The sequence below is a fragment of the Balaenoptera acutorostrata genome, chromosome 14, assembly GCF_949987535.1.
Source record: "Balaenoptera acutorostrata chromosome 14, mBalAcu1.1, whole genome shotgun sequence".
Classification (NCBI taxonomy): domain Eukaryota; kingdom Metazoa; phylum Chordata; class Mammalia; order Artiodactyla; family Balaenopteridae; genus Balaenoptera; species Balaenoptera acutorostrata.
This window is the reverse complement of record NC_080077.1, coordinates 63,447,634-63,591,812: the sequence shown is the minus strand read 5'-3', so window position 1 is coordinate 63,591,812 and position 144,179 is coordinate 63,447,634. Positions and strand designations below refer to the sequence as shown.

The 144,179-nt window shown below is 35.5% G+C and overlaps 1 protein-coding gene across 1 annotated transcript; it reads left to right on the top strand.

Moving 5' to 3' along the window:
• Positions 1-35,899: 35,899 nt before the first annotated feature.
• Positions 35,900-110,676, top strand: FUT9 (fucosyltransferase 9). The gene is made up of 2 exons (XM_007169680.2): positions 35,900-35,944; positions 109,380-110,676. Exon 2 carries the CDS (start codon positions 109,388-109,390, stop codon positions 110,465-110,467), a length of 1,080 nt encoding a protein of 359 aa, XP_007169742.1. The 5' UTR covers positions 35,900-35,944; positions 109,380-109,387; the 3' UTR covers positions 110,468-110,676.
• Positions 110,677-144,179: the final 33,503 nt, after the last annotated feature.

The following is a 144,179-nucleotide window of genomic DNA, read 5'->3' as shown; positions in this document are numbered from 1 at the left end:
AAAAAAAAAATCTTTGCACAGCACAAGGAGTCTGGAAGAACTGAGGTTGGAAGGGACAGTGGTGGCCACAAACATTAAAGGGGGGATGCTGAGGAAAAAGCGCTAATGACAGGTCGATTGTGCTTTCTCAAATCAATTCCCCTTTTATATTTGTTCTCTCTCCAATGTGACCTCTCTTCAGCTGTGCAACCTTGAACAACCCTCATATGACACTGGCACAACTTTTGTCATCTGTGGAGTTAGGGAATGAGACTAATTCATTAATTCCCAACCTGAGTCCTCAAATGCAGTGACAGAGTTCTTCATAAATTAAAACCCCATATGGGACTTCCCTGGTGGCGCAGTGGTTGGGAATCTGCCTGCCAATGCAGGGGACACGGGTTCGAGCCCTGGTCTGGGAAGATCCCACATGCCGCGGAGCAACTAGGCCCGTGAGCCACAGTTGCTGAGCCTGCGCGTCTGGAGCCTGTGCTCCGCAACGAGAGAGGCCGTGATAGTGAAGAGGCCCGCGCACCGCGATGAAGAGTGGCCCCCACTTGCCTCAACTAGAGAAAGCCCTCGCACAGAAACGAAGACCCAACACAGCCATAAATGAATGAATAAATAAATTTAAAAAAAAAAACCCCATATGGTTTTCAAAATTACAAATAACAGTATACATTGCAGCTTGTCCACTCATTTTAAATCCTTCAAAATCTCTAGGATCTGCAATTAAAATAATAAAATAATTGTCATTGGTGAAAACATTGCAAACCAGTAGCCCAGATGGTTACTAGAGTCCCTTCCAGCTCTGAAAACTTGTTATTCTAACATCTCAGTGAATACTTGCAATAGTTGGTTTTTCTACATAAAATTTATACTGCACCAAACAATATTCACACTGTCCCCAGCCCTGAGAATGTGGCCTGCTTGGCAGCTGCACACGGGCCATTAGCACTGCAGTTTACATAAAACACAATGAAATCTGTTTTCTTTGGTTTGTTAAAATATGAAATGCAGGATTTAAAATCAGAGTAATTTCTTGAAAGGAAGGCAAATGGCATAATGAAAGAAAGACTTAGTTGGGAACATGAATTTCCTGAAGAAGCCTAGTTTATTGATACCTAGTTAGGAGTCAGATTTTCATTTAATTATAAAATTCTTAGAAGAAACTAAAATTAGCCTTCTGGCATGTTACTTTCTTCTTTGTAAAAAGGATGGGATCATATAATTGCTCTCACCTAATACTTCACGAAGATTTCCTAAAGAGCATTTTGAAAACAGTCTCTTTGCTCTTTCGAATATTGGATTTCAAAACCAAGATCACTTAAAAATAATGTCATCACCGACATAGCCATATTTATTAGAAGAAAATTATTTTCACCACTAAAAATTTGCTCTTGTAAAAATATCAAATATTGTAACTGTGTAGTATATAACCAGTATATTTCAGTTTTAGACAGTGCACTTATATATATATATATATATTTTATATATAATATAAATTTTAATTTTAGACATTGCATATATAAATAAATATGTATTTCTGCCTCATTAAGACGATTCAGTTACTATCAGAAAGCTACTGCGTAACATAAATCAGAAACACATCAAAAAGTTGGTGGTGTTGAGAGCCAAGTTTGAAACTAATGATGGTGAAAATTTTAAACAGTAGGGAAACAATGGAGGCTTCATGTTCTCTTTGGATACACAGTAACATAGTTACTGACCAGAAATTGATGCCAAGAAAACTTGAGAAAGTTTGGAATCCCCAAATTTTAACTTTTTACCATTTCAGACTTAGGATCTAGAGGGAAATGACAGAAATCCTGTGCTCCAGAAATGAATCCCACTTGTCTGACAAATAAATGTGTTAGTTTTCTTTCTTGCAGACACTGGTCTGCCAAATACAAAAACTCAAGTCACATATAATTTTCATTTTCTTAACTTTTAGTAATTCATTCATTTCATTATATTTTGAAAGGAGAATTAATGGATTAAATATATTTATAGACCAGGATATTCTTGTAATATAAATGTGTAAGTGAACCTAATGGAAATTAAAACACATTTTAAACCTTTAAACTTTTCAAACTGCCAATCTTATTCAGTCTGTTGCTTCATCAGTTGAATATTAATATCAGCTGCTTTGAATTTCATTTCAACTTAAGTCCACTGATTTGACAGTAATTCAATAAAAGAGCCCTATAGGATTCTAAAATTTAATATGCACATTAAGTTAATTAAGAAAATGACATTTCTCCTTTTATATGTTTTGCAGTAGGTATTAAATATTTATAGCCCCAAATAGCCTGTTGTTAGAGCAGCCTTTGTTCTTCTACCTCTTAAAACATACCAAAAAAGGATACTTACACAAGCTATGCTATTCACATGGTGTCTCTGCCCTATTATTTACTATAAATAATGAAATGACTGGGTGAGTGTCTGAAGTGAGCTGTGACCCAGGGCAGTCAGTTTCTTGGTGCATAATACTTCCATGGGATTCAAAATAGCTCAGATTTTCAGTACATTTCATTAGGAGCAGATACGAAATAAAGAAAGCTTGCATTTTGTACTCCAAATGGTATTTTTAAAATTGATTTTGAAATTTCAGGAAATATAGGAAGACTAATTTGGAGGGGAGGGTCCAAAGGAGGAAAAGTTAATAAGGATTATTAAAATATCTTTACAAAATGTCAAGGATGGCAGGTTCACTTCATAAAGAATCTTACTGATAATCTGGAAATTACCTGAGGGCTTTCAAGTGGCTGCTGAATTAATTTATCCTAACCTGTGAATATAAATTACAGTCTTTCTTCATCCAAGGAGACAAATATGGACATATTTTTTGAGTTTTCACCTAAAATTTGTTTTTTAGTTAGCGCCTCTAGAAGGATGTATTTAGCATTTCACTGTACAGGATATAACTGGCAAAGTGAGCCTTTTTTTTTTTTTTTTCATTCGAAAACTGAGCTGCTGAGATGGAGTTATTATACTTGGCATTGTCTTCATAAGAATAAAGAAAAACACGTTATTGACAATGCAGGATACTATTTGATATATAAAAATATAAATACTTAATCCCCAATAAAATCAAAATTTAGAATGGGCATAACATTGTCTAGTGTTTCTGTTATTATTTTCCCTGGGGCAGTTGAAGTACTTCTAATAGTACTGAGAGTTATTTAGTTCTCAAATCTGCCACATGACGGGCTCAGCAGCAAATACTGTCGATGCTGCTTCACAAACTGGAACACTCTTGCAGGTTTATAGTCATATGAACACGTAGACCATAATAAGGAAACCTTGATTATTAGTTCACTAATAGCTCTCTTCATTCTTTATTTTATTAATTTGTAAAATTTTGATCCAAGCAATATACTAACATAGCTTTAAAAAACCATTAAATATTGGGTTGGCCAAAAAGTTCGTTCGGGTTTTTATGTTCCAAGAAAACCCGAACGAACTTTTGGGCCAGCCTCAATAGTACAATTTTAAAAAACCTGCAATCCCTCCCCAGGTCTCTTCCTCCAGATTGGCACCCTAGAGACACAGCACTGACAAATATGTAATACCAGACATAGTTCTGGTACAAGTTTCATCTGTTGCTATGAATTAATTAATCAAGGATTAAGTTTATTTTTGACTTTGTTTTATGGTAAATGAGATCATGATACTTACAACCCCCATACACACACACACACACACACACATACACACACACACACAAATTCCCTTTTACCCAACCTCCTAAACTACGAATATTACAAACTTTAATCAGTAGTCAGTTTTTATATTATTACAATGTGATTATGTAGATATACATTACTGATCTAATTCTCTACTATCTCTTCTTATATAATTTTTTATTATTCTTGGAGTTAATAATTTCTTTTTTATTTACATGCATGGTTTTTAATGTAACTGTTCCTAACATTTCCAGCTTATCAAACCTATCAACACCCTTTAATATAATTTTTAAACTGATAAAATTATAAATTTTAAATATAAAAATTAAAAATTATCATATAATCTATCAGCTTCTTTTTTCCCCCTTGCAAACTTTCCTCCTGGAGCACTCTACCTTTTATTTTTCCTCACACTCAGCTAATTTGATTGGCTGTAGAATTCCCTGGTGACAATCATTTCTCCTTCGATTTTAGTGTCTATTGATATCTAGTGTTTTCTGCTGCTAATTCAGAAGCTGTTCCTTTTTTCTGTTCCCTATTATGTCATCTGCCCCTACACCCTTTTGGAATCTTGATTATTTACTCTTTGCCTCTGGAGTTCTAAAATTTCAAGACGATGCACTTTGGTGTGCATTTCTCTTAAAAAATGATTGATTGTCCTAGGTATTCAATGAGCATTTGCAATCATGCCTTTAGTTTCTTGTTTTTTCTGTTGTTATTTTCCTGTTGTTTTTAAAAATAATTTTTAAGTTATTTCCTCTTTGTTCTATTCTGGAATGCTATTGAATTAGATGTTGGACCATCAGAATTGACTCTAATTGTTTTCTTTCTTCCATTCCAACTTTTTTCCCTTTCATTTTTATTCTTAAATCTGGGAGATACCCTCAACCTTGTTTTCCAAATTTTCTATTGGAGTTTTAATTTTGGTAATATTTCCAAGATATTTTTCTTGTTCTCTGACTGCTCTAACTTCATTGCCTTCTGTTTTTGTTCCATGGATGCCACATCTACTTTTATAATTCGGAGATACTCACTATACTTTTTCTCTCATGATCCTTTTCCCAGTGTGCTTGCTTTGATCTCTCTTTCATATTAGAGGCTAACAAGTGTCCCACGATCCTTAATTATGCATTCATATTTGAAGGTAAAGCCATCCAAAGATAATTCAAACTCTTCGTGTATAGATAGAATTTGTTTGATGTGCTTCATTTACAGTGATTAATCAGTGAGTTGATCTTTTCCTTGGGAGACATCGATATTTAGATTCCTGCTCCCCCCACTCAGCCATTCAGTTTCTGAAAAGAAGACTCCTCAGTCTCCTTCCCTCCTGTGGCTGGAGGTCTGGGATCAAAGGGTCCCATCATTACGTTTTCATACCCTCACTGCATCCTTGTATTTAGCTCTGATCCTCACCTCATCTCTTCACTGTTCTGTGTCCTCATGTTTAGAGCCACTGTGGTTTATTTTTTCTTGAAAATATACATGTGGTTTGTTTTCCATGCTGGTAGTCACCTTGTGTTTTTTTGTTTGTTTGTTTTTTTAAAAATTTATTTACTTATTTATTTATGGCTGTGTTGGGTCTTTGTTTCTGCGCAAGGGCTCTTTCTAGTTGTGGCAAGCGGGGGCCGCTCTTCATCGCGGTGCGCGGGCCTCTCACTGTCGCGGCCTCTCTTGTCGCGGAGCACAGGCTCCAGACGCGCAGGCTCAGTAATTGTGGCTCACGGGCCTAGTTGCTCCGCGGCATGTGGGATCTTCCCAGACCAGGGCTCGAACCCGTGTCCCCTGCATTGGCAGGCAGACTCTCAACCACTGCGCCACCAGGGAAGCCCCAGTCACCTTGTTTTTAAAGGTGGGGAAGGGAGACGAGGAAACACCAGATCCCATATGCATCCTTTTAAGCAACCCTCCATTTTCAATAGCTTGTCATTTCCGTGATACTTGGTATCTCCAGATGCTGAGCTTTCCAGGATCCCATGGCTGTATTGACCAGCTCCTTGTTCTCCCTCTGCCCAGGTATTTAGGTGGAGGCTCCCTCCCTGAAGTCTAGTTCAGTTACTACTCTTCCATTTGCCTTCTGATTCCTCCTGAAACTGGTCCCGCTGAATCTCAACTGCTGATATTTCTCTGTTTCTCCTTCTCTTTGAGTGTTTAAAAACTTTTTATTCCTTTGTAGTCATTTTGGTGAAGTTATTGGAAGGAGGGAAAGTAAGTGCATGAGATCAATCCAAATTTTAATAGAATATTAGTTTGTTAATTTTCCAGATATTAGCACCATCAGTTTACCTTCTAATATATAGACAAATGTTGCTGAGGACATTTAGAAAGACAAATCCTATCATTCTACAGTCTATTTCTCGTGAAAACATATGACCTTAGTCAGAAAAAGGAAGAAAACCAGAACTGGAAGTTCAGTCCATAACTTGTGTGAAAGAACTAAGAACTGTACAATAAGAAGTTATTGTGGAAGTCCATTGGCATAAAGAGAATGACAGTGGTGCATTTGAATATTTTAGCAAAAACAAGCTGCTAAAGTTAATGAACTCTGAGAAAATGAAAGGCCATTGTGGGGAAACAAAAATAAATCCAGTTTTTTAAAAAATGGAGAAACAATAATGGTCCTCACCAAAAGAAAGCCCTTACCTTTACAAAAATGTATCTCTCAACGTTAGTGCTATATTTTAGGAAGTAGAGTAGAGCAAAGCCATAAATACCAAAACAAACACCAATTTGCATGTATTGAATTGTTTTCAGAATTGTAGTTAAACGATGAATAAAATATTCATTGAACAAATATTTAGCATTGTATTTATGCTGGTTGCTGTGATCTATTTCTAAGTAGTTCTCACTAATAAAGTTTAATTGTGCTTCTAAAAAGCCAGAAAGAATGACATAATAATTTTTGAAAAATTGTTATTTGTAAGAGGATATATAGGTGTAGTTATGGATAACTTCTTTAATACTTACCTAGAATCTAGGACTCATTATAGTAGATCTTCCATAAGAGCAGTGAAGAGATCAGTAAAATAAATTCTAAGGTACATTTTTTCATGCCTAAGGCAATTTAGTGACTGAATAAAGGACGAAAGTGAGGTAAAAACAAACAAAACCTATTTGCCTATTTATTAAATGTGTGTACAGGCTGCCTATTCCAAAAACTAATTTAAAGTAGATTATTTCAAATATATCACATACTGAGAAAATTATGATTGACCAAAATAAGGTATTGAAATCTTCCAATGACTACTAAAATGAACACATCTCAGATATTCAGCCTTGAATAGGTGGAGAACCACATCTTGACCATGGACCTTCTTCCCTTTCAATCTATACTTTCCTGAAGTGATCACATCTAGTTCCATGGTTTAATATGAATGCCATCTATCTGCCCTTGACTCCTAAATTTGTATCACCAACCTTGATATATCTCCTTATCTCAAAATTCATGTACCCAACTGCCAACTTAACATCGTGGGTATGTCTATTACACACCTAAAAAATGGCATGTACAGGTCACAAATCTTGTTTCTGGTAAACATGCTCATTTGAATAATCAATGGCAACATGTCCCCTGTTTTCTCAAGTCAAAAATCTGGGATTCGTTCTTAATATCACTTTTTAACTCATTTTGCACATGCAACCCATTCATAAAGTCTTATCTACTGTAACAACATACATCAAATCTGCCCATTCTCTCCATCCCCATTGCTAACATCATCATCAAACTATAGTCATTTGTTTTAATATCAGTGGAATATTTCATAAAATAAGTGTATAAAATGTATATGTAAAGCTTAAGAAATATTTTTCAACTGACATCCAACTTCAGAAATTGAACAACATCCTTTGAATACCTTGAATGCCATTGCTGATCAGATTGCCCTCTGCTTCTCCAAGAGGTAACCAACATCCTAAATCATAGGCTCATGATCTCTTGCTATTTGAAAAGTTTTTCTTTCTCTATGTGTATCCTAGTTAATACATTATTTAGTTTTGATTGGTTTTGAACTTTTCATAAATGGAGTTGTACGGTATATATTCTTCTGAAATCTGCTTCTTTCTCTCAATATCTTTTTTTCCCCTTTTTACTTTTCTTTTATTGTGGCAAAATATATGTAACATGAAATACACCATTTTAATAACTTTCAAGCCTATGGTTCAACGTTCACATTGTTGTATAACCGTTACCGCTATTTCCAGGACTTTCTCATCTTCTCCAGCTCTGACCATTAAACATTCAGTCCTCATCCCCCAAAAGTCCCCAGCCCTGGCACCCACCCTTCTACTTTCTGTTTCTATGGATCCGACTATTCCAGGGATTCCTATGTAAATAGAATCAAACAGTATTTGACCTTTTCTGTCTGGCTTATTTCACTTAGTATAATGTTCATCCGTGTTGCAGCATGTGTCACAATTTCTTTCCTTTTTCAGGCTGAATGATATTTCATTGTATGGATATACTACGTTTTGTTTATCCATTCATACATTGATGGACAATTGGGTTGCTTCCACATTTTGGCTATTTTTAATAATGCTGCTATAAACATGGATGTACAAACATCTGTTTCAGTCCCTGCTTTCACTTGTTCTGACTGCATACCTAGAAGTGGAATTGATGGGTCATATAGTAATTCTATGTTCAACTTTTTGAGGCACCCACACACCGTTTTCCACAGTGGGTACACTGTTTTACATTCGCACCAGCGATGTATGAGGGTTCCAGTTTCTTCACATCCTCACTAACACGTATTTTCCATTTTTTTGATAATAGCCATCCAAATGGGTTTGAAGTGGTATCTCACTGTGTTTTGATTTGTGTTTCCTTAATGATTAGTGATGTTGAGCCTCTTTTCATGTGCTTTTGCAGGCCATTTGTGTATCTTTGGAGAACTGTCCAAGTTCTCTGCCCATTTTTGAATTGGGTTGTTTGTTTTTTTGCTGTTGTTGAATTGAAGGAGTTCTTTATATATTCTGGATATTAAGCTCTTAGATACATGATTTGCAAATATTCTCTCCCATTCTGTGAGTTGTCTTTTTATTCTCTTGATAGTGTCCTCTGATGCACAAAAGGTTTTCATTTGGATGAAGTCCAGTTTGTCTGGTTTTTTTCTTTTTTTAAATTAATTAATTTATTTATTTTTGGCTGCACTGAGTCTTCGTTGCTGTGCGCCGGCTTTCTCTAGTTGTGAAGAGCAGGGCCTGCTCTTTGTTGCGGTGCGTGGGCTTCTCATTGCAGTGGCTTCTCTTGTTGTAGGCACGCAGGTCTCAATATCTTGTTTGTGAGGTTTGTCTGTGTTACTGTGTGAATTTGTAGTTCATTCACTTTTACTGCTTTATACTAGGCAATTGTTTTAGTGTTTCACAATTTACATATTAATTATAATTTGTATAAAGATTTGGATGATTTCCCAATTTTTCTTGATGTTTTATTGTTCTCATCTTGAATTAAACACAATACTGCTATGAACCATTCTTGGAATAAGTCTGTTGTGAATATATGTTAGAGTTTCTCCAAAGTACATATATAGAGTATAAGAATGAAGTCCTGGGGTTTTCATATGTTCAAATGCAATGAATTATGCCAAACTATTAAATGTTTGTGCTGCTTTACACTACTACTAACAGTAAATGAGAGTTACTATAGTTTCACTACCTCACCAATACTAATTATAATCTCTAATTTTTTAATTATTGCCCTTCTGAAGAGTATAAGGAGGCCTCTTTTTGTGATATAAAATTTACATTTTCCTGGTTACTAATGTGGTTTAGCATCTTTCCTTATATTTATGTCCATTCATGTTCCCTGTTCTCTGAAATGCATATTTGGTCATTTAAGCATTTTTTTGGGGGGGGAAGTTCTAGTTATCTTACTTACTCTTTAATCTTTTTTTTCCCTGTGTTTTTTTTAACATCTTTATTGGAGTATAATTGCTTTACAATGGTGTGTTAGTTTCTGCTGTATAACAAAGTGAATCAGCTATACATATACATATATCCCCATATCTCCTCCCTCTTGTGTCTGTGTTTTGTGATCATTTAAGCATTTTTTATTAATTGTCTTATAATTATTGATTTGTAGAAATTTTATATTTTCAAAATTATGATCTTCTATCCAATATGATTTTGTAAATATTTTATTTCAGTTCAGGTCTTGTTCTTCTATTACTTTTATGGTATCTTATGATAATAAAAATATGTATTTTAATTGAGTCAAATTTATGAATATTTTCTTTTGTGTTTGGACTTTTTGAATCTTCTTTGAGATAACCTTTCCAAACATTGAATTCCAAGGATATTTTCCTATATTTTCCTCTAAAGCTTTTAAAGTTGTGCCTTTTACATTTAAATATTTTACATTTCTTAAAACAAGTTTTGTGAATGGCACCTGTAGGGATTTAATTTCATTTTTCATTTTTGAACAAATGTCTAAGTTCCAGCACAGTTCCTGAAGTAGTCAACTCTTTTCCAGTAACTGGTAGTGTAACAAATCAAGTCTCCATACCTGTGTGGGTCAATTTTTATTTTTTAAGTTTTTGTGTGTGGGTCTATTTTTAGAATGTTTTCTTCCACTATTTCCTATCTCAAACACCATGTTATCTTAATTATATAGCTATAACTTTATAATAATACATCTTGATGTTTTATATAGCAAGTTTCTTCACCTGATGCTTCTTCTAGAGAGTCTTGGCTATTATTGTTTCTGTATAAATTTTAAATAGTTTTCAATTTTCTTTAAAGATCCTTTAAGTTTCTTTTTTTTAGTTGCATTGAACCTATAAGGCAGTTTGGGGAAATTTCAATCTTTAACATACTCAGCCTTTTGGTAAACCAAAAACAGGATATACCTCTCCACTTGTTTAGGGTTTTTTCCTTGTCTTTTAATAAAGCTTTATAATTTTCCCCAAAAGTGTTTTTACATATTTTATTAACCTACTTATTTATTTGTTTGCTTGTTTACATATACCTTATGTTTTTGGTTGCATTAACTAGGAGAGGTTTTTTTTCCTGGTTATCTAGTCTCCCAACGTGCTAGAAATAAAAGTTTTTTCAAAATTTCTTAATTGGAATATTGCAGTAGGCTCTTAACTGGTCCTCTGCTTCCACTTTTGTCTACTTAAGAGTCTATTCTCCTCACTTAACACATTCTGAAATTTTTCTATTTACTTATTGTTTGATGTGTTTGTTACATGTCTTCTGTCACCAGAACTCAGCTTTCTGAAAGTAGAAACTTTCCTTATCAACACTATATCACCAGTGTCTAAAATAAAGTGATCACTTTAAAAAATTGTTGAGTAAATGAGTAGGTGAGTCACATATACTGTTAATATTTCAGATTGCATAAGTCCACACAAAGGCTTTGCCTTCTCGTAAATAAATAAATTGTCTTGGCTATTAATTAACCAGCATGGGCTAAGATCATGGAATTTCAAACCAAAGAATAATATTTATGGGTAGCAGGTAATATAGAAGGAACTGATGACCATTTGTTTATTCTCTTCTGTTTTCTGGATACATTCACTTGCAATTTATCTTTGAACACAGGGTAGACTATACTGTTGATCACAGGTCACCTAGTTCTACCTGTCATCCAGTGTTCCAAGCCCTCTACTGCATCTTTGTCGAGTAGCCACAAGACTTCCACTTGAACTCTTTCAGCGACAGGCAACACACTCTCTCCCCAAGTTGCCATTCCATTTTCAAATAGCCTAATTATATTAGAGTTCTTTATACCTAATGAAATTCTGCTTCTCTTGAATCACCATCATTGATCTGAGCTCTGACTACCAGATCCTCAAAAAACAAATTTCACCTCTTTCAGCTTGATAGCACTTCAAATATCTTAAGTAGGCTATTAGTTATACTAATTTTTTCTTATAATCCTAAACATCTCTACTTTCATACTTGCATTCTTTCAGCGACTGTTTCTTGAGTGTCTACCACATGCTAAGCATAGCAGAGATGAGCAATAGTAATTTGAGAAAATATTTCTTCTCACATCTCATTATATGACAACTCCCCAAACTAAGCTTTAACCTTTCAGGATGTACTTGTCAACCTAGTAGATATTTAATAGACACTTAGGGCTTTTACTTAATCCTAGTTACAAAGATGGAACTGTTTTTACAAAAAAAAGTACGTAGGAACCTTAAACAAATTTTAAAAGAGAGACTGAAGTGTTTAATCACACCAAAAATCAGGCTGTATAGAAGATCGCATATTTCCATTTCCTGTCAATATTCAATATAATTTTGAGTTGCTTCTCCAAAGAATTCTGTCAAAAAAATCCTAAATTTCCAGGAAAGACCATCTGGTATTTCGTAAGTGTTATGTATTCTTTTTAAAGGTATAGACTTAGCCCTCTGACTAAGAAGTTTAGTTCTTTGGGTAAAGAACTAAAACCAAATATTATGCCACATTTCAGTCTTCAATTTTGCCCCCAATCATCCTTGTCAACTGAAAATACTTATCTAAATTTCCAGAGTTCATCACTAAACTTATCAAAGCTTGACCCTAGCTGATTTTAAAGTTGAATAATATTTTTCAGGGAATTTCATCACATAGCCATTTGGGACTGCCTGCTCTAATGTTCAGCTATTAGCAAATTAGACTTAACGTATGGAAACCCATGTCCCATTGACATTGGACTGAGCTGTCTAGCAGTACAAGAATCTTAAAACTTTCAATCATATACCCAGTGGAAAAAGATATTGTATCCTGTAAACCATAGACTGTCTTGAAGCCCCAGATACTGAGAGGTGTGAGACTCTAACTCATCAGCACACTATAGGCCCCAGTCTCTCCAAGGTTCTGATCATTGACGCCCATTTGTTTCCTCCCACTCGCGGTAGACATTCACTCTAATGTTCGATATATACTATATATCCTTGGTTATATATATCTTTGCAAAATATACAGTTTTGTGTGTGTGCAGATTTTTTATTAATTTACATAGAGTATATTATGATGCATAGTGTGGTGTCTTGTTCAGTTTCTTGTTTTACTAAACAAGATCTATCCAGGTAGCTAAATGTATGTAAAGATTTCCCCAGTTCGGAAGGACCCACCAGACTCCACAGAGCATCCTGACTTAGGGTTGCATTTAAATGTAAAATATACCAGCACAACCAAAGAGAGTGCAAGAGAGAATTAGAGGTCCAAGAGATATCTCATTTGCAAGGAGCCATTATTAGGCAAACTCAAAGGAAAAGTTCCCAGGGAAGCCATTTTATGTCCCTTTGGTCACATAAGCAAGGCAGGCTTATCAGACACCAGTAGACTAGTTTCAACCATTCTTAAGAAACTGGCCCAGTGAGTCCCCAACACATCATAAATTCTACTGTCTCTTATTTTGGCCAAGAATAAAAACCAGAGCTCTAGGTGGCCCTGAAATATAGAGTTCCTCAATACAGTTATAAATCAACTCTACCTCCACAATGCATACTTAGTGTATTTTTTCTAATTGCTCGATAGTATTTCATGACTTTAAGTGTTATCTTTAAGTACTATTTAATCATTCCCCCTGGAGATGGACATCAGGTTGCCTCCAGTTTCCAGCTAGCACAAACAGCACGGTGATGTACATTTCATACCTATTTTCTTGTAGACCTGTGTGAGTTTTCCTGGCAATCTCAGGTGTAGAATTGCTAGATCATCAGTAGGGTAATCATTTAACTTGTCATCCACACTAAAATAATGTTCAGACTGGAAGAGGGCATTATTAATAATTATACTGGAACAACTGTATGAACCAGAACCTGGCAAACTAAAGTATATAGTCCTCTGAATCATAGGTACATGCATACACTTAATATACCAACCTGTTCTCCAGGTAGCATAAAGACACCTGTCTTCACCCTTCCTTGTCAACATTTAGTATTTTCAAATTTCTAATTTGACACGTTCAATGTTCCTTTCATCTACATTTATCTTCACATATGTGTTAGCTATAGTCTTCTCTTTCTTTTAATTTCAAATTCACAGCTTTTTTTCCTACTTTAAATACACATTGGATGTCAGATTTTGAGCTAGATATTATATTCTCTCAATTTGTCACCTGTCCATTAACTTTACCCTTAATTTTGGATAACAAGTCCTTAAGTTTGATACAGTGAATCAGTTTTTTAGCTTTTAGTGTGCTATATGTAATTGTTTAAGTAGTATTTCTCCATCTAAAGATTTTCTTCTATATTTTCTTCCATTGGTTATATGATTTTGTCTTTCATAACTAGGACGTTAATTTATAATTAACTTAAACTAGGGACCCGATTTTATTTTTTCTCTATATGAAAAGCCCGATTTTGACTACAGAAGTCTTGACTTTATTTCTAACCCTTACTCTCAACGAAGCAATCTTTATCTACCAAACACCCTTGTATTTTCTCAGCTAGTTAATATTTTTCTCCACTTGGCTTCTGTTTTTAGCCCTCACACTAAAAGAACTATCTACACGCAGGTATTTAAAGGCACATGGTGGCAGCGGGACCCTGCTGTCACTGAGTATAGGTTTCCTGCAATTCAGGAGTGTGCAACCTGCCAATTTTGGGTTAGCACCTGTGCCTCCAGTATAACTTGCAGAGGGACACATGCCATCTTAACACATGGGTACCAGAAAGGAGCCAAACAATTATTCTTTTGGGTGAACATCAATTCTTAGCTTTTTGTTTCTTCCTGTAATGCCCGTTTTTGAAAATCTACCTCTCATTTTTAGATGGAGAAAAGTGTTATACACACAGATCCAGAAAGTGAAGTTGAAGGTTTGTGTTTACCTTCTTTTGGATGATTTGGATAGTTTTTGTCATCTATTTTATATTGGCTTATTAGACAAAATTCTTTGCTGTTGCTTTAGGATTTATACTATACACTTTTAACTTAACATAGTCTACCTTCAAGTAATATTATATCACTTTACTTATAGTTGGAGACATTGCAGTGGTTAACTTCTGTTTGCCCCCCAAACTTTGTGCTATTGTTGTTATGCATTTTACTTCTCCATATGCTATAAACTGTACAATCCGTTGTTTTTATTTTTGCTTTAAACAGTAAATTTTCTTTTATAGAGACTAAATTTAATAGAAAATTATTTTTGATCTACCTGCATATTTACCATTTCTGGTGCTCTTTGTACTTTGGTATAAATTCAAATTTTCATCTGGGATCATGTTCTTCTGTTGAAGGACTTCCTTTAACATACCTTGTAATAAAGATACACTCGTCCTGAAGTTTTTAGCTTCTGTATGTTTGAGAAAGTCTTCATTTTGTCTTTATATTTGAAAGATATTTTCCCTGGATATAGAATGCTGATTTTAGTATGTTAATGATGTTTCCCCACTGTTTTTCATCTTCCATTGTTTCTGATAAGAAATCTATATTCTATTCTAATCTTTACTCTCAGTAAATGATATGTCTTTTTCCTTTGACTACTTTTAAGATTTTCTCACTTCATTTTTAAGCAATTTCATTCTGATATGCCTTGGTATAGTTTCCTTCAAGTTTCTTCTGCTTGTAGCACAAGACTTCTTGGGTCTATATATTTATAGCTTTCATCAAATTTGAAAGTTTCCAACCATATTTCTCCAAATATTTTTTCTATCTACCCCTCCTTTAGGACTCCTATTATCTGCATATTAGGTAGCTTGAAATTTTCCAAGAGCTATCTGATGCCCTATTCATTTTTTTTCTCTTTGTGCTCCATATCAGATAGTTTCTATTGCCATATCTTCAATTTCACTAACCTGTCTTCTGCAGAATCTGTGGCTAATTCCGTTTAGTGTATTTTTATCTCAGAAGTTGTAGTTTTATATCTAGAAGTTAAATATGAATCTTTTAAAAATATCTTCCATATTTCTAACATGCTCAAACATATGGAACATCTTGTTTTCTTGCTTCCTTGAACGCTTGGTTATTTTCTATTGGATGCCATGTATTGTAAATTTTTACTTTGTTGAATGCCTAATATTTTTGTGTATCTATGAATGTTATTGACTTAATATGATGCAATAAGAGCATTATCTATGTAGTCTTGTCATAAATGTTTAACCTCAATTTAACCATGGGAAATTCAAATACAGAATTTGGGATATTTTGAGAAATAAGTTACAGTATTATCTTTAAAAATATCAATTTTGTGAAAAGCAAATACATAAAGGACCCAAAAAGTCAGTGGTATCATTTTATATAAAGAAGACTAAAGAGTCATAACAGCCAATAGCAATGCATGAATCTTGATTGTATCAAAAAAGAAATCAGTTTCAAAAACATTTAGTACACAATTGAAAAAAATTATATATGAGATTCATATTATATGATATGCCATTATTATTGTCTTCTTGAAGTACGATAATGGCATTGTGGTCATACAGGGGAGTGCTGTTTTTCTTAATATTTTTTGAAGTATTTAGCTAAGAAGTGGGATATCTGAAATATGCTTTCATATAGTTAAGCAGAGAGAAAGAGACTCAGAGAGAGTGAGAGAGAATGAGAGAGAACAAGTGAAAGAGAGAGAAAGCAAATATGACAAAATCTTAGCAATCAATAAAGGTAGGTGAAGAGTGTGCAGCTGTTCTTTTTAATAATGCCTCAATCTATCAGTTTGAGGATTTTTCAAATAAAAAGTTGGTAAGTAGGGGCAAAACCAAGACCAGATGGTTTTACAAGGAAGTTTCATTAAATCTTTAATCATTTTTGAGTTAGAAATTATTTTGAGAAATAAGGTATCCATACTAATTTCGTAATGTGAGAATAACCTTGAAACTAAGTCACATGAGAACAGTTTGAAAAATGCAAATTTTAATATACTTCTATAAACATGAAAACAGAAATAAAATTTGATAAAATATCAAATTGTAACTAGAAGTTTAATAACAAATAATACATTATGGCCAAGTAGGGTTTATCCTAAAAATACAATGATATTTTAACAGTAAAATTTACCAAATTAATGGGTTAAAGAAAAACCCTGCAATCATCTAATAGGTTCCAAAATATTCCACAATATATAGGACTAAACAGCAGAGAAAATGAATGAACTAGATCTGCATGCATCTTCATGGAAATGTCTCTGAAAACATAAGTTTGAATGCATCAGTAGGTTGCATTTGATACCACAAGTATGAAATTAAAAAATGAACCAAGGGACTTCCCTGCTGGCACAGTGGTTAAGAATCCACCTGCCAATGCAGGCGACATGGGTTCAAGCCCTGGTCCGGGAAGATCCCACATGCCGTGGAGCAACTAAGCCCACGCGCCACAACTACTGAGCCTGCGCTCTAGAGCCTGCAAGCCACAACTACTGAGCCCATGTGCCACAACTACTGAAGCCTGCGCACCTAGAGCCCATGCTCCGCAACAAGAGAAGCCACCACCATGAGAAGCCCACGCACCACAGTGAAGAGTAGCCCCTGCTCGCCACAGCTAGAGAGAACCCATGTGCAGCCAAGAAGACCCATGCCTCCAAAAATAAATAAATAAATAAATAAATTTTTTAAAAAAGAACCAAAATAGTACATCAAGTTTGTGGCTACATATATTCAAAGTAAAAGTATAAGAACATGAATGTTGAGAGTATATCTCCTCCTTATGATATTCCAATGGCTTCTCATAACTCCTAAGATGATTAACAAAATCTTTACTATGGACTCTAAGGCTCTACCTGATCTGATATCAGCCAGCATTTCTAGAATTGTCAGATATTACCTTTCTCCTAGCTCTGTGTGTTCCAGCCTTGCCTGATTTCATTCACAGACTTGAATGTGTCATAGCACAGCTCACTAAGGCCCCTTTGCTCATGTCATTTCCTCTTTATGAAATAGTCTAGTCTTACTCCTCCTACATAATTTCTATTTATTTTTCAACTCTCATCTCATTTCTCACTTATTCAGGAGATACACAGTCAGATTCCCCCATTTTACTCTTATAACATTCCATACTATTCTTTCCCTCTGGGGCTCTATATCAGTTGTTATTTCTCATTCATTGATGAGGTTGTATGATTAGTATTTGTCTTCCCATTAGGTTGCTACTTCCCCCACCTAAAATCAGAGACCACATCTGTTTGCTAACCAGTGTATCCCTAGCACCCAGTACAGTTCTTACACATTAAAGGTGCTTACCAAATATTTATTAAGTTGGTGAATGAATTAGCAAAGTTGCTTTCTTTCATAGGATTCCTTTATTTTGATTGTAATCCCTCTAAAATGTTTTTCTTTCTGTGGGTTTTTCTATGTTCTCATTTATCTTTCTCATGAGACTAATGCAGTAGGATATGGTTTGGGTGTCTCTCCCTGGATGAGAGGGAATGGATACCATGATTGACAACAACATCTAGAACCATGATTGAATGGAGCATTTCCCAGAAAATGGAAGGGATATGCTAATCTTGCCTATATTTATATGAAATTGCATGGCAGAGCAAATAATTAAGCTGTTTAGGAATTAGGATATATAACAGAAAAGATATTCTGAAATAAAAATTAGAATTGAAATATGCTTTTCTTCATGTCTACATTATTTAAGAATGTATAATCATCACTCTTCCTGAGGAAAGAATAAAAATGGCTTCAAAGTTATTAAGTAAAAAGATAATGACAGCTCTTTTCAGCATTTCCATCCTTTCAATTTAACAACTATTTATTGAGCATCATGTATGCGTAAGACATGGAACTTGTGCTGTGAAGCGTGTTGATAAATAAGTAACAAACAGTGACAGAGCTAGAATTAAAATCCATATTCGTATGACTCCTAAGCCCTAGTTTTGTGCACTACAGGCCAAGTATGTAAAAGTTTTGGGTGAACCTAGTAAGCCTGGAAAAGTGTACATCTTTCTCCTCTAAGCCAGTGTTTCCTCAAATGTGATGCTGTTCTGGGAAAGATACCAAGGTCAAATTAGCTTGGGAAATTAGCTTGTCATATACTTAAAGAGCTCTGAGAAAGTTTTTAGTAAAGAAGCAGGTTTTTCATTGTTTAACTCAGCACTTCCTAACAGGTACTTAAACAGGGAATTTTTTAAATGTAATGTATCCTGGGAAACTGTTGCAGGCAAGAAGGAGCTATAAAATCTTTTTTGGTGGTATTTTTTCTTCTAATGTAGATCTGGGTTTCAGAAACACACTTTTGTAGAGCTCAATGCCCTTTCTCACCCCCCGCCTTTGCTCTTTGCCCGAAACACCCATGTCCTTTTTTGTGATACATGATGCATTCTTATGTATACATTAGTTCAAATGTCAGATCAAATGTGAAGTCTTCTGTTAACCCTTTACCTACATACGTATAAACGTGTGTGCACGCGCACACACACAAAATAAGCACTAAAAGTTATAAAGTAATAATATTAAAGACTTCTAACTTTCATAAGCATTTACTATGTTAAGACTTGACTTAACACATCACAAATTTAATTTAATGCTCACAATTATTAATTATTATCCCTTTAATTTCCCTGTATCTCACATATCATTTCTCTGATCCTCCGGTCTTCCTTGTACATCTCTGACAACTCCTTCATGGTCTACTTTGTTGGTTCTTTTCATTTCCACAAAGTCTAAATGTTGGCCTACCCTAGCCTTTTGCAGTCACACCATTGGTTATTTCATCACATTTCATGTTGAATATCGCAGCTAAGAGCACAGACCTTTGAGCTAAACTGTCTGACTTTGAATCGCAGCTCAACTACTTTGTTAGATGTGCAACCTTGAGCTAATAATCTTTCGTTTCTCACCTCAGGGAGCTCATCTGTTAAAAACTGGGATCTTAACAGTACCTACACCATAGAATTGTTGGAGCATTAAATGAATTAATATCTGCAAAAATGCCTGGCACTATATGTGTTTGCTGATATTATTATTTATACTCTAATGACTTATAAATTGTATCTAGTCTGGACTTCTGCCATGAATCTGTGACTCATACATCCAACTACCTACACAGTGTCTGCAATTGGAAATCTAAGATACATCTCAAATTTATTATGTATAAAATAGAAAATCTTATCACCCTTTAGCCAGGGTGAACTCAGTAAATGGCAACTACATCCAGTGGCAAAGGCAGGCCACTGAGGCATCCTTGCAGACATCCTTGAGTTTTCTCTTTCTCTTAGGTCATCCATCCATACATAAAATTAAGACTGCTCTGCCTGTAAGTTATCTAGACTCTTACCACTTCTTGCTGCACCCATCCTAACCATTGGCCCAAGGCCCCAGGATCCCTCATCTGAAGTTTTGTACTAGCTTCCTAATTTATCTCTCAGCTTCTGCCCTTGCTTTCCTGTGGACCATATTCAAATAGAAGAATGGCTATTTTAAAATGTCAATCAGATAATATCACTCCTCTGCTCATAAACTTCTGTGACTTCCTACCTTACTGATTAAAAGCTGCAGTCCTTACAAAGGTTTATAACAATTTTCCTAATCTGCCCCACCGACTCCCTGAAACTGTCTAATCTCATCTACTATCTTCCCTTCTTTAATTCCACCCTTACTGCTCCTGCTTCCTCCCAGCTCCTCCAGCAACAGACATGATTTTCTCCCAGGGTCTTTGCCCTTGCTATTCCTTCTACTTGGAATATTCCTTTCTCAGGGACCTAAATGCCTCTCTCCCTCACTCCTTCAGTTATTTTCTCGAAGTCCACCTTCCTGAAGCCTTCTTTGACTACCTTATTGAAAATTGCAACTCCACTCTACCCCAGCTCTCTTTCTCTGCTTAATTTTTCTCCATAGAATTTAAGACAAGCTGGCACATGATAGCTTTTACTCATTTGTTTATTTATTGTTCAACTTCCCCCTCTAGCTTCTAAGCTCAATGAAGAGTTGAGTTTTTATTTCATTTGTTCACTGCACATCCACAGTGCTTAGCAGAGTATATGGCATATAATCGGCGCTTGAGAAATAGTTATAGAATAAGTGACTCCCCCGCACATGATGGGTGAAGAAAGTGTGACTCACAGAAATAAGTAATTTGCTCAGAGCATCCAAAATTTGCCTAAGGCATCCAAGGTCAAACCCAGAATTAAAAGATGCAGATCAGCATCTAGGGTGCACATGCTCAACCAATATGTGATTTACAGAGAATATTATTTGAGTAGTCATGTACATACTCCCTTTCCTCACTAGAAGCTGACTTCCTTGAGAGCAGGAACAGTTTTAGTCATCTTTATAGCCTTGGTACCTAATACAGAATTGGGATCATAGAAATAGTGATGTGCTGGAGTAGCTACCCCAGCTTGAGAGAGTCTCCTGTGTGCCTCTCTTCCAACTCTGCTTTCAGTGATATATTGATACATTGGTAGCTTGGAATGGGCCTAAGGGCCATGGAAATCACCAAACACTACAACTCAAGACGTTTTCCCCAGAGAGCTGGTTGTTAAATATTTACTTGCATAAATGCATACAATTACATAAAAGATACTTTTAAAAATATTTGGCGCATGAGTGAATGTACTGGTGAATGAAATGTATAGGCAATAGTTATACGCCAAGTCTTTTAGTCTTTTAGTCTTTTAGTCATCACCAGTCTTTTAGTGCACTGGTGATGCAGAGAATGTGAAAAGAAGGTGGAGGCTGGTGATCAATAACTTTCAATGAACATAAAAAAACAATCACATTAAATAATAAAATCCTTGTGATAGAACATAGTTCAATTTCCTACTTTATGAGGGAATTTTATATAAAGAATCCTTTAAAGGAGATATCCAGAAATTACCAAAATAAAATCTTCCAATGAGAGGGAATCCAAGGAAATCAGGTAGAGCTCTATTTCTTTGCAGGATTAAAAAAAAAAAATAGATTCATATTTCTTTACAAGTATAGTATCCCACATAATGTATTCTCATTTTGTATTTTATCATTGTATGTCTGTGAATATATCTGACTCTTCCATTAGATAAGTGCTTCCTAAACATTTTAAACCACCATTTCTTTTAAGAGAATCACCTTCAGATGAAAATCCAAAGATGTATAAAATTGTGCATACAATTTCCAGAGGAGCATAAACCTTCAAAGTACCCTCCATAAGCGTCAAGTTAAAGAATAGGAATATTGTGCTAGAATGAGAGAATCCTAAGAGCTAACTTTGCCTAATTCATTTCCAATTTCCAGCAAGTGTCTGGCACACTGACACTTAAGAAAAAGAAAACAAAGGGAAAAAAAGACTTGTAGATTGAGTAAATGGGTGGAATGAACAATTAGTCACTTCAGATGCCTATTACTGCCCCTTAGGTCTTTTCTTCAAAACACTTTCCATTTTGTCAACTATATATATATATAGTTTCCAAAACCTGTAATTTTCAAATTATCCTCTTTTCATAATTCTCCACTTTTTACCATTTATAACCCCAAACTCAATGTTCTTGATTGATGATAAAGAACATCAAGCTATATTGCCTTTTTTTCACGTGGAATATGTAGTTCTTTCAGTTCAAGATTCCATTAACTTTCCAGGCAACTTTATTATCACCCATGATCCACAGTGATATTTCATTTAGCTAAAAAGCTAGATCTTTTCCACCTGAAAGACTATTAAGCTAGGCATTCCATTCTTCTGTTTCCTCAGTGGAGTTTTAAACCTAACTCTACATTTTTCCTATTTAATTCCATTGTCAGTTTCAACCCACTTTCCAGTCTGTGAAATTCTTTGTAAATTATATAGCATAGTAGTAGCTTGAGCTCCCCATTTAGAGTCATCCCTAAATTTATTAAATATGCCTTAAATAACATCATGTCATCAAATAGTTGGTTAAAAAATGATATAAAGGAAGGTCCAATCATGTAAACCAGAGGCCTCCTGCAGTTTGACCTTGATCCATTAATTAACCAGTGTTGTTTGGTAGGAAAGGTTTATCAGCTAAAGATTCAACAAACTGCCCAGCAATCTTACCCATATATATTCATCTTAACCATGAGGGTATCTTAGGAATTATTTCCAATGCTTTGTTGAAATCCAGGTGATTCAGATGAGGCATCACATCATCTGTGAAATTTTTCCCTGAGACTCAAATGTACATACCTCCTTTGTGTTCCCATGAAATTTTGTGCGAGCCCCTATCATAGTCCTTACCACAATATACTAAAGTTGCTCTTGTATGTTTCCCTAAATATTGTAAGGTCTTTGGAGAATGAGTCTGTGCTTTCTTCACCTTTACATTCTCAGAACCTTGTGCACAATAGTTATTCAATAAAATATTCCTCAAAATGATGAGTAAATAATAAATTCTCATATGCCACCTTAAGATGTGGAGTCCTGTATAAAGTGTGCAGTTTTCTCTGGACTTATTCTAAGATGTAAATCATTAAAAATAACTCACAATAATTCATGGGAATAGACAAGCCAGTTCATCTCTTTGTGTGCCTCACTTAAAACATTCTTACTATTTTAAAATCACGCACATATGGAATGTGTGACTTGTTTTTATTACAAAAAGATAATTTCATCCTTTTAAGCTAAAATTGTCCATGCTATCATGGTTATTTCTCTTTTCATTCTTTTATATTGCACCTTTTGTATTTTTTTAAATGTCAGAAACAGTATCTCATTAACGCTCTTCAGAGAACAGTTGCCAATGTTTCCATTCATAGAGCTAATACTTGGAATGCCTCCTTCAAAATAATATGAAAATGATAAAATGCAACAAAATCATAATGTTCCTGAATATTTATGCACTCCAGTGTATATAATTTACATTGAACTTTCTGTTCCTTGCCTGATCCTAATAAACTTTTTCATGTATTTGGAGAATAAAATGCCATTATCTCATACCTGCCTTTTTTTTTTTTTTTAATTTATTTATTTATTTATTTAATTTATTTATTTTTATTTTTGGCCGTGTTGGGTCTTCGTTTTCTATGTGAGGGCTTCCTCTAGTTGCGGCGAGCGGGGGCCACTCTTCATCACGGTGCGCGGGCCTCTCACTGTCGCGGCCTCTCTTGTGGTGGAGCACAAGCTCCAGACGCGCAGGCTCAGTAGCTGTGGCTCACGGGCCTAGTTGCTCCGCGGCATGTGGGATCCTCCCAGACCAGGGCTCGAACCCGTGTCCCCTGCATTGGCAGGCAGACTCTCAACCACTGCGCCACCAGGGAAGCCCCATACCTGCCTTTTGATGGCCAGATATAGATCCATTTTTTTCCCAAAGCCAACTTGTAAAAGAAAATACTCACTGATGAAATACCCAGTGTTCCTGCACACAGCTTGAGTAATTAATATCTATTATAGACTGAAAAACTCAATGAAAGGAGAGCAAAGTGACCTTGTACCTGATGTGCTATCTTTATTAATTGAACTCTAAGCTAGCCCTTGAGATTTTTATGCAATCTGCAACAGAAAGGTCAATGAAATACCAATAAATCCTGTTGTATTTGTTAGTTCATTCTGCAAATGCAAAAGCTGGGTGAACATTGAGTCCATTCATTTGTAATCCAATATTAAAGAGGGAAAAGTGATTTTCTTTTTACCATCTTATCCATTTATATTTACATGGAAAATAACATTTCCAAGGAAAATCAGAGGACTGTTTTAATAGCAATGGTACATTGGAGGTTGAGCATGTTTTCCATTTTTTAACATCTTATAACATGTCCAGAAGGAAATTACGATTTTGAATTAGAAACTAATACATATTTATATTGCACAGAAACTATGTTTAAGGTGCTTTTATAGGTTCCAAGAGTACATCATAAATAATTTAGTCAATGCCCTAAAAAAATCGGAATCTAATAGGAAAATAGAATATTGAGAACTCACTTATAATGAAGGGTAAAGTAAGGGAAATACTCTGATATCAATATGAAATAATGCTGTGGTAACACAGAGGATTCAGTGAGACTTCCTTTCTTCCTCTCTGCTCTCAGTTTCCATTTCCCAGGTGAACAGATTCTTATGCTGCCTTCTTGTTATTCAAGAACTCATCACTACAACATTGCCCCAACTACCCTCCTTATCCAAATCCGAATTAAATCTATGAGGAATGTGTAAATTTCATAAGGCTGTCATAACAGATTACCACAAACTGAGTAGCTTAAAGCAAGAGAAATTTATTTTCTCATAATTCTGGAAGTTAGAAATCCAAAATCAAAGTGTTGCCAGGGCCAGGTTCCCTCCAAAGGCTCCAGGAAGAATCCTTCCTTGCCTCTTCTAGCTTCTGGTGCTTTCCAGCAATCCTGATGTTCCTTGGTTTGTGGCTGCCTAGCTCCAATCTCTGTCTCTGGCTTCACATGGCCTTCTTTCTTATGTGTCCCTGTGTCTCCAAATTTTTCTCTCCTCATAAGAACACCAATCACTGGATTTAGGCTCATCCTAATCCAGGATGACCTTTCCTTAATTTCATTACATCTGCAAAGGCTCTATTTCCTCTGGGAGTTAAGACCAACAGATCTTTTGGGGAACATAATTCAGTCCACCATGGGAGCAGGGGGCGGTGTGGGTGGCTAATCTCAGGTAGGTGGCTAGGTGTTTAAAAGGACTACCAGCTCCATCGATTAAATCAATTTATACCAAAGTCACAATAACTCTGTGCTTCATTTGCATTTTTAACAAGGACTCTGTAACACAAATGTTTCCATAATGAATAGACTGGTAGTGATCAGAGCATTCCTGGTACCTGCTTTCTGTCCAGAGCGTCCAGCTCTTCACCTTCAGCAAACCCAAGGCTAAGTGTACACCTCCCTACCCACTCATCACAGTGGATCAGCTACACGATGAAGAGGAGATACTTATGTAGAAAATTTAGGTTGTGTATCTTATTTTCCTTTACCCTGAGTTATGTTTTCACTCATGATAAATATTTAAATATTTTCCTTGGATCAGATTATATGAATAATGGCTTTATACTTCATTTTAATTTTGCCATATGAATGTGGATTTAGATCTACATATTTCCCATATATGGTCTATATATAAAGGATATATATAAAAAATATGAAGGACATTCATGCAAAAATGTTGGCAACAGAAAACTACACAAATGGAAATGGTTTTGGTAGGCATGGATTTCTTTTCTTCCAAAATGCTTCCCAAGTGTGAGTAGGAAGAATGAATAGGAACAAAGTAAAAGTCTTTACAAAGTTTAAATCAGGTAATCTGGGTTCTTCTGTGCTTAGTAAAGTCAATGTTCACTCGCAATCGTGGAGCACTCACCCCAGATAGGGTAAGGACAGAGGGAGGTGGTACCTTTATTTAGGCCATTAAAATCCTGCAATTCAGGTTTTAAAATGATTCAAAATGTGATGAATGTATTTTTTTAAAAAATGCTTTTTCTCATACTCAGTGAGTCAGTACAGCTTTATGGTAAAATCATCCCACATTCTGAACAATATAATGTATTTCATTTTTTTAAATAACTTGGTTTATTTGTAAATTACATGCTATCAATACACAGCTCAAATCATTGTATTTAATGTAGCATTTACAGCTAAAATTGGAATAAATTCTTTTTCTTTCCCAGAACATTATATATTTGAGAACTGAGAGTTTAATAAGAAACTCTGATATTTAAAAATCTTTCATCATTTAAACTTTAGAAAGAGAAAATACATTTTTCTAAATTAAGTTACCATGGTATAAAATATCCATTTACATTTTTGTTAGGATTAGCTTTTTTTCTTTTTCTTTGTTGATTATAAAAAATATTATTCTAAATATTATTATTTTGATTATTTATTTCCCAAGAGACTTTAGTCTGAATTAAAAAGCTGCAGCTTAAGTCTTATCATTAAAATGTATAGCAAAACATTTATTTTTCATGCAATTAATTTACACTCAAGAAAAAATTTAATGGCTATTTAAATAATCATGAGTTTCTATTGTCCCTTTTATTCAACTGTTTTGAACACTCTGGAACAGACCCCAAACATCTACCACAAATTCCACTGAGATGTAGAGGGCCTGTTACATACGGAAATTCTGAACCCTACCCCCCACCCACTTATCAACATCTCTGGAAATGTATAGTTCATGGGTCTGCATTTAATAAGCCATCTAGATGATTCTTATGCTTATCAATGTTTGAGAATCCAGGATTAAAGGGGACAGATAAGTGGATCTTAACCTTTTCAACACTGGTGATCTCTAGGCTCTGCTGTACACTGGGAGAACCCATTCAGTGACTGTCAGCTTCTTCCAGAGGAAGTCATCCAAGGGCCAGAAGAAGAGAGAAAGCCTAGCCACCTCCCAATGCCCCCAGAGTTCTGGGGGCCTGGCCAAAGATAGCAGGCAGCGTGTTTAGAGTCATAGACTTCTCTTCCATTCTTCCCTCCCTCCATACCGTCCTCCTTCCCTCCCTTTCCTGCTTCCTTCTTTCTTGTCAATGCCTTCTCTGTTATTGTCAGAAAAATGGTCTGTATGTGTGAGGGGGGGGTGATGGGGTTTCCAGAAGACAACAACAAAAACCCTCTCTTATCACATCTACCTGGCTCAATCTCATTGAACCCTCTCAAAACAAGTTCTTACAAAGGAAAGTATCCATTTTTTTTTTGTTGTTATTGTCATAGACAAAAAAGAAAAAAAGTAGTGTCATCAACCATCTGTCCCTGGCCTGTCTCCCATCTTTGGTCCCAGCGAGACATCAATCTCCCTCTGGATGAGTGTGACTGAGGATGGATATAAATATCATACAATCTTTATCATGACTTTACTTCCTATCTCCCATTTTTAGATCCCTCTTCCAGGGAAGGTTTTAACAAGTAGGATCAGAAATCAAAACATCATCTGAACAAGCAAGAAGTGTACTTGCTTCTTGGGAGCAATCACTGGAGCTCAGCCCAATGCTCATCCTGTCCATCAGAAGCCCCAGGGCTACTAGCTGACCTGCCTCTCCCAAGTCTGTCACATCACAAGTCAGGGCTTCTCATTCATTGTATTAATTATCCCAGACCCCTCCCAGAGCTAGAGAAATGAGGAGATGGAGTGCTTAAACTTTATCTATTGAATTTAAAGATAGGAAAAATCAAACCATTTTAGACTCAGTCTCAGTGAAATTAAAAAAACAAACAAAAAAAGATTTATTATGGTCTAAACCAGAAGGTGGCAAACTATGGTCATGGGCTGAATCTGACCTGCTGCTAGCTTTCGCAAATGAGGGAATACAGCCACAGACATGAGTTTGTGTATTGTTTGTCTGTTTTCACACGGTAACAGCAGAGTTGAGGAGTTGTGACAGGAACTGTATAATAGATGAGTAGCTATAGAACATCCTTGACTTTACCTCTTGGCCTGTAATGCCTGAAATATTTACTATCTGGCTCTTTAGTGCACAGTTTACTAGTCCTTGGTCTAAATCAAAATGTTCATGATTTATTTTCTACAGCTTCTGAAGGCAAAATATTCATAAGTTGAATTCCACAAAAAATTCCCCATAGAAATAGAAAATATGAATAGACCAATTATTAGTAAAGAGATAGAATCAGTAATCAAAAATCTCCCAATGAAGAAAAGTCCAAGACCAGATGGCCTCACTGAATTTTACCAAACATTTAAAGAATAATTAAAAACAATTCTTCTCAAAGATCAGAGAGAGGGGAACACTCCCAGAGTCATTTTACGAGGCCAACATTATCCTAATACCCAAACCAGAAAATGATACTACTAGAAAAGAAAACTATAGGCCAATATCCCTGATGAATATAGATGCAAAAATTCTCAGTAAAATACTAGCAAACAAAATTCAGCAGTACATTAAAAGAATTGTTCACTATGATCAAGTGGGATTTATTCCTGGGATGCAAAGATTGTTTAACATATACAAATTAACCACTGTGATACACCACATTAACAGAATGAAGGAAAATAATTATGATCATCTCAATAGACACACAAAAAAAGCATCTGACAAAAGTCAACATCCTACATGAAAAAACCTCTTAACAAATTAGACATAGAAGGAACATAACTCAATGTAATAAAAGCCATATATGACAAGCCCACAGCAGATATCAAACTCAATGGTGAAAGGTTGAAAGATATTCCTCTAAGATCAGGAAAAAGACAAAAGGCCACTCTCACCACTTCTATTAATCATAGAACTGGAAGTCCTAGCTAGAGCAATCAGGCAAGAAAAAGATATAAAAGGCATCAGAATTGAAAAGAAAGAACTAAAATTATCTCTATTTGCAGGTAACACGATTTTATATACAGAAAATTCTAAAGACCACACCAAAAAACTGTTAGATCTAATCAACGAATTCAGTAAAGTTGCAGGATACAAAATTAACATGCATTTCTATACACTAACAACAAATTTTCTGAAAAAAATAAGGAAATTGATTCCATTTACAGTAGCATCAAAATCAATACAATACTAAGAAACAAATGTAAAAAAGGAGGTGAAAGATCTCTACTACAAGATGTTAATGAAAGAAGTCAAAGGAGACACAGCTAAGTGGAAATGCATCCTGTGTTCATGGATTAGAAGAAATAATATTGTTAAATGACAATACCACCAGAAACTATCTATAGGTTCAATGCAGTCTCTATCAAGATTTCAATGGCATTTCTTACAGAAATAGAAAAAACACTTCTAAAATTTATGTGAAACCACAAAGAACCCCAAATAACAAAGAAATCCTGAGAAAGAAGAACAAAGTAGGAGGCATCACACTTCTGGGTTTCAAGCTATACTATAAAGCTATAGTTGTCAAAACAGTATGGTACTGGCATAAAAATAGACACATAGATCAATGGAACAGTATTGAGAGCCCAGAAATAAACCAAAGCATATACGTATGGTCAACTAATATTTGACAAGCTATCCAAGAATACTCAATGGAGAAAAGACAGCGTCTTCAATAAATGGTGCTGGGATGATTGGACATTCACATGTAAAATAATGAAACTGGACCCCTGTATTACACCACTCAAAAAAATTAACTCGAAATGGATTAAATGAAAATGCCAACTTGAAAAGATATCTGCATCTCCATATTGAGAGCAGCATTATTTACAATATTGAAGACATGGAAACAAACTAAGTGTTCACTGATGGATGAATGAATAAAGAAGTTGTGGTGTGTATAGATATAGATATAGATAAAGATATATAATGGAATATTATTAAACCATAAAAAATCAAGAAATCTTACCGTTTTCAACAACATGGATGGAACTTGAAGGCATTATGCTAAGTGAAATATGCCAGACAAAGACAAATACTATATGATCTCACTTATATGTGGGATCTAAAAAAAGAAACTTCATAGAAACAGAGGTCAGACTTGTGGTTACCAGAAGTGGAAGGTAGGGGGAGGGAGAATTGGAGGAACTTAGTCATATGGTACAAACTTCCAGTTATAAGATAGATAGTACTAGGGATGTAATGTACAACATGATGATGATAGCTAACACTGCTGTATGATATATAGGAAAGCTGTTAAGAGAGTATATCATAAAAGTTCTCATCACAAGGGGAAATTTTTTTCTTTTTTCTTTTCTTCTTTCTTTTCTTTTTATTGTGTCTTTATGAAATGATGGATGTTAGTTAAACCTATTGTGATAATCATTTCACAATATATGTAAATAAAACCATCGTGACGTATGCCTTAAACTTATACAGTAATGTATGTCAGTTATTTCTCAAAAACTGGAAAAAAGGTTCCCCATACACACATTAAAACAATCTATGTCTTTTCTCACTAACCAGCATAAGATCACCATAAATATGTGGGAATAACTTCTCCAATCCCAATAACAGAACAGCGCCTGTCATAGTAGGTATTCAATAAATGTTTGGTGGGGATATATGTATGCATATGGCTGATTCACTTTGTTGTACAACAGAAACTAACACAGTATTGTGAAGCAATTATACTCCAATAAAAATCTATTAAAAAAATAAATAAATGTTTGGTTAAATAAATAAATATTTTTAAACGTGTGTACATTCTACATTATATTTATGATATATCTCTATTTTGGAATAAAAATTTTTAGTCCTGAACTGTGAACTGTATTATCTCTGTCCTCCTTATCTTTGCTTATGCTGCACTGCCTAGTTATCACTCAACATTCACTTTACACAATCTATTTTCCATTAAGCTTCAGCCAAGTGAAATTGAATGCTGGAACATTTGTGACCCTAACCAGACATTTTGTGCAAATTTCTTCATTTCTTTCTTCACTTCCTCCTCTTGACTATGAACCCTTCAAGGGCAGGAGAGTGTTTTAGTCAGCCTTTTAGCCATAGAACCTAGCAGCTGTTACATAGAATGCATTTAGAAAAATGTATGTTGAATTAAAAAAGACCTAAAGACCCAGTCTAGTAATTCTGAAGTCAAAAAATTCTATTTAAAGTACAACCATAGGAATTGGCTCAACGACCTCTTCTGGCAGCAAATTTCATTTATTACTCTAAACTGCATAAAGTAATTGTCTTCATTTGTTCAAAATTCAATGTCCTTTAATCACATCTTGTGAATCAAATTAAGGAACTTACTCTTATTAAGGGAGTTCAATTTTGAATATAACTGAGATGTTTCTAAGAGCATCACTCAGAGTCCTTTCAAATTTTTTCTTCATAAGAAAAGTAATGCTCCATTTGGCTATTTTCCTATTCTTTCATTTATAAGAATCATATAGTGCTTTTCTTAATCATTTATAATATCTTTAATCAATTGGCTCAACAATTATTTTAAAATATTATATAAAACAAGTATGTGTCCATATTATTTCCCCTTTGGTGAATTTTACCCTAATTGACTAAAGTACCCTACATAATATATCTAAGTAATTTTAATTTTTCTATTCACCCTTTGCTAAAAAAAAAAAAAATTGCTCTATAATGGTAGCTCCAAAATGCATTTGAGTTTGTGAAATGGTGAAATTAATGAGTAGGATTTTATACTTTACTCAAATATATCCGAAATCCAAATACTTCTCTTCATTGTCACTGCCCCCAAATTTACAACCACCATCATATCTCAACTCAACTACTGCAATATCCTGTGGAGGCTACTGCTTCTGGACTTGCTTTTTCTACTATTCACAGACTATTTGAAGTGATCTTTTAAATTTTTAATCAGATTGTGCTAGTCCCCTGGTCAAAACCCTCCTGTCTCCATTGTATCACAAACAAAGTCTGAACTCCTTACAGTGGTCTCTGAGGCCTAGTGTCACCTGGTCACCATCTACCTATCAACCCCCAGCCCCACCACCCCTCCCCTACCACTGGGCCCTGGGTCACTACACTACAGGCACACCGTTGTTGTTTCCTACCCCCTACTTGAATATGCTGTGCTTGTTTCTTCCCTGGCCCTTTGACCTAGTGTCCCCTCTGCTTATCTTCAGTTTAAATGTGACCTCCTCCAGGAGGCCTGCCTTCCCTGACTGTCTCTGCTCAGGGAGACACCCAATCCTGTTGTTGTGGCCACTCTCTGCCGACGCCTCTCACAGTCAGTTCTTTTGCAACTCTATCCCTGCATGATGGCCCTGCTATTTGGTCTGCCCTGGATCTTGGCTTCCAGGCCCATCAGAGTCTCTGCTGTTACATACATTGCTACTTCCCACTTCTGACACCTGCTTAAAGCTGAAAACCTCACAAACCTCTGTGGCTGTCATTTTGCTCCCGTTTAGGCCCAACTTTTCTCAATTCATTGTCCATGCCACACAATAGCCTAGGGAGACTTGGGATTGTAAACTGTGCCTGTTCATGCCCTGGGACTCTCATGACTCTACTGGGTCACCATCGAGTGTTGGCATGGGATTACACAGCACAGCAGTCTCTTCCCAAATCCATAAGCAAAAACCCTTAGAACTCCCTCAACTTAACTAGGAGTTTCTAAAGCTTCTTCCCCGGGAGGTTTGGACTCAAAAAACTGGGAGGAAAAAACAAGAGCTGTGGTAGCCACTTTCTCCTTCTGCTGTGGTCTTCTTTACTCCCTCTCTTCTGGCATTTCTCATAAGAAGGGGCAAAGAAGGCTTTCTTCCTAATGCTCTTTCTACAGGATTGAAACTGCTCTGTATAAAATTTCATGCAGACTTTGTCAAACAAACATCAAGATGAAAAGTACAAATCAGTGAATCATCTTAAAGTTTCATCTTAGTGTTTCATCCTCACTAAGCCTCTGGATCTCAGCAAAACATCCAAATAAACTTTAAATGTAAAAGAGAACTAAAGGAATTTAGAAATCCTTCTCAAGACTGCCTGACTTTAAGCTGTACATCAAAATAATGCTTTAAATGACAGAAACTGAGTGTCTGTCCCCACCTCTACCCCAAGTCAGGCAGATGCCTTGACTGTTCTAGGAAGAAAAACACAAGTATGTAGGAATGCAAAAGAGAAAAATATATTGTCATCGTTTGACTGGGTTAGACATAAATGTAGGAAATTTAAGAGAATAATAGTTTCCTTGCATGTAATGCAAGAAGAACAGAGATAATAACTTTATTCAGATAAAACTTTATCAACAAAAAATAATAGCAGTATAAGAGTAACTCCATAACTTGAGTGTTATTTATTCAGCATGCTGAGTCATTATTAAATCGTAGCCATGATTTGGGAAATACACACATGCACGCATGTACTTGTTGGCTTTCATTACTTGCTCTCAATCTAGATAGGATTCTAAATGTTTGATTTTTCTGACTTTCCAGCCAAGTTCATTTCAAGCGCATCAGATGATATATTGGGTGGTAAAAACAGAGCAAGAATGGCATTTAATGCCGAGATAGAAAGCCATAAAACAAAATTCACAGATGCTCAAATATCATAAGAGTCTGGAACCAGTTGACATAGGTGTAAATCCCCCTTCTCTATTTTTCTTAATTTATTCGATATATTGCTCCTTTATGTCAAGATTTATAACCAAAACATTACATATGTTATATGCAATGATTTTATTTGTGGTTCTACTCATTTAACAACTCTAAGCACAAGATATGTACAGTTTCAACAGAGAAGCTTAATCTACCTTAAAAAAATCTCAATTTTTGTTTCAAACTGGGGACTCAAATAGTACTGAAAGTAAATATCAAGGCAGAATTATAAACAGTATTTAGGGAGCCATGTGCAAGGAAGACTCTTTTGAGTAGACAAGTTGAATTTAGGGCTGTATTTGACTCCCAGCTATAATGCCCTCCAGCTCCTTAATGTGGACAAGTTGTTTGAATTATCTGAACCCTATAAGATGAGGAAAATAAAACCCACCTTACACTATTGTTGTGATGATTAAATGAGAATTACACACACCCAAAAAGATCATTCAACTGCTATTACAAAATATAGACAAGTTTTTCATCTCCTTTCTCATACCTTTGAAAAGATAATAATTTGGTAAGATTTGATGTTAAAAATAAGCAGAAATGCCACATCTATCCTCCACATTTTGTTTAACTATGTTTGCATCCAATATTGAAGTGTAAATAAAGGGAGAAATGTGCTAAATTAAGGAAAAAATTAAACTCTTTTTCTATTAAGCACAAGCCTAGGCTATGTGTAAATCCAGAAAGAAATCTGGCTGAATTTTGCTTTAAAATCTACTGAATTCAGGAAGAAAAAAAAAAAGTTAGGTGTTTGGGGGGTATACAGTGGGAACAAGAGATATGGTGTGTGTGTGTGTGTGTGTGTGTGTGTGTGTGTGTGTGTGTGTGTGTGTGTGTGTGTACTGAGTACAAGATACCTAACCACCATTTTTAGTAACCTATAAGTATGAGAGGCTTCTTTGGGTATGTTTTACAGCAAAAAAAAAAAAAAAAAAAAAATTGACAGGTAATAAATTCCCATAACAGTTTTAGGAGGCACTATCTTAAAGAGAAAAATAAATCCACTTTTTATTTTACTTTAAATTATTCCATAGTTTGAAGATATTTGCCCTTGATTGGGGTGATGAATGTCAGTGGGTCGGTTTCCCACTTTGTATTAGATCTAATCTTCATTCATTACTGAATAAGTAATTCAATTAGGTTTGAAAGCACTTGCTCCATTTATACCCAATCATGTATGTGGGCAAGTGTCTTAGTCCATTTGAGCTGCTATAACGAAGTAACACAGCCTGGGTAGCTTATCAGCAATGGATATTTATTTCTCACAGTTCTGGAGGCTGGCAGATTGGGTGTTTGGTGAGAGCTTCCTGGTTCATAGATGCTGTCTTTTCACTGTGTTCTCACATGGTGGAAGGGCAAGGGAGCTCTCTGGATTCTCCTTTATAAAGGCACTAATCCCATTCGTAAGAGCTTTACCCTCATGACCTAATCACCTCCCAATACCACTACCTTGAGCATTAAGATTTCAACATATGAATTTAGAGGGGGAGAGGAAGGATACAGACATTCAGACCATAGGAGCTGGCATACATCAACATGGTCTTTATTCTGTTAAGCATCCAGATAATAATAAACATCCAGATGATTTAGTAAAGTTTTATTTTGGTTTTTGTTTTTTTGTGCTATAGACACAACTTATTCTTTAAGTGGAAAACATGAAAAATAGAGACCATGAAATATATTTAGTTAACAAGATATACTCATTTCCTTAGAGTTTTAAAAACACCATTTATTCTTTTTAATAATATCTCTTTTATTGTACAGGCATAGCTCATTTTATTGTGCTTCACTTTATTGTGCTTTGCAAATACTGAGTTTTTTTACAAATTGAACGTTTGTAGCAACCCTGCATCAAGCAAGTCTGTCAGCGCTGTTTTTTTCCAACAGTATTTGCTCCCTTCATTTGTCTGTGTCACATTTTGGTAATTCTCCCAATATTTCAAACTTTTTCATTATTATTATACTTGTTAGGATGGTCTGTCATCAGTGATCTTTGATGTTACTATAGCAAAAATATTGACTCGAAGGCTCAGATAATGGTTAGCATTTTTTAGCAATGAAGTATTTTAAATTAAGGCATGTACATTGTTTTTTAGATGTAATGTTATTACACAATAGGCTACAGTATAGTGTAAACATAACTTTTGTATGCCCTGATATACCAAAAAATTTGTGTGATTCGCTCTATTGCAACATCCACTTTATTGCAGTGGTCTGGAACCTAACCTGCAATTTCTCTGAGGTCTGCCTGTATTTTGAAATGACTTATGTAATCCAATAACATTTTCCCCAAAATTAAAAGTATTCATAAATTAATATAAGAAAAGGACACAATAATACATAAAGATCTATGTTTATAAGATATATTATTTCTTTTTGTTTTCTTTTGGTTATTTAGCTTCATATATATTACACCCAGCACATTTAACTAACATACTTTTTTTTCTCTCTCTATCCTAACAGGTTTATAATGTAATAATTCAAGAATTTTATCATACAGTGGAGTAGCTTAACAACTGTCTATGTGCTTCCCATGATATGTTCTCTAAATTGTAAGTATATACTTACTTTCCCAAGCTGGCTGGATTTTGAGAGAAATGTGTTCAGTTAGAACTTATAGGTAACTTTGATTGTTTAAGAAGATTACAAGCTAAAATTCATCCAAAGTAAAGAATAGTTTTAGAAATTTATCTTATATGAAGAGATGTTCTGTGAATTTAGGTTTAACATTGTATCAAAGTTAAAACTTAATATAGTATGTCATGGTAGGTAGAATAATATACCCATGACATTTAGTTGTATTTTTTTAAATATTATACTTAACATCCTTAAGATTTCTATACTATTCTTTATTTTTCTAAAAAAAACTTTAAATATTGTACCTGTGAAATTTTATGCTAAGATATTAAAATTTCTTGAAATATCTTTTAAAAAATATAATGTGTAATATCACTTCAAAGTCAGGGCAACTTCTCTCTATATTAGTTATCTTTTTGAAAACTAGTTTCAGTTTTGGTAAGATAATACCTATATCACTAAGTCTTTCATACTTGTGGTGTTTGTGTGTGTGTGTGTATGCATGCATACACATATATATGTGCGTATATGTACACACACAATTTCATTAATAAGCTAAATAAAAAGAAGGAAAATCATCTTTGCTAAGTAAGGAAACCTCTTATTATTAATTTCACACTGCTGAAAAGTAAGGAGAAAGGTGAAAGACTGGGGTTCTATGCTTTGTTTTTGAGTTAAGAAGTACTAAGAGAAAGTACTAACTTGTGGCAGTGGGAAGGAAAGGAGGCAGCCCAACCCCTTTTTCCTCAGAAGAAAGTAAGCCATGAGCTGGAACCCTTCAGTAATCAGAAGTGTTGCCCACTTTACGGCGTGTTTAGGGCATCAGGAGATACTGTCAGACCTACAATACAATATCCATCTTGAGCCTTACTCTCCATTCTTCCAAGCCCTTCCTTGCTGGAGCCCCTGAGGATATAAAATCCATCAAAGGTGACTTGGAACTTAGTGACCCTTGATCCTTCTTCAGGAAGGCAGGAGAACAAGGGTGCCTGATTATATTGTGGGAGTTGGAGTTAGCTGTGGTCAGGTTATTAGCATGCCATTTCAGAACACTGAATGCCTTCTGACATGAAATATTTTAATACGTAATATGTGGTTCTAAAGCAGTGCTGTCTAAAGAAAACATAATGTGAGACACATATGCAATTTCATCTTTCTTGGGGCCACATTTAAAAAAGTTAAAAGAAGCTAGTAACATGGGTTTTAATAATATATTTTATTTATTTAAAATATATTTAATAATATATTAAATATATTAAATATTAAATATATTTTAAAATATATTTTATATATTCAAAATACAGTCATTTTAACATGTGATCAATGTAAAAAATATTAATGGGCCTTTTAACATCTTCTTTTTCATATTAAGTCTTTAAAACCCAGTGTGTACTTATAGTACATCTCAATTTTGTTACTAAATTCATACTGGATATACTTGATATGTATTTAGATTTCATAAAATTTACATATGAAAAAAAAAGATTCACAAAACCAAGTTGTCCCATATATACTTGAAAGTTTTTCAGTAACTAAATTGAGTATCAGATTTTAAACGTAACTAATCAAAATTAAAAGCCACAGCCTCAGTCACACTGGCCACATTTTAAGTACTGGACAGTCCTATGTGGCTAGTAGCTACCATATTGCACCACTCTTTTCCAAAGAACTATTGATATAATGCTATAATTCTGCTACCTAATGGATTTTGTAGGCCAATCTCAGGACACCAAAGGAGCATATAACTTTAAAATTTTAATGAGAAAAAATGTCAAATCCTATACCTCTGACTTAAAATAAATTCTATAGAACCAGCTATTTATGAGAAATTATGAATAAGAAAATATACAGGGTCTAAACCTTCAATCTGTGATATATTGGAATTTGTTTTTTTCTTACTTGCTTCAATGTACGTGCTCTTTTGTCACTAAAGGAATTAGCTGATCACAACCCTTTCTATTGCAATGAGTGAATCAAAAGCAAAAAAAAAAAAAAATTTTTTTTAAATGGCTCTGTGAAAGACACTGTTAAAGGAATGAAAATATAAGCTTCAGACTTGTTAATCACATATTGATAAAAATATATAAAGAACTCTTAAAAATTAATTTAAAAAAATTTAAAAATTGGTGAAATACTTGAAATTTATCAAAGAAGATATATGAAAGACCAATAAGCATATGGGAAGATGTTTAACATCATTAGTCATTAGGAAGCTACAAATTAAAACCATGATGAGATACCACTAGACAACTTTTAAAAGGGATACATTGTTTTTAAATCTGACAATACGAAATGCTGATGATCACAGAAATTTTAATTTATTGTTGAAGGAAATTCAAAATGGTACTGCACTTTGGAAACCTCATTGTCAGTTTCTTTTAAAATTAAACATGCACTTACAATATGATTCAGCATTCTCACTCTTAGGTATTTACCCAAGTGAATTTAAAACTTAGTTTTACACAAAAACCTATATGTAAATATTCACAGCAACTTTATTTATAATTGTCAAAATGCCAAAATAACTAAAATATATTTCAACTGGTGATTGAATGAACAAACTTAGTATACCTATACAATGGAATACTACTAACCTATAAAAAAGAAAGAATTATTGATTCAGGCACTATCATGGATGAATCTTTAATTCATTTTGTAAGTGAAAGGGGGGAGACCCAAATGACTAAATATTGTATGATTGCATATGTAAGAAATTCTAGAAAAGGCAAAACATAGAGATAGGAAGCAGATCAGTGGTGGCCAGCGTTTAGAGATACAGGAGGATTGACTACAAAGTGATAGCGTGAGGACATTTTGGGGGTGATGGAACTGTACTGCACGGTACTGTGGTGATTGACAAGTGACTGTGTGCTCATCAAAACCTATAGAACCACACAACACAAAGAGTGAGCTATATAGTATGCTAATTAAAAATAGGGAAACAAATGGGATGCTGGAATATTCCAAGATGGAGTAGGGACTGTGTCAAATGAAACTAGCCAAATTACAAACATAAGCCATAACTGAAGGCCATGGGAGAAACAAATCTACCCTGAGTAACTCTGAGAAACAATACTTTGGCAGGATAAAGATTGAAAAGTATAATGCCATAGAGAAAAATAACCAAACATAGACATACTCTATTTGATCTTTTTTTTTTTTTTCTCACAGGAGTACAGGTGAATTCTGAAATCACTTTGCATGTATACTGGGGTGAAACATACAAGTAAATAAATGTTGAAAATGAAAGCTGGGTTTCTCATTGTCACATAAACAAAGGGAGATAGCTAAAACTAACCTTGCAGTGATAGAGGTAGTGATATCAATATGAAGTCATTTTTATTTTAATTTACATACAAATAGATACAAAAACAAATATAGATATGTGTGCATACATGGGTATATATACATAGCATTTACTAGCTCTACCTACTGAAGGTCCTAGAAGCAGTAATGCCACAGTAGCAATGAACACACCTCATGCCCAGATTTTAGTTTAAATACCATTCTGCAATAAAAATGGAACCAGTGCCCTCAGGAAAAATGGCTGATTCTAGAGCTAGGGCTGGAAAAATGCAAGATGAACCTGAAGCACTTTATAGTGGCAGAAAGTGAAATAGAGGCAAAAAATTATTGAGGCATGTCAGAATGATACAGGAGGCAACCAGAAAGAGTTCCCAATGACCAAAGCTGAAACACTTTAAGCAAGAAAATAAAAATCATATTAGATGATAACCTAAAGGATAAAATATATGTTAATGATCCACACTGATATAAATAAATGGTTGAATAGATAAATGACAGAGAAGAAAATAATCTTTCTTACACAAAAATTCCAATTCACTCACCTCCCGTGTTGAAGCTTAATTCCTCTCCCCTTGAGTGTGGGCTAAACTTCACTACTCAGAGAGTATGGAAATGGGGGAAAAAGGTAACTTTTCTGTGGCAAAACATGGCCACCTTCATTGAGTGATCAATGTTATCATCTCCAAGGTAAGTCATGTTGATACCAAGTACCTTGGTATGATGTGATGAGGATATTTCACTTCTGTGATATTTTTCCCCCAAACCCATAGCCGTATTCTAGTCTGGAGAAAAATATGAAATAAAGCCAAGTTGAGGGACATGCTACAAAATGCCTCACAGTACTCTTCAAAAGTTTCAAGATCATGAAAGGAAAGACTGAGAAACACAGCTGAGGAGATGAAAGAGATATTATGACTTAATGCAGTATGGCATCCTAGATCTGATCTTGAAACACAAAAAGGGCATTAGTGGGAAAACTGGTGAAATCCAAAAAAGCCTGTAGTTTAGGTAATATTGTACTAGCTTTCCTTGTTTTGACAAAGGCACCATGGTTATGTTAACAGTGGGACAAGCTGGGTGAAGGAAGCTATCTATACATCCTTGAAATTTTTCTGAAAATAGCAACTTTTCATAAAATAAAGAAATCTTTAAGATGAATTACAAATTTTTAATACTTGCTCAGCAATAAATCTACTTTAGGAAGAGTCCTCTCATATGTAATCTCATTGTTTCTACCCCAGTAAAAGTATATTTTGCCATTTTTACCTATTTAAGTCATTAAGAACCTCTGTTCTTTATTTGCCATAAAATGTTCAATCATGACTTAAAATTTGAGAATTATAAGAGCTCTTCACATACATTTGCATATTTAACAATTCATACCATTTGAACCATTCAAAGTTATGATTCGATTTTAATTCTTTTGTGGCCATTTGGTTCCATATTCTTGGCAATACTGTCTTGCTGGTTATATAGGCATTAGTTTTTATTACATAAATGGCTGTGTGTTCAGATACCAGATAAACCAATAAGTGGCCAAAATAACTCTAATGCCATTTTGAAATTAGGATAATTAAGGACTCGTGTACTTTATCCAACACAATAATTATATTATATTATAAGGCCCAAATTCTCTTACACTTTTTTAAGAGTTTAAAGGTTTCTTTATACACATCAACCTTCAGTAAGCGTGTAAAGTAGGAAATTCAAATCACATTTCTTGTTTATAAATAAGGAAAGAAGTCTCTGAGAGGTTAAGTGATTTGCCTAGAGACAGGCAGATTGTAAGGATTGAACATCTACACAGAACACACCTTGCTTAAATTAATCCTTTGGCTTTTGTAGCACTTCATAAAGTCCACTCCATATGGAAATATTCTTATTGGCTAGAGTATGTCGTTGTTTTTTGTTTTTGTTTTTTTAACTTCCAGAGATGACCAAGCTCTTTTCCTTAATTTAAATGAAATTATAACAAAATTTATTTCATTTAAAAAAAATATTCGTCATGTGTAAAGCCAAAGATCTCACCTGAAATATCTTTCTGTTGAACTTCAAAATCTGACCTAGGCTACTAGACTGGAAATCACTGTTGCTATATTACTTATGTTGTGTTAGATACAGTATGCTTTCACTTTAAGGAAATCTAATATATGAGAATCAAAAAAAATCACAAAATACATAAACTGAGAAGTGATTTTTTTAAATTATAAAATGTCTCACAAAAACATGTATCATGTCTTTTCTTCGATAAGAAGAAAGACATGACAATTTTGTTAGTTATACATAGTATTTAAGAAAAAATAGATTCATTTTATAAAGCAAAGCATATACCCTTGGACATTGTGATTCTTTTCTTTGGTACTTGCATCACTATGCCTGTCTGCTGCAATTTCTCTAAGTAAGAGTGATCTCATAATCTATAGGCAGTTTTAAAATGGAAAAAATTTATAGCATACTCTCACTTATCTCTAAATCAGGCTTTCTCCCTATTGCTTTCCGATCACAATGCAGACTTCTAGCGGAACTATTTTATTAGGTAATTTGAAAATACTTTATTAGGCTAGTTGAAAAGCTTCTTGAATATGAGAGGATGATAAATAATAAAAGAAGATACACCAATAGAAAACATGTTTTATACCTTCAAATAATAGTATAGTAGGTACAGAAGACAAATGCAAAATCAATCTAGTTCATCCTATGCCTAAATCTCATTTGATATCTGTTACAATGCATAAAGATGTATTGAAAAGAAGATCCCCAAATCTCTCTCTCTGCCATATTTGAACACTTAGAGCATTTGCTATCTGTTACAATCTCATTTGATATCTGTTACAATGCATAAAGATGCACTGAAAAGATCCCCAAATCTCTCTCTCTACCATATTTGAATGCTTAGAGCTCTCACTATTTTCTTTCTTCTAATCTAAATTCCTTCTACCATAGTGAAAGCCTTATTTCATTTTTGTTTAGTTGTTGTTGCTGTTCAAGAGGTTATTCAGAAGAGTTTCTTTTTATTAGACCTGTCTTGTTTGTACTAAGCCTTCTTACTATACTGCCTGGTAAATAATAGGTACTTAAAAACACTTGCAGTATTGAATTTCTAAAAAAAAAAAAAGCCATCGAGCACATTTGTACTCAAAGCACAGTCGGATGTTAATTTAAAATTTGCAACTTTAAATTAATGTCACTTAAACCCCCCCAGAACGAATACAGTGACTTCTCCATTCTTATGTTTGGAATGTCATAATCTACCTCAAAGTAAATCTCTATATTGCTAAAGGGTGAAATCTGGCATATGCCCCTTTGGTTTTATGGATGCACAATATCACATATTCATTATGTTCAGAGTTGAGGTTGAAGATGGAAAACTGTCTTACATGATAAAGTGAGGGGAACTTATCAGTAAATCTTCAAGGAGCAGAAAATAAGTGATGTGCAGGATAGCCAGAAGAATTTTAGGAAAGTAGCAATCTGTATTCAACATTAACTTGTTTACTTTGCTGTGATAAAACACCTCTCCATCTAAAACTTCAGAAATACCTGCCAACTATGTCTTGTTTGAAAGTTTCAGGGGAAATTAAGTGACCTAATCCCACATCCAGGTCAAAGCAATCAGATGGAAAGAAGCATTTATGGTAGATAAGACATGAGTGGAATTGGAAAATCTCCAGTGTAGAAATTCAGAGCACTAAATAATCAGTTTATAAAACCCCTAGAAATCTCAGAAATCTTTTGGGACATTGAAATTTTTATGGAGCATGGAATAATTGCTTAGAAACCTCAAATGCAGAGACTGCTATTTACACCTATGTTACTTTTGTTATTACACAAACATTAAAGCAATATTTAAAAACTCATAAAAATGTATTATACTCAGAAACCAACCACCCCAGAAATTCACATAGCTTTTCGTCTGTTTTCTTTCATTTCTAATCCATATGTATACACAATTTTACATAGCATAATTATAGTTGTGTGTTTTGATTTTGTGCTGAATGCCAAATCATGAACACTTTAACATATTCATTATTTTATGTGTCCTTATAATGACTGTTTACTTAGCTCTTTTCTTATCTTAGATATTTGGGTGTTGGTGGATATATATATGTAAACACTTCATTTTAAATACCTGTATTTATCAAACATTTTTGTCCTTATTTTGGATCTTTTTCTCTTGCAGAGGAAGTAGAATTCTGGCTTAAGAGTCATTCTCTAGATACTCAGAGTATACTAGGTATGTAGCTATGGAAAAGGTTCTAAATTTTCCTAGTCTTGCTTTCATCAAATGACAAATGAAAATAAAAATAGGATTTCTACTGTAGAATTGTTAAGAGGATTAATTGCAAAAATGTATAAGATTATGCAGAGCGTCTATTTGGGCAAATTCCTAGAAATTAAACTATCGAGGTAAAGAATATGACTACATATATTCTTTCCAAAACTGTTAGACAAGTTGTTAACTTCCAGAGTATTCAGCTGCCAAAAAGATGAAAACCAGTCTTCAAAACCTTAAACAAAAAACGACAAAGCTGAATTGATTGCTAACTTAAGGAAGGGGGAAATATATTGGTGGGGCAGAGGCTCTCAGAGCAGAGAGGACTGCTGAAGTTTTGAAGCTTGAAAAATGCTCACTCAGTCAAGCAGAAAAATATTTATGCCACCCCTTACACTCTTCTGTAGATGTAAGACATTGAAAATTATCAATTACATGCAATGAGTTATCAGTCTTTGAGGCATCTGAAATCAAAATGTTCTCTGCCTCTGCTTTCAACTAGGAGATTGAACATATTTACATGTGTTCATAATTTCAAACTACGCCTTGAACTCATGTCATTTGCTATTATAAATGTACTTATTTGATCTAAATAAATTCTATGGAGCAGAGGCAATGCCATCTCTGCATTCTTTAATTTTCTTGTAGGGCTTAGAGCATGTCCAGACAGACAATGAGAAACATAAATTGATTATTAAAAGGGAAATGAACAACCATCTGTATAATATTAAATAACTGAGTAGGGAATTTAAATCTAAGGGTCAAGGCTTATTAACCTAAATAATAATTCATTAAAAAACTGTTTTTATGAAGTTTCAGATTATTATTTAGCCTGAGAATTAATAATTTCTCTTTTTGGAAACTACTTTTTCTTTAATAATTGTAAAGGACTTCTTGAGACAAATTTAAATCAATATATTTTAAAAGTAACAGACTCAACTACATAATTATCAAAAACTTCAGGATAACAGAACAAATACTATAAACAAGTAAAATGTTTTTTTAATTTGAAAACTTGGGAGATTATATTTACAAAAATTATATTAGACAAGGGCTTAATTTTATAAAATGAAAAGTGTCTACAAATTAGTTACAAAAAGAGACAATACAATAAAAGGGGCAAATAAAGTCTGAATAGTCGTTTCATAAAAGAGGAAATAAAAATGACCCACAAAAAAAGGAAATAATGCCCAACCTTACTAAATATTTAATAAACAGGAAAATGCAGTTTTGTGGTTTCATGGGATATTTTTTAATTAACATAATTTTAAATGGTTCATAACATCCATTGTTATCAAGGGTTGGTGGAAAATTAATTCTAGGTGGAAATGAGGTGAGCCTTTCTGGACATCATGATGTTGGCATTTATAAAATTTAAAGAATATATATCATTTGACCCAGTAATTCTACTTCTAGTAGTTTATGCATCAAAACCATTTGTACACACCACCAGGAAACCAGCCCAAAAATGTTTATTGCAAATTTAGAATGACAAAGGATCAAAAACAATCAAATTAATATGGGAAGACCAAAATACATAATGGCATATTCTTACTAATTAATACTAAGCAACCATTGAAAATAATTTGGTGAATATATAATGACAGAATAGAGTATCAAAGTCAAATTATTCAGTGTAAAAAGCAAGTCTCAGAATAATGGGCTCAATTATCTAGCATATGTATGTATATATCAATATATCTGGACACATACCAGTATAAAGTTAATGAAAAAATTCTAGAAGGATATATGCTAAACTGAGACAAAGATGATTATCTATTGGGGAAGAAAGTGGGTTGAAAAAGTGGAAAAATTAAATTGGGCATTAACTGTTTATTCCATGTATTCTTGAATTGTTTCAATTTTAATAATAAAAAATATATTATATTACTTGTATACTTTTTATTACAAGTCAGGCAAATATAGATACTACATAGTTAAAAGTTTTCAGAGAAATTTATTGATTAATTATCTGTTAATAATTGGTTAGAATTTTTGAACTTTTAGTTAAATAATTAAGCCTTTGTTATTATGTATTTATGAAAATCATACTGATAGGGCTTAGCTTTGGCTGGAATCAAATCTTATGAGTAAATTAGATATCAATTGGAAGAAAAAAATCAGGCCCTCCTCAGTAATACCACACTGAGGGTTGGAAGAGGTGGTGAGAATCTCAATCAGTATGTTTGTTGGAAGGCTAATTTCTTTGATTTGAAAAATCATTTTTATTTGAAAAAGAAGTGAAAAAATAGAATTTTATTTTCTCTGCTGTGAGAGAAATTCTTGTTGTGTAAATTTGTAAAATATTACAAGACTTCACCTGTATCCACCTGGTTACAGCACTTGTATTAAATAAGAAAGAAGAAGAATGAAACCTGGTGTGAATGCAATGTCTCATTAGAAGACTGTGCCAAGACACCATTAATTATAAATGGTGCCAAGACACCATTAATTATATGTCCTCCCCACCATCCATCTTGAATGGCTCAGTAACACAATTTCTGAGTCTCCATGCCTTGAAAAACTTAATAGCCTTCTATTCTTTTGTGAAAGTACCTCTTGAAAAGGCAGAAATGCAGATGTCCTGGTTCTTGGACATTAAAACATGCTGTAGATTCACTGCAAGTAATGAGCCTGAAATTTTCAGATACTTCAATTGTTGCTACAATTATTAATATTCAACCTGCCTTTAAATATTCCTCCTTAGAGGATACAGAAATCATTCTTTTTTCCCTTAGGGGTAATGCACTAAATATTTTTTCTTCTATACAATTTTAATTGAACTACATATACAAGTTTTCAAACTTAGTGCGAGGATAGAACAGGTGTTCATTGTCTTTCTGACTCATTCTGAAGCTGTCTCTTGTGCAGTGTCAGAGGAAGCCCTTGGAACTTTGTCTTTTTTCTTCCTTGGTAATACAACCTGTCGCGTGTTACTCTCTGGCCATTTCTAGACTCACTATTTTAGAAGTTCTTCAAAATTTAATCTTTTTGTACTCTGACTCTATTCAGGGAATCAGTACATCAGAGTGGTTATCCTTGCTTGTAAAACTGAGTCAATAATAGTACCGACCTCATTGTGTTGATTTGAGAATTATATGAGATGACATATATTAATACAAGGCCCAGTGCCTAACTTACATGAAATCATTAATAAATATGAGCTGCTAGCGTTATTTTCTTTCCATGAGTTCCTAAATACCTTCTGTTCGAAAATGTCACTACAAACTGCTATACTTTGCTCCTTTTCCATTTTAAATTTTGTGTTGCTTCAGTTGCCTACCAAACACCTGTATGAAGAAAAATGAAAAAAAAAATGAGTAGAACATACCATGAATGACTATTTCCCAAAATTCAGCTATCGAGAACTGTACAGATAGTACTTGAAAAGGTGGTTTGATTTTCCTCATTTTCCAACTTATTTTTCCCTTTCCTTCTTCTTCCCTATTTATGTTTGAAATGGCTGCTAACACTAACCAGTAAAGTTGTGCAGACTTCGGGTGTGGTGGTATTACACTCCCCCAAATACACACACACACACACACACACACACACACACATGCACACCTTTGTTTTGGATCATTGTTGAGCTTAATCATAATTCTTTAACCAAAAGAAGAAATCAGGCATTTGTTTCAAATTCCCATCTCTGAGGAAAAAGCTCTATCAAGACAGCTTACCTCTCATTCTACTGCTTCTTGACCTTCAGAGGAGGTATGTGGTTGTTTCGTAACCTGGGGATACTGCAGGGAATCCCAGCTTCCACACATGCATTCCCTGAGTCCTCTGGGAGTCCCTCCCACAAATCCCCTGAAGAAATCAAGATTGAGAAAAGATTTCCTATTACTTTGCAGATAGCACAGAAACCAAAAGAAGTCATCTTTCTCCTTTACCTTATAACACAGAAATTTTCTCTCCTGTTCCCAAACAAGTAAACCATTTCTCTAATGTATGGAGAGGAATTAGGAAAGGGGAGGTGATCTAAAATTTACTAATTGCCTAAAACATGTCAGTAAATTACAATAATTATTTTTGAGTATCACCATAGTCTTACGAAGAGGTTATTATAGTCTCCATTTCTCACCTGAAGAAGCCTCCAAGTCATTAGAGATTTGCCTAAGTCCCAACATGAAATGGAGCAAAGGCAAATGATGCCATTTATCAATTGTTTGTATTTCCCTCCTGCCTCCCTACAAAATCCCCAAATTCCCTGTAATACACTGTGTTCTTCCTCTCTATCATTTGCATCACTTGATGTTGGAAGAAATATGAAAGTCTTTTGTTTTTTATGTTACAGTTTTTGTAACATTTTTTTCTACAAGCTTTAATAGTTTACTTGGGGTGGGAATTCTTTCCCTCTTCATTTAAATACTCAACATCATTCAAGGAAATTAAGCAAAAAAAAAAAAAGGTTTCAAGAACTTACATATCTACTATTCTTTTCCTAACAAACATTTATAAGCCGTTTCTGAAAATGAGCAAAGTGTCAGTTTTTGTGCCCCAAATAGAATGTGTCCTTCTCTGGTTTCAGCTGCATGTTGCAGTATATTTGTTATGTGTAGGTGTGCATTCCACAGCAGAACCATCGTTCACATAATAGAGGAAGATGAATTAAAGTGTAGAAGATACATAATATGGGAGAATATCTTCAGTATCTTCTCAGAAGAGCTGAAAATTATCCCTGGACTTGTGAATGGGGAGGGGTGACAGTTTGGGGCCTTATCAACACTCTGCTAGATACTTTTGCTGGTCATTTATGCTTAGTCAATTTTGTTTTGTTATTTTCTGTTTTTAGTGATTTGGACACGTTCGCTTTTGACGTGAGAAAATACTTCGTAATGTGTTTTGAGATACTGTAATAGAATTTGTGCTAAAATGTATGAAGGACATATCAGTCCCTATAAGCTCTCTTAAAAATTTTGTGAAATATAATCACCCTGAGCGAAGCTCTATTTGCAGAGTCTTATTCTAAAAATCAAAAGCAGATATGCAAAAAAAGCATATAATTCTGTTTGGTTCAGAGCATTTTTCTTTTTATTAGTATCCTTGCACATTCATGGACAGTATGGGCCATTTGTGTGTGTGGTGTGTGTCAGGGGTGTGTGTATGTGCATATGCTGGGTAATGATATAAAATGTATATCTTATTGTGGGTCATAGTCAAAAACTTTAAATGCCATTTTACCCCCAAAGAATAGCACTGAAGAAGTAGAACTCTTAAGAAACTTTTCCCAAATCTAGAAACCCAATCCTTTGCTTTAAATACAATCTTCATTCTTGCGATGCTTTACTTAAATAGCCATGAAAGTAGCTAGAAGAAGAGTACAGGATGAAGTAAAACTAAGAAAAGGAAAAGTAATGAAATCATTGCAAACACTTGAGTAGTCAGTTGATCTTTTTAATAACACGAACATATCTTAAAATTCAGTAATAAATGGTGAAAGCAGATTAGTAGGGCTCAGACCTCAACCCTACAACTTGCTGTTTGAGGAACCCTGGACAGTTATTCAACCACATGAAGCTATACATCCTCACCTATGATATGATGGTTAAATTACCTCTGTATCTTTAGACAGTTAACAGAATTAAGGTGTATAATTCATATATTGAACTTAGTGCCTCACAGGTAATAAATTTTCAACAACTATTAACTGATATTTCTACATCTCTACAGGAGGGATTACAAAGCACTAATTTATAGACAGACCGACCTAAGATTGTTTTGTTTTGTTTTATCTGGTTTTGTATGCTTGTATAGTTTATACACTCTAAAAATTATTTGCAAAATTAGTAGTCTCTTAAGTGAAAAGTAAATTTTGCTCTTTGATCTTTGAAGAAATATTATTTTTTGTAAGTTCTCTATGGTCCAATGTGGATAGCGATAGTTTCACTTAATTTTTTACTCTAAAAACTTGATAGTTGAACTAAATAGGAGTGATTTTTAAAAAGATTTCAGACTGATATGAAGTTCTTCCTTTTTCATGACTTCTAAATAGAGAAGGCCACAAAATACGAGACTGGCAAATTTTAAAAAATTGTATCAGACACATGAGTTTTGGAGAGAGTTGCAAGAGAAAAATAAAGAGATGTGAACAGATAAAAATTACATGTTTAAAATACAGTGTTTTTCTGATTATAAATTAACATATGTTCATTATAAAAATGCAGTTAATACAAAAAGTAAAAAGAACAATGTTAATATCTTGGTGAATGGGTTTTAAAGGTATTTTTCTGCATATATACAGCTAATAGATTATTTTACTGGGATTATACCATACATAGAGTTTTATACATTTCTTTTGTCTTGTACTACATCTTGGGCGTTTTCTGTATCAACACATAAGTCAATAGCATTGTTTTAAGAGCTGATAGTATTCTATTCTTTGGATTATAATTTTAATCAATTACTTATTCAAGAACATTTACCTTATATCTAATATTTAGAGATTGTAAACAATGCTTCTATCCTTGTACAAAACTCTCTGTGTCCTTCAAATATTTCTCCTCTAGTTCCCAAATGTGACCACCAATTATTGTATGGCAACTATGTGATAATCACAGTGTTAAGAGCATTTTGTTTTCATTACAATAACCATGCAAGACACGTACCAGCATTAACTCCATTTTACCAAGTAGAGTAACTGAGGATTCATACAGTTGAATAATTTGATAAAAGTTCACACAAAACTAGAATTATAACCATCACAGGCTGATTTTTTTTAAAAAAAACAATGTATATAACTATTACATATACTACCGCTCTCTTATAACATGTACATCTTAATTTTTTATAATGTTTATTAACGTTTCCGGAAAATTTAATTGATTTTTGATGAATAATCTAAATTCTGTTTTGTAGGACAACTGCAACTCATTTTGTCCCTAGTCCCTAGTGCATGGTCTATCATGGAACCTCGTCGAATAGCAACGTGACACATCCACATTTCATGGCATTTGCAAAAAATGACAAATCACACAGTTGCTGAGGAGTTTATAAAACTAGTTGCAAAGTTAAGAACTTATATGTTGCTTGGAAAGAAAGCAGGACAAGTTATTGGAAATTACTTTACCAAATGACTTTATTGAATATCACATAACATGAATGGCAGACAATGTTGGAGAAAAACTATTATTGTCTGAGTTTGCTAGCTCATAGTTTTCTTTGCAGTTACGTGAAAGCTCAGATGTGGGTAGTATAATCAGTTGTTAGCAGATGTATGGTTGATATACATGTGGGACATTTTGTTCACTGAAAGTGTGTGCTAAAAGAGAAGAGATATTTCTTTCGTTACTGTTTATTATTCTTTTGAAAAACATTGTAGCCTCAGACAGTATTCCACTGGGATTAGAAATGAATACGCGCCAGTTATTGTGCCCCAGGCAATGGTATTAATAAGCAAATATCAGAGGTTGCACTTTAATGCCAATACTTAAACTGCTTTGGGCCAGAGACCAGTTGACCAGCCAATCTAATTAATATTGACTATGGTTCAACATCAATAATAATAACAATATTGAGCATTGGGAATATAATAAGATTATGAACACTAAGTGTACTGTCTAAAGATATGTGCAGCAAATATAAAACCCTGGCTTTCTCTTCTGCAGTATACTCGTTGTTGAAAGGAAAAGTACTTTTAATTTACGATGTTTTTTGTTGTTTTTTTTTTAATTAATTAATTTATTTATTTATTTTTGGCTGTGTTGGGTCTTCGTTTCTGTGCGAGGGCTTTCTCCAGTTGTGGCAAGCGGGGGCCACTCTTCATCGCGGTGCGCGGGCCTCTCACTATCGCGGCCTCTCTCGTTGTGGAGCACAAGCTCCAGACGCGCAGGCTCAGTAGTTGTGGCTCACGGGCCCAGTTGCTCCGCGGCATGTGGGATCTTCCCAGACCAGGGCTCGAACCCGTGTTCCCTGCATTAGCAGGCAGATTCTCAACCACTGCGCCACCAGGGAAGCCCGAAAAGTACTTTTGAAATGAAGGAGAGGAAACATTTCTTCCCAAGACCAGTATTGCCATTTCTATGATTTCAGGTGACTTCCTCACGCAGCATATCTTAACGATATATTCAGTATCTAGCATAGCCAGATAAATGACTCATTGCCAGAAAAAGACTTTTCTGAGATGAAGATAATAGGATCCCTTAATAAGACCAAAAGAAAATCATGAGAAAGACCTGATCACTTATAGATCGACTTTTTCCCAAAACTTGATGATTTTGTCTCCTATCTGCTTTCTTTATCTCTGTATCACCTGAGAAATATATTGATGGTATATCACTGGGCATATTTAAAAACCACATCCATATGCTGCATTAGATCATAAAGAAATTATTTCAGAGTAAAGTACCATCAAAGAGTAAATTAGAAAGTAATTTACCCTTGACTTCCTAATAGCTGAGTGAGTTGAATCATTTAACCTTTTAGCTTTGAGCATGATATGTTGACTTAATATCTGATGAAGCACAGGAGGCTGGATCTCAGTATTCAGAACTATCTAAGAGAGCCTCTGAATGCTTGTTGTAAATCTTAATAGATATAATTGAAAGTTTAGATTTAATACTAAGAAATGAAATGTATTAGAGCCTATTTATCATTGAGTCAGAAATAAACAGTATCACCTATTATAGTATCGCTATTATTGCAGTTATAATTGTATTATGTTTTATTATATTTTATCTTTGTATTTTAACTGTGATAAGCATTTTAATGTATCTAAAATTGGCAATATTTTTTGCTTGCTAAGTATCCATTAAGTGGTCTGCAAATGCTGAAAGATTGATGTCATGCTTAGAAATATCTTCTTCACAGCCCTTGGATGCTATCCCAATGCTTTTTACATTCAGAAGAGAGCAAATTTTATTCCAAAGAAGTGTAAAGAATCACTTAAATGTGGCAAAGTTGTGTATAGGAGTTTGGGAACATTTTGGGGTTTTAAAGCTATAGGAGAAAAGAAATAATTATGATGATTATGACCCTCAAACCAAAAGCTATTCTCACATTTCACAAATAATCAGTTTACAATCAATCAATGTAAAAAATTTAGTATGACTTTTCATATGACTCATGAGTATAAACTTTTCATATGACTTATGAACCAGATTTGATCTTTACAGCATACAGACTACATAATAAAAAAAATAGAAGAGAGTACAGGAACATGGAAATTTAAGACAGTTTATAAATCCTTGACATTTACCTTTTCTTGTTTTCTATATGCATCAAGACAATATTTAGATTCATGGTCCTCTTAGATCGATCAGCGAATATCTACCAAGAACTTATTAATTCAAGGCACATTCTGAGGCTCTGTAGAAATAGAAACCATGAGGTGTGACTTCTTTCCTCAAAGCCTTGGTAGTTTTATTTGCCTTTTATTTGTGTCCTATAGTCCTCCTTTCACATAAGTTTTCATTTGGGAGAGTACAGTTATCTTAAAGTGTCCCATGGTAGTCTGTTTCCCTGACAAACAGATCATTTGTCAAGGGACATGTTTTTTTGTCAATTATCAATTATCAATCCCAGCTTCCTTTTCACACTGAAACATCTTATCAAATGCCTGTTCAGGGGCTTCCCTGATGGTCCAGTGGTTAAGAATCCACCTTCCAATGCAGGGGACACGGGTTCAATCCCTGGTTGGGGAACTAAGATCCCACATGCTGTGGGGCAACTAAGCCTACGCACCACAACTACTGAGCCCGCGTGCTCTGGAGCCCGCGCACCGCAACTAGAGAGAAGCCCGCACGCCGCAATGAAGGCCCAGCACAGCCAAAAAAAAAAAGGACTTCCCTGGTGGCACAGTGGTTAAGAATCCGCCTGCCAATGCAGGGGACACGGGTTCGAGCCCTGGTCCGGGAAGATCCCACATGCCGCGGAGCAACTAAGCCCGTGCGCCACAACTACTGAGCCTGCGCTCTAGAGCCCGTGCTCTGCAACAAGAGAAGCCACCCTCAGTGAGAAGTCCACACATCTCAACGAAGACCCAACACAGCCAAGAATAAAATAAATTTTTAAAGAAAAGCCTCTTCATTCAAAATGTAAAGACATTCTAATATCATTCTCCAATAAAAGCAAGGAAATGTTTAAAAAAAAAAAAAGATTGGGGAACCTATCAAGGGTACAAAGGAGCCAACCGAAAGACCTCCTCATGGCCAATTCTGAGTAGCATATAATGGAGCAATTTTATCCATAAAAGAAATACTGTAGTATCACAGTATAACCCAATGTTATATGCATAATATTGAGGGATTTCCCATCTGTCAGATGTTATATTCTCTTTGGAGTAGAAGGCAATTTCTTCTGCTTAGAATGAAAAGAAGTTTAAACCATAGAGGCTTTAGGAAAGTTCTGAGGATTATGAAGGAGCCGTTCTGAGGAATGGATGAGTGACTAGGGACTTTTTTGTCAGACTATTGAGGACCCAGTTGAGTTAGGAACAATGGATCTGTATTGACACCACACTATTTGGTTGCATGATTTTCTCTATAAGTGATCAGCGGTCTGAGTGCAGAAAATGAGAAAACAGTTGGATTGACCCAGGATCAAGGTGCCAAGGAGTTGAGAGTTTTGGTGAGATAATGTCTAAGTAAGGAATGGAATAGATAAGAAGAGGATGACAAAGAAATCAGAAGGTTTACAGCTCAAGCAAATTCAATAGCACATGCAGTGGAAGCAAGGAAGTGAGAAAAGTGGGAGTCTAAGAAGTTATAGGATATTTGAGTGTTAAGATTTCAGAAGTAAAGCTGTAGGTCATGGTAACTGGCCATAAGGATGATGCTTGAAGGAGCTTGCAGATGGAGGTCATTGGAGGTGACATGGTTAAGCAACCAATTGGCCATCAGGTTGGATGTGTTATCTGTATGAACACTGTGGTTGCCCTCAATTAGGGCAGGATTAGTTTAAACAAAAACTTGATGCTTATCTATTTTATGTGTAGTAGTGTGTATCTGTTAATCCTATACTCCTAATTTATCCCTCCCCCTTCCTTTCCCCTTTGGTAACCATAAGTTTGTTTTCTATGTCTGTGAGTCTGTTTCTGTTTTGCATATAGATTCATTTGTATTATTTCTTAGATTCCACATATAAGTGATATCAAATGACATTTATCTTTCTCTGTCTGACTTACTTCACTTAGTATAATATTCTCTAGGTCCATCCATGTTGCTGCAAATAGTAATATTTCATTCTTTTTATGGCTGAGTAATAGTCCATTATATATATACATATATATACCATATCTTCTTAAACCAGTCATCTGTTGATGGGCACTTGGGTTGTTTCTATGTCTTGGCTATTGTAAATAGTGCTGTATAGCACAGGGAACTATATTCAATATCTTGTAATAAACTATAATGGAAAATAATCTGGAAAACATACATATATATTATATATATATATATATATATATAAAACTGAATTACTTTGCTGTACACCTGAAACTAACACTATATTGTAAATCAACTATACTTCAATAATTACATAATTAATCAGAGCTGAGAGTCACATGCCAAAGAATTCAGAGGTTGTTAGAAAATAAAAGCAGGAAGTGGGAAAGTAGATGGTAGAGGGGAAAAAATAGAAAGTTATCTACCTGGATAGCCAGAGCATCAAATACATAAAATTTTACCCAAAGATAGAGGATAAAAAGTAGAGGGGTATTGAGGAGAAAGGATTCTAAGGCTGGTAGGGTATAGGAAAATGAGGAGCCTAAAGTACAAACCTGGAACTTAAGGCAAGGGTTCCAGAGGGCACAGAAGAGAAGTAGGGGTTTGGGTCAAAAGACAGGAAGGGAGTAGCAGAGCAGTGCAAGGGTAAAAGGAAAAGAAAGGGTGGATTTTCACAGGGACTTGCATTTTATGTGGCAATCCAGGATGGCAGGGATAGGAAGCATGGTGAATTAACTCACCCCAAATTTCAGAGAGAGCTCTAGGACTGTGTGACAAGCTGAGAACCCAGGAAATCTGGGGAATTTGACAGTGGTAGACCAGTTCATGCTGGAATCCAACTCATGGCATACTATCAATATTACTTCTCCAGATCCCCGTTGTCCTCTCTAAGATCTAGCTGGTTATGATTTGACTACTTTTGTTTATTACAATTCATAACATCCCTCTCCCTGTCTGCTAGCTTCCCCTCTCCAAGTTCTAATCTTATCCCTCCTCCACTTTACATCCCAACTCTTCTGTAGGAATTGAGTAGTCCAAACATATCTAAACAATATATGTATATCTGAGAAAGGATATTTTAATGGCAGTGTCAGGGGTAAGGCCAACAGTTTGTACAAATAGCTCATAAACTTGCCTACAAAGCTGTACAATCCTTTTAAAAACTAGAAATTTCAGGGATGGAGCCAGGTGTTGGAAGATGGCAAAGATAATCAATCCCATTAGAATTTTCTATTTCTAAGGCAAATTTCTAGTTCCTGAATTCATCTGTACAGCTTCCTCTTATATTAAAAAATGATACTAAAGGCAATACTGATCTGTGCTTGTAAAAGTAATCAAATTATCTTTTTTCCCACCATAAATCGGAAAAAAAAAAATGATGTTGTAAATAAGGTCAACAACCAGAAAAGGGCTGAGCTATGTCAGTGTCCTATCCAAAGTCAGAATCTGAGAGAAAAATCTGGCTGCACTTTGCCAAAAGTGAACAAAAGATCAAATTCCAGAAGATCTGCAAGGGAGGAAAAATGATCAGACTCAAAACAGATTTGGATTAGGAGCTACTTAAAGGTTCATCATTAATGAGCATAGCACAACTAAATGAATCTTATCCAAGATCAGAGGCTGTTTGTCCTTTTACTCTTTTGTGTTTGTCCCACCACCACTTGAGTGGTTTATTTTCTCTGCATCTGTGTCTATTATGGGATAAATATTGCAGGTTATTCAGAAAATTGTATAGAAAGGACTAGCTTCCAGAAGGATCATGATAAATTATTTTGTATATGAATCCTCAAAAAGCTTATTAAAATACACATATCATGTGTAGGGAATAGCATGTAAATATCACCACTCTCTTATCTTCTCTCTTATGAGAAGACTCAAGAATTTGGGCTTGTAAAATCTCCTCCTGAAAATGTCTGTCCAAAAGCCTGTTCAGCCAGTTTTCCCCAGAGCACAGAGTGCCTCATTTCTGATCTCCACCCTGAACTCCTTTCAGGGTGCGTTGAAGGTCAGCGGCTGCAGTGGCTACTAGTGACTTCATTCTTGTAGAAGCAGATGGTAAGTGCCAATTTTTAGTTGGCATTGGCATAAGTAGTCAATGTCACAGCTAGTAATGATGCCAAGACCATTTTAACCCCATAGAATGTGCTCTTACATGCTACATTGCCTCCTGACTTAATTTCATGCATTGTTTGTAGTTGCATGACCTTGGACAAATTACTTAACGTCTCTAAACCTGAGGTCCCTACCTGGAAAATGCAGGTCCTAAATGACATTTCCTTGTAAGTTGGTTATGAGGATGAAATGATGTGTTGAATGTAACTGCTCAGCTCAGTGCCAAGGAGCACAGGAGCCCTCACAAATGCTACCTATGCTATTATTTCACCTATAAAATAGAAAAGTCAAGGATTCCTTCATAGGCAGTAATTCAATAAGCATTCACTGTGTGTATATTATATGCCAGGCACTGCACTAGGTACTGGAGAAACAAGAACAGAAAGATAAGCCTCTTGCCTCAAGTGGGTTCTTGCCCAAGGAAGGAAAGAACACAGGCAAACTAACACTTGCCAAATTTATTTCAGTCATTAAGATAGAGACGTGGAGTGGGGATGGTGTAGGCATCAAGCATGGAGGGGGCAGGAAAGGGCTGGAGATTTAGGAAGTGTTTGCTAGAACGTGGCATTCCAGACAGAGAGAGGAAAGTGAGCAGAGGCAATGGAACTGCAACAGCTTCCATGTGCTTAGAAAACACGAAGCATTTCAGTATGGCTAGAGTGCAAGGATGAAAAGTGCCCCAATAAGACAGAAATTAATGGTTACACAAGGAATTAATTTCTTAAAAGCAGGTAAGTCATGTAGCTCTTTCTTTCCTTCTTTTCTTCCTCCCTCCCTCCCTCCCTTTCTTCATTCCTTTCTTTCATTCATCCCATCTTCCCTCTCCATCCATCTTTTTCTCCCTCTTTCCCTTGCTTTCTTCCTATATTCTTTCTTGCTTTTTAGTACACCCTTTTCTTCCCCATGTCTCAACTTTTAGTCCTCAGGCATGTCATAGCCTTAGTCTTTGTCAGTGCTGAGTACAGGGCCATTAGCAGCTGTTGTACCACCAGTATTTTTTTAGCAAGATTATTTTAAACTATAAAGATATGAACCTGGTGGGTGGATTGAAATTTTAGACAGGTTAGCCTAGTCATGGGTCTTTTTGAACAAAGAAGGTAAGTAGGAAGCGTACTGCCCTGTTAGAAGCCAGGAAGGAGCCTTATGACAGAGGATAGTGAAGGGACATCATTTAAATAACTTAAGCGGATTCCTTCTCCACCTCCCCACCTTCTCTGCTTTGCTTTTTGCCACTTGGAGATAGCTAACTCTGGTTGTGCACCTGTCTCAGAAAGCCTTGATTTAGCCAGTGATGAGGTGAGGCTTTCCAGATAAACAGTAAAACCTACCTCTTAATCAGTGTGCTCTTCCCCTCCAAACTGGGTTTCCTGTTTACCCCTTTCTCCTTCCATACCCTCACCTGGCTATCTTTTCACAACATGGGACCTTTAGCCATACACACATGTGTGCCCACCTATACACACACACACAGACACACACACACAGTAATGGAACTTGTTTATTACATCATCTGTGACTTGTACTTTTGTGGGAAGTTAATTTCTAATCCTCTTTCTTCCTCAGTGATTGTTTTTCAAATTAGTTGAACGAATGATGATATTTGTTTGCAGCTTCCAGTGTTGCCTATAAAGAACACCAGTTATTCATTTAGGGAAATTGCTTGATCAATGGCTATGCAGGGCTATTGTAAGTTTTTTCTGCTGAGAGGAGAAAAGAGTGATATGCCAGATTGAAACAACTGGAAAAACAGATCGCTGAATTACAAGTGAAGATATAATTAGATGCACCCTCCAATAATTGGTTAGAATTGGAAGCATTTAAGTCTGTACATAATCAAATATTGCCTGGAAATGTTACAGCATCCTTATTTTATGCTAAATAGATTTTTATGGAAGGGCCATAAAGGAGGAAATCTGCTTGCTAATTTGATTAAAAAAAAGATGGATCTGTTATTTCAGCTATTAAGACTCCAAATAGGAGGAGGCTGATTAGAAAAGAAAAGAAGAAATTAATTTCATATTTAAGATCTATTATCAAACATTGCATATTTTTTAAGTGGAATTATTTATAACAACTGAATATGCATTTTCATAATTACTCTCAGAAAAGAATAGATACATTCGTAGCTTCTCTTTAAAATGAAAAAAAGATCTAAAGAAATAATAGCACTCTGCCATTGGTATTTACGGGAGAGAGAAGGCAGTTTATTAACCACATAAGCCCATTTCATAGAAAATGCAACAGAGATTGAAAGGATTCCACTTGCTGAAGGCCATCCCCAAACACAGATCTGTAGAGTCCCATAACTTGCAGACTAATCCATCCTCTGCTTATACATTCATAATTTCTTTATTTTGTCATAGCTATTAGTGAACACACTTCTTTTGTCTTACTATTCATCCATTAAACAGATATTTACTGAGCACCTACTGTGTGGCAGGCAGTGTTTCAGGCACTGGGGACACAGTAAAGAATGTGAAAGGCAAAGTTTCCATCAAGGATCTTGCAATCTATTTGAAAAAGGGCAAAGTAAGTAATAAAGTACAATATATAGTGTGTTGTATGTTAATAAATGCTAGGGAAGGTAAATATGTAGAAAATGTGAAGTGTGGGGTTGCGTTTTTATTTTAAAGATAATGGGCAAAAAAGACCTCACTGAGGAGAGCTTTGAGTGAAGATTTGAATAAAGTGAAGGAGCTGCCCTTGTGGCTATCTGAAGAAAGCCCTTAGGCAACGTGCAAAGGCCCTGAGGCAGGCATGTCCCTGGCTGGTTGCAGTACAGGGAGAAAGCTTATGCTGAAAGAGCACATCAGAGAGATGGCAAGGATGGGATGGGGCGTAAGGGAGGGGTGCCTATTCTATTAAGCCTGGTAGGTCTTAAGGTCACAGTAAGGATTTGATTTCTAATCATAGTGACATGCGAAACTGGCTGATTTTGAGCAGAAGAGAAATGATCTGCCTATTTCATTAGATGTGAGCTTCTAAATGGCAGGGGCTACTGTGGACCATGCAGCTTGTACCTTTTTCTGAGTAGCTTAATAGGGTCCCTCTTACCTAGGATCCAGAAATATGTTTTAAGTAAATCATAGTTGCAAAGACAATTCCAATTTCCTTTTTTGTTTGTATCCCATCACTCTACTGGTTTAGACAACTCAAGAGCTTTTTTATCTACTTTATTATTTAGCATGCAATCAACACTGGAAAGTATTTATTAATGAATGATGGTGGTTAACTTTTACACAACAAATCTAAAATGTGGCTCTAATTTAAACACAAAATGACAAATTTGGAAACTGCAAAGGAAAACACGAGGGATCCTATCTTTATAATCCAGTTTAAATGCCTATATTTCTTAAGAATACACTAATTTGATGATAGTAAAACAAAAATTAACTTGATGCAGCATGAATATGGTAAATATCCTTTGCTTTTTCTCCTTTGGATCTACATTAAAGAGGAATAAATCAATTCTGGAGCCACTTTGCTGCAGAAAGAAGCCAAAGGAATATCTCTAAATGTCTATTTTATGTACCTTCTCATACTTTTCCATGTCACCATAGAACAGCAATACTACTTGATGAAAGTTTTATTTTATTATAAAATGATAAAATGAATTTTAAATTTATTTCAAAGGATGCATCCAGGAGCCAGCTAAATATGCTCATGGGTCTGCTCCAACCATGGTGTTATTACTGTTAATTGACAGGCCCTATTGTACAACACTGAATTTGGAACTGAAAATTCTCTGTCTTTGGATAGCTATAATTTAATCAAACTTGCTTTAGCGCTCTTATTATTTCATAATGAAATATAAAATGTCTTACAAGCAAATACCTCTCTTCCAGAAATTGAAAAGAGGAAAGAATTCACAGGCCAAAGAGTAACAATCAGTACAAACACAATTACCTTCTCACATAGGAGATAAATCAACTCTCCTTTTTTCTTCTTATCCAATATCAGAGCAGCACAATCTTTTCTCCAAACTTGTTCAAGTACCTACTATTCTTATCTTTATGCTAAAGCAAAACAAGAGGATAAGCAACCTTTGGATGTAGAAACACTAAAGATATTGATGTGTCTTCTGAGAAAAACTAAGTTTCAGGAAGCATATAATTATAGATCTTAAACCTAGAGACAGAAGACGTCTTATATCTGAAAGCAGTATGAAAATTTATAACTAGTAGTACCCCAGGTGAAGATTTCTTCTCTCTCCAGCCTTCCTGTACTAATTGAAATGATGGAAGACACCAGGGTGTTAGTCAAACAATCATCTCATACAAAGTGCTAAATCATCACTTGAAGATGGCTAGTCACGATGGATCCAGGCTTGCATAACTCATCTGCAGGAATGCTTTGAAGATATCACAGCTGTGCTAGATAAAAGATATTCTGTGGCTGAGATATAGTTAATATTTTAGGGGAAAAAAAGTACATTTGATATGGTTTTACATGAGATAAGGGTAAAAGAAGCATTGAACATGGGATAAAGAGCACTGAAGGAAAAATTAGTTTTAGAGACAACTACAAAGAGAAGCCTTCAAAAGAAACATTTATGTTTGGAAAAAAAGTGTTGAAGCTGGGCAGCACATGTGAAATTAACTGAAGGCCGGTCCTTCATTAAAAACCATTTTTAATCTACCACATACCTCACGAAGCTAATGATAACTAGAATTCTTTCTAACCGCTTCTCCTAGTGGACTAATCGATCACTGAGCTAGAAATGTGAGAAGGTAAGTTCTAGTCACAATTACAAATGACCTTGAGCAATTCACCACTGTAGGTCTCAGAATCTTACCTGGAGAAAGAGAAATTCGGGCTAGATAGAGCACCCACTCCTTCCTATTTCCAAAATTATTTCCTTCTAAGAGCTCCATAGAATTCTTGGGAGTTTGTAGGATAGATGCTAATCAACAACTCCCACCAAATCCAAATAATCAAAACACAAATAAACCATCATCAAACAAGTCCCATCATTGAGGTGGATGAAGTATGAGTTCTCTGTAGTGCATCAAAAGCAGACTCAGAAAAAATAAAATAAAAAAGCAGACTCAGAATGCTAGCTTTTTCAAATTTTACCATTTTGCCTTTAGTAAAAATTACATGGCATAATCAGTTGAGCTATGGCAATGTGCTATGAAGGCTATTTATTCCTGGGTTCCTGATACCTTCATTGACCCTATGAGAACAGTGAAAGATTTCAAAGCTCAGAGTAGCCTTGGGGAAGCTCAGGTTGTAACAATTTTGTATTGCTTAAGATCTAGATTGCTCTAGGTACATATTTTGCAATAGGGTTGAAAAGACGTTTAAATATGAAAAAAAATCAAATAAGTACTCCTACAGTGGTATAAATAAATGAAAATTTAAACAAATCAAATGTCTTTATTCTGACTCAACACATCCCACAAATCCTGACAAAATGTTCTCCAACTGCTTTTGTGTGACTGGCTTAAAACTTGGGCTGTTAGATTTTGAACCACTTGAATGAATAGACTGCTTTCATTATGTAATTCCCTAACATCATCTTACACAGTCAGTACTCCATGCATTTTTGCTAAATTGAATTTAATTCTTCTACCACCGACAGAGTGCATTTGTTTTAATGAGCAACATGATTACTAATTTAGATGACATGCACCCGAGTTCAAGATAGACAAAAAAGACTATTGGAAACCACAGTGGAACATTTTGGGTATAAAATGGAAATATTGACTTAAAATTTATCCCACCATGCCTTACAACCCAAAATGGGCAAATTTTTTTAATGCCTAAAACAAATGTCTTCTCAGTATAACCCTTCTTGAAAAAGTACTCTTATTTTACTAAGTTGCTGAAATTTGATTGCCTCGAATCAGGTCTATGTTATCAACATCAAGCATAACTCAACTATTCACAATCCTCAGCAGAGCCAAGAATAAACCTTATTGAAATATAGACATTGCTAGACAAAAATGCAGCTGTAAGTTCCATAGAAAGCAAACCTTTCTTTGCCTGAATTTTTGATAATTATATTTCTAGAGCAAAAGATAATCTCTGCCAACCTAGACCTTGATTCTTTTAGGAGGGATAAGAAATAATCCAATAATAACCTCAACATAGGAGAAAAAATGGTGTAAACTAGAGACTTTCAGATAAAGCACCATGAGAATTCAAAAGAAGTGATCAGGGATCAAGAAGTCATTGTAAAAGCAAAAACAAAAACCATTGAATCAAGTAAAGAGTGATGCACCTAATATACTTATGTATACATTGTTAGAGGGCATATTCATTGTTATATATTAAAATCTGTATTTCCTTATGCCAAACAAAATCTGAATTAAAGATGTTGCAGTTCTTTATTAAAAGAAGTCATTGTATAGAAAGTAGCATTTTTGATAGGCTGGACTATCAAAGTGTGAGAATTGGGGGGGTGGGGAGTTGAATCCAGCATTCCAAGTAGAGACAGCAATGTGAGGAAAAGCCTGGGGTGGGGGAGGTGTGAGGCACTTACTGAGAAGAGTGCTTGTTTCACCCAAGTGTGTCAAAGAGAACAGTGGGCAATAATGCACCAGATGATGGAGCTCTTTGGATACCTGTCATAGCCTGTGATCATCGGCCTTGGACAGGCATGGAGGATTTTGAGAAGGGGAATGACAGCACAAGAGCTGTTCTTTGGGGATTTATTCTGGCAGCCGTGTCTAGGATGGATTGAAGGGGTTGGTACTAGCTCAACAGCTCAGAGTAGCACCTAATCCACGAGCCACTGAAAATTGACCTGTACTCCACCTGCAGCACACAAAAGAAGGACCACCTACCTCTTTCCAGAATACTCCAGATACATGATCAGTTAAAACCTTTCTGTACTTGAGAATATAACTTTCTGTATTACGTTGGAGCATGTAATTCCCTAGGATTGGGGTAAAAGGCAAGATAACACTTGAACAGCTCCCACTTTGTTCCTGTTTTAAATTTTGAAGTTTTATAATAGTAAGGTACTTAATTCATCTTGAGATTTGAGCTGTGCCACTGATACCAGCTTTCTAATGACCTTATCTTTATCAATGTGGCTACAGAAAGGAAAAGTTTGATTCCATAATTTAGATTTGCAGATATCACGTAGAACACTAATTGATATTTTGGATATATGATTTTCAAAGTCAGCAGACTTGGTAACAACAAGAAAACGTTTTAACCTAAAGTCATTTGAAGGCTGAAATAGTTGTTAAATTTAGACTCTAAAGGAAAGTGAGGAGAGCCCTGCTTCCTTGAGGCTTAACTGCTTTGAATAAACTTGATAGTGAGTTATCCTTGGGGTAACTTCTACTTCAGATGAGCCTCATTCCATGGGTCTCGTCATAGAGTAGATATAATAGAAATTTGGGACTTTTTCCCCCAAATATATTACCCTGTCTGAAGGAGATAATCTCATTTTAACAGAGAGAAAAGAAAATCTATCAAAGAGAATGAGAGAAATTATACTTTTCTTTCTTGTCTTTGCTTCCTAAGGCGAAGTGAAATTGTTTGCCTGTTATCAGATCAAATGTAGACAAACTTTAAGGGGACTAGTCTTCTGAAAGACTTTATCAGGTAAAGGCATCAATCTTGCCTTCCTGTTTGCTTCAGGGCACTGAAAATGGCCTCAGAGCACATCTATATGCTAGTTCTCTTGTCAAAGTTATGCAGAACAAAACTCCCCTAAATTCTCAAGAGACCTGTTATACAAAGCAATGAACAGAGTCTTGTTATATACAGATTCACTATCTTCATCAATCATGAGCTTTGAGTTCCAACCAGGAGATTTTGGACCTAGGGAGTAATTTATCCTTTTGCTTTCTCCAGGAAGCAACCAAAGATATAAAAGGAGTTACATAATTGAGACATAACTGTGAGCTTTGAAACTATTTTTAATCACCAGAGCCAGCTTCTTATAAAAAAAAAAAAAAAGAAAGGATTGCTCAAGCTTCATAATTGGAGATAGAAAACAATGACAATCTTGAAAAATACAAGCAACGAATTAGAGAGAGGAAGTTGAGAAGCATTCAAAAAGAGATCAAAGGGCACTCTTATTCACAGGTCCACATTATGCCAAAGCCTGTTGAAAAATTATTAGATAACATTTATTGACATTGAAACCGTTCCCATCTTGACTTAGGGTGAGATCAGTATAATGTTTTGAGAAACCACAGGGAAAGAGCCTGTATTTTAAAGCCTGGTGCCACCCAGGATTCTCTGTTTGGATACTGGCCCTTCAATGGGTCATCCTCTTCCTCTGTCATGGTTTTAACAATTACACACCGTGTATGCGGGTGACACCCAAGTCTATACATTCAGCTCAGGTCTGATCCCTGAAGTTCAGATTTGAATAGTGAGAACTAAAAAATTTGCCTGCCACATCAGAAACCAAAGGATGGTGCAGCCATCAAGCCATCACATTACAGCTGCCTGGAGGGTGAGCCCTGAGGGAACTTGGGATGGAGACTAGACTAACGGGCTGCCTACTGCCAAACCCATCTAGCAATCAGCGCTGCAGCCACTCCTGACGGTGCACCCTGAGGAGACTCAGGATGGGAAAACACAGGATACTGTCCCCAGATAGTTGAGGTGCATATCAAAGGAATGATTTCAGTGAGCCCAGACTCTTGCATCTTCCCATACATAGAAAAGCACTAAATTCCTTAACTTGAGATATCTGGTTTTCTTTTGTTAACAATAATCTTTCAATGTTCCAACTACCTGGTCTTTTGTTGCAAATACTCCTATCTATCCTGGCTCCCCCGCTTGCCTCTTCAGAACAGTTTCTCAGCATTATGTGAGATGCTGTGTCCCGGGCTTGAGTCCTCAGATTTGTCCACCGAATAAAACATAACTCTCAACTTTTAGGTTGTGCATTTTTTTCAGTCGACAGTAGTGACCTAGATATGCACATGGATGTCCTTGTCTTCCACACACTCCGTCTCCACTCCTGGTACTCCTCACGTTAATTTCTAAGTGCTTATTTCACTGCCCGTCTCTCTCACTGGACCAGAGCCCTAGGAGGGCTGGAGCTACATCTCATTTTTTATCTTTAAATGTCCTGAGACAATATGATCTCCAGCCACTGCCATTGAAGATGCAGGGACTGCAATTAGGACTTATCTATGTGCCTGTCTACTTAAGGTCACAGCACCGTGAGTCACTCTGTATGGTCTTCTTAGACTATGATTTGCTGTGTGACTTTGTCTATGAATATTCTGCCAAGTACGAATAATTTAATATTACTGCCCATTCAGTTGATAGAGTTGTAAATGGGGAATTATTGCCTTTCAGAAGAATGTTGCTAAAAATGCATTCAAAGCCATACCTGAAGAGAATAGTATAAAAAGTGTTTTCATTCCCACATGTGTGGTTCAGTGAAAGCTGAACTTTGCCTCACAGAGGACAGGCAAAGTGCAGGTGGGTACCTTCTGGGTAAACTGTAGAAATCTAGTTAGGAAGAATGCTAAATGAACACAGAAATCTGTATATAATAGAGAGGGCATTAATTCTTCTCATTTATAAAGAAAGTAGAGTGCCTTAAAACAAGCCCATCATTTCTTTCCCATCTATTACTTGGTTATCCAACGGGGGCACTCACAAAAGTATTTAACTATATTATATATTTAAAAGTTGCTAAGAAAGTAGATCTTAAAAGTTCTCACCATACAAAAAGAATTGCAACTATATGAGGTGATGGATGTGTTAACTAACTTTATTTGGCAATCATTTTGTAATATACATGTATATATCAAATCGTTACATTGTACACCTTAAATGTATACAGTGTTATATGTCAATTAAATCTCAGTAAAGCTGGGGGGAACGTATTTAATTGTGGCAAGTAATTGGTAGGATAAATTTTTAAGAATCCAAATTCTGTAAAGAAATACATGTAAATAATTTTTGAAGAGCATCAAATCAGACCATCTCGATTCCTCTCAACTCACCCGGCATGTCCTTTGTGCCCTCTCAGAGCCCACTGCTTCATTTCTCCCTGCCTGCCCCCTAAAATCACAAAAGGACATTGAATGTTGACTGATGCCTTGTGTTAATCCATATTTGGGGGATACTAGAAAAAACTGGTGTAGTATTATTTTTTATAAGTGTGTAGGATTCCCTATAAGTAGATAATGTGAGAGAAAGTGATGAATACTTTTCAAATACCTTCCTAAGTATGAAATTGAGAAATATCCTGAAAAGTCAGAGAAGTCAGACTGAATTAAGCTAAGAAAATACAGAGTCATATGATTTTCACTAGATAGTTGTCCTTATCCTGATAATGACCAGCACATTGCAGGTCTCTACAAAGGTCTTCACTCAGACAAGACAAAAATAGTAACTTGTAAATGAGAGTATGGGAAATGCTGCCTGCCTCCTGAGGTCTCTCACTTATTGCCATGTCTTGAATTTCGTTTTTCCAGTTTCTTTATAGTTTTCAGTTATGAATGCTAGAATCACTGCTGTTGTTTTAAAATTATGTATAATGTCTTTATGTCTATGTGTCATAGAATTTATTTCCTCCCCATTTTAGAAAACTTCCTTTTGCTAGTAATGACCAGGAGCCAAGCTCAATCTGGAAAGGGAATGATTGAATTCTTAATTTTCCTGGAGGGGAAGTTCCTACATTTGTCTTTCATTTCTGGCTTTGATTATCAAACTCTATATTTCTACCTCATTAACCTTATTTCAGGACTTGTTGTCAATATGAATAGTGGGAGAAAGGGGAATAAAGGCTTTCAATCCAATGGTTAATCCTGTTTGACACGATATTTACTTCCATATACTAATAGGTACTTTATATTACTCTGTAAGTCATAATTATAACTAGCTTAAAGTACTTTACAAGTCATCCATCTTGGAGTTGGATATTGGCAAAAATAAAAGAAGTACAAGGGCACAGAGTAGTGAAATAATTTTCCCAAATAATGACCCACTGTTAATCCTGAATTTTTAGTTCTGGTTCTCTTACTGGTGCATATAGCCACAATTATCTAGCCAAGTTTTATTTTTAAAAACTATAGTTTTTCTTGGATTGCAACAGGGATAAAAAAGAAAATGAACAACATTTAGGTTGTTAGTTGGAAATTATAAGGTATATTAGTAAAGACGATTTTGGTTGCAAATCACAGAATGCGCATCTTAAGCTCTCTTAAAAAGTAAAAGTATTAGTTTACATAATTTAAGAATCAAGAGGTGGGGGGCTTTGGGTACAATCTGATTAAGTCTAACTCAGTTTTTTTTTACAATTCTATCAACTCTTTTTTCTTCTACCATAAGCTTCATTCTTAGACTAACTTTTCTCATGGTAGCAAAATGAATACTGCAGTTGCAAACATTACTTCCACCCACCATATTGTTCAGAAAGAAAGAGAATGTCTCTTTTCCCAGTAGCCAAAAATGCTGGGCTTCATCCTGCTTGGACCAAATTAGTTCATGTGTCCATTTCTGAATCAATCACTGTAACTGAACTAGTTATGTGTACACAGATTGGAAAATAGGAGTTGGCATTAGTTTAGACTTCATGGAAATTGTCCCATGGGCTGGGGTCAGTCCTCCAAAATGCTTGCCTGCAATGCAATGAGGAGTCCATGACAGTCTCAGTACTTACCCACACTTGCTTAACATGCCTATAGGCTCTTTTTTAATCACGAAGGTGTCCTCTCTATTGTATAGAAAAATTGCCCACAATCAGCAGAGCAAAGGATCTCTCAATTCTATAGCAGTTGAGGTTCACTTTCCTATAGCACCTGCCTTTTTTTGAATGTTCTTAGCAAGCTTAAAAAGATTTTAAAACCTTATTTCTAGATTTCTTTGAAATCTAGAAAGCTACTAATAGAAGTTAGGAGGGAGAAAAAGACGTAGGATCACATGATTTACTGTAAAAAGTTTTTCTTTCTTCTGAGGGAGAAGGTGTTACTGGCTGTATTGTGTCCACCCCAAATTCGTATGTTGAAGTCCCAACACCCAGTACCTCACATAGAACCTTATTTGGAATTAAAGTCTTTAAAGAGGTATTAAGTTAAAGTGAGGTCATTAGGGTGGGGCTCTAATCCAATATGATTAGTGTCCTTATAGGAAGAGACATCAAGGGCACACACAAAGGAACAACCATGTGAAGAGGCAGCAGAGGGTGGACGTCTGCAAGCTAAGGAGAGGGGCCTCAGAAGAACCCAACCCTCCTGGCACTTATTCTTGGACTTCCAGTCTCTAGAATTGTGAGAAAATTAATCTCTGTTGGTTAAGCCACCAAGTCTATGGCATTTTGTTGTGGCAACTCTAGCATACTAATATAGGAGGGTTGTTTGCTTTCTGTATCTGATTGTTAAAGCAATTAATTTACAGTTTTGTTGCTTAATATGCCTTTGTTAGGTTCAGTCTAACCATTTCTGGTCTAGGACTTTCTCCTGAAGCTGGCTATCCTTCTTTATATAGCTGGAGACTATAAAACCAAGCTGTCTCTTCCCTCCTTTTAATTTAGTGTTTTGTGGTTGCAGTCAGGGGAGCTAATTTCACAGAAGGAAGTAATTACTTTGCTGCTGTTCAAGAGATACTTCTCATCCTTGGTGAGGTGGATGTATTTCTCTTCACCAATGGAGTATATAATGCTGCCAGAAAGTTTTTAAGGTTTTGCCTTGGTCCAGGACTGGTAATTTTCCTTCCAACCTGCAAATACTTTGAGAATCAGATCTATGAGTTAGCATACCTATCACTATGATCTCTTTCTAATTTTGTTGTTATTAGCTCATCTTTTCTCCATGGAACCTTGGGAACATTTTTGTTTTTTGTGTTTTTTTTTAAGTACTATATCTTTTCATTTCATCTCACCATAAGCTCAGTTCTTATACAATAGAAATGAAATATCTCCTTTTTACAGTGCACTGCGATTTGGATCTTAAATTGTGACTGACTATATCTAAAGAACTGAAGTATAATATGTTTCCACAAAATTATGGGCAGGAAATGCTAGTTTGAAATGTTCTTTTTTCCATCAGTTTCCATTAAGTTGGGTTGGCTTGTTGTTAAAGAAAAGAGAGAGAAAAATTAAAGGCAAAGCTTCCGCCTAGAACCTTGTCCCCAAAGGAACTGATGTAACTATACCTAGCCCTAGAGAAAACATGACTAGCTATGAAGGCTAAGCAAGATCTGGTTATTTCTATTCATTCTCTGATTCTATATAATATTACCAATTACCTTCACCTTAATTTCCTTATGGAATTGTGAAATGTGTGTGACAGTTCTTCTGCCTATAGTAACTCAGTAGTCTATTACCAAAATCACTGAAAATATCTCAGAGGAGTGCCTTGAGCTCCTCTAAATTTGTTAAATAGATGTTAAATAAGGTAAAATGAAAAGATGTTTGGGTCTTTTTATAATTTTTCTATTATTCTGATGAATTTCTTTTTGTGTTTTTTTCTTGGAAGGGATAACTTAATAACTACTTGGGGACTGTGCCCTGAATCAGACGGAACAATATTCTTAGATTTGGGTGGGTTTATGTTAGTTGTTTTTTAAAAATTCTAGTTTAGAATTTGTTCTAGACAAATGATGACATTTAAAAATCATTCAAGATTTTAATAACTCTTTAAATGAAACAAAAATGATGTAGAAGTATTTAAACATTTAGACTTCATAAATGCCAATGATGACTGTAGAGCCAATTCAACTAATGATTTCAAAATATTACATAAACTATTTTTATATACATATTTTCCAAAACAGGAAATGAATCCACTTGTTAGTGAGAACTACTCAGTCCTGTAATTATAACTTGAATCAATACCATATTAATATAGAGCAACCTTGCCTTGCATTTTTTCTCTTTTGATAATCCAAAGATTGCTTGTCTTCAAATTTACTACTGTCTTCTCTTTAGATACAAGCTCATTAAAGAAATATAGAGATTTTTCCATAATGGTATGATGCAGATGAAGGGATTGTATTTATAGCAAATATGATTTCCACAGATATTTATTTTTCTCTCTAAATCTGAAACTTCATTTATATCAATTATACTATACAGTCTTTAAGTATCAATTTATGACCTGACAAGAGAGTTATTAACATCTCTCAGGTGGAAACCATTTGCAACAAGGCAAAAGAGATTGCTCTCAAATTCCTTAATGACTCCTTCTGTGACTCTAAGGACCAGACACGCATTAACTGGCCCTCAGACGAGGAACTTGCTCTGTTCTTTGATTATCAAATATTCTGGGGAGATTTAAAGTATCTCTAACCAGGTCTGGTGTTTCCACGACAATATTTGCTGGCTCATCACCCTAAGTGTCCCTGACTTTATTCTACCATTAACAACTAAACTTCAGGTTCTCACTCCTTTTTCCTCCATAGGCTTGAATCCTTTGTACTTTGTACTTTAGCATCATTTGTTAAATTTATTTTTAAGCACTTGTTCATAGAATATCTGCTGCATCTTTGGCTTTGCACTCTGAGTGATGATGTACTAACTATTAAGTTGAGCCAAAAGGAAAAATAAATAAATAAAAGCAACTCTTCTCTAGAATCCCCTTCCAAAAATCATAGAATGGAATAGGACATGAGCAATTAGAGTATAAGTTATTAAGATGGGTTCTATCAGACCTAATACATTGGTAGAACTATTTGTCTGTAAGATGTTTTAAACATATATAATTTGTAGAAATGTCTCCCCAGATTGGCTTTTATAACTAGGCTAAATACACTGACTAAATCTTTTTGACTTGTTCTTTTTCACTCGTATAAAATCTTCCCATGACATTTCAAATTACTCTGTGCTTTAAACTGTCTTCTACCAGAACCAGAATTCAAGTTCCAGTCATCTTTCTGTCATCTCAATCCCCAAGCATAGTACTTTAATTTAGGGCTTAATAGGAGGCCACTATCTGTTGAATGAATGACTGGGTGAATCAAGCATTACAGTTTCATAAATGAGTCTTGCATCAACAGGATTCCAAACACATCTATTATTGGCTTTAGAAGTAATGGATAGTCTTGGTGAATTGCATCACTAACTCATGCTTTCTTGATGATAAAGTTAAACGTATACTTTTTATTACTGCCTTCGCTACATTTTACAGTTCTACTTGATATTACTGATTATTCCTTGGATATATATTTTCACTGGTTTAAATTTATATGATTTTAAAAAAGACAAAATTGAATTAGGTGAAAATCATATAACATTAGAGAAGGGTAGAAGAATCATAGGGATACTCTTAGTTACCTAGAGATAAAAGATCTGTTTAGTTTTTTATCCATACAGGCTTTCTGACTTATCTTTTAAAAATAATGGCATACTGTGTTTCCAACTTAAAAGATGGTTCAAGCTTAAAATGATGCAGGTAGCATTAATTTAGTTTTTGGCACATTGGATTAAAATTGGAAATTCTGAAATTTGTGTCAATGATGAGATTGTGTCTCTACGAAGTGTTGGGAGTGGGGAAGGAACTTTGAATAAGATTATGGATTGTGCAATCCTTGCAGCAGCTAATTATTTGTCTAATGAAAGATATACAGTGATGCTATCTGGGTTTGCAGAATAAATAGCTTTAATTTCTATCACTGACTGTTTCTAGTTGAATAACAAAAGCATTGTTCACTGATTTGGGTAATAGTCACTGGATCAACCCAGTGAAATAATTTGTCACTGTAGTTGGAATAATGTATATGAAAGCTTTCAAAATGTATAAAATGCTATAAACTTTTAAGGCATTATTTATTAGATCACTCATATGTAATGGTAAAAATTTGTCCAACTTGATGATTCACTGAATTGTCCCAAATCAGTCAAAAATGTGGGAAAGACAACCTAATAATGTATGTTGATGATTTTTAATAATTTTGTCATCATAGATAGTTAGCTCTTAATTATTTATGGAAATGGGCTTTGGTGGTAGCATGGGAAAATGAAAATGCAGATCTATCTATAAATACATTTGTATTACAAATATCATCCTTTTCCATGGCAAAAATGACTACATTTGGATTTTTCTCTAGTATTGCTTATTATTTACTTAATGTGATAGAAATAATAATAATAAGGTGATGATGATCGTGTGTGTGTGTGTATGTGTGTGAGAAAGGGACAGAAAGAGAGGGAAGGAAGGAAGGAAGGGAAGAAAGAAAGGGAAGGAAAGGGAAGGGAGGAAGCAAGGGAAAGGGAAGGGAGGAAGCAAGGAAAAGAAAGAAAGAAAAGGAAGTAAAGAAAAACTGAATATTATTGTTTCCAAATTAGGTTTGTAGAAATTGTAATCACTGGATAACTTCCATCTACTTCTACAGAGTAAATTAAGATGGATATATTCCTTCAGTAAAGGAAAATCTGGATCAGTTTAATTTTGTGACATCAGAATAGAAACCACAATTGGCACGAGAAAGATCAAGCTCAAGGAAGAGGTTTTATAGCTATAGCTATATAGATATAGATAGATATGGATATGAATATACAGATATAGATACAGATATAGAAGTTATAGATACACACATGGACAGATTGGATTTAACTTATTTGTAAAGAGTAGTAAATAGTTTCAGTACTGGAGGTGACTACGTTAATGTGGACATGAATACTGTGGACCATACAAGTATTTGTAGGATCTAGAGACAACTTCACATACTTAGCTATACAATGAATTCACATTTTCTGTTAAATAAAAACCACATTGTGTAGACAAAAAAAAAAAAAAAGCAAGAGCAGTACCTGTAACTTCTGTATTACAGTGAATGCCAGATATCTGTAAGAAAGTGCCTCTAGTCCTCTATGCCTTTTATCATGGGAAATGAAGGAGAGGTGTTCACCATTCCAAGAATTTGTGCTAGCAGTTTTTTTTTAGTTCTTTTCTCCAAATAGAGTGTACCCTTTAACATATCAAATGAGTTTTTAATTTCAGACAGTGTGTATTCAGTTTTAGAATGTTCATTTAGTTTTCTTCCAACTGTTGAAATTCTGCATCTTTTAATCCAGTTTGTCCATTTTAAACCATAAAAATGACCATCCCTTTGACACCCAAGAAGACAACGAGATTCGCCAAGCTTTTCTTAACACTTGAATTTAAACAGAATCCCAGGTACAAGCCACATTTGAAGACTGTCACTTTAATGTTCTATATTTTTATATGTTGTCTGCATAATGTGTTACATTTCTCATTGAGTCTCTTTTGTAATAAAATTGTATATTCTCAGTAACATCCAGATCTACAGGCTGAACAATGAGGTCATACAGCAAGACAGGGAAATATCACAAAGTACTAGCACTGTTTCCTCCAAGCAAGCTCACCAGTTGATGCAGCAAAAGAGTGGACTTGCCAGATTGAAATAGTAAGAGCATTCTACTGACAGAATCTTTTATTTGGAACACAAATAGCCGGCAATACCAATTAGAAAACAGTGTCTTTATCTTTCAAAGCATTTGCTTGTATCCACTACACCTCCGGTAAAATATGCCAAAAATCCAGGATGAGGAAATATTTTCAATCAATAAATGGATCTTTTGAAGGCAAATAAAAATATTAGCGTGTTCAAGAAATCAACCAAGTCCTTCTGCTTAACTTTACAACAACTGATTTGCAAATCTTTGCTGGGTAGAATGTTTAAAGATTTTTTTTTTTTTCCAGACTGGATTATCTGGCATTATACTACTCTTCAGGGACACTATTTAGAATTGAATTCTATCTAAGAAGCCCTAATATCATTCTGTAGTATCATGATTTGCTGATGGTTTCTTTGCAAGTACACCCAACAATCTAAAGGAAGTCTCAATGTAAAATACAAAAGCCATTAAGACCCAGCAGAATAGGCTCAGAGTTACTTGGTTATTAAAATCTTGGGCAAAAATTGTGACAGTATACAAAAATGAGGGTACCTTTTGATCTGCTCAGCGGGAAAGAAGGGCTGTAAACCTGTGGCATCTCTGGAGGGTTGGCTGGGCTTTGCTGCCAGTGTAGGCTCCCGGGTGTCAGGGCAACAGGCTGGGTGCTTGATAAATGGCAGTGTCTCTGGTTCACTTAGCCTGAGAATCAGTCACCAGAGCCGCCTTCAGCATGCCCTTCCAAAGGCAGTGATGTTCTCTGAGGCAAGTCAAGTGTTAGGATGTAGTTTGCTTACTTCACCAAATATTTTCAGGATCACTTAGGTACTGCAGAACTTTGAGTCTAAGATTCTGCAATTCCCCTGACGATGCTGGGGTTTTCAGGGCAGTTTGCTCTACTGCATAAGTTTTCAACTTTTCTCATGCCTCCTCCCAGCTCTTCAGAGTGTGTGCTGTCAGTTCTTTCTTATAGTTGTACCTATTAGTGAGGGCCAAATGCCGCAATTTCTTTATTTTTCCCTGTTCCTTATTATCTTATGACTCCATTCTCTCTTAGTTCACTGAGTGGCTTGGCGTTTCAGTAACAGCCACTCACTAAAAATATCCCTTTTCTTTTTATTTGGGAAATTGTTCACTGATATCATATTTTGAGTATTATGTAGGTCATCTGCTCTTCTACATTTCGTGATTTCTAATGTTTTTAATCACTCCCCCACCCACGTGACTGTCCCTCTGACTCTGATGCCACTCTGCGTATGTGTGATTATTCAGAAGATGCACCCCATATATCTGAAGTATTACCACATATAAAATATGATTTGAGTAGGAAGAATGTATATAATGTTTGTGCATAATCTACTATAGGCACAGCTATAGGCAGTTTTGGGTAGAAAGTATTTTTAAAAGCTTGCAAAGATGATTGCCCTTAGAAATAAAGATGTATTGCTTCAAACTTCCAGAAGATGCCAATGCTGCCATGTTGTCACTCTTTGTTATCTCTAAATATGATTCAATGATATTTACCAATAGATAGTGATAATCATCAGAATGATACATAGTAATAGATGTCCTCATCTAATCCTGGAGAATGTTTCAGTTTTCTCATAATCAGTGCCTCTAAAACTTTAACCTGCATACAAATCACCTGGGTGTTTTGCAAAAGATGAAAATTCTGATTCAGTAGGTCTGGAGATTTTGGATATCTAACAAGCCCCAAAGCAAAGCAATGCTGCTGGTCCAAAGACCACTTTTTGAGTAGCAGGAGACTATTATTACTTTAAACAGTTATCTTTTAGCTTAAGAATAATAAAAATAAAAGATTGTATTTTACCTTCATTTATTCCTTCTTCGACACTCTTCCTTTCCTTATGCAGATATGAGTTTCTAACATAGTCATTTTTCATAACCTTGAAAGCACTCTATTCACATATCTTGAAGGGCAGTTCTGCTGGCAAAGAATTCCCTTAGTTTTAGTTTGTCTGAGAAAGTCTTTATTTCTCCATCACTTTAAAAAATAATTTCTCAGGATTTAGAATTCTAGAATGGTGGGGGTTTTTTTCAATAGTAAATATTTCACTTCACTCTCTTCATGCTTATATGGTTTTGGGTAAAAAGTCCACTATAATTATTATCTCTGTTTCTTTATAGGTAAAATATTTTTTTACCCCCTCTGGCTTCTCTCAAGATTTTTATCTCTGTCTTTGGTTTTCTGCAGTTTGAAAACGATATGCCAGGTGTAAAATTTTTGTTATTTATCCTGCTTAGTGTTCTCCAAACTTCCATGATCTGTGTTTTGGTTTCTGTCATTAATTTTGTAAAATTCTTGACCTTTAATATTTCAGTTAATTTTGCAGCTCTGTTCCTCTTAGTTCTTCATCTGACATTCTAATTATGTGTGTTTCACTCCTTTTGAGATTGTCTTGTCCTGTAGTACTTGAATATTCTGTCCTTTTTTTTTCATTATTTTTTCTCTTTGTATTTCAGTTTGAGAAGTTTCTATTGACAAATCTTCAAACTCACTGATTCTTTCTTTGGCTATGTTTAGTCTACTGATGAGCCCATCAAGGGCATATTTCATTTATGTTTAGTGGTTTTGGATCTTTTTGATCCTTCTTAGAGCTTTTGTTTTTCTGCTGAAATTAACCATCTGTGTTTTCAACTTATCTATTTTTTCCGTAGAGCCCTTAACATATTAATCATTGTCATTTTCAATTCCTTGTCTGATAATTCCAAAATCTGAACTATATTTGAATCTGGTTTTGTTGCTTGTTTTTCCTCTTCAGAATGTGTTTTTTGTTGCCTTTTAACATACTTTATAGTTTTTTGTTGACTACTAGAAATGGTGCATCAGTGAATAGGAACTGAGGTAAATAGGCCTGTAGTCTGAAGTTTCATGTCAGTCTGGCTTGGAGTTGGACTGCTTAATGATTGCTATAGCTGTAGGTTCCAGAGACTTTACATTCTGCAATGTCCTTGTTTTGCCTCCACTGTTGTCTTTGTGCTCTGTTTTCTCTTGAATGTTTTCTCTTAACGTTCCCTTAGAACTCTTACTACATGGATCCTGCATCCTGCAGCCCTTTCAGCTGCAATCCACTGATTTTATACTGTAGTCCTGTTGGCATGGTGGTAAGCTGTAGCTCTGGGAATGGGATGGCCCTTCAAAGAGGGCCTGCACTTGCAAGGGGGCCAGGCCATCATACTCTTGCCTTGATAAGACAGTAGATATAGGAGCAAATTTGGGAGAAGCACTCAGCTATGGAGGGACTCAGCAGTGAGCTGCCAGTAGCCAACAGGCCCAGCAAGGGGGGAAATGAGTGAATGCCAAGGTCACTGGAGGAGGGAGCTGAGTGGTGCCCCACAGTGTTCACTACAGTGACCCACCAAGTAGTGAATAAAGATATTTTAAACTGCTGTATTATGCTAGTGAATAACTGATCTGCTGAGGGGCAATTTAGTATTATTGCCCATGGAAATTCTGATGAATGTGTAGCAAGTATAATCATGTCAATTCTAATTTCAAATTAAGCTGTGCTGATGGTTTCAGTTGCATTTTATATTCACCCCTAATTAAGGATGGTAAAATAATGCCATTTTCATGGAGGATATAGTCCTCTGAGGATTCAATGAAACTGTTTAAATAAAATACTCAGCATAGTATAGCCACATAGTAAGTACTTGATAAATGCAAGTTATGTTAAATAAATGGAACAAAATTATAGCTCTTAGGAAGTCATAGTTTCTTTTTTCTATTATTGCTAAGAGTGCATGCATGTGTGTGTGTAAGAGAGAGAGGTTTGGTTTTCTTGTTGCTTATGGTTTTGTTTTGCTTTGGTTTATTTTGCTTTGGTTTGTTTTTTTCTATTCAAGTCTAGAATTAGACTTGAATTTCTCAGGAAGAAACTATTGATGAAGTACACAATCATTTTAAATTTAGACATTTATTTCTCTCTTTAGGTTTTTTAATGAAGAACTATTCCAAAATGAGTAGGCATTATAAATAAAACTTTCTTTTCATGTTCAAATTTCTTAATGCTGTATATTTACCACATTTTTCTCTTTTGCTCTTCAAAATTGTTTATGATTTTGTCTCATTTGAGGAAATTCATATTAAAGTTTTTCATTGTGTTGAGAAAGAGAAATGAATTTCTTATGGTAAAGGTAAGTGAAAGATTACTTCTTTCTGCCAGCCAAATAAATTCGGAATAAAGTTGAGTGAGTATTTTTTTTCATTAGCCTGTGAAAACGCTATTTATTTCCACATGTAATTATAAAACAAGTAATTCTGACTTAATGAAATAAAACCAACGCTGAAAAAAAAATAGGACTCATTTGCAGTTCCAACTAAATTAGATACTGAAAAATGTTTTCATTTTGATGTGTTTTGAAATGTCTAATGAAATTACAAATAAAATATTTCAAAGAACATAGGTGCACAGATAGTATCCTAAGAAGCTCAAATTCACCTTGCCATTTTAAGATTTATTTTATTTATAAGTCAATGACATGGAATAATGCAGGAAAATTGAGTTTACACCCACATCTCATGGAGATGCTAAATTTCCGGGGAATCAAGTATAAGTAGTTGGCAATGTGCACAGTAGGTCGAACTAATGTTGTAATCCATGAGAGTTAAATGCTTTATTTGATAAATGCAGAAACCTAAGATTGCTTCTTGCATAAGTTTAAAATAGGTTATAAATAAGATTTAATGTTAATAGCAGGGGTTTATACCAAGCATAAACTGAAAACAAACCACATTATTACGTTAGGGTCATGAACTACATTATATCAAAATCAAACTGTCCCTTTTTTTTCTTAAAAAAAAAAATAGCCAAAGAACTAGTTAAAAACAGTTAAACTAGAACAAAATCTTTCTTTCTCTCTCTCTCACACACACACAATCACACACACACACATATATACTGTTGAATAGGAATAAAATAAGAAAATAATATTACTGTCACTTAGAATCATTGCCTTACTAGGTTGAAGATAATGGTTTCCCTATGGTTTCTATTGTAAATTAATAAAATTCATAAAGTGTGTAATAATGACAAAGAGTCTTAGGATTAGAAGGAAATGTATTTTTCTAGCTCTCCATTCAAGCAACACATTTGAAACCCTGTAGAATGGGGCATTTGGGGCTTGTGCTCCGAGTCAATTAGAAACTCAAAGAAAATCCCAGTTACCTATAAAGCCCTCTCACTTTCTCTAAGTTACTCATAGCCTTAATTGGGACATAATCAATTGTCTACTGTTTTGGGACAATACATGGTTTACTCTTCCTGCTTCTTTCCTTTCTTTCTTCCCCTATATCCCCACTGTTTTAGTTTCAGTCCTTCTGAAAGAGCCTGACACAAAGACTTGATTGCCAAAACTTGTGAGGAGCATTTGAGCCTAAGGAACAGGAGCACAGAACAGGACAGGTAAAAGAGGAAAGATGCAAAAGCTGATTCCAGGGTGTATATTCAACTTGGCCAACAAACAGGTGACTGTTACTCAAGCCTATGACACATTCTGAGAAGCCTTATGAAATGTGTCAGAGCTGTTTGCTTAGGGGATGAAAGACAAAAGCATTTATCTGTCAGTTCCCATCCCTGTATGGACAGGCTTACTCCTCAGATATTAAGTGCCCAGCACTTCTGAATGCTTTGCAGGATCCCAAGAATGTCCCACACTCAATGTGTTAAAGAAGTCTCTGGGCAGTAATTGGTAGTTACGTGACCCAAGGAAAGGCACTGTTGAGTTGCATCTAGCACAGCCGATGGAGGGCTGCGTGGAGACGGTCACCTCACTGTTGCAGAGGTTGGAGTGCCAGGTTGGGCTCCGAGCACGGGGCACAAGTGGGCACAAGAGTTGTCTGCAACACACATCTTCTTCCCCATGCAATCTAGACTCTTTTAAGCTCCACATCAAGGGCTCGCAAGCACTTCATTCTTGTCATTCTCTGTATCTCACTGTGATTTTATCTCAGATGCATGGCCCTTATTTTTCTGGAATCAGATAAAAACAAAGTAGAGATATCTTTAACATTAAAGACTTTAAAAACCTAAAGTCTTTAAAGGGTCCATGCAGCAAAATTTTGAATCCCTCTGCCTTATTCAAGGGCTCCCATCAACTCAATGAATGCCCATTCTTGGTTTTCCCCTATTCATCCCAACCCATAAATTAGGCAAGTGACCTGAAACACCATCCTGAGATCCTCTCCTGAAACACCTAGCAGAATAAATATTTTTTTAATACTTAAGACCATTTTTGGTTGACTATCATTTGATGATTCTAAAGGTAAAAAATGTCTCCTCAAATCATCAGTGGGAACTAATGGGAATGAAAGTTTTCCTTTAATGTTTCTCTTAGGGACACTGCCATTTGCCACTATATGCATTTTATATGCATTTTGTTCCTGCCAATAATGCTTGTTCATGATTGTGTATGGGTCTGAATACAATTTCAAATAATTGTTTTGTCTCTGTACTTGGAAAACAACATTACATCACTGAGACATGTTCAGTTTATTAACTACGAAACCCCTGTAATCTTTTGTCCCCTTTTTTAAAGATTAGATTCTCTACAGTGTAAGTTTCTGTATAATACTACCAATGTTTAGAGACTGCTGCCAAAAAGCAAGACAATAAAGAAAGGAAATTGTTATTGAAAAACACTGGAAAATCATTGAAAGTTTAAGGCTGAGAACTGACAACTAGCAGTTAAGAGGCAAGTTTAAGTCCTTAAACCAAGGATTAAGTACACTGGTAAATATGACCAATCTGAGTAGCTTCAACTCCTTTACTCTTATTTAACTTACTTTTGTCACTATTGTGCAAGGTACTATGACTATTACCCCCCAGAGGCTTTCCTCTTTTCTTTTTTTAAAAACTGTTTTAGCGGTAGAAAATCTAATGAGTAAGTCAGAATTCCAGGGTTAAATGGCAAGTCCTGGTAGATCTTAAACAAGCCTCAAGATTCTTATTTTGTTTATATCATATGTCCATAAGGATTATCACTATGGAGGACAAAATATGTAAAGAGACATGATTCTCATTCTTGAAGAGATAATTATATACTCTGAGGACATAAGAGAGCTGTGCAGAAATGTTTACATAATATATAATTAGGTGTGAAGTTTCCCAGTACCACTGAAATATATTCAAAAAATTTAAGGGAAAACATTTTAACATTTTAAAGGGCTAGAGGCAAAATATTTAGATGGTTTTATGAATTTGGGGATGGATTTGTAGAAAATGGGAGGTTTGAATTTGGTCTGGTGGAGAGGAGCCAGAAACATATTCCTTGTGAAGAATAATACAGTTCCACAAGGTACACAGCATTCTGTCCAGTTGCAATGGCATTTTTCTATTTCCTTTAGTTCGTCTCTGCTGCTTTTTCTTCAGCTCATTGAAGGGCTGGCTCCCACTTGTCATATAAGTCTCCCCTTAAATATTCCGATGTCATCTTATTTATGTAGGCACCAGTCACTCTCTAGTGGTATATTTTATTTTCTCCAAATAACTTGCCTTAACTGATATTGTCTTGTTTACCTGTCTTTATTGTGTTGTCTGCCATTCCCCCACTAAAGTGTTAGCAGAATGAGAGAAGAGAACTTGTTTATCTTCTTTACCTGCTGTATCAACAGCAACTTGAACAGTGCTCAGTATGAACTTGGTAACAAATCATATGAATTGAATTAGCTGATGAATCTACCACATATAACCACATGACCTTACCTCTTTCTTGGTAGTAGGTGGGACTGGAGCGTGTCCTTTACTCAAAGTCTTTGTGTTCACTAGAGGTTTACTTGACTATGTTCTTGCTTCATTTAAAGTATTCATTAAAAACAAAACAAACAAATTGATGAATATTTTATGAGATAAAAATATTTTTGCATCTGTCTCATAAAAGTATGCATTTGGCAAGATGGAACAACTGGTCTTTTATGTTTACAATATGATAATTTAACTTAATTTAACAAACATTTAAAAGTCCTACAGATTTTTTTTTCTATTACTGTCTACTTCATGAGATCTACTGTCATCTTATAGTATTGCTAAGAGTTTTAAGTTTTTAAATAAATACGATTGCCACATTGTTGTCATTAAAATTTTTTAAATCTACTTTCATAACCAAGTAGTTAATAATTTGTTTGTTGATCATTGTTTCTTTTTTATAAAGAAACAATAAACTGTTCTGCCAGTTTTTCCCAGAGCACAGAGTGCCTCATTCTTGATTACCACCCTGAACTCCTTTCAGGGTGTGTTAAAGGTTAGCAACTGAAGAACAAGATGGCAAGTGACATTCTTTAGTTGGCAGTGCCACTTCATGGTCATAAGTTTGACCATGGTTTGGGAGGCATTTCATGACCAATTGGTCCCACAGTGCTAGGAATGCTCATTCCCAGGTCAGGGGAGGATTTAGTTGATAAGCCACTCAATGTGCTATTACTGGACTTACCCTGTTAACAGTAGCCAAAGGTCTCTGGACCACCTGTCTTACTAGTCTGTTATGGTCCAGGATGAGATTCTCCCTTGTTGCTTCTTCCTATCTCTAGAGTTACACTATCACAATCATTGATCTTATATAGAACTATACATTTGGTCAATTGTTTCCAGCTGCTTAGTATCATTTTATCAGAGGCTCAGCTAATCATCTTGTAATGCAAGAAACCAAAATCCTGTAAAATAGGAAGAATACAAGTATTATAGCTAGTAGCATTAATAAGATTATAACTAAATATTTAAGTCACCAACTTCCATTAGATGCAGCCCAGTATCCCCAGATTGTCTGACTTAGTCTGTTCCGTACCAATCGTTATCTTTAAGGGAAATGATATATTGGCATTCTTCATAAGGCACCCAGCCCAATTTCCTAGTATATTAGACTGATTATCCTTAGTATGGTTTAACTGTCCCAACATAAGGGAGGCCCTTAAACTTAAAAGACTGTAGCCTGGTGTTAGCCATATAAATCCACCCCACAACTGAGAGAGGTTATATTCTTTGGCCAAAATCTAGCTCTTTGCTCTTATTGAGCTTGAGTAACTTTAAAGAAAATTCATATTTGTGGCCACGGTCAAAGCAAGTATGATTGATTGTCCAAGTGAGGGAGTTCCATCTAGTAATATCAATAGTGGCCCAAGCAAATTATAACTTCTTTCTTCTAGAATAATTTCCTAAGAGCCATCCAATTAGAACTTTGGAGTGGAGAAATCCACCAAGGTAACCCAGAAGTACTGGATGTAGGTAATTGACCATAAACCCAACAACTGGATTAATTTTTTTTAATTCTGCACAAGATTGTGCTCATGATAGAAAAAAAAAACATTTGATTCATATACAAAAGTCCAAGAAATTAAGAAAACGCTATAAATAATCATATGGGTCAAGTCTGGCATCTTGGGATAGATGCCTACTTCTGATGTTGTGATCTTCTCATCCTGGTGTAGGTGTAGTTACTAGTCTGTTTGAGTGTTGTTTAAAGGTGATTTTGAGGTCAGCAGTCATCTCTATAGACCAGTCCAGTGCAGGGACACTTTCTAAGTGGGAAATACTAATCCAAGAGTCAATTCCCTTCAGTTTCACTATGCATGAGCTAGTTAGCAGTACCTGATAAGGGTCCTTCCATCTAGGTTGGAGATAGTCCTTTAAATTATGTTTTTTTCCAGTATGCATAATCTTCTCATTGCAGGTCATTCAGCATTTGATCTTCATCCAAAGATAGATTACTGAGATAACCTTCAGAAACAAATGTAGAGCTCTTTTAATAATTCAATTAAATTTTACAGTAATATAACATAGCAATAAGGAGCTATCTGGGAAGTGAATCTTAGTAAATACAGACCTCAATTAACAAAACTAGAATTTAATATCTATTGAAACAATCTTTTTCTCTCTAAAATTACCGTAACGTCTACCAAATATAGCCAAACTAAGACTAATTTGGACCAGAGGGCAGACAACAGAAGCAAGAACTACAATTCTGCAGCCTGTGGAAGGAAAACCACATTCACAGAAAAACAGACAAAATGAAAAGGCAGAGGACTTTGTACCAGATGAAGGAACAAGATAAAACCCCAGAAAAACAACTAAATGAAGTGGAGATAGGCAACCTTCCAGAAAAAGAATTCAGAATAATGATAGTGAAGATGATCCAGGACCTTGGAAACAGAATGGAGGCAAATATCGAGAAGATGGAAGAAAAATTTAACAAACACCTAGGAGAATTAAAGAACAAACACCTAGAAGATTAAAGAACAAACAAACAGAGATGAACAATACAATAACTGAAATGAAAAATACACTACAAGGAATCAATAGCAGGAATAACTGAGGCAGAAGAACGGATAAGTGACTTGGAAGACAAAATGGTGGAATTCACTGCCGCAGAACAGAATAAAGAAAAAAGAATGAAAAGAAATGAAGACAGCCTAAGAGACCTCTGGGACAACATTAAACGCAACAACATTCGCATTATAGGGGTGCCAGAAGGAGAAGAGAGAGAGAAAGGACCCAAGAAAATATTTGAAGAGATTATAGTCGAAAACTTCCATAACACGGGAAAGGAAATAGCCACCCAAGTCCAGGAAGTGCAGAGTCCCATACAGGATAAATCCAAGGAGAAACATGCTGAGACACATAGTAATCAAATTGACAAAAATTAAAGACAAAGAAAAATTTTTGAAAGCAACAAGGGAAAAATGACAAATAACATACAAGGGGACTCCCATAAGGTTAACAGCTGATTTCTCAGCAGAAACTCTACAAGCCAGAAGGGAGTGACATGATATATTTAAAGTAATGAAAGTCAAGAACCTACAACCAAGATTACTCTACGCGGCAAGGATCTCATTCATATTCGACAGAGAAATCAAAAGTTTTACAGACAAGCAGAAGTTAAGAGAATTCAGCACCACCAAACCAGCTCTACAACAAATGCTAAAGGAACTTCTCTAAGTGGGAAACAGAACAGAAGAAAAGGACCTAAAAAAAACAAACTCATAGCAATTAAGAAAATGGTAATAGGAACATACATATTGATAAATACCTTAAACATGAATGGATTAAATGCTCCAACCAAAAGACACAGGCTTGCTGAGTGGATACAAAAACAAGACCCATATATATGCTGTCTACAAGAGACCCACTTCTGACCTAGGGACACATACAAACTGAAAGTGAGGGGATGGAAAAAGATATTCCATGCAAATGGAAATCAAAAGAAAGCTGGAGTAGCAATACTCATGTCAGATAAAATAGACTTTGAAATAAAGAATATTACAAGAGACAAGGAAAGACACTACATAATGATCAAGGGATCAATCCAAGAAGAAGATATAACAATTATAAATATATATGCACCCAACATAGGAACACCTCTATACATAAGGCAACCACTAACAGCTATAAAAGAGGAAATTGACAGTAACCCAATAATAGTGGGGGACTTTAACACCTCACTTACACCAATGGACAGATCATCCAGACAGAAAATTAATAAGGAAACACAAGCTTTAAATGACACAAGAGACCAGATATATTTAATTGATATGTATAGGACATTCCATCCAAAAAACAGCAGATTACACTTTCTTCACACATGGAACATTCTCCAGGATAGATAACATCTTGGGTCACAAATCAAGCCTTGGTAAATTTAAGACAATTGAAATCATATCAAGTGTCTTTTCCGACCACAACGCTATGAGATTAGATATCAACTATGGAGAAAAAAACGTAAAAAACACAAACACATGGAGGCTAAACAATACGTTACTAAATAACCAAGAGATCACTGAAGAAATCAAAGGGGAAATCAAAAAGTACCTAGAGACAAATTAAAATGAAAACACGATGATCCAAAACCTAAGGGATGCAACAAAAGCAGTTCTAAGAGGAAAGTTTATAGCAATACAAGCCTACCTCAAGAAACAAGAAAAATCTCAAATAAACAATCTAAACTTACACCTAAAGGGACTAGAGAAAGAAGAACAAACAAAACCCAAAAGTTAGTAGAAGGAAAGAAATCATAAAGATCAGAGCAGAAATAAATGAAATAGAAACAAAGAAAACAGTAACAAAGATCAATAAAACTAAAAGCTGCTTCTTTGAGAAGATAGACAAAACTGATAAACCATTAGTCAGACTCCTCAAGAAAAAAGAGGGAGAGGACTCAAATCAATAAAATTAGAAACAAAAGAGAAGAAGTTACAATGGACACCGCAGAAATACAAAACATCCTAAGAGACTACTACAAGCAACTTTACGCCAATAAAATGGACAACTTGGAAGAAATGGACAAATTCTTAGAAAGGTATAACCTTCCAAGAATGAACCAGGAAGAAATAGAAAATATGAACAGACCAATCACAAGTAATGAAATTGAAACTGTGATTAAAAATCTTCCAACAAACAAAAGTCCAGGACCAGATGGCTTCACAGGTGAATTCTATGAAACATTTAGAGAAGAGCTAACACCCATCCTTCTCAAACTCTTCCAAAAAATTGCAGAGGAAGGAACACTCCCAAACTCATTCTATGGGGCCACCATCACCCTGTACCAAAACCAGACAAAGATACTACAAAAAAAGAAAATTACAGACCAATATCACTGATGAATATAGATGCAAAAATCCTCAACAAAATACTAGCAAACAGAATCCAACAACACATTAAAAGGATTATACACCATGATCAAGTGGGATTTATCCCAGTGATGCAAGGATTCTTCAATATATGCAAATCAATCAATGTGATACACCATATTAACAAATTGAAGAATAAAAACCATATGATAATCTCAGTAGATGCAGAAAAAGCTTTTGACAAGATTCAACACCCATTTGTGATAAAAAACTCTCCAGAAAGTGGGCATAGAGGGAATCTACCTCAACATAATAAAGGCCATATATGACAAACCCACAGCCAACATCATTCTTAATGGTGAAAAACTGAAACCATTTCCTCTAAGATCAGGAACAAGACAAGGTTGCCCACTCTCACCACTATTATTCAATATAGTTTTGGAAGTTTTGCCTCAACAATCAAAGAAGAAAAAGAAATAAAAGGAATCCAAATTAGAAAAGAAAAAGTAAAACTCTCACTGTTTGCAGATGACATGATACTATACATAGAGAATCCTAAAGATGCTATCAGAAACCTACTAGAGCTAATCAATGAATTTGGTAAAGTTGCAGGATACAAAATTAATGCACAGAAATCTCTTGCATTCTTATACACTAACAATGAAAGATCAGAAAGGAAATTAAGGAAACAATCCCATTCACCATTGCAACAAAAAGAATAAAATACCTAGGAATAAACCTACCTAAGGAGGTAAAGACCTGTGCTCAGAAACTTATAAGACACTGATGAAAGAAATCAAAGATGATATAAACAGATGGAGAGATATGCCATGTTCTTGTATTGGAAGAATCAATATTGTGAAAATGACTAAACTACCCAAAGCAATCTACAGATTCAATGCAATCCCTATCAAATTACCAGTGGCAATTTTTTACAGAACTAGAACAAAAAATCTTAACATTTGTATTGAGACACAAAAGACCCCAAATAGCCAAAGCAGTCTTGAGGGAAAAAAACGGAGCTGGAGGAATCAGACTCCCTGACTTCAGACTATACTACAAAGCTACAGTAATGAAGACAATATGGTACTGGCACAAAAACAGAAACATAGATCAATGGAACAAGATAGAAAGCCCAGAGATAAACCCCCACACATGTGGTCACCTTATCTTTGATAAAGGAGGGAAGGATATACAATGAAGAAAAGAGAATCTCTTCAATAAGCGGTGCTGGGAAAACTGGACAGCTACATGTAAAAGAATGAAATTAGAACACTCCCTAACACCATACATAAAAATAAACTCAAAATGGATTCGAGACCTAAATGTAAGACCGGACACTATAAAACTCTTAGAGGAAAACATAGGAAGAACACTCTTTGACATAAATCACAGGAAGATCTTTTTTGACCCACCTCCTAGAGTAATGGAAATAAAAACAAAAATAAACAAATGGGACATAATGAAACTTAAAAGCTTTTGCAAAGCAAAGGAAGCTACGAACAAGATGAAAGGGCAACCCTCAGAATGGGAGAAGATATTTGCAAATGAATCAATGGACAAAGGATTAATCTCCAAAATATATAAACAGCTCATGCAGCTCAATATTAAAAAAACAACCCAATCAAAAAAATGGGCAGAAGACCTAAATAGACATTTCTCCAAAGAAGACATACAGGTGACCAAGAAACACATGAAAAGTTGTTCAACATCACTAATTATTAGGAATTGCAAATCAAAACTACCATGAGGTATCACCTCACACCAGTTAGAATGGGCATCGTCAGAAAATCTACAAACAACAAATGCTGGAGCAGGTGTGGAGAAAAAGCAACCCTCTTGTACTGTTGGTGGGAATGTAAATTGATAACAGCCACTATGGAGAACAGTATGGAGGTTCCTTAAAAAACTAAAAATAGAATTACCATATGACCCAGCAATCCCACTAATGGGCGTATACCCAGAGAAAACCATAATTCAAAAAGACGCATGCAACCCAATGTTCATTGCAACACTATTGGCAATAACCTAGTCATGGAAGCAACCTAAATGCCCATCAACAGATGAATGGATAAAGAAGATGAAGATGTGGTACATATATACAATGGAATATTACTCAGCCATGAAAAGGAATGGAACTGGTCATTTGTAGAGATGTGGATGGATCTAGAGATTGTCATACAGAGTGAAGTAAGTCAGAAAGAGAAAAACAAATACCGTATATTAACTCATGTATGCGGAACCTAGAAAAATGGTACAGATGAACCAGTTTGCAGGGCAGAAATAGAGACACAGATGTAGAGAACAAACGTATGGACACCAAGGGGGGAAAGTGGTGGGGGGGATGGTGGTGGTGGGATGAATTGGGAGATTGGGATTGACATATATACACTAATATGTATAAAATAGATAACTATTAAGAACCTGCTGTATAAAAAAATAAATAAAATAAAATTTTGAAAAAAAGGACTAATTTGTTTGCAAAATAAGCCATTTCAATAAACTTGGCCTGATTATTTACATAAGTGTAATTAATCATATAGGCTCTTTTAAAATTGGCTTTGCTGAAACTTTTAATAAAGAATCTCAGATTGAATTTTTAAAAGGCCTCTCAAGGCCAAGAAAGCCAGGCCAAGGGCTTGTCATCAGATTCCACCTGTGATAGCTATAGATATGGATGAATTCCTCTCTTCTCCAGATTCCCCAAGTCTCTTGAGATTCCTGCACCTGTCAGGAGGTGGCCTTCTTTATTCACTTGATAAGGCTGTTGGAAACCTAAGAGTTTCCAATCTCTGGAGGGATTGGGTAGAGAGAAAAGATATATATTTCAATTCTGCTTACAAAGGTAGAATTTACCAAATTGCTATTTAAGTCATTATTAGCTTGAGGTGGAGTATTTCCTTATATCTGGAAAATATAGATTAAAAGCCAGTAATGTTTCAGACAGAAACTATAAAAATGATAACCATATTTACCAGTTCACTCAGTCCTATATAACTAATCCTTTTTAGTTGACAGTTTAATGAAGACTTCAAGTTTCCCACTGGTATTCTTTAATTTCTTACCCAGTTCAGTGGTATGATTTGAATGGTATCAGAAATGTGGACTTAAAAAAAATAGTCCTTGCTATGAATCTTCTTGAAGAGGAAGGATTTTTGCAAAGGCACCAGAGTAAAACAATAACTGTCTATGAATAACAAAAGACTTAAGAAGGCACAGTTAAAGAACTGATTACAATGCAATTGGCAAAGAAACTTGGTTACTCCTGTTACCTACAGCATTTTAAGATAATAACTAGAATTATGACTCAAAACATTTTTCCAGGACAAAGCAGATTTTTAGGAAAGCCATATAATTTCTAAAATATCTAGATAAATAATGTTTATTTACTAAGACGATTTATTACTCACTTGACAATTCTTCCCATGTAATTTAACATGCCAAATGAACTAATTAGTTTAACATCTCTCTTTGGAATGCCTTAGGGGCCCTTTGAAGCATCCCGAAGTTAGCTAGAGGTCAAAGGAAATTCTTTAGAATTTGATTTGGGGAAATTCATCAAAAAACATCAAAATGGTTTGAAACACTAGTCAAATAGTATCATAGGTCACTGTGAAACAATGCTTATTCACTTAACCAAAGTGACAATAAAAGATTTCAAAGGCAAATACAGAAAGTTATAACAGATTACCAGTTAAAGGTAAAGAAACTTTACAGTCTGTTATCAAAAGCAGATCAATATTTTAAGAAAACTTTGTCCTCTTGATAGAGAGAGAAACCAAATTCAGGTTTGTACCACTTTACCTTTAACATTAAAACTCAATTAAATTTATTTTAATCTTAGTCAGTTCTGACTACACATAGAATACCATTCTAAAGATTTTTTTTCCTCTCACAAACCTTCTACAACTTTCTATATCCATATTAATGTGTCCCTTATGTTCTTTCCTATTTAGAAATAACCAGCTTTAAGACAAATTACTTTCTTTTCCCTTAACAAAGTGCTTTTTCATTTCTCATACTTTCTTTTACTGAAAACACACATCCTACACTCCTTGTATACTGAAATGTCTCCCTTATTGTTTCTAGTAGCTTTAATTACATATTTAAATTAGAATCTTCAACTCTTATAAACCTTAATTTCTAGTGAAAACTAAGAAGCAATTTTACATTAACATTCTGTATATTAGCAAACTTATAAATATCAATGATTTCTAAAAATATGTTTTCTTACAGAAAATATCTGTGTGGCACCAAACACATTTATTAATAGTCCTAAATATCTTCAGTCTCTCTCTAAAAGGAAGCTAGTGTTCAGTGATTAATATTTCAGTATCTTATTTTATTTGGGAATGACCTAGATATTTGATAAACTTCAATCATTTAACTTAATTTAGCAAAACTCTAAAGTTTCAAGTCACCAAATATCTGGAGAGAATATTTTTAAGTAGACATTCCTAAAACATAATTATTCCTAAGGACCTTACCTAAAAATTTTTTCTCATTTACACTTAATATACTTATAAAAATTTTCATCATACAAATTTATTTTATATTTGCAACAGATATAATAAGATTTTATTTGACTTCTAGTAAACCTAGGTACAATAAAATTATTATATTTACTACTGATGACTCTAAAGGCATAGCTGTGTTAATTAAACTAACAAACTTAAACTGACTTCAATGCCAAATATTAATTTAATACTAAATATTTCCCAGTTCACTTGAAACTGAAATTCATTTGGGTTAGTTTCTTTTATATTTCTGAGAGTTTATATAATTGCTTAATTTTCTTTAAGCCAATTAAATAGTGCTCATTTACAAATTAATTTTGGTAATACCTGCTGGAGGTAAAGACATATATTTACAATGCACACATAGACATATAGACAGACACAATCAGAAATCTCATAGCTTCATTTTTTTAAACTTAGTCATGAATCAGGTATTATAATATAAAACTCACTAGTTTATAGTAACAGTTGGAATAAGCCAAGTTTAAAAAGACCTCTTTTCTCTCTTTTTTTTCCCTCAATCTCAGGAATTAGAAATGGTCTAGATAAGTGTTCCTGAGACCCCTGTTAGAACATTTACATCTCAAGGCACAGGGAGAGAAATGCAAGCTTCCCCTAGAAGGACTTGTTCCAGAATTACGAAAAGATATTTTATAATGCCAGCTTTCTGTAACTTAACCGCATATGCAATAAAAGAGCCCCATTTTGGCCATTTTCAATGTAAGATTTTCTTTTAATTCTCAATTAAGTAAGTATTTGTAAGTATAAATTTTGCAAATACATAAACCTGACTGGGTTGTTAGATGGAGGCTGGCTTTCTCATACCCCCTCATTTAGGAAAGATGTTAGGCCAGCCTCTCACCTATCACCCAGTCTAGACTGTTCAGTGTCTCTCAACTGAGCAAAGGTGCACTTTTTCCCAGCGTCTTTCAGCTGGACTCCCCCAGTATCTTTCAACTGGAGGGGCATTCTGTAGTATCTTTCAACCGGGGGGCCAGATACTGTTATACACGCCAAATAAAACTCAGGATCATCAACCGATAATCGGAAGATCGGAGAACCAGGAAAGACTCACCCAAATTCTTTTGGACTCTCCGAGGAGGTGAATGGGCACAAGAGGCCTCTGTTGATACCAAGGCTCAGATCCTCACAGAGTTCAGGCAAAGGAGAGACGTCTGCTCTGGTTCGCTTTGTGGTTGCCAAAACTGTTGACTGGAAAAAAAAAACGTACAACGTGAGAGCTGTGAGTTCAGTTTTGTTTGGGGTTTACTGAGGACTATAGCCTGGGGGACAGCCTCTCAGATAGCTCTGAGGAACTGCTTTGAAGAGGTGGCAGGGGAGGTCAGTATATATATGGCTTTGGCAATGGGGGTATGCCTTCCTCCAAGGCACACATCTTGGTAGAGGGTTGCTACTAGGCACGAGAAGCTTGCTATTAAGTCACAAGGAACAGATGTCTCCATTAATGACTTTAGTGCTTTTCTAGGTATGAGAAGATGCAAGAAATTGGGTTCATAAAATTTTCTCCAGAAAATATCTATCTGAAGGCTTGTTCTGCCCGTTTTTCCCGGAGCACAGAGTGCCTCATTCCTGAGCTCCACCCTGAACTCCTTTCAGGGTGTGTTAAAGGTCAGCAGACTGCAGTGGCTAATGATTTCATTCTTGTAGAACCAGATGGCATGTGATATTCTTTAGTTGGTAAAAAACTGAAATTCATGTCCTAAAAATCACAGCTTTGTACTTAAGGAGCAGCCCATCATTATGAAGAGATGTTAAAGAAATTTAGATTACTATTGAAGAAAGGATAGCTGAGAGTTGTTAATAACTATTGGGTTGGCCAAAAAGTTCATTTGGGTTTTTCCATAACATCTTACAGAAAAAACTGAATGAACTTTTTGGCCAACCCAATATTTTCAAGAATATAAGAAATTCTGTAAAAAGATTGCTCAAATGTTTTCCATCTACATAGAGAAATAATCGAATTAAGTGGTTTCAAATGACAATAAGAAAGATGTAAATTATACCTAAAAAAAACCTTCTCCACTGCAGAAGTCTCTTGAAATAGAACAGTTATCTTTCACCAGTTAAGTATAGAATTACTTAGAGCCAGGGGTTAAACAGCATCTGCCAGGGTTTTTCTCCTGGCTAGAAATAGACACAAGGGTCCCCAAATAAAAAAAAGCTGATCAATGCCACAATACCAAGATATACACATTATAATCTTATTTTTCTCCTTTTATCATTGTACTTTTATGTGGAACCAGGAAAAAAGTGGTAAAGTGAACACAGGAATTGTGAGTAGGTTAGAGAGGTTGAAGAAGATGAAAATAAATGGGGAAGATAAGTAGAACTCACAGAAAGTGATCTGTGAGTAATGGAAACCAAAGACTACTTCTATACATGCCCAGTTCTGAACAAATTAACCCACAATAAAATCATCCCACAAAAAAGTCCCTTGAAATGGAAAGCAAAGCATTTCATACACATAGTTTTTTCCTTCCTTTTTTTAATGATAAACGTCTAAAGTTTTCATTTATCCAGAGGAGTTTTTGATTCCAAAATGTTTCAGGATCTTACACAAAACTTTGCCGTGCACTAATTATGTTGTTATGCCAATCATGACTTTTGCCTTAAGAGTTAGGAGTTAGCTAGGTTTCAGGACTTCTTCCTTGAAGCTGGTCGGAGAAAATGTATCAACAAGGTATCAAGACTCTTACAGGGACTATTTAAAGCTAAAGGAATGCCCTTTTGGCTCCCACTTCCCTGAGGCTATGGTTTCAGAGATAAATCTTAGAGCTCATCAAAGAGAAATACTACAGTGCCTCTAGGAGGCCATGGCCCCATCTCCTTCCCAGCCAGCACACTCAGCTCTGCCTTCACTGAGTAAAGACAAGGAACTCTATTTTCATTTTCTCCCTGCCCCACTCTCACCTTCTGTCTCAACTAAGTACATCTCCAACACTACAGTATCTGCTAAGAAATATATAAGAAATGTATTTACTTAGAAAAAAGAAAGAAAAATTAATATAAATTCAGTCATCAAATATTGTACCTACTCTGTGGCTAGCAGTGATAATTACTTATATACAGATGTCATGGGCACTTCGTTTAATGTATATTTTACTAGCAGTAAAGAGAAAATACTGAGTTCACTGCTGAACTCTAGCATTCCACTTGAGCCATCAAATATCAAGATAAATAACTCACATTACATTTTAAAGTAAGTTCTACCTGATAGTAGATATTAAATATTTCAGGCTTTGTGAGCCATAGGATCCCTGCGGCAGCTATTCAGCTCTGTCATTATAGCACAGAAGTGGCCATAGACAGTACATAAATGGATGGGTGTGGTTGCTTTCAGCAAAACTTTATTTACGAAACAGGCAATGGCTAGGTTTGGCCACCAGGCATGTAGTTGGCTGCCCCTTAATTGAAACAGTTCATTTTGATCATTTAAATTTTTTTTTTTTCTCTCAGATATTCTCTCCTTTCCCCTGCTTTTCTCAAAACCTCAGATAAAACCTTCTTGCAAGAGAAAAACGGGGAAGCATCTTTCTGTCTGACACCTTCCAACCTCAGGACCATGCTTCTTGTCTACCTGCTTCTGGCTTGCCATGATGGTTTAAGTTTCAGGCTGGGATAATTGTGACCTGAGACTTTCCAGTGTAGACAAAAAAATTAATCAATAATCATCTAAGAAAGAAATGGAAAATTTTATTTGGGCCAACCTGAAGATTATAAGCTGGGAGGCAGTCTTTCAGAAAGCTCTGAGAACTGTTCTGCAGAGGTAAGGGCGGGGGAGGGCAGTGTATATGTGATTTTGGCAAAGGGATACGTGAAATCACGCACACATCCTGGTAGAAGATTGCTGCTATTCTTGAGGAACAGATATCTTAGTTAATGATTTTAGTGCTTTTCTAAGTATGGGAAGACATAAGAAGCTGGGTTCTTAAAATTTTCTCCTGAAAACATCTATCTGAGGGCCAGTTCTGCCAGTTTTCCTAGAGCATTGCAAAGTGCCTCCTCCTGATCTTTGCCTTGAATTCTTTTCAGCGTATACTGTAGTCAATGACTGCAGTGGCTAATGACTTGATTCTTATAGAATTGGATTGTGAGCACCATTCTATTTTATAATTCTTTTCCTTTTCGGTGTTGATTTCAATGAAGGTTTGGGAGGTGTTTTGCGACCAATTTGTCTGACAGTCCTAGGAATGCTCACTCCCAGGTCAGGCGAGAATTCTGTTGTTAGGCCACTCAATGTGCTGTTACTGGACTAGGCCCTCTTAACAGTAGCCAAAAAGTCTCTGGACCACCTGTGTTACTAGTCTGTTATGGTCCTAGAAATGTTTCCCTCTTGTTGCTTCTTCCAATATCTAGAGTTACAGTATTTCAATCATTAATATTATATGATTATATATTTGGTCAATCATTTCAAGTAGCCTAATCATCATTAATTTTATCAGAGGATCAGTCACACATTTGGTAATGCAAGAAACAATAATGTTGTAAAATAGTTATAATACAATATAGCTAGTAACATTAATAAGGTCATAAATTAGTATTTAAGCTAAGAACTTCCATTAGGTGCACCCCAGTATCTCCCCAGATCGTCTGACCAGTCTATTCTGCACCAATTGCTGTCTTTAAGGGAAATGATATATTGGCATTGTACGTAAAGTTCACCAAAGATGTCTGCACGTAAGATGGTCATTATGACCACTTACAGGGTCATCTTACATAAGGTTCACCAAAGTTGTCTGCTAAGGAGTTACATGTCTAGCACCAGAAAAAGAAAAATTGATCTTTATGGTTGAGCAGGTATTTCTGCCGTTGGGCTGGTCCGATTAATGCATAGTGCAGATGCACATAGTACACTGGAGGGGAGGGAGGATGCCCAAACAGGCAGAGAAAAATGTTTAAATTTTTCTTGTCTGAAAATATGAATTTTTCTTTCATCACCCGTGATGACACACAGTGGAGCAGCCTGGTTGCCATGGGTTCCCTTCAGCTTCTTGAGTGCTAAGACCTTTCAGGGATCTGGCTGTGCCTGCCACCCAGTCTCAGGCCAGGCAGTCAGCTCTTCAGGGCCACCTCACCACATCGTGGCACCCCCCCTCCCACAAGCTTCCCAGCCATATCTCATCCACCCATACCAAGGGATGCTTGCGAAAGCTGTCCCTCAAGATCTCAGGTGTCTGACCACCCTGGCCAAGTTGACTTTGACACTTCCTGTGGTTTTCAAGAGGCCTCCCCACTCCTCTCTGTTTTTAATATCAACCTTAATTAGCTGACACCCCCAACTTAGGCCAAAGCCCAGAGAGCTTCCTTCAATCTTAGACCTTGATATGTTAAAAAGAGAATAAATGCATTGGAAAAATCTCCTCTCAAAATAGTAACTGAGCATGCATCGGGTACTAAATGTCAGAAGCTGAAGATTACATTCTCCTTTCTCTTTTTATTTCTTCTCAAATAAATCCTAACTTACCTACCCCACTTCACCCCCAAGATAGGTTAGATAGACAGGTCAGCTAGGATTAAGGTCATGCACTGAGAAAGTTCAAAAAGAAAAATGTGTACGTAGCTTTCAAACTATTACTCTGTTTTATGTTACCTTCTGTTTCTTCACAACCACCCTTTTAGGTAGGTGGTACCATGTTGGAGAGACGCAGAGAGACTACGAAGGCTCAGAGGAGGAAAGTCTCATTAAGATAAAATCTTTTAAAGTATATATTATTCAACAAGATTTGTATCTTACTTTACCACTTCTTTTTTTTGGCTTATGAGTTCTTTAAGTCAGTTTACTTATATTCATTGTACCACCCATTTATGACACTGTGTCACATAAATGAGCATTTGCTATATGCAAAGCTTGGGGTCAGTTAATCTGCTGGCTGTAAGAAAAAATGAAATTTCAGTACAGACAAACAATAAGTAAGAAAATGAAAAAGGGTGAAAAATCACTTCTAAAGAGAACACCTGAAAAATATGTTTTTAGAAATTGAAGGTCAAAGAGGGGCAAAGCACATCAGAGAAAATGAGTTTCTTAATCACATGGAGCCAGATCTGCCTATTGAACATTCAGCTTATGACAAAATAACTGTCCAGTAATTACTCTAAAAGATGGAACAAAATCAAATTAAAATGGAGCAAATTGCCTTTTGCATTGTGGCCAGTGACACATTCATGCTGCAAAATACCACTTTCTTTTTTGCGAGAGGTGACCAATTGCTTAGTGGTTAAGTGACTAGGTTATCCCATGAAAAATCTGCAACCCTGTCTTTCAGAGAAGTGCAGTGTCTTATTGCTACTACTATATGTCGCAATTTCATATTCAGAAATGAAAAAGCATACATCTTAAGCCCTACACGTGTGTATGTGGCAAATATTACAGTTCATAATTACTGAGTGCTTGCTATGCACCAGGGGCGGATCCAGGTAATTTACATGTATCAATTCATTTAACATGCACAAATCTGGCAAGTAGGTATTCTTCTTATTTTTTAGATGAATAATTGACACATGGAAAGGTTGAGGATATTGCTGGAAAGCTTCACAGCGAGCCAGACGTAGATTCAGGATTGGAAACCGGGCATACTGTGTGCAGAGCAGGTGTTCTCAGTCACAAAACAACATGCCATATGCCCCACACAGTCCACAGCCAGTGGATGGTCTTCCTTTTCACTTTTGTTTAAAGATATAATCTAACACTTATTTCACATAGCATAAAAGTAAGAAACAAGTTTGAGTCATGGATGAACATAAAGTGAGTGAATCATTTGTTACCTTTGTATCTACTACATTTGGACTATTACTTTTAAAGTTAGAGAGAGACAAATAGATAACATTGGTACCTACTGGCCCTCAAGCACCAAAGGGAAAACATTCAGGATTTGTTTCTCTCCTTTCCAGCTCAGAAAAAAAGATTTTGTCAGTGTACCTAGAGATAATCGGTCACATCAACATAACATATACACACAGGCAACTGAATGGTGAGTTTGTTCATTCAAAAGGAGGGATATAACTTTTTGTTGATTTCATCCATATAAGAAATATTGATTGAGCAATACAATAAAGTAAGTGCTGTGACACACATTCATGATAAAAGGAGTGTCAAAATAAAAAAGACTTAGATGAGGAGGTACATTAGTTTGCTAGGGCTGCCATAATAAAATACCACAGACTGGGAGGCTTAAGTAACAGATATTTATTTTCTCACAATTCTGGAGGCTAGCAGTTCAAGATTAAGGTGCCTGGTGAGAGCTCTCCCCTTGGTCTGCAGACAGCCACCTTCTAGCTATGTGCTCACATGACCTCCTGTTGGTGAGTTTGCAAGAGCAGCGAGAAGAGCAAAAGCTCTCTGGTGTCTCTTCTTATAAGAACACTAATCCTTTTGGTCCAGGGTCCCACCCTTGCAACCTCATTTAATTGTAATTTCTTCCTTAAAGGACCCATCTCCAAATACAGCCACATTGGGAATTAAGGCTTAAACATATCAATTTTGGGAGGACATAAACATTCAGTCCATAACAGAAAGTAATGCTGCATCTGATTTCTTTAAGGATAAATAAACAGAATTAGACACAAGGGAAATGACATAAGAACAAAATCAGAGGTGGTTATTGTTGTTGCTCTGCTGTTGTTTTTTTTAAAAAGTACTACATGCAGTGAGATGTTAATATATTTATAAATCTTGTTGCCATGGACAATTCTGGGATAATGCAAATGATCAAAATTAACTCAAGTAATAGAAAAAAAATTAAATATATAAATAAAAGAAATTGGAAATGTTATCAGATAACTAAAAAAGAGAGGGCTCAGGACCAATTGGTTTCAAATTCTCAAGGAAAAATAATCCTCATACTACAAAAGCTTCTCAGTAATACTACCTAATGCCCAAAATAAATATTAATAACAATAGTTGGCATTTATTTTGTACTTAGAATATGTTAGGAACAGTGCAGTCTCATCTAATCCTCTATATAGATAGTCTAGCCTTAATATCAAAACTTAATTAAGAGGGCCCCATAACAAAAAATACATACTCACTTCTGGATATGTATGCAAAAATACCTAAATAAATATCAGCACTAATTTGTACAGAAAAATAGTGTTATGCCAATAATTTAGGGCAGATTTAAATAAGGAAATATATTAATATCATAACAAGTCAAAGACCTAATACAAAATCATAGGATACTATTAGTAGAAGAAAAAGTACTTAATTAAAACAAGCAAATGAAAAAATAGAATCAGTAATTGATTTAAAGGTATAGAAAGAAACTTCCTTAACATGAGAACAGTATCTCTATCTTATAAAATGGTCAGAAGTGACACAGTCCTTACAAATAGAAAGTGCCAAAGAAGCCAACTATCACTTTTATTATTTAATGTCTTTTCAAAAATTCTAAGCCATGAACAATGTATTTTACCTACTGAAATTGTAAAGAAAATATTATTATTTAAAAGGGCTATGCAAATATATCTTAATAACTCAATAAAATCAACAAAAAATTCTTAAAATTGATAGGAGTTCTGTAAAGTGTTACAATAAAATATAAAAATGCAAAATCATTAGTGTTTCTCTATTTCAGAAATAATCAGGAGATATGAGGGAAGAAAAATATGTTAACAGTGACAAGGCCAGCAAAAACATGAAATGCCTCAGAAAAATAAATATTCTATACATAAGACACCATCAATCTTTACCCAGGATATGAACAATTTTAAAAGAATGGCATAGCATGTTTTCATTGAAAAGAACAAATACTTTTGGTATGTTATCATTTCAAATAATTTAAACAGACATGATGAAATATTTCTCTAAAATACTAACAAGATTTTTTTTCAAGGATGGGCTTGATGAAAATTATTCTGTTGTTATTTGGAAAAATAAGCAGGTTATATACAATTAAAGAAAATAATTGTGAGGAGGAAAATTATATAAACAATTTGAAGCATGCTATAATCAACAGATAGATCAGTAGAATAGAATAGATAACCTTGAAATAAATTCAGACATATACCTGAAAGTGTTTTGGTAAACAAGACATCATATAAGGAAAACATCTCCATTTTATACTCAAGAGAGTTGTATAGCTTATGTAACATTCTCCAGCGAGCCATGCCTCATAAATCCATACAGGTATGCGTTTGTTTACAGTAAGCAATTCTAAACCAAGAACATCTTCCTTAAAGTATTTCATAGATAAGAATTCTCCCTTCCAGCAAATATTAGTCTGTTGGCCCGGAGGTCAAGTTATCATGTTTTCAAGGACATTAGACCAGGTCGCCTGAATTCTTCCCTCCCACTCCCCAGGATCATCTCACTGGTAATAGGCGGGATCTCAGGCCAGCTGCTTTAACACCTTCTTCCCCAACACAAGTCCTATAATAAAACTTTTTTGAAAGAGGGAGAATGAAAGGGGGGGGAAAAAAGGACACTCAAGTCACAGTGTTTACTAGGAACCGAAGGAAAGCAAGATCAGTATCAGTGATAACAGTTAATGGTTCATTACAACAATCCAGGAAATAAGTGATGCAGACCTAAACAATGAAGTGGCAAAAAGATGGAGAAAGAGAGTGAGATTTAACAAATGTTATGGCATTTCAGTTGACTAATCGTGGTAATCTGTGGAAGTCAGGTAAGGGAGTGGGGGCAGTAAATCATGATTTCCAACTGGAGACTTAGGCAGGTGTATGGATGATGTGACTATCTGCAAGGATAGAACAGAGGAGCGGTTTGGGGAAGGGTGAAGGTTCTTTAATAGAAGATAAGAGAACAATGTTCATCAAATATGGTGTTTTCTTCTGAGTATTCAACTGCTTGGTACAATAAATATTCAAAAGATTATTTATTAGGAATGGTATCAGAATAAGACACTTAGGTGACCCTTGAGGATGTTCCATTCAGGCTACAGATAAAGAAGCCAAAGGGGCCAATTGAATTCCCACCAAGATATGATAGAAATCCTCCCCTCCAAGGACTGTAGCACTTGTATCTCCAAGATTAAAAGTTTCTGGGCTTCCCTGGTGGCGCAGTGGTTAAGAATCCACCTGCCAATGCAGGGGACACGGGTTTGAGCCCTGGTCCGGGAAGATCCCACATGCCACAGAGTAGCTAAGCCCGTGCACCACAACTACTGAGCCTGTGTGCTACAACTGCTGAGGCCTGCGTGCCCAGAGCCCGTGCTCCGCAACAAGAGAGGCCACTGCAATGAGAGGTCCGCACACCGCAACTAGAGATAGCCCACACGCAGCAACAAAGACCCAATGCAGCCATAAATAAATAAATTAAATAAATAAATTTTTTAAAAAAAGATTAAAAGTTTCTTACTCTTGGAATTTTTACTCCTAATTTCTCCCTTTCCACCTTTCTTCTAATAATATTATCTTCTGTTAAGTATGTTAATCAATCAGTTCATTTTCAGATTACTCAGTTGCAAGTTGATTAAACTTGCAACTTCTTTTTTTTTCCCTACAATCTTCTTAGCCACACTTCTATCATATTGTCTCAGGCTCTTGACTTCTTGTGGCTCATCCTTTCTATTTTAGTTCTTACTGGCCAATTTTATTATAGATTTAAGTTGAAGTTTCAGAAGCTCCTCATTAACTACAGTAATCTGTTTTTATTTAATCCCAGTAAAGCTGGTGCTAATTAGCTTCACATGAGTTCAAAAGATGATCAGCCTTCAGAATTTGGTCTGATGCAGAAACTGTTGTCATGGCAATGCCCCATCTAATACAATGTATTTCTCTCTGTAGGTAGATATTCTTTCATTCAGGCAGCCTCCTTCTTAGTATCTGCTAACATGCTTTGATATGCATGATGGTGTTTTGTTTTTTATGTTTTCATTTTTGCTTTTGTAGCTGGAAGAGCAAGAATTTAATGTTGGGGATAAGGGTAGAGGAAAGAGCCAGAGAAAGTAAAGTAGTTTATTTCCTGTGGATTCACTCACTTGCCCTATAAACGAGAACAAAGCCTGTACTGTTAGCAGATAGAGGACCAGAAATTGAAGGAAAAGTTCTGGGAGAGATGTTGTGAGTGTCCGAGCATATTCAGAGATGCTGGAATCAGTGACCAAGTTTGATCAGAGAGCTGGTCTTTCAACTGTGACGTGGACCCAGAAACTCTGGCATCCTGAAGGTTAGAGGTCAGGGAAAAGCCGCATTTGTGTTTCTAGGTCCACACATTGAATGGTTAGGAGGAGAAGGACAGCTGCATTCAGTGGATTCTCAGACTAGTGGAACCACATGATGAAGAAGGACAAACAGTGGATGGGGACTGTTGCTGCCAGACTGGTTGGGGTCCAAATGAAACTTGCATGGTCTTTCACAGAAACAATTGAGGGACACCTTAAAGAAGAGACATTCCTGGTAGTAAGACTGATGGAAATCCAACTATCAAACTGCGGTGATTCAAAGCATATGGCCTTATATATTCAATAGTAGTCTGGTGAGATCCAGGGAATTAAGAATACAAAAATTTATAGAGAAGGAATTCCATATTAAGTTTTAAGGAATGGTAAAAATAAATACTTGTAAATCCTTTAGAAACATTAACTGATGACATTATGTGGACAAACTCTGGTATATAACTGAAAATTTTATTTAAATGATTCCTTTTCTCCGCCTTTATTGTTTTTAGGCAATTTAGCTCTTTGAGGTTAGTTGAGTTTCAAAATTGACTCAACAAAGCAGCATATAAAGTATTCATCTGAAAGAGAATGTGACCAGCAGGAATATAACTATCAGAGAGGCCTCAGATTAGCAATTACAAAGGTGTCAATATCCTTGGTATTCCTTGAATTGCTTTATAAACACCGAAATAATTAAAAAAAAAAAAAAAAAAAAAACTTGACTCGTCCCTGCTCTGATTTACCTCTCCAAACTCTCTTGCTCTCTTGGGGGCAGGAGGAGAGTTACCTAAAATTCTAGTACTCTGGACCCACTGTTCCGGCCATTGGTTTCTAGAATAAGAGCCAGGAGAGAAGTGTTGATGAATCTAGTTTGTTCTTATGAACAGTGGCTCCAGAGTAATATATGTCATAAAATAAAACTTTATTCCTATAATTCATAGCATTCTCTGCAGTTATAAGCTGGAACCTCAATACTTAACATATGTTTTTAAAGCAACACACTTTGGAGTCAAACCACTAGTGTCCACATCTTGACTGACCACTTGCTGTAAGACATGAGACAGATAGATAGACATCAGTTTCCTCATCTGTAAAAATGAATATAATTGTAGAGTATAGTTCATCTGGGCATTATGAGATCTAAAGGAATTAAAATTTGTTAAGTGCTTAGAACCATGATGTCACAGAGAAAGTGATGCATACTTATTTGTTAAATGGACAAAAGGAAATATTTTTCCTGAGGATTAAATGATAAAATCTACATAAACATTTTAGCCTGGTGTCCGGAACACTGCAAATGCTCAATAATTGTTAGTTATGTGGTCACTCAAAAAACATTTGTTGAGAGCAAAGATATGCCAGGTCTGACTAGGCACTAGGGATTAAATACTGAGGAAAAACACCCAACATCTACCATATGAGCCTAGTTATGGTATAACAGAGGCAACAACATTAATCAAATACCCACACAAGTATAGGTAAATTTGCTACTGTGCTAAGTGCTATGCAAAAATGGTTCTATGAGACACGTACTTGGGACCTTTGATTTACTGTGTGTGTGTTGGACAGTGGGAGGGGTCAGGGATCCTTCCATAAGCAACCACCAATGGAGCTGAGACCAGAAAAGTGAAAAGGAGTAAATCAAGAAAGAGCAGGAAACTGTTCAGGGAGAGGGAAGAACTGGTGCAGTGACCCCATGCAAGACGGCCAAGCACAGCATTGCAGAGAATGCAAAAGAGAGTTTGTCAACGCACTGAGGCTGCAGACAGAGGCAAGGTCCCCATCATCCAAAACTGTTTAAGCCACATTAAGACTTTTTTACTTTATCTTAAAAGCAACTGGAATTCATACCAGTTAAACAGAAGGGTAACGTGTGATCCGTGGTTTGAAAAGTGTATGTCGGAATCACTTGGAGGACTTTTTAAAATGGATTGCTCGGCCTCACCTCAGAGTTTCTGATTCCATATGTCAAGATTTGGGTGGGGGAAATTTGCATTTCTAACAAGATCCCAGGAGCTGCTGATGCTGAGGCAGTCTTGGGAACACACTTTGAGAATCACTGGTCTACTGCAGTGTGAGTGAACTGAAAGGATCAAAAGTGAGTGCCAGGTGGACCACTTAAAAAGCAATGTTAGTAGTCCATACAAGAGATGATACACATTTTAACCTAGGGAAATGGGGAGAAGTCAACTAATCCAAGAAATATTGAGGAGGTAAAATTGGCAGGTCTCGTTCTGGGTTGGGTGCGGATTTGAAGGAAAGGGAAATGTCGAGGCTCCTTCAATGGGTTAATTGCTCTACTTTGTAATCGGAAAGAAAGAAACTCTCAGAGTCAGAAACACATAGTAATATTTTGGCCCAAAAATGAGAGGTGTTTTTTTTTTGTAAAGGCATCCTTGACCTTCATTACCTGGCTGCTATGGTCTAACACCTGACAATAATCATAGAAAGCACTATGAAATTATGAAAGACTGCCTCAAGGGAATCCAGAAAGCATGTTCTGAGAAAATGACAGAAACTACCCCCTGTCCTGTCTGGGGTGTTCCTATGTTTAGGTGGCACATGGGCCACGTTACACTTGGGCTCAGTGTCAGATCTGATTGTTCTAGCTACAGCCAGAGCTGGTAAATAGAGCTTCTAAAGTGAATTGAGACAGTGATTAAGAACTAGTGATTATGAGTAGAGAGAAGAGAGCAGATAAAAGATCAGACTATAAAAGGTTAATCCCTGAATTGAAAAGAAAATTTCAGAGACTGAATGTAGAAACTGTCCAAGATAAAGAAGTGTGCAGGGCAGGAGGATTGGCAGTTGGCAACACCAAAGGAAACAAATGTCTGAGACAAAAGTGAAAGCAGAAAAAAAAAAAAAAGAGGTTTTTGAGCATTTAGAGGTAATAACCCTAAAGATGAAACCACTGTATTCATAAGTCAGGAAATTGTTAGTTATGCCAGAATGTATTCTGAGGAATATTCAGGAAAAGCATTGCTGACCAAAGCTGGCATTTTTTGGTGGCAGCTTCTTTGGTGTTTGGAGGAAGTAAAACAGAGGCTTATGCCTGGAAATATCAGAGATTGCATCCAAAGGTCTTGGAGAAATGTTCACAAACACAAATTTGATAGCATTCCGGAGATCAACCAGTGTCTTCTTGCCAAAAAGTAAATGGCATTTCTCCCAAAGGCAGGAGGCATTTGGCTCAGGAGCTAATGGGGAGAATTGTGGGAACTCAGAGCAGGAATGCCCACAAGAAAGGTTTAGTGGAATGTGAGGTGTCAGGGGAGTCTTTGAAAGTAAAGCCATGAATATATTGTCTTACGGTGCTTTGAGGCAGAATATAATTCAGTGTACAGTGTAGAAAGTAGAAGGCTTATATTTTTATTCTTGTAAAAGATTTTAGCATAAAAGTTGTAGGAAAGAGTAGAAGCAAAACAAAACAATACCAACCCCCCGCCAAATTTTTTTAAAGGGGCAATTTAAATTACAAACATCAGTGGAGTATTCAGAAGACTTTTGCAGAATTCCAGATACTAATATCATGATGCTAAACACCATAATGATTATATGGGGAAAAATTGTTCTCTGAGCCAGCCTAAACAGATTACTAACTGTTAAATTAGACACCACCAAATAGTTAAACTCTGGGTGCAGTCTATGGCTTAATGTAAAGTGAAGAGATTTGTTTGCTGTTTTGAGAATTTATATATAGCTTTTTTTAATCCAGATAATTTTTTGGAAGATTTAAGTTATATACTTCACATACTGCAGGAAGAAAAAAAAAAAAAAAAAGGAGAGATAACCAATTGGGTTTTTATTTTTTCATTTTGGGGTTTTTTTTTGGCTTGATTAGGGTTTGTTTTTGTTGTTTGTTTGGATTTGTTTGTTTCAAGCAATAAAACCAATTATAACTAATGTAAACAAAAAGAGAAATTATTGCAAGTTTATGCAGTAGCTCTTAGAACTGAAGGAATATCTGAAGAACCAAGCCCAAGAAGGCGGCATCGTGCGGAACTCCTTGGACCCAGATAGCAGAGTTCATGTAATTGTCTTCTCAGGAAACCCCACTGTGATTAATCAGCTCCAATATTTTTTCTCTCTTAGCCCTTACGCTCAAGTTTTAAACACCCAGAGAGAGAGAGAGTTTGAATGATCTCGCTCCCCTGCTCAACACTGGTTAAGAAAAAGGGAGATATTGTTCTCTGCAGTCCCAAAGATTGCACACAGGAGAGGAGAGGTATCTCGATAGGAAATTAGGGCGCTATTTTCAGAAAAAGGGAGAGCAATTGCCAGGCAGTAAAAACTAGCAAATATCTGCTACAGAATCCTCTAAGTATAATATGCTTATAGAGCAACGTTTTGTGAAAAGACTGATACCATGACTTGTTGAAAGACCTGCTTATATTCATTATAATTTGTTTTCTTATGTATTTTATCCAGACATTATTAATAATGAGTTATGTTTTGTACTTAGAGGAGATTGTAGGTGTGTGTGTGGTTAGAAATGGTAATAATTTGCATAAAATCAGAATCTATTAGTCCAAAAGACTTTCAGCTATGATGAGAGCTCTGATTCTTGACTGTTTAACAAGAAATAGTAACATAATAGCAAACACATAGTGCTTTCTATTGTCCAGACACTGTAGGAAGCACTTTACAAATTTTATTTTGTTTAACAGGAAAGAAATCACAATGTGACTATATATGGCAATCCTTCTGTTTTTTTAAACCATTTCTAATTTTAATCCACCTATTAATTTGTCAGTGATTCATTTCAGGTCTTTGGGGTTGATCTGAGTTGATCTCAAGATCCCCAAGTAGATACAAAGTTCTGTTCAAGGGTTTCTGATTTTTATGCTTCTTTTACTGAGGATTAAAAAGGCTTGCTTTATCAGGAGTGGTTTGATTATGAACCCGGACAACATATAGAGAGTAAGTGTACCACACAGAGATTGTCAGAGTTTTCATCTTTTCCAGATATATGCCTGCTTCTTTCAATTTAAAATAAGGATTCAAAACACACACACACACACACACACACACACACACACTTAGAATTACCACACCTTGAAGAAGCCTCCTGTTCTTCTTGGTTTCACATTTCTCTACATAATACCTTGAAGTGTACTTATGGTTTGAGAATCACACCTGAACCGTTTCTATTCCAAGCTCCTCCATTCTTTAACACTTAGAGCATTCTTAAAGTATGACTGAAGGTCTCTTAACGGAAAACACAATTATACACATTCAAATTCTTACAAATCTTTTACTAAGACTGTTATTTTTAATGCTAAAGTCTTTAAATTATATTCCTTCATATTACTTGAAACTATTAAAAAATGATATCAAAAACTTTAATTATCCTGTTTATGGTTATGATTTGCTTTATGCTATAAATATATTGCTGTGTCTCTTGAGAGCTATAGTGACACAGCTGCGGGTCCTTCAAAAATAGGTTGTACGAACAATTCAAGACATGTTGGGTATCTAACTGAATTTTAGTAACGAGGAGTAGGTGAAAAAGTTCCTGTCAAGGGAATGTCAATTTGGGTCCAAGAGACGAAATTTTCTGACAGTTTCTGTACAAAGCAGGGGTTACTGAGTAACTGCCCCTGTTGTTTAGTAATTGACCCCGACAGCAGTGGAAAGTTGAAGGGGGAAGGTGTGCAGAGAGTTAACAAGAAGAACCTCAAGAAACTCAAAATGTCCAGGAAGCAGGAAAACTGAGAGGCACACAGTGGAAAGAATGTTGTTTCTGCCTAGCAACCAATTCTTCCCGTTTGGCCAAAAAAGTGTTGTGGGACTAAAATGTACAATATGCCAACTTTGAGATGCTACAAAGAGAATCAAAACTAGGAGATTTTGCTCATCTACTGGTAGGAATACCTGTAAGTCAATTTTAATGGTAGTTATTCTGTAGAGGTATATGTGTTAAATACACCAAGAAAGCAACTAAGTATAATTTCATTCATTCACACTTGGTTCACTTTTGTTTATCTAGTTACCAAGCATTTTACCTTGGGCATAGTTGGTACTCAGCAATCCACCCATTCATTCATGCAACACACACAGCATCTATTAAGCATCTACTGTAACCTGGTGATGAGGATGCAGCAGTGAGAAACAAAGCCCCTCATGGAGCTTACATACTGTTATCATCAAGATGATTGTATCCTCTGGCTGCAACCAGGGGAATCAATGATTATAAAAATGTAGTCCTCAAGTGCCCAGACTCTGGAGCCAGAGCCTGAGTTTAAAATTGTGTGCTGCCACTTACTATATCACCTTGGACGAGTTTCTTAACCATTTTGGGCTTTAGTTTCTTCATGATTAAGATGGGACTATACTGAGTTAATACATATGCTTACGCAGACACACACACCACACATGTATATACATTAACACACGCACATATGTATATATATGTTCATGTAAGTCCTCAGATTAATGCTTGGCACTAATGAGCACCAGATAAGTGTCAGATATTGTTCTTGTTATGGGAAACTGATCTGAATTTAACTCCTGGGTAAATAGTCCTCACTTATGTAAAGGGCACAGACTAGAGAAATCAAGACAATAGAACCTGAGGTGCCAAATGCACCTCAATGGATTATTGATGTTTGTATTATTTGTTCAAAGAAGACTGTAGAAGGCAAGAGAGAGATAACTCAATGGGTAAGCTAATTAGGGTAAGCTAGTTACTCATATCTCTGGCCCTGAACTTCCTCATTCTGCAGAGAAGAGGTGATAAAAGACCTCCTTGATAGGGGTTCTGTGAGGAGCAAAGGAAATGTAGTATGCAAAGTGCTTGGCACAAAGCCTAGCTGAGAGTGAGCATTTAGGAAACGGGTACTGTTAAAGTTACAACTTGATTTTATTGAACTGACATCCTATATTTAGTTTTTGCTAAGACCGGAAAGGAAAATGCAGTTGATTTTGTGATTAAGTGTATTTTAGGATGTATCACCTGTTTATCTCAAAATGTATTTATGATTAACTTTTCATCCCTACCTCTACCTACCCCTCTATCTTTCCTTTTCTGTTTCACAGGAAAAATTATGACCTCGGCATCCAAAGGAATTCTCCGCCCATTTTTAATCGTCTGCATTATCCTGGGCTGCTTCATGGCATGTCTGCTCATTTACATCAAGCCCACCAACAGCTGGATCTTCAATCCGATGGAGTCAGCCAGCTCTGTGCTGAAAATGAAAAATTTCTTCTCCACCAAAACTGATTATTTTAACGAAACTACGATTCTGATTTGGGTGTGGCCATTCGGGCAGACCTTTGACCTTACATCTTGCCAAGCAATGTTCAACATCCAAGGATGCCATCTCACGACGGACCGGTCCCTGTACAACAAATCACACGCGGTTCTGATCCATCACCGAGACATCAGTTGGGATCTGACTAATTTACCTCAGCAGGCGAGGCCACCCTTCCAGAAATGGATTTGGATGAATTTGGAATCACCAACTCACACACCCCAGAAGAGCGGCATTGAGCACCTGTTCAACCTGACTCTGACTTATCGCCGCGACTCAGATATCCAAGTGCCTTATGGCTTCTTGACGGTGAGCACGAACCCCTTCGTGTTTGAAGTGCCAAGCAAAGAGAAGTTAGTGTGCTGGGTTGTAAGTAACTGGAACCCTGAGCATGCCAGGGTCAAGTATTACAATGAGCTAAGCAAAAGCATTGAAATCCATACCTATGGGCAAGCATTTGGAGAGTATGTGAATGATAAAAATTTGATTCCTACCATATCTACTTGCAAATTTTATCTTTCCTTTGAAAACTCAATCCACAAAGATTACATCACAGAAAAGCTCTACAATGCTTTTCTGGCTGGCTCTGTGCCTGTTGTTTTGGGGCCATCTAGGGAAAACTATGAGAATTATATTCCAGCAGATTCATTCATTCATGTGGAAGATTATAACTCTCCCAGTGAGCTAGCAAAGTATCTGAAGGAAGTAGATAAAAACAATAAATTATACCTTAGTTACTTTAACTGGAGGAAAGATTTCACAGTAAATCTTCCACGATTTTGGGAATCACATGCATGCTTGGCTTGTGACCATGTGAAAAGACATCAAGAATATAAATCCGTTGGTAATTTAGAGAAATGGTTTTGGAATTAAAGTTTTCCATCATTTGCACACTCGGCAAATTATTTTGATGAGATATTATTGAGGTTTTGAAGATGAGAAGAGACATCATTCAGCTTTTGTGTCTTAATTTATTTGTATCACTCTCTCTTGGGTGACATATATATTTTGATGGAGATTTTTGAGAGTGCAGCCTCAGCAATCACTCCAGTTGTTTTAAATTATCTTATATATACCTAATTATGTGCACTGAAAAATAATTTATTCTTCTCTATCATTTGTAAACATCATTTTTTTCATATTTTTGTAGTTGTCTGTAATGTAACTTTGTGATTCGATTGTTGTTCCTACACTGATCAGTTGTTTAATCTATTTGGTAAATGAAGATGCACATCTTCAAATATGAAATATTTTCATTAAATATTATCATCTCTAGTTCCACGTTGGCATAATGTAACAAAGGAAAAGCATTTGTAATTGAATTCTAACCTCTTTGACTTCGAAGTTGAACAGTGTATAACTGTCTCTACTTGATCTATTTTTTACCTGTTTACCACATTTGTGAATGCCACATTTGTGAATTATTCACTTAGTGAATAAGCCAGATAGTGGAACAGAACTATACTATTCAGGAAGCTATTAGGCTTTCCATTTATTTTCATTAAGCTGACTTGCACATGCAGCCACTTGTTCTCATGATCTTAAGTTAAACTATTTAAGTATTTTTAAATATCCAATTTGTTGGGATTTTTAGTACCTGGGAAATAATCCTAGTAACACTTAAGAAAATCTAAGATAGTTTTCTTCCTGATCTTAACACTCCTTTTTATAATAAAACAAATAATCTTATCAAGTGACAAGGGAAAAGGTTATGTATAGATACAAGTCATATTTATAATTGGTACATTTATGTGTCAATATAATTTTTAATAACATATCAATTTAAAATATTTTTTCCAAAGGTCCAATGTCTAAAACTGTTTCATTTCACCATATGAACATAATATGTGAGATGTTTGTCCTATCATTTAAAAGAACCTAAATAAAATTATTATCAAGGTGTTAAGTATAAGATGTTAAACATAATAAAATGGCAATCTGTAGGGAACACATAATGCTAACACAGAGTGATATCTCAATGCATATTTGTTGAATTAATAAATGAATGACATTGAAAGTCATCAGAAAATTTTTGTTTGTTCCAAAAAAGTGACAGTTCTAGCCTAGAGGTACTAACTGGAGATGATGTTTTACATTCCATTTTTGTAATTATTCATATGTGGCACATATGACCATGGCCCTCAGGGTTTTACAGAACCAAAACAAACTTTCACTACACTACGTTTTTAGAGAATTCACCCCTGAACTTGCAGTTGCTGTACAGTGTTTCCCCTCCATAACATTAAGGGGTGGATATAAGCAGAGAACAGTGGGTGAGAAAAGATGGGAAGATAAGGATTCTTCAAAGAAAGCATTTACCAAAAGAATCTTTAATGACTTTATTCTAAACCCATCAAAAGTGTTCGAACGTTCTGATGACATCCATTTTTGTCTATTTGTGACTTAGTCTAATAATCTTCTACGTGTTAACATCAGTAGAACTCAACTCCACAATTTTCTACATCAAATGGAAGTTAGAGAGAGAGGCAACTTTAAATTCAGAAAGCAGGAGCTATGTCCAACAATCCAGACTGCCTTGTGAGGGAATGAGCTCTTGGGACCACTAGAAGGATTTGAGCAGAGGAAGATTCCTACATTGGATGAAGGATTGTTTGATCTTCAGGTTCACTCTTTTACCCATGACTGAACAGGCTCCCTGTGTCAGGCAATGCCCTAACCAGAGATAAAGACGAACAGACCTGTTTCTGAGCCACGAACTTCGTTTACTCATTTGACCTAATGGAAGATTACCTCCATATTATCTCTTCTAACCACACTGCATCCAGAAATGATATGTCTGTGTAGATGCCCTCCTAGATAAGGAGAGATCTCCACCACATTTATTTCATTACGTTCAAATAGTCAAATTCATACATTTATGTTTACTTTATTGTCTTTTTGGCCAACAAAAAGTATAGGGATCTAAAGAGGATGCATTACTAACCAATTTAGAAATACCTGCTTTCTTCAAAAGCAGAAAAGCATTCAGTAAAAAGCCTTTGCTGTGGTGGATGCTCATGATTTCAAAGAACTGAGAAACCTGTGGGCATTGCCTTTATTGTCAACTATGAATTTGGCCTCTTTCTCAGTGTGAGACTATAATTATATGCTGATAATATGACTGAAGCTAAGGCAATAATACTAAGTGACTAACTAGCACATCTGTATATTAAAAACCCATTACCAAGTCCCAGAAGAATAAGTTTTCTTAATATGAAGTGCCAAAAATGAATGAGTCAGCTTCAATTCTGGGTCCATTGATCAGTGAGTTTTAGGGCTGGAAGAAATTATAGCAATGTTTACAAACCAATCTCTTCGTTCTACTTATGAAGCAACTAGATTCAGAGATAATAGTTATTTAAGACATATGTTCACACACACACACACACACACAGGCACACACACTCGTACACCCCACACCTATATTGACATAGCCAAGATTAGAATTAAAGGGTACTATCTCTCTTGATCCTGTTTTCTTCTTCATTGTATTCTCACCTTATCATTGAAGTACATCTCAATTCTAAAAATGTGAATGCCTTATTGGTGTTATTAGGGCCTGTAGAATGTTACACTCTCTGTGGAAGCACTTTGACTTTTGAAAAAGTATACATAAGGTAAATAAAACATGAAACTTGTTAGCATTCTTTCTGATTTAAGTATTTTAGGAGTTGAACTTTAGTAGAAGGAAATGGGCTTTCACTACATTTGAAGTGAAATGCAACCCTCAAGATGGTTCTGTTTCTCTGCCACTTCTTTAATAAATCCTGTGGATTGCAATTTTTTAAGGATATCACGTGGTGAAAGATAAAGATTTGACAAGATTGGCTCGCTGCTGGTTACAAAAACAAACAAATTTTGCCAGGAGGTAGACTGTGAATATAAAAAAAGAACAGACCACTTAACAAGTTTTATTTAAAAATATCAAAAATCTTTTACTTTCAATGGTCTGAATATTTAAATATTATTTATTGTAGGCCTTACTAGTAAAAATATATAAATATAATTATTATAGGCCTTATTAATAAGAACGTATACTAAATTCTCCATATCCAGCAGTATGTCATATCTGAAAAAGAAAGACATGACAGTCATAGTTTATGACAGCCATAAATATGACAATATGAAATAGAAACTGAAAAAGTTATCTAAATAGGAATCCACTATCAGCTTCAAAATTGTATATTTACTAGACAAATTCTGATAATCCCAGAATGTGCAGAAATATCTTCTGTTGTGAGGGCTTAGAAAGCTCAGAGCATCTGAGGTATAAATTGACCAACTATTTAGAAATTATTTGCTGAGACTTTATATTCTTGCCTCCAGTTGGAGGTTAAATATGGAAAGAATAGGAAGCTATACTACTGAGATCTTTTTGCCTGCCTATTTTCAGACTAGATTCCGTGAGTCTTAAAGGCAATCACCCAGAAAATGTCTCTGCATGAATTAATGTTACCAAAACAAGGTTTAGATCCTTACATTATGACTTTGTGCTTAATCATATCTTTGAGTGCCCTTAAACTCTGATCTCATTTAAGGGAACTTCTTAATAAATTAATTGTAATCAAGCTGTTAAACAAAATAAATTTTAGAATCTGAAAGATAAATCCAGTGCCTAACCCAGAGGAGGATCTCAACAAATACTTGTTGAATGAATAAACAGATTGCATTAGAGATCATGCAAAATATCTTTTAAAGTGTGATAACGGTTCCAGCTTCTTGGTACCCGTTAGACATGATGTATTTATTTCATTGGTCAGTTTGCTGCCTGGATGCAAAAGGAAGGCATTTTATGTCTTTCCAGTCTTACTGCATTCTAAGACCCCAAAGAAGTAACATTTCTAGAAAGATTAAAAAGAATTTGGAACATGTTAACATTCTATTCAAATATTAACATACCAACTGTTTCTAATAGAAAAAACAATTAGTATTTAAGAAGAATATAAAGTGCAAGCACCGTAGGGGGTACATATATTTATTACCAAACTATGCATGGGGAGAAATATCTTTTCTTTCCTCCCGAACTACACTTCTTTGTATTGCAAACATCAGTCCATTAAGATGTTTTTTTTTTTTTCTGGACATCTCTTATCTGGAGATTTTGTAGCATTTTGCAAATGGATAAGCTCCACTACTACCAAAAGTGTTCTTCCTCTTAGTAATTCATATTGAATGCATCCATATCCGTAAGCATTATATAGAGCAGTTTACAACATAAATGAGAGATGGCCTGCTAAACCAGAAATATGAGTAATGCTAGGCTGGGTTATTTATTCAAAAAACTGTAATTTTGAGAAAGTCACTTAACCTCTCTGGACCTTGTTTTTTGTATGTTCCTTTTAGCACTGTTACTCTCTCATCTAAGATCTAAATTGATATATGTGCATATTTGCAAATGCAGTTCCAATGACCATCACAAAATATTTTGGAAGTAAATATTCCAACAGATTTCCCTCTTATTTCTCTGAATAGGCAAGTAAAGTATAAAACTGATTATTAATCTAATATTTGGAAAGAGCCTAATCCAGTGAATATAGCAAATGCTCAATTAACTAACACTCCTCCTTTAACTCCTTCAGCCCCTTAGTTCTCTACCTACTTCCTTTGTAATTCATGTACTCACCTACTTACTGAGATCTTAATTGCCTGCAGAAAAATAAGCATATATTGAGCATTATTTTTAAATATTTTAAATTTTTCTACACCATCCACGTTCCTATTACAATTATCTGAAAATTTTTATTTATGCAAAAATTTCAGGGAGGTAGTGGAGGTGCATAGTCAATCCCCAGATGACAGTAAAATGGGGAGGCTAATTTGAGTAAGCCAGATTGAACACATCTGGACAATTCAGTTATTTTTTAAACTCACAGCTAATATATATTTATTCATTTTATTTAAATTAAAAATATTTTTAAGAAGAATTTAAAAAGAACCCCTCCAATATCAGCTGCCTTTTGTCAATGTTAGTGAAAAGCCTGGTTCCTGGGTCACCTGTCCTAGAATCACCAGAGGTGTTTATGAACAATACTGATTCCTGGGCCCGGCTCATGCAGTTGGAATCTCTTCACATAAGTCCAAAAAAACATGCTTTTAATGCATGTCCTAAGTTATTCTGTTTCATGCTATAGTTTGTGAACCATCCTAAGCCAATGGTTCTCAAACACATGCCTTTGGAACTTGCTGGGTCAGCTACATAAGAATCATTTGAAAAAGTGTTAATAATACACAGCTTCTGATTCTCTGGATCTGAGATGGGAACTGGAATCTGTATTTTTAAAATCTCCCCAGATAGTTCTGATGTGCTGTTAGTTTTGAGGTCTGAGTCTTAGCCACCTGTTAAATGGGAAGTGTTCTATCGCTCAGTTGAAACAAGCTATCACCTTTCTTGAGTTAACCTGGAATCTTTCAAATATGTCAGTAAAGTATTCATTCCTCTACTTCAAGGTCCAAAACAATGTCTATGCCTAATTATTTCATGCAAAGGCTCCACAGCTGGTACTAACATGGGGCCACCTCTGGGAACCACCAGTCTACACAAAAGACATGAACAATTCTTGGCCTGGAGGAATTAGTAGAACAAGAAAAGGTTATATACCTTGAAAAAAATATCTCTCATTCTCTTTCTGGGTTCTAACTTCATGTTTATATTTTGCAATGGAAGGACTAGACTGTCCAATTACTAAAATCCTTTACACCCATAAAATCTTAGGCTTCTGTGATCTGCTTATCTGCTGTAAGTGTTTAAGAAAACTCTTTCCCAGATTCCAAAGTCCTTGCTTGATGGGTGGAAAAGTAATTTGCAATTGGGATATACCAGCAAGCTGTAGCACATGGATTTTTTTTAAATTGAAGTATAGCAAATTGATTTACAATATTATATTAGGTGTACAACATAGTGGTTCAATATTTATATAGACTGTACTCCATTTAAAGTTATTACAAAACAATGGCTATATTTCCCTGTGCTGTACAAGAAGCAACAAGGTTATAGCGTACAGCACATGGATTTTTTTTTTCTAATTTTTTTTTTTTTTTTTTTGCTGCCCCGTGCAGCATGTGGGATCCTAGTTCCCCGACCAGGGATCGAACCCGTGCCCCCTGCATTGGAAGCGCGGAGTGCCAACCACTGGACCGCCAGGGAAGTCCCAGCACATGGATTTTTGATGACCACAGATTTAGAGTTGAATCCCAGCTCTGCCCATTCACTGTTTGCAAGTTATGTGACTTCTCTTAGCCTCAGATTTTGCATATGGGGGTAACATGCATGTGGAGGTAACATGGAGGTAACATATTCCTGATGTGTTTTTTGTGAGGACAAATATAATGATGTTTAAGTGACTAGACAATGTGTCCAATTAGTATGGTTTACTATAATGAAAGATCATTGTGAGGAATCCAAAATTATTTCCACAATTTCAGTTCTGAGGCTCTGAAAGCGTTAAGCAGACAGTTTATAAGAATCACTGCAATTTTAAATAAGCCAAAGGAATAATCTTCAGGAGAGGAGAAACAAATATAGCGTGGAAGCGTGCATTCACGTCTTCTGTAATCACTAAGTAATGCAAGGGGTGTGGGGGAGCTGACAGTCATAGTGCATAGGCATTATTTGCATTACTAAACACATACATCATTTCTTAAAATCATGGAACCCAAAGCAGACCTAATTTTACCTCCATGTTATGAGCAATCAGTAAATTAATAGTCAATTTAGCATATTATCAGTTGGTATAGCTCAAGTCACAGACGGAAGAGCAGGAAGATTCCCAGAAATCGTTTTCTGGTAAGGAAAGAGGCTTAGAAATAAATATTCAACAACTTGACTTAATCCCTCATTTCAACTGTCTAGTAGTTTAGCCACAGAACTAGTTAATGATAAAAGTTAGGAAACAGAATCAAGTCTCTACTTTTTGTAAAGTTTAAAAAGAATGCTAAAGTTTACTTTTAAAATGTTAGAGTATACATTCAATGAATTGGGATGTATTTGTTTACTGGTGCAGAAATAAAATAATTCTTAGCCAGAGTGCAATTGACTACTCTAATTACTAAATGCATAATAAAAAGAGTTTTGATATGAATATTCTCAACTGTTCATGTGCACAATTTCTAAGTTGTACTGTAATAAAACAAAAAGGTAGACTTAAGGACAATTTTTATTTTTAATGTGTAAAAAAGGAATGATATTCAAAATAGTATTTTTAAGTAGTTCCTAGTTGTGTAGCTTTAAAAAATTTTAGAAACATTTATTGTTTCAGATACAACCTTAGAAAACTTCAAAAACTGAATTAAGTCATTTTTCTGAGTTCTCTGGCAACCAAACTGTTGAATTAATTATATATGTAAAGTATGTTAAATTAGAGCTTGCTGGAATTTCATTGTGAAAAATGTAAGTTTTATCAGAAAAATTTTAAGAGCGATTTCTACAGAGGTATGTTAACTGTTGTGGCTTTCTACACATGACTGCATTCCATTTTGATTAATGAGAGTGCAAGAGAGAGAAAAGGGGCTCGGCAGAAAGAGGACCCACACTAAATTAACAACCCAGTACTACTCATTATGCAAGAAATATGTACCAGGGTTACAACGCACATCCCCTGATCTCAGACGGGCCTCATTAGCCACCTTGGTCCCTCGGATGAGACAATCCTGAAGATGCCATCTTCATCCAAGGCAAGATTGCCAGAAGAGAGCTCACTATCATGTTGGGTAGGATGCGTGTCTCTAGGGACTGTAATGAGATCAGGCCTTTCACATACTGATTTTCAAAAGCCCTCGAGCAAATCAAGAATATCTGGTTACCTGTGTAAAACTGGGAGCAGCACACTTTTTAGATAACAGGTGACCTACCTCAAATATTTTATATATTATTTTAAAATAATGAATCAAAAGACAAAGACTTGTGGCCAGGAGTTTACTTAAAAGGAAAACAAAACAAAACAAAAAATCCCTTTTAGCTTGTAGATGCTCTACATTCAAATCAATGAAGGCTCTTGCCCCGGAAGATTAACAGGTTATGTGGCAGTGGAAATAGGAATAGGAAAAAAAAAAAAAAAAAAAGCTGTGAAAATAGCATCACCCTTTTTTACTCTTAAAATAAAAATTTAAATCTCTAGAGCTATCAGTATGATGGCAACCTTCACAAACAATATATCTATTCATGTGCCTTTTTTCCCCCTCTTTTCCCTTTTTCTCTCTTTTTATTTAAGGTTGGGTTTGGTAAGAGTCAGGGTTAGCGGTGTAATTGTGACAATGTAAAAAACAACATTTCCATAAATCCTGTGTCAGATGAAGATAAGAAGTAATGTTTGCTGAAGGAAATGCAGCTGGTCAAAATTATTTGAATGAAATTATTGAGATTTATCATCTTCATTGAAATACTGTGGTCTATTCTAAATCCAAAACAACATGTGTGTATAATAGATGTTTTTAAAGGGAAAAGGTAAAGAGCTAACAAGTCTGCAGGTAGATACAAGTTCACAAAGCTGCAGAAAGGAGAAAAATGGTGACAAGAAACAAAGAAAGGAGCATTAAATTAAGGATCAGAACTCAAGTTCTAGCTTACATAATCTATTGTATAATTCACTAGCTTTTCTGGGCCATAGATTTCTCATCTGTCAACAGAGTGCAGTGAACTTTACATTATCGTCACCTGAGAAACTCTTACAAATTTTGATTTGTTGATTAGACATCCTGGTTTAATTAGCCTGGCACAGGGCATGAGCTGTCATATATTCGTCTAGAATTTTTCTTCTTTTCTTCCTGCTCCCTTCCATGTGGTCATGTGGATGCTCTGTGAGCCACAAGAAAGAGGGAAAAGAAGTTAACAGGCAATTTCTTTAGGAGCTCTAACTAAAGCACTGCTAATGAAGAAAGCTGCAAGGGAGGTTTACAGACGAAGAGTAGGGATGCCATATGCTTCCTCTTATCTCATTTCCTCAAGAACACACATATAGACTCACCCATGCCTATCCTTTCTTTTATGTAGTTCAAGTGTAACTTTGAATAAAACAACATACACTCAAGTAAGGAATGTCAAAACTATCATGCTGAAACAATATGTGCCAATTCTAGCCAATGTGTGACTTGTAAGGGTCATTAATCCATAAACTCTTTGGATGGTAATTGTATGTTTTGTTCATGTAATATGATTTTGCACTATTGTATTGTCATATTTAAACAGACTCAAAAACACCCTGAAACCTAAATGCCAAATGTACAGTTTATAGTTTCATGTTATTTCTGATAAGGATACTTGCATTGTGCTAATAGTTGTTTAATGCTCTTAACTTTCTGTATGTGTATTATTGCCATGCAGACCTGATAGGGTTGTCGTAAGCACACTAATTAGTCATCTGAATTTTTATAGATAAAACCACACATTGAACAGAAATCACTTTTCTACTTATTTTTTTGTAGAGTATTTTTCCACACTTGAAAAAACATGATTATTTTATATCAAACATCAGCTTTTCTTTAAAATCTTATTTTAGTAGCCAGTGCATGTTTGAAATAAGTTGTGCTAGAAATTATATGACGATATTACGGTTGTGTTATATTAGGTGAAAAACTGCATGCCATTAGTGAATCGTGCAACTTTGGGGGGATTCACACTGCCAACTCACCCCTCACCCACAGGCTTCATCTCATCCCATGTGCATGATTCACGTTCTTTCAGAAGTCCTTTTTAAACTTTAGTAGTGAAAATGTTACTCTCAGTGTGAATGAGCCCATAGACAATGCTACTTTGCTTATTTTCTAACTTTGCAGCATATTGTGGTAAATTCCACTTCTCCCAATTTTCTTCTTGGCATTTCTTGTTGGCAATAAAATACAACAAATAAAATCATTTGTTGGCAAATGATACAATTTACTGTATAGCAATTTCCTATAAGGAAGCATGAAGATGTGAAAAAAAAAAATCATCTCAATCCATTCCGTACTATGAATACAATATTCTGGCAGATTTTTCTACAATCAAGAATGGTATGTCTTTTTTTGCCAAAATCAGTACTACTGCCAGTGGGGTTAAAAAAAAATAATTAATTAAAAAAAAAAACAAGAAACTTGAGGCCAGGTCTGCACAACACTAAATTGGGCAGTAACGTTTAGAAACCCCAGGCAGTATGGACAGCCAATCAGTATAATTGGTAGGAGGAAAAGAAATAAACCCAATCTTTTTCTCAGTAACTTGAGTAATTTAAAAACAAAAAGATGATTGCACAGAAAATGTGAATTTTGGCTGCAAGACCAAGCCTCTACATGCTGAAAATTTGCAGTCCATGTGAGCAGAAATTACTCCGTTCAGCAAAGTCCTGTCTTTATTTTTGCCTTTGCATTCTTTTTTCAGAAAATATACTTGTGTTTTTGGAAGGGTTTAATTCCAAACGGATAATATATGTGGACCAATAACCACCCCACCCCACCCACGAATGAAATTAGTCATTCACCATGATATAGTGAGGCTAGAACATAGCACTTGGTGACTTGAACACCAGTATAGCATTTACACTGTTGGAAGCTAATTTCATTGCTATGTTATTAAAACAGTGGGGATCCTATTTATACATTTATTTATTTATTTATTTGCAGAAGTTTGGTTCATTCAGGTTATTTTAACAGCTTCAGTGAAGTTAGTATATTGGTAAGAAAAGCTGACTTCAGCTATTATTCCAAGTGAAAATCATGCAACTGAGTCTTGCTACATCCTGGAGTCAAGCATTGATCCAAATGATGCGTAGCCATTCCCAGCAATGTGAAGGCCAACTTCCCAGACCAGGATGTTGTATGTTTATGACAGTCAGCAAACATCAATCTGGGCTCTTAGTTTGCTACCATACTGTTCCCTTCATTGATTCAACCTGTAAATAACACAACATATTATGGCAGCTAAGCAAATATTTTAATAAGCCATGAGAGGCAAAATGCCATTGAAGATCTGTATATTCAGCTATCTGGAGAACTTGTGTTTTCCACAAATTAAACTGGAGTTGTCATTTGAAGTTTCCTTCCCTTAAAAATACTATTATAATGTGGGTTCCTTGCCACTGATGTCTTTCTGGGCTTATAAATATATGATGTGATTGCTATAGTTATAATTTTGTGAAATTTTGTTCAGCAACTAATAGTGACTTCAATCTGTGCTAAGATCCCCAGGAAGAAATAAATGTATAAAAGATTTGAGCCTGTATCTGTAAGAAGAAATCTCTTCAATCATATTTCCTATATTCAGTGTAAGTATTTCACTGATTTACCACTGGAATTATCCCTTGGATGTGTAAATAATGATGTTCTATTCAGGCCTAATAAATTCCTGTACTGTGAATATTTAAAATAAAAAATTCAATTTAAATGTGCAATACTTACTGCTGGTTATTTATAATGCTTATGTTCAAAATCATTCATTCGAGGAAATTCCTTTCCACTTATATGAAAATCTAGATTCCCTGTATACATTGAATTAAAATTTTTAAACTAAATAAATACATCTTACAGATTATACATTCATTACAAAGACCAAGTCAGAAAATGACATGAACCTCAGCAGTGCTCTACAATGAGAGTATGTCTTATGTGAGTTTGGATGCCTGTATATGTGTCTCGATGTGTGGGTCTGTTTTGTGTGCTCATGTTTATGTGTGTATACCTCTGTTGTTTGTGGGGAGAAGGGCAGGTTCTTTTCTTTCTCTTGGCTTCATGTTTCTTTCTTCTCTCTGGGCAGATAGGATGGTAGTACATCTCAGCATACCTGGAGGGAAATGAAAACTCCTCAGTCCAGTTTACAACTTGGATCCAACCACATATAGGTATTAACTGGCCATTTCTTACTTAAGTTAGCTATCCCTTTTCCAGGTAAGTACTCAGAGATAAAAACTAATCCATCTTGGCACACTTCCCAGGAATGGCTACTATAGCAAATATGTCTGTAACAATCCTCCCCAAATCTCTGTAACAGATGCCACAGTGATCCCAGTAGTTCTTACTCCAAAATAAATTCTGTGGTCAAATATAAATGATAATAATAGTAAATATAGATCAAGGGCTTTCAATAAGCCAGGCTATATTCTAAATACTTCACATATGTTATTTCATTTAATCTTTACAACACTCTACACTTCCACCATTACCTTTATTTTTCTCAGCCAAAAAGTTGGGACACACACCCAAGTTTACACAATTTGAAAGAGGTAGAGTTGGAATTTGAGGCCAGGCAATTAACCCAGGGTCTCAATGATTAACCACTAAGTTCTGCTTGTTGGAAACACTGGGTTAAATGAGGTTGAACCAATGATTGATTGATTTCTGTTATAGAATTCCTCACTAACCTTAATGTGTTACTGTGAATTATGAATTTTCCACAGCAGGATATACCATAAAGTTTCCAAAGCTTATATAACCACCAACCTTTTTATTTTCATGGAGTACCTAAAAACACTAGTAGAACATTCTCTGGAGAATGTTGCTATAACTTGATTTTTGTTCTGGGTTAATAAAATAATACATAAGAAACAATTGAACCATAAGGAAAATTGAGCAAAAATTAAGTGTATTTATTTTCAGTTTAATATCAATTGGTTATAGAATTCTTTTCCTATTGATTCTAAGATTAATGAATATGTCAACCTGGGTAGACAAAATTGAATTGTGTCATACAACCAAACTCCTAAAATTATTTTTTTAAAAATCAGTTGTAAAGAAAGAGAACGACTCATTTTCAGATAAATAAATGAAAGCAAAATGTTAACTAGCAAGTAGTCCATCTATGTGTCATACTGATTTAAGAATTAATATATTCAAAGAAACAGGTACTTAGCAAGCATATAATTTAGTTAAATTCTTTGGTGATAAATTTATAATGAATTCAAAATGGAAGCTAAGGAAGCAGTTTCTTTCTAGAATTACTGTATGAAAGACAATCACTATCTTTTCTCAAAAAAAAGTGATAAATTCATTCAACTTAGTGCCTCCTGGATGCAGGAAACTGTTGTTTTGTCTTTTAGAAGACAATAGATGAATAAGACACAAATTCTGCCCACATATGTTTCATAATTTAATCCTCAGATAACTCACACCCTCAAGGGAGAAATCGCATTCAGAGGAGGGAGAAATGCACAGGAGAAGATGAAGAAAGATACAGAAAGGAATGTCATTTAAACTGGACAAGCAGGTACTAGGAAGGGAAAGACATGAATGATGGGAAAGGGAACAGAGTGACTTATGTACAGAGAAGGAGAAGTACAGAGAAGAAGAAAAACATAATTCAACTTAATTATAGCTTTGTGTCTGTGAGGGGAGGAATAAGCAGTGAGATATGTAGGTTTTGTGGAAACCAGGGTAGAACCCTACCTACCCTAGGGCAGAACCTACCAAGCAGACAGGGCAGTATGATGATTATGAGCATGGGCTGTGAAGCCTGAAGACTTGTCCAGATTTCAGTAGCCATAGCTCCCCACCAGGAGCAACTGTGCTCCCTAGGGGTCATTTGGCAAAATCAGGAAAAGTTTTTAGCTGTCACAATTATTTTAATGTTGGATATAGTATTGTGATCATGTAAAGATGTTTAAGTAATACTACATTTAGCTTTTAAGACAGTGACATTATAGCTGTAACACACTGCTTATTGACATTTAAAGGGAAAAATATCATTAGTCAGTGAGCTAAATATTTCAGAAAAACTCTTCTGATGATCAGAGCTAAAAAAAGATGGAGGAAACATAAAAAATTATCATCCAAAAGTTATCAAATAGTTGGGTGGTAAGGAATTAAAATGTCGAGACACTGGAAAGGCTGTGAATCCAGAGATTTTTAACAGGGCAGTTGGGAACATTTTTGCCTGGGGCATTATCCAATTATAAGTTGATCACCACCAAAAGCTGAGCTACTTCTTATTTTATACATTTTTAACATCATCACAAGTCTTGGGTGACAAAAATCAACCTTCAGGACACATGACATGTATAATCCTACTAAGATTCACTGTCTGCTTTGGGTTGGCTTTTTTTTTTTTTTTAATTAATTAATTAATTTATTTATTTATTTTTGACTGTGTTGGGTCTTCGGTTCGTGCGAGGGCTTTCTCCAGTTGCGGCAAGCGGGGGCCACTCTTCATCGCGGTGCGCGGGCCTTTCTCTATCGCGGCCCCTCCCGTTGCGGGGCACAGGCTCCAGACGCGCAGGCTCAGCAATTGTGGCTCACGGGCCTAGTTGCTCCGTGGCATGCGGGATCTTCCCAGACCAGGGCTCGAACCCGTGTCCCCTGCATTAGCAGGCAGATTCTCAACCACTGCGCCACCAGGGAAGCCCTGGGTTGGCTTTTAAAAGCCACATCCCAGGATTAAGAGGAAAGAAGGAACCACCCTTGCACAGCCAGCAGCCAGGTCATCTGGGTAGACCAGAAAACTTCAAACCCAAATCTCAGTGTTAAGTTATACAGACTAATAGTGATCCCAGAAACCAGCAGTAGCAATAAAAATCTTTAGAAAGATTTTAAAGAAAGATAAATCATCCCCAGTTCTCTATTATTTCTATCAATAATTTTCCTTATATACTATCCATTACTCAAAAATAAACAGACAAATGAGAAAACCAATCATAGATGACAAGCAAGCAAAACCACTTCTGAAACATCGGTAGAAACACATACAAAGGACCCCTGAGTTGAGGACACAGAGAGACAGAGTTGGTAGAATGGAGAGGCAAGGAAAGGCATATTTGTAGGGTAGAGTACCAAACAGGAAAGAGCTGGAGAGAGAGAGAGACAGAGACAGAGACAGAGACCAATAGAGACAGAGAGATTCAAAGATCTGCAGAGGGGCCCCCTGTTAAGAATTCAGCTGAGTGCTGATCGAAACATGTGTGTGAGGAAATTACCTGAGACCAGAGGAAAAACAACCTGAAAGGATTAGAGGGAAAATGCTTGGAAATAATATAAGGCTGGGATTAGTTTGTGTTCCTACCAGAGAGAAGAGAAAAACTTTGAAGTTCACAGGTTTTTGGATAGAAGACTCGGAATGTAGTGCCTCAGTAAAGGGAAAAATTAGTCCTAGACTAAAGGCTGCTCTGATTCCACCTAACAAAACTTCAGAGCAAATCTCCACAGAATCAAACTATTCCCAAGTAAATGTGTCCAAAACAAAACTCAAGAATATCTGTAAGAATAAAAAATACCTATGATCCACAATAAGATAAAATATACAATGTCTAGCATCAAACCAAAACTTAAATCCAAATTAAGCAGAAGAAAGTAATAATAAGATAGCTCAGAAATCAAAGAAATAGAAAATGGAAAATTAGTAGGAAAAATATCAATTAAACCCAAACTGGTTCTTGTAGATGATTAATAAAATTGAAAAATCTCTAGCTTGACTGATCATGGAAAAGAGAGAAGATATAAATTACCAACATCGGAAATGAGAGAAGTAACATAACTACAAATTTTAGAGGCACTAAAAGGTTAATGAGGGAATACTATGAGCAACACTATGCCAATAAATTTGACAACTTAGATAAAATGTGCACATCTTTTAAACGCACAAGCTACCAGAGTTCATTCCAAAAAAAAAAAGAGAAAGAATCTGAATAAACTCATATCTGTTTTCAAAAATTAAATTTGTAGTTTAAAAAAACTTTTCCACAAAGAAATCTCCAGAGCAACATGGCTTATTGGCAAATTCTACCAAACATTTAAGAAAGAAATAATGCCAATTCTACACAAATTCTTCCAGAAATTGAAGAGAATATGTTCTTTTTCTTGATTGCAGTGATGGTTTCACAGGTGTATACATATTTCAAAACTTATAAAATTTTACACTGTAAATATATGCAGTTTATTGGATGTCAATTATATCTCAATAATCTGTTTTTAAAAGGTTTAAAAAATTATGTGCCCAATAAATAGGCAACAGAGAATTTCCATAGGAAAATGTCCAACATTAAATAAAAAATGCAAATAAAAGCAATATTGAAATATAGTTTTGTACCTCTCATCAATTTTGAACATAAAAAAATCAAATACATTTTGACAAGGCTGTGGTGATACAAGCATATATATGTACAGCTGATGGAATTCTAAACTTTTCACCCACTATGGAAAACAATACTGTAAAATACATCAGCTGTCGTAAATAGTTTTATTTATCTATAAAGAAATATTCATGTTTTCAGTAATCTTTGTTTTTATCATGACTTGTAAGAAAATGATTTAACAATAAAGCTCCCTTGACCAAGATGTTTTCTTCATTAAGTATAATAGGAAAAAATGGAAATCATTCAGATACCAAACAGTAGGAGAGGTTTTATAAATCATGTTGCTGATACATTATGAAACTACTTGTAAGTCAAAAAATAAACAAATAAATAAGAGAACAAGTGAAAACACAGATGTCAGTATTATGTGTGCTATAATTACAACTACTTTTGGGCTTCCCTGGTGGCGCAGTGATTGAGAATCTGCCTGCCAATGCAGGGGACACGGGTTCGAGCCCTGGTCTGGGAAGATCCCACATGCCGCAGAGCAGCTAGGCCCGTGCACCACAATTACTGAGCCTGCGCGTCTGGAGCCTGTGCTCCGCAATAAGAGAGGCCGCGATAGTGAGAGGCCCGCGCACTGCGATGAAGAGTGGCCCCTGCTTGCCGCAACTAGAGAAAGCCCTCGCACAGAAACGAAGACCCAACACAGCCATAAATAAATAAATAATTACAACTATTTTTATTATTTTTTTACAACTATTTTTAAATGTATATTTATTAATGAGAAAGACAACAAAGTCTGGATATAACATGTCAAAATAATAATAGTTTTGTTATGATGGGGATAATATTGGTGATTTAACATTTTTTAATGCCTCTGTTATTTGTTTTAATAGAAAAAGGCATTCCAGTTGATCTAAATGTTTCTTACAATTTAGGTTCTTTTTCTTTAAAACTATTAATTCTTTGAAGTAGTTTTCTATTAAAGAGACTAATTTGGACTAATTCATCTACATTCTTTTTTTCTTCTAATTTCATCAGGGATCTTAAGTACAGACTACAGCCATGGAACAGTGTGAAGCCCTGAAGTAGATGATAATCTCATTAACCTGACATTTATCAACTGAGCTAAGTGGCCATGAATATGAATGCCACAGAGAGATGATGACTGAGGAAGTTTCTGCTGTGCTGGTTGCATTCTGCCTTGTGCATAAAAAATAACAAGGCTTAATGAAAAAAGTAACAAAAACAATAACCATAAAAAAAATCTTTGCATAGTTAAATAGCCACAGAAATTTGCATCCAGCATCTTGATCATTTAGTCCTTCCAGAGATGTAGATCTTTGAATGTGTTTGCTTTCAAAAGAGTCTTGTTTGATTAAACGTAAAAATGAGTCTCAAGATTCAGGTGTTTTGTTTGTTTTTTTTTCCATTTCTCTGTCTCTCTCCCTCTGTTCCTCTTAACAAGAGGGAAATGTCTTTGCAGTTTCTTCATCTGCACTCATAGTGGCGGCACCAAATAACTTAACTTTGAAGAAAAACTTGGTGTTTCTGGAAGCCACTACCTCTGCATATTGCTAAAATTTTCTCTTTGTGTGAATGCTTGTTTCGACATGCTTCAAACATGTTTGCACACTAGGAAAAATCACTTGTCTATTTTTAAATTGACAATATTTCCCTGTTGGCCAATCACCTGTAACCTAGTTTGTATTACAGAAATACACATTCAAATCACTTCAGCTTTTCTAACAGATTATTTATCTGAACATGCTACAACATAGTGCATTATAAGTCCATGGATCCTTTTGCAGACTTCATACAAGTTTCTTAAACCTTTCCATTTGTAAATGTAAAAATGTTTAGCATTACCTAATAGGATTGCCTGGAGAACATGTGTTTATAGTATTAGCAGAGTAATGTATTTATTATCATTAACTTCTGTAGACAAAAGATGAATTTCTCAGTAAATCAAACCTATCAGAGCTAACTAGCTATTTTAAACATTATAATACGGATATTGATTGTTTTTACATTGCATTATGAAGTTTAAATTTTGGTTATCAACATTATTAAATTTGCCTTTGTTAGAAATATAGTGTTAAACAAAAACAGTTGCTTCCAGTATTTGGAAGAAGTTGACTTTGAGGGGAATGTATAGACTCTAAACTAATACTAACATTAGTGTTTATTTACTAGTGTGTGACATAAAGCTATCATTCACAAATTATTATTAAAATGAACTAAGAACCTAATTTGAGATTACAAATAACTTAGAAAACAACGATGAATTCCAATATGGAGTCAAGAATAGTCTTTACTACAAATGGAATCTAAGTAGAACCTTGACACATTTACAGAATACTTTGATGCCAAATATATCTCACAAATTATTCTCCATCAGAGGTTATCATGGAACAAATTCAAGTAAAGAGAAAAAAGAACAAATAACATAAAATACCAAGTGGTCACATTAAAACAGAAATAGATACTCACTGCTTCACAAAGCCAGAAATAATCTCAGCCATCTAGTCCAATTTCTTCATTTTACAAATTAGAGTTCAGAAAAATCAAGTAACTTTCTTAAGGTTATATAGTCCATGGTTGGCATAAACAGTACTAGTCTCTTAATTTCTAGTGTTGTACCCATTCATCTTCTATATCATGTTTTCATATCATGTCAAATAAGGCACAAAATGGAGCATACTATAAACATGTATACCACAGTCAAGGCCAAATGTTAGCTATAAGCCAAAGCACAAAAGATATTTCAAAAAGAATTTTTGAAATTTTCCATTGGTTAGGAAATCAGTTATATCCATGAGTGGCCCGTGGCAAATTAAAATATCTTATGTATTACACATTGACTGCCATTCTTCTTGTTTTTCAAACTAAGTTCAGCCAAAATTTCTATGTAAATACAGTTATGACAAAAGAATAACACCTTAAGTGATTTTTTTTTTAATTTTTATTTATGTATTTATTTATTTTTGGCTGTGTTGGGTCTTCGTTTCTGTGCGAGGGCTTTCTCCAGTTGTGGCAAGCGGGGGCCACTCTTCATCGCGGTGCGCGGGCCTCTCACTATCGCGGCCTCTCTTGTTGTGGAGCACAGGCTCCAGATGCGCAGGCTCAGTAGTTGTGGCTCACGGGCCCAGTTGCTCCGCGGCATGTGGGATCTTCCCAGACCAGGGCTCGAACCCATGTCCCCTGCATTGGCAGGCAGACTCTCAACCGCTGCGCCACCAGGGAAGCCCCAAGTGATTTTTTTTTTAAACTGCCATTTCAGTCAAAACAATTAATTTATTCATTTATCCATAGTGTTTAATTATCATTAGGTCTTTTATTTATATTTTATATGAAAGTATGGGTAAAATTACCATCTTATTTTATTGGGAAATATTCATTTAATTCTTTTCAACAAAAACATCTTCTATAGAAACTGCAAAATAAAGTGATAAACTCACAACATCAATCCAATTATTTTTTAGACCTAGAAGAGGTATTAGAAATTATTGAGTTCCAGTATTTAATCTATTAATGAAGAAACTGTGATCCAAAGATTATTCACAGCTGTAGGGCTACTATGGTGAGAACAGAAACACAATTCTTTGCTCTCTCTTATTCCTTCCAGAGATGGTTCAATATATCAATATTTTAACATATGTATCTGAAAATTTAGAGCCCCAGGATTGGGTTCTCAAGTTGATAACTCCATAACTATATACCCTGAATGATTTTATAGATAACGTTTTCAAAAGGAAAACATTTTACTCTAACTTTGGAAAGTGTAATAAATAAAATATGATCTTAGCCACTTGCAGTACAGCTTATCTCAGCTTCCCAGCCTAAGCTACATTTACTGAATTTGCTAATATGTGTCACAAACCAGGTTCCACACTAGAAGAAAGAACAAAGCTGATGACTGAAATAAAACAAGGAGTGACTATAAAAATGTGAGGATAGTGGAAATAATTCTTTTAAGGAGACACTTGATGTGTAAAAAATAGAAGTGCCAGTTTGGGGAAAGGAATAATTATATTATGAAGGTGACTGGTTACAATGGATTAAAGAGAAACTCAAGGAGCATAATTTACTAGAAACAAAAAAAGAAAGAAAAATTTAACCACAAGCAGAGGGGGAATCTTCTTTCATGCCTGTCGTTAGTCTGGAGGTTCTGGTGGGAAAGACAAATGAGGATAAAGAGACATCTTTAATAAACGATATAAAGAAAGTCACTTTTTACTCAAACTCCAGATGGCAAAAGCAGTAAACATGGAGCTGCCCATACACCTAGGGTTCCCAGCACCACAGGTAGGACAAGATAAGAGAAAAGAAATCCTCTATAAATGCCTTATATTATAATTGCGCACACACACACACACACACACACACACACACACACACAGAGAAGTGGAGCAAGTAGACAGATGTGCGTGCCTTCACTTTCCTAACGATAGAAGGCAGTTCCTTTGGAAGATCTCTTGTTACTAGAACTCTCAGGAGAATTCCCGTCCACCTTCTGATGCAATTCCCTTCCTCATCCATTTTCGTCCACCTTCTCATGGACTAGTTCAAGAGTCTAAAGAGTTGTCCATGTTCTGGTAAATTAGTTCAAACCTATCAGTGTCACAACATTAAACAAAAAGAAGCAGTAAATTTCATTAATGAGTCAGAATGAAGGGACAGTATCAACACTGATAGATATCTACCTGTCTATCACAGTCTTCTTTCTAACTTTAAAAACAAGTATTTAATATTATAATTCATCCATTACTGGATATGGAATAACTGGAAACTAATTTATGTTTTCAGATATAGAAATAGTGGGTTATTTTATACTACATTTAATTTAGTCATTAGCTTAGAATTAATAAATACGTATTTTGTCCAGATGTTTACTGGTATTATGGCAAATTATAATTTATGTACTTACAGATTGTCTTCACATGCAGGCAACAGGATAAACAACCCAGGTACCACCCATTCTGGATTGCTCTAGAATATGGAAACCCAATCTCCTTCAGCTCGGGATGGCCTAGGGTACACAACTTCATCAGAAGAAATTGCGTTCATCATCTGTCATCATATATCACTGGGAATGCACAGCACTTCCCCATATTATTCGTTTTCTTTCAAACAACCCTGGAGAGTAAATACAAACAACTCATTTTCAGATGAAGACATTGAGGTCTCTAACTGGAGGATGATGTAGACGCCACAAGTCAGCAACAAAAAGGAGATTAAAAACAGTCTCTTGACCAAATTACATTGCTTACGTGCTGATACACAATACCTCATTCAATGACTCACATTATCCAGTATGTGGTTGAGTTTTTCCATTCATTTTTGTTCTAGTAACCTTGAGATTTTACACCACTTAAGTTTTATTATTTGGAAATTACATTTAATTTATCCCCACAAATACATTGGAATTGAATAAATGTAATGTAAATCAGTAATCAGGTGGCTTTAAGACTGCCTTTTAATTAGACCTGGGTAATTTGTCTAACAAATATATCACTGTGCAATCAAATTAATGTATACAATAAATTCTAAAGTGGCTCTTCTGCCATTGGAAGACTGCAAAGCATGCTGCATACCAAGTAGTATCAAAGTGTTCCCTGGGCGGCAGATTTCCTGCTATGAGTATTTTTTCTCATTAGGGAGTTAGACCTAACTCGACTTGCACACATGTTCTCCTGGTTGCATGAGTAACCCAAAGCAACAGTATGACCAAAGATTTCCTGTGGAGAGATTTAGTTATGCCTCCTACTGTTAATATCTTGCCCAGTCCTCAAACCTTTCTGTTATTAAAAATTATCATGGGCTTATTCATGAGCCATCTCAAAGGGGTTCTTTGTCAGCCACATCAGTACACCTGACAGAGATGATGATAGAAGCTGGCAGAAGGAGAAAAGGGATCAATGGCTCCTCCTTGTTCAAGAGACTCCAACATAGAGACAAAAGTATCCAGTAGGTTAATCCTTTCTGAGCACATGAAGCTTCATAAACCTGCAAAAAAGCAGGGTCATATTGACAATGAGCAGGTCTGTCTTCAGCTCTCAGATGTGTTTGCAGTCTGACTTTCCATTCCTCAGAGCCATCGTTAGTAAAACGGAGTTAATACTAGTGTCTTTCACCATAAATTAATAACTCAGTTCTGTTCTTCAAATACTTTCTTCCCCAAAATGTTTAAGATATTACACTTTGTCAGCTACTGATGAATTTGTTGGAAATTTTGGAAACTTTCTTCAAAGAATACTACTTGGCTTTATTTTCTTGAATTATTCAGATAAATGTCATTGCCCTGTATGAAATTTTAGTGATTACTAGCAAATTTCATTAACTTCAACATAGAGCTTTTAAACTCAATCTAGAATATTATTTATTTATAGTATGTTATTATTAGTAACATTACTATTATTACTATTGCCTGTATTTAAAACTATTATTTATGGCATACATACCATAGGACACACTATGCCAGGCCTTTCATTGACATTATCCTACTTAATACTAAAAAAAAAAAAAAAAAAAAAAAATGACATGGAGAATGTTTTAGCCCCATTTTTCAGATTTAGAAACTGAGCTTCAAAGAGGATAATATGTCTAAAGATACCTTGGCTAATTACCGGGCAGAGCAGAACTGAGCTTTATCTGACTCCAATATCCTATCTATTCAGAATGTGATCTTCTCTACAAGGATTTTGAAGTGTCTTATGTTAAGATTTAAAACCTCTGCTTTTCCATTTCATTCAATTATAAAGTCAACTAGTATTTTCTGAGACTCCTAAATGCCAGGCAAGAGGTAAAGAATTGCCTTGCAATGGAGAGGAAAACAGACCTGATTCCTACCCTCAACGAGTTTGCAAACCTATAATCACACCAATAAATAGAAATTGCCAACAGTGACAAGTGTTATGAAGGAAGAGTAGAGTTTCAGAAAGATAGGTATTTGCAGCATCTCTGGAGCAGGGTGGGGTGCAAAAGCCATTTTCAAAGAACAGAAAAACATTCAGTAACCAAAGCTACCCTGGGGCAAGATGAGGCTGAGTGAAAGCACCTTTGTGACCAGGTATAGAGAAGGACACTGCCACGGAGAAGAGTGGAGTCCTATTAGATTGCTAATATGAACCAGCATAATTAACTCTCACAACTGTGTGTAGAGAGGATGAATTATTAGCCTCATCTTATCCACGTGGAAATGGAAATTATATGACCATCCAGACACAGAACCAGCAAGCAGAAGGGCTGAGAGTTGGATTTGGGTGTGCCTCTCCTGAAAGCCGGCACGTTTTTTCACATCACCCTGCCCGGGGACTGCCTGCTGGGCAGGTTGCTTCAGAAAAACACATACAGGTGACCATCAGCTAAAACTTCAAAGCTAATGAAAGCTGATTAAGAACTGCTTCGTGATAGAGCTCCATTAAAAAGCCTCTTGGAATGACAGGAGCCAAAGGATGAGGGATCTATCGAAAGTGAAAATCATTTTTTAAAATTACTCCTGACACAAAATAATGCTTGGATGTGAATTACAACAAAAATACCGATCCTTGACTGTATTTTTTGCATTCTAAACTCCAATTCAATGCACATCTTTGAAAGAATGCATTCTAATCACCTCAGTCTCAGGAAGTGCTACCAGTTTCACTGTGCTTCTCCCAAATGACTGCAGACTAGGAACCTAAACACATACAGAGTCATTGTGGCAATAAGGATGAATATTTGCTAATGTTTCCACAGTACCTCTGTGTAGTTGATGGAATAAATTCATTTCTCCTTGCACTATCAAGTTTGAATTAGGAAATGTGACTCAGTTTTACAGAGATTCACAGTATATCCTAAAGCTAAAATAAGTGTTTCTGCAAGACCCATATCCTAAACTCACATAAGGTTCCTTGTCAGAAATCCTTCTCTTGTTTGTGCAAATATCTTCTAAAGCACAGCACAGGAATGTTGAGATCATGGTCTAAGCTGCTTCAAACTCATTGTTTGAGTCCCTCTAGTGACTCTCCAGCAGGCCTCCCAGTCTCTCTAGAGTGCTTGCTGAAATAACCTTCCTTCCTACAGTCATTTCTGAAAGCCTTCCTCATTCTTCAAAGTCCAGTGTAAATAATGAATATTTTAGCAAGTTTCCCAGATGTCCTGCTCAGAATCATTTTTCCTCCCTATACTCCCATGGGTACAGTATCTCTACTGTTATACCTGTTTCAGTGTGACATATTAGAATTGTGTTCTATCTTCTCTACTCACTACATTTTAAGTTCCTGAAAGTCACGGATGACATATTTCTTCTCCTCCCCTCCCCACTGCTCAGCAGAGGACATGGTACAAAGACTGTATTTGTTGACTTACAGACTCTCCTTATCTTAAGAATCTAATTCTATACAGTCACACATTTGCTTTATTATTTACAACTATTTATCATGATTTTTGGAGACATGTCCTATAATGAAAAATATAGGATATTTGGCTATCTCTGGGACAGCCAAATTCTGTATTACCTTCACATAGTGCCTACCATAATGTCTTTGGCCCACTCCAAATTCTGAATACACACACACACACACACACACACACATGCAAAACACTATTATAGTCTAACTAGACTGCTCCCTACATCGTGGGCACCTCCACATGTTCTTACTTCTGTCCCTCTCTCTGGACAGTTAACTGACTAATGTTGCTTGTCTAATTGTGGAGTAGATTCTCCAGAAGTCATGGAGGACAAAACAATATTATCTCTAACAGAGTTGTATCGAACTACTGCAGAGCTGATAGAACCTTGAAAATTGTAAGAACCCCTTTGGTTTGTAGATGATAAAATTGCAGCCAGTGGAACTAAGAGAATTGCTGAATACTCATTCAATGACAGAATCGGAACTCCTTATTCCCAGCCTGTTGATCTCAAAGGTCTGATATTTACAAAACATAAAATGCTGGCTTTAATAACTTCCACAATTCTGGAATATTTGGTTTACATATTTTTTTAAATCAACTTTATTGAGGTGTGATTTAGGTGCCGTAACTTTCATCTATTTTAATTGTACATTTCTATGAATTTTGAAAATGTGGACAGCTAGGTAACCATCACAAAAAAGATATAGAGCATTTCCCTCTCACCAAAACCTTTCCTCAGGCCTATTTTCAGTCAATTTCCATTCCATTTGCTGGGTCCAGGCAACCACTGATGTGTTTTCTGTCATTGTAGAATAATTTTGCCTGCATTAGATGTTCATGTAAATGGTATTATTTGGTATATGGACAAAAATGCCTGGCTTTTTTCACTTAGCATAATTTGAGATTCATCAATGTTGTTGCTTATATCAGTAGTTGAGTTTTTGTTAATTAACAAAACTCCAGACTTTATTTGGATTTCACCAGTTTTTCCATTTATATTGATTGATCACTATAGTAAATTTCAGAGAAAGGATAAATAAACTGCAGTGGGTTTCGTAAAGAATATATGAAATGAATGAACTGAAGAGCCAAGCCATGATTTGGGTGAAGAACATTCAAACTCAAGAGAAAAGCAGATTAAAATGCCTTAGTGCTGATGTGAGCATAGTATGATAGAGGAAAATCAGAGTTCTGAGGAGAGAGGCTGAAGAAGAGAGAACAAGAGTAACAGTCATGGGAAATGAGATGGAGAAGTAGCCAGAGATCCATCCATATAAAGTTGCACATGCCATGGAAATGTTTTAAATTTTATTCTAAATAGGATGAGTCACAATAGAGTATTTCAGTACGAGAGTAACATGATCTGATTTGTTTCAAAGAACACCTGCATCTTCCATTTTAACATAATGGCAGAAAAGATATAAAGAGAAATATATCCAAGTACAACACATTATTTTTTTTTAAACTGTAGGCAAAGTAAAGGAATCCACTAAGGTCAGAAACAATAAGAATTTATACTTTAAGTTTTGGTCCTGCATTAACGCTAGAAATTTCTGTCCTTCCGTGGTAGATGAGAGCTGGGATTTAACAAGCTGAGTGCACTGAGGACTTTAAAGAGAAAAACCTAGGAAGTCTGATTAGAGAACACTGATAACATGGGAGACCCTGAAACATAGATGTTCAGTGGGTGAATCAGACTCCCAAAGAGGGAGACTGTGGAGGAAAAAAACCAAAACTTGAACTTGACTTTGGGTTTTATGATAACAATGAAAAAAAATTACCCATTGAAATTTTAAGTCCCCATTCACACAGGTTTGCTTCTGATTTCATCTTAGCCAAATTGTCCTAAAATAATCCAAGCTGAAAATTTACCACCCATGTTTCTGTTATTTCCATGCACGGGTGAAAGCAAATGAATGAAGATACATACAACTCAGGACTCAAAGAATTGCCACAGAGTTTCAAGGAATGTGAGCTCACAATGAAAACTTGCTATAGTTAGGAGGAGACAAGCTGATATTAAGATCATTAACAAAAACAAACTACAGAATCTGCCCAAAATAGAAAGATGATATTAGAATTTTCCAGTACTAAATATAAAATAAACATTTTAAATATATACAAACAAAAAAGAAAATATTTAAATGTATGAGGAAGGAATAAGAATTTATCAAAATTGACAAGAATATTTTAAAATAAAATAAAACAACTATGAGGTACAAACATGCAAACAAAAGTAACGTTATGGGTTAACAGCAGACTAGAAAAAGGTGGAAATAAACTGATAAATGGAACTATAAGAGTACAAAACAGGCAACACAAAGATAAACAGGAGATTTGAAGAAAGAATGAGAAGATGTAATATAAGACTTACTAGAGTATCAGAAGGAGAGAATAGAAAAGAGATAGTAGTTGAAAATTTTCCAAAACTGAAGAAAGAGTGCAAGTTTCAAAATTCAGAAACTTGAATGAAACCTAAGGAGGGGAAATTGAAAAGAAATCTATACAAAGTCATATCATACTGAAAATGTAAAATATAAAAGACAAAGAGAAGGTATTAAAACAGCAATCAAGTTTTAAGAGATTATAAACAAAGTTAATTCAAAGAAAATATAATTAGAATGATAGTTAATTTCTCAATAACTATAAAAAAAACAGAAGCATTCTATTTTCTGATAAGAGAGAAACTAATTGTCAAACTAGTACTCTGTATTTGGCTAACAATCTTCAAAAGTAAGATTGAAATATAGATATTTTCAGAACCCCAAAAAGAGAACTTACTATAACTGCATCACAAAACAGAGTTCTAAGGAATCTATTGATACTTAAAAAAATAGAACCTATTGATACTTAAAAAAAAATAATCAAGAAAAAAATGTCAAGGATTAAAAAACTGATAAGCAAAGAAAAACAGCAAGCTGGGTAATAAAGCTATACAATCATTAACTACACTATAAAAATTATTAGATAATAAGAGAGTATTAAAGTTTGCTGAATGTAAGATTACATTAAAAGACAGTTAAAGTTTATTAACCAGGAGGAAGAATTAGAAAATGCAATTTGCTCAGAATAAGTTCCACCTAAAGATATATAAACTTTTATGAAAAAACTATAAAATTTATTAAAATTAAAAAGACCTAAAGGGAGGCATATACCATTCTATAGATAGTAAACATTCAATGCCATTTCTACCAAAAACAAACAAACAATTTTTCGTGGTACATGGGAAGCTGATTCTAAAATGTATGTGGAAGAATGAAGGGCCAGGAATAGCCAAGACCCTAGAAGGAAGAATTATTTTAACAGTGAAAAAGATAAAATAAGCAAATTTTCCAATGATAGCACAATGTCTAGATATATTATTATTATAGGGATCATAAAAAAACCTCTCCTTAGGATCTAAAATTCCCTCCATGTAACTCCCTATCACCATATAATAATTTTTTCTTGTTATGGGAAGAGCATTTTATCTTACTCCATTGTTCTAGGTAAATTTGGCAAAGTTCCTTTTTTTTTTTTACCCCCCTGTAAGATGTTTATATATTTGCACAGAGGAGGGATGAATAACATGTGCAAATTCTCTTGGTTTATGTTCTTAGGGACTCTGCTGGCTCATCATATTGAATATATATTTCCCTAACGTAATTATAAAACATCAATACAGTTACTTAAGATCTGATAGAATTCTTCAGGACTTGACCCTGGAAAGTTTTAATGTTGTAGATATTCACTGCCTGTTCAGATCTACCCACCAAACTTCTCTGCTCTCCAGAATGAACTCTATGATCTACTTCAGGCCTTTGATTTTTCTTTACAGTATTTTAACATGAACTTCAGCTCTACCCATTTTCCAAGCTAGCCATTCATGCCAGTTTATGTTATATATTGAGATATATAATCACTACCATTTAATTTGTTTTATTTATTAAACCTACTGAATCATCTTAAATAATAAGCAGATCAATGGATACGGGAGCTCTTTTAGTTAGGATGGCTAAGCAAGTCCTATTTGAGGTGACATTTGAGTACAGACCCGAATAAAATAAGGTATTGAGAATTGTGCAACGCTGGGCAAGAGCATTTCAAATAGGGAAACAGCAAGTGCAAAGGACTTGAGGTAAGAATTTTTAACATGTTGCCTTTGAGAACACCAAGAAGGCACCGTAGGTAACAGAGTGAGGAGGTAGGAAGTTGTAGGATGTAGGGTTAGAGATGTACTCACGGGCAGATCATGTAAGGTTTTGTAGGTCATGATGAAGACTTTAAATTTTGTTCTGATTATAATGCAAAGGAATAGGAGGATTTTGATGAGGAAACTAGCATGATTTGATCTACATGTTTGAAGGTTCACTCCAGCTCAGCTGCAAAGTGGAGAACTGACATTAGAGAGGTAAGAGAACAAGCAGTTAGATTACCATCAATCTAGTTCAGGGTAGAGATGATTGTGGATTAGGGTGTGGGGTAGCAGTGGTGAGAGGTGGTTGAATAAAGGATATATTTTTAAGTTACAGCCAATAGAGCTTTTTGGTTGATGGGTGTGGAGTCCTGACACCAAAGTTATACTTAACCTTATGTACAGAAGTACTAAGCCCTTGGGAGAATTAAACTTCTTTTAGTAATGGAGGTAAATGGGGATGCCAGGTATGATGGAATTATTTCTGAGGATCTTTTAAAGGCAAGTGGATACCCAGTTCCAATTCCAGCCTCTCCTTTGAGAGGTGGATTTGCTTAAGCAATTTTGTTAAATAATTCAGACAATGTTATGGTAGATACAGAACAGAGCATGGGAATATGAATTATCACTCAGAGCACATGAGGTTCCAGGGCCTCAGGGAAACTGCTCTGATCTGTGCTGAGCTCAGAGGAACAGGTGTACTATAAGGCACTCAAGGAGCATCTTGAGCCATCTTTTTATCCAAATAAGGTATTTCACTGTCTTACCCCTACAAAGAGTTGATTCAATTGTCCAACCTGTGAAACTTTTGTTTGCAAACCAATTTTTAACATTCTATCCAAAGAAGCATTATCAGATGCCTTATCAAAAAAGTCATATTGCTTTTTCTTTCCCAGTAGCACATACTAAGTGTTCCTTTAGAGAAAATAATACTCTCCCTCAGTCTCTGCAACCTGACAATTAGCTGTCTTGTCTGGTGTTTCCTTATCCTCATAAACGTATAAAAAGCATCAGAATACTTCTTTTCTCCACTGTGGAGTGACACCTATCCTGTGATTAATGTGTGTTGTTTGACCTTCCAGTACCCCTTTCTTTGGGGAACTGCCCCAACTTTATTCAGTAAGATTCCAGCAGGACTGTCTATAACTTACCTGTTTTCTTCAATGGTGGTGGGTCAGACCCATGATGTAGGCCTGACCAAGCATGGTACTCAGATTCCTGCCCAAAGTGGTCTATAAGGTGGCATGTGTCCCAAATAGCACTATTCACAGTCTTATATAAGATTATATTTATTAAGGGGTAGGAAAGAGAGGATGTGATTTTTACCTAAGTTAATTAAATTATAAAATTAATTTATCTAAAATTAAAAGCTTAAATTTAATGTGAGCCCAATCTGTCAGTGGTCATAATTTCTCCCACATGGGGGAGAGTCTGAGAATAAAAGAAACACAGAGAAATGTAGAGCCAAGAGATGAAGTTAAATATAGCCCTGACCACAGCTTTCAACATATGACTCCATAGGTACCTCAGCAAGTTCTCCTATTTGTTTTATTTGTCAGTTGTTTTATTAGGAATCTATTTCTCTCTAATAAGTTAGCCTAAAACATTGCAGCTTAAAATGACAAACATGAATGACCTTACACAGTTTCTGAGAGTCAGGAATCCAGCCGTGGATTAGATGGGTGGTCTAACTTAGGATCTCTCATGAGGTTGCAGATAAGATGTCATCTGAGCAGATCATTATCTGAAAGCTTGACTGGGGTTGGAGGATTTTTTCCAACATGACTCACTCACTCACATGGCTGTTGGCTAGAGGCCTCAGTTCCTCACTGCCTTTTCTCAGAAAAGACTTATCACATGGATTTCTCCATGGAGCTGCTTGAGTGTCCTCATGACATAGCAGATAGCTTCCCTTGGAGTGAGCAGTTCAAGAGAGAGCAAAGTAAGAAACTACCACGTCCTTCATGATTTATCCTCAGAAGTCACATACCATCACTTCTGCTATCATCTATTGGTCACACTGACCAACCCTGACACAATGTGGGAGGGGGTGACACAATAGCTTTAAGAAACAGGAAATGTGGTCACTGAAGCCATCTTCAAGGATGAATGCCCGATTCTGCAAACACATATACATTCTTTTTTATTTTTTTCTTCTAAGCTACTGTGTTTTGGGTTTCTGCCACTGGAGGCCGAAATAAGAGTTCTGCCTAATATATAATCACCAAACAATCTTCCCGCCCAGCAAAATCTACTCTATTTCCAAACATTTTAAAAATAGAGGCCATAGGGAATACCCTAGAAAGAAACCCCAAACATATAAGTAGTGTTATTATATGTGACATTTTGACTTTCTGAGCTTCATTTCCATCTAAAAAACATCTGGACCAGACTTTCTACCACTGTGAAAATCAAATGAACACAAGCAGTATAGCTGTTACTTTTAAAATGAATATTTAAAAGTTTACAAATCTTTCATGTATCTTTTTTTTTATTCAATGATTATAATAATCCTGTGAAGTAGATAGGTCAGGTATAGCTTTCAGCAGTTTTCAGATGAGGAAATGGAAGGGAAAGGTTATTATTAACCCAAGGTCAATGTAACCCAGCTGGTAGAGTGGTATAGCCGTGCATCTATCAGTCTAGTTTGTGCCACATTGTCCTTCTGCACTCTTGCATCAAAGGCATTTCAACCATAATAAATGTCCCCATCCTGTTTCAGCACTAGCTCACTCCTGAAAATGTGACTTAGCCTCAACTGTGCAAGTTTAATAAACTAATATGGACTGTACTCCAGTCTGAATAGTCATTAGTTTTAAGCCCTTCATTTATGAGAAACTGACACATTAGCTCTATTTCCAAGGCTATACTGTCCCAATACCACATTCTGAGGTTTTGTTTTTTGTTTTTTGTTTTTTTTACAAAGAAAGAGAAATGTGCTGGTACATCACAGAAACAAGGACAGGGAAATAAAAATTCTTGCTTTACAGTATAAGGTGTTACAATTTAACAAGAGTAATGCTGTAATAGGAAGGTATCAGAAGTGGGGAGACAAAGAAGGTTGCTGTTTCTCCTGGAAGTCATCAGAGTGTCTCCTTGCTCATCTGCTTAACAATCAGATGTGAATATCTGCAGAATGAAGCCTGTTAGGTACAAAAAGACAGTGTTACAGATTCATAGGGCAGGGTGTGGCAGCCTTTCACTCCCAAACACAAGCTTTTGCCTGTGCTTTTTAAACATAAGTTGCACGTAAGAGCACATTAAAATTACACAATGTGCAATGTAAGACATTTTCATTTTAAGCCTCATTGCATCTATTTCTGACACGTATAATGCAGTAAATCAACCAATAAAGAAAAATCATAAATTCTCAGAGAGGACTTATGATATGAGCCATGTTATCTCTTCTGTGAAGTTAATTACTTCCTCTGTTTTTTGGCTAAAATCTCAACCCTTTTTCTAACGTCCCTTAAAAATTTCCTTCACTTTCTTCCCAAGATAGCACTACATTTCCCTGATCCACAATAAGCTCTTACTCATTTTATAAAGTATTATCATCCCTTCTCAGAAAATCATTGAAAATAGAAAAGAAGAAGTGCTGATTGTCCTTCTCTTTTGGTGGCAATAACAATTGTTCTCCATTAAATAGAAGTGATAAAAAGAAAAAAATTCAGGTCCTCCCAGCCAGGCAAATGAACTCACAGGAAATTATATAGTAAATTATACAGTAACATCTAAGCTTTGTGTATTTATATATGAAAAGGGCATCAGACTAAGTGAATTGAAATGACCTATCACCCAGACATTTTATTTATTTAAAAACACTACTTGCTGAAATTGAAAAAGCAGAACGTTTTGATAAAGATGAAATTTTACTCTTTTCAAACATTACTATCAAAAGATTACCCAAACTCCACTCCTGACTACCACCCTTTTCTTTAGCCTCAACCTTCTCACACGTCATTGCCCTCAGCAGTGTACAGTAAGGTGACATAACATGTATGTCTGGAATGGAAGGATGCTTAGGACAGAAGTGAATCAGAGAGGGTGTGATATTAGAGAGGGCAATTCAATAGCAATTTTAAAAGGCTCAAAGTTCAATGACTTAGCGTTTTGAGATATGAAAAAATGAAAATGTAAAAAAGTCCTGAGTATGAAAGTAGACAAAAAAATTACCTTGTCAAAATGCCATGCATCCATCAACGGTAGAATCTGTAAATAAATGGTTGCAAGTGGAATCCAATACAGCAGAAAAAATAAACAAATTGCAGCTAAGTACAACAACATAAAGGGATCTTAGGAAAATAATTTTGAGTGGCAAAAAAATTGTAGAAAAATATATAACAGAACGATTCAACTGAGTCACATAAACTTCAAACACTTAATCTAAACAATAGACTGTTTGGGATATAAACATAAAATTAAGCTATATAGAAAAACAAGGGAATAATAAACCCAAAATTCAAGACAGTGGTTACATCCGAGGGTGAAGGAAATGGAACGAGGACTCAGAGAGGCGTGTCTATGACCTCAAGGGAATGGATTTCTTTGTATGTTGGGTGGTAGATACACAGATGTTCATTGTGCATTGCTTTTTAAAATCCTTGCATGTATTTAAAAGTATCCTTTGGATTTTATTTCTATCTAATTTTTAAAAAACAAATTTTTATAGTGTCATGTACCTTGATACTGACTAGCCCTTGGACAAACACTGACCATCTAAAGAGATAGTTCCTGAAACTGAAACTCGAACTGAGAAGACAGGCTTTGGGTCCCATGCTTTTGGATCTGAATGCTGAGGAAGGATGTCTAAGATATACCTCTGAAGGTTATTAGTTCCTGAAACTGAAACTCGAACTGAGAAGACAGGCTTTGGGTCCCATGCTTTTGGATCTGAATGCTGAGGAAGGATGTCTAAGATATACCTCTGAAGGTTATTTGCTGATGTGGTACCCAGCACAAGGAGGAAAGCCAGAAATGGAATTCTGCTAATTCTGGGAAAGCCAGAAAGTCAGGAATTCCTAGGGAGAAAGTCAAGTCCCAGTTTAGA

Coding starts and splice junctions, on each gene's coding strand:
- FUT9 (XM_007169680.2), top strand. CDS start 109,388: ATGACCTCGGCATCCAAAGGAATTCTCCGCCCATTTTTAATCGTCTGC.